This window comes from Triticum urartu, chromosome 1A (genome assembly GCF_056163025.1).
Source record: "Triticum urartu cultivar PI428250 chromosome 1A, HENAU_Tu73, whole genome shotgun sequence".
Lineage (NCBI taxonomy): Eukaryota > Viridiplantae > Streptophyta > Magnoliopsida > Poales > Poaceae > Triticum > Triticum urartu.
In genome coordinates, this window is record NC_141873.1 from 383634974 (window position 1) to 383779152 (window position 144179).

General features: G+C 45.9%; 7 protein-coding genes across 7 annotated transcripts; 1 reads left to right on the forward strand and 6 right to left on the reverse strand.

The window, feature by feature from the left end:
* Window positions 1-15901: 15901 nt before the first annotated feature.
* MC1 (metacaspase 1) lies at window positions 15902-19318 on the reverse strand. The gene is made up of 5 exons (XM_048678805.2): window positions 18853-19318; window positions 17487-17817; window positions 16770-16890; window positions 16393-16611; window positions 15902-16232 (listed from the first exon to the last, which is right to left on the reverse strand). Exons 1-5 carry the CDS (start codon window positions 19190-19192, stop codon window positions 16173-16175), a joined length of 1071 nt encoding a protein of 356 aa, XP_048534762.1. The 5' UTR covers window positions 19193-19318; the 3' UTR covers window positions 15902-16172.
* Window positions 19319-22950: 3632 nt separating this feature from the next.
* On the forward strand, window positions 22951-23588 carry LOC147991344 (uncharacterized). The gene is made up of 2 exons (XM_087538408.1): window positions 22951-23230; window positions 23323-23588. The coding sequence occupies exons 1-2, from the start codon at window positions 22951-22953 to the stop codon at window positions 23586-23588; spliced, it is 546 nt and encodes a 181-aa protein (XP_087394534.1).
* Window positions 23589-26886: 3298 nt separating this feature from the next.
* LOC147991345 (uncharacterized) lies at window positions 26887-28668 on the reverse strand. The gene is made up of 3 exons (XM_087538413.1): window positions 28585-28668; window positions 28287-28433; window positions 26887-27567 (listed from the first exon to the last, which is right to left on the reverse strand). Exons 1-3 carry the CDS (start codon window positions 28666-28668, stop codon window positions 26887-26889), a joined length of 912 nt encoding a protein of 303 aa, XP_087394539.1.
* Window positions 28669-47441: 18773 nt separating this feature from the next.
* On the reverse strand, window positions 47442-51509 carry LOC125513651 (Histone H3 K4-specific methyltransferase SET7/9 family protein). The gene is made up of 3 exons (XM_048678814.2): window positions 50415-51509; window positions 48236-48494; window positions 47442-48127 (listed from the first exon to the last, which is right to left on the reverse strand). Exons 1-3 carry the CDS (start codon window positions 51374-51376, stop codon window positions 47954-47956), a joined length of 1395 nt encoding a protein of 464 aa, XP_048534771.1. The 5' UTR covers window positions 51377-51509; the 3' UTR covers window positions 47442-47953.
* A 3386-nt stretch (window positions 51510-54895) lies between these two features.
* LOC147991346 (uncharacterized) lies at window positions 54896-55477 on the reverse strand. Its single transcript, XM_087538633.1, has 2 exons — window positions 55340-55477; window positions 54896-55258 (listed from the first exon to the last, which is right to left on the reverse strand). Exons 1-2 carry the CDS (start codon window positions 55475-55477, stop codon window positions 54896-54898), a joined length of 501 nt encoding a protein of 166 aa, XP_087394759.1.
* Window positions 55478-56745: 1268 nt separating this feature from the next.
* On the reverse strand, window positions 56746-64308 carry LOC125513656 (putative casein kinase II subunit beta-4). The gene is made up of 5 exons (XM_048678824.2): window positions 63922-64308; window positions 58808-59026; window positions 57935-58044; window positions 57686-57851; window positions 56746-57085 (listed from the first exon to the last, which is right to left on the reverse strand). Exons 1-5 carry the CDS (start codon window positions 64118-64120, stop codon window positions 56952-56954), a joined length of 828 nt encoding a protein of 275 aa, XP_048534781.1. The 5' UTR covers window positions 64121-64308; the 3' UTR covers window positions 56746-56951.
* A 2095-nt stretch (window positions 64309-66403) lies between these two features.
* Window positions 66404-70612, reverse strand: LOC125513665 (calcineurin B-like protein 1). The gene is made up of 8 exons (XM_048678834.2): window positions 70239-70612; window positions 69773-69855; window positions 68648-68707; window positions 68436-68544; window positions 68296-68348; window positions 67518-67598; window positions 67305-67417; window positions 66404-66737 (listed from the first exon to the last, which is right to left on the reverse strand). Exons 1-8 carry the CDS (start codon window positions 70321-70323, stop codon window positions 66674-66676), a joined length of 648 nt encoding a protein of 215 aa, XP_048534791.1. The 5' UTR covers window positions 70324-70612; the 3' UTR covers window positions 66404-66673.
* Between the last annotated feature and the right edge of the window lie 73567 nt (window positions 70613-144179).

The following is a 144179-nucleotide window of genomic DNA, read 5'->3' on the forward strand; positions in this document are numbered from 1 at the left end:
TTTGAGATATGGAGAAGGTGATATTAGAGTCATGCTAGTTGAGTAGTTGTGAATTTGAGAAATACTTGTGTTGAAGTTTGTGATTCCCGTAGCATGCACGTATGGTGAACCGATATGTGATGAAGTCGGAGCATGATTTATTTATTGATTGTCTTCCTTATGAGTGGCGTTCAGGGACGAGCGGTGGCCTTTTTCGACCAATCTATCCCCCTAGGAGCATGCGCGTAGTACTTTGTTTCGATAACTAATAGATTTTTGCAATAAGTATGTGAGTTCTTTATGACTAATGTTGAGTCCATGGATTATACGCACTCTCACCCTTCCACATTTGCTAGCCTCTCTATTACCGCGCACTTTTCGCCGGTATCATACACCCACCATATACCTTCCTCAAAACAGCCACCATACCTACCTATTATGGCATTTCCATAGCCATTCCGAGATATATTTCCATGCAACTTTCCACCATTCTGTTTGTTATGACACGCTTCATCATTGTCATATTGCCATGCATGATCATGTAGTTGACATCGTATTTGTGGCAAAGCCACCGTTCATAATTTTTTCATACATGTCACTCTTGATTCATTGCATATCCCGGTACACCGCCAGAGGCATTCACATAGAGTCATACTTTGTTCTAAGTATTGAGTTGTAATTCTTGAGTTGTAAGTAAAAAGAAGTGTGATGATCATCATTATTAGAGCATTGTCCCAATGAGGAAAGGATGATGGAGACTATGATTCCCCCACAAGTCAGGATGAGACTCCGGACGAAAAAAAAAGAAAAAAAAAGAGAAGAGGCCAAAAGAAAGAAAGAAGGCCCAAATAAAAAATGATAGAAAAAGGGAGAAGGGACAATGTTACTATCCTTTTTCCACACTTGTGCTTCAAAGTAGCACCATGATCTTCATGATAGAGAGTCTCCTATGTTGTCACTTTCATAAACTAGTGGGAATTTTACATTATAGAACTTGGATTGTATATTCCAATTATGGGCTTCCTCAAATTGCCCTAGGTCTTCGTGAGCAAGCAAGTTGGATGCACACCCACTTAGTTTCTTTTGTTGAGATTTCATACACTTATAGCTCTAGTGCATCCGTTGCATGGCAATCCCTACTCACTCACATTGATATCTATTGATGATTATCTCCATAGCCCGTTGATACACCTAGTTGATGTGAGACTATCTTCTCCTTTTTGTCTTCTCCACAACCACCTTTCTATTCCACCTATAGTGCTATGTCCATGGCTCACGCTCATGTATTGCGTGAAAGTTGAAAAAGTTTGAGAACATAAAAAGTATGAAACAATTGCTTGGCTTGTCATCGGGGTTGTGCATGATTTAATATTTTGTGTGATGAAGATAGAGCATAGCCAAACTGTGTGATTTTGTAGGGATAACTTTCTTTGGCCTTGTTATTTTGAGAAGACATGATTGCTTAGTTAGTATGCTTGAAGTATTATTATTTTTATGTCAATATTAAAATTTTATCTTGAATCTTTCGGATCTGAACATTCATGCCACAATAAATAAAATTACATTAAGAAATATGCTAGGAAGCATTCCACATCAAAAATTATGTTTCTATCATTTACCTACTTGAGGACGAGCAGGAATTAAGCTTGGGGATGCTTGATATGTATCCAGCGTATCTATAATTTTTTATTGTTCCATGCTATTATATATTCTATTTTGGATGTTTAATGGGTTATTTATACACTTTTATATTATTTTTGGGACTAACCTATTAACCGAAGGCCCAGCCCAAATTGTTGTTTTTTGCCTATTTCAGTGTTTCGCAGAAAAAGAATATCAAACGGAGTCCAAACGGAATGAAACCTTCGGGAGCGTGATTTTTGGAACAAATGTGATCCAGAGGACCTGGAGTAGACATCAAGCAACCAACGAGGAAGCCACGAGGCACGGGGGCGCGCCTACCCCCCTGGGTGCCCCCTCCACCCTCGTGGCCCCTCGTGGCTCCACCGACCTACTTCTTCCTCCTATATATACCTGCGTACCCTGAAAACATCAGAGAGCACCATGAAAACCTAATTTCACCGCCGCAACCTTCTGTACCCTGAGATCCCATCTTGGGGCCTTTTTTGAAGCTCCATCGGAGGGGGCATTGATCACGGAGGGCTTCTACATCAACACCATAGCCTCTTCGATGATGTGTGAGTAGTTTACCTCACACCTTCGGGTCCATAGTTATTAGCTAGATGGCTTCTTCTCTCTCTTTGGATCTCAATACAAAGTTCTCCTCGATCTCTTGGAAATCTATTCGATGTAACTCTTTTTGCGGTGTGTTTGTCGAGATCCGGTGAATTGTGGGTTTATGATCAAGATTATCTATGAACAATATTTGAATCTTCTCTAAATTCTTTTATGTATGATTGGTTATCTTTGCAAGTCTCTTCGAATTATCAGTTTGGTTTGGCCTACTAGATTGATCTTTCTTGCAATGGGAGAAGTGCTTAGCTTTGGGTTCAATCTTGCGGTGCTCGATCCCAGTGATAGTAGGGGAAACGGCATGTATTGTATTGTTGCCATCGAGGATAAAAAGATGGGGTTTATATCATATTGCATGAGTTTATCCCTCTACATCATGTCATCTTGGTTAAAGCGTTACTCCATTCTTATGAACTTAATACTCTAGATGCATGCTGGATAGCGGTCGATGTGTGGAGTAATAGTAGTAGATGCAGGCAGGAGTCGGTCTACTTGTCACGGACGTGATGCCTATATACATGATCATACCTAGATATTCTCATAACTATGCTCAATTCTATCAATTGCTCGACAGTAATTTGTTCACCCACCGTAATACTTATGCTATCTTGAGAGAAGCCACTGGTGAAACCTATGGCCCCCGGGTCTATTTTCCATCATACAAGTTTCCAATCTATTTTATTTTGCAATCTTTACTTTCAATTTATATCATAAAAATACCAAAAATATTTATCTTATTATTATCTCTATCAGATCTCACTGTTGCAAGTGGCCGTGAAGGGATTGACAACCCCTTTATCGCGTTGGTTGCGAGGTTCTTATTTGTTTGTGTAGGTACGAGGTGACTCGCGCGTGGTCACCTACTGGATTGATACCTTGGTTCTCAAAAACTGAGGGAAATACTTACGCTGCTTTGTTGCATCACCCTTTCCTCTTCAAGGGAAAACCAACGCATGCTCAAGAGGTAGCAGAGGCCATGGAGGAGGAAGCATAAGGGGGAGAACCTCTCCTCCTCTCTCTCTCTCTCTCTCGGTGGCGCCGGAGTGCCATCGGGAGGGGAATCATCGCCGCGGTGATCATATTCATCAACATCACCATCATCATCATCATCCTCATCTCTTTTACGCGGTCCACTCTCCTGCACCCCGCTGTAATCCCTACTTGAACATGGTGCTCTATGCCACATATTATGATCCAATGATGTGTTGCCATCTTATGATGTTTTGAGTAGATTTCCTTTGTCTATGGGTTGATTGATGATCTAGATTGGTACGAGTTGTATGTTTTATTTTGATGCTGTCCTATTGTGCCCTCCGTGTCGCGCAAGCGTGAGGGATTCCCGCTGTAGGGTATTGCGATACATTCATGATTCGCTTATAGTGGGTTGCTTGAGTGACATAAGCCCGAGTAAGGGGGTCGTTGTGTATGGGATAAAGGGGACTTGATGCTTTAATGCTATGGTTGGGTTTTTACCTTAATGATCTTTAGTAGTTGCGGATGCTTGCTAGAGTTCCAATCATAAGTTCATGTGATCCAAGAAGATAAAGTATGTTAGCTTATGCCTCTCCCTCATATGAAATTGCAATGACGACTATCGGTCTTGTTAACAATTGCCTAGGACAATTCCGCACACCGACCCGTCATTATTCCACACTCGCTATTTATAATATTTAGTAATATATTCTAACTTTATGATAACTGCACCTACTTTTATATTTTATCTCTCCGATGTCATGCAAAGTTATCCTCTTCATACCCACAACGTAGTTTTATTTCTCGTTTTTAGTTGGAAGCAAACGTTCGGTGTACGTAGAGTCGTATCAGTGGCAGATAGGGCTTGAAAGAATATTGATCTTACCTTTAGCTCCTTGTGGGTTCGACACTCCATACTTATCACTTCCACCTTTGGGATTTGCTACGATGACTCCCTTCACTTTGGGATTATCAAGCTCTTTTCTGGCGCCATTGCCGGGGAGCAATAGTGTGGGGTTGATATTCTCGTGTGTGCTTGTTTGCTTTCTTCACTAAGTAGATTTTGTTTTAACTTTTTGTTTCTGTTTAGTTGTGGGTTAAACGTACAATTTTTTTTAAGAACGAAAATACAAAAAGAATTTACTTGCCTCTCATGCCTAAAAGGTTTTTTTTTCAATAAGAGAAGTGATTGGAAGATTATGCGTTGAAGAAATGAGGGTCGACCTTGAGCACTTGTGTTCATGCTCATGGAAACAATGTAAAAAAATCATGGAAGCTTCTCTGAAAATAATTATCCCCTTGTATATATCCATTGTATTATAAAAATAATGTGCCAAGCTTCGGTTTTAGGATGATTAGATTGCTTTTTTACTTTGTGCAGTACAAAAACAGAAACTTCGGCTGTAGCGCGTGATTTTAAATTTTTTACTGGAAAGTCAAATGGGTCTGAAACTTTTTGCACATTACTTATGTACAATTTTTTTAAATTTTCATATTTTTTAGAATTTTTTGGAGTTACATAAGTTTACTAAAATTCTAGATTACTACAGACTGTCCTGTTTTTGACAGATTCTGTTTTCTATGAGTTGTTCGCTTATTTTGATGAATCTATGGGTAGTATCGGGGGGTATGAACCATGGTGAAGTTGGAATACGGTAGATATAGTTCTAATATGAAATTGGAATAAGTTTGCAACAGTACCTAAAGGTAGTGATTTGCTTTATTATACTAACGGATCTCATAAAATTTTTGTTAAAGTTTTGTGTGGATGAAGTGTTCAAAGAGCGAGGAGTTACCGATGTGAGAAGAATAAAGAGAGGCAAGATCTCAAGCTTGGGGATGCCCAAGACACCCCAAGTAAATATTCTAAGGATACTCAAGCATCTAAGATTGGGGATGCCCCGGTTGGCATCCCATCTTTCTTCTTCAACAATTATCGGTATACCTCGGTTTTGTTTTGTTCACATGATTTGTGTCCTTTGTGTTTTTTGCTTTTACTTTAAGAACCATGCTAGTATGAGATATCCCTTCATTGATTTATAGAATGCTTCATGTGCTTCACTTATATCTTTTAAGTATGATCTTATAGAATTGCTCTTTGTGCTTCACTTAAATCTTTTGAGTATGGTTTTATAGAATGCTTCATGTGCTTCACTTATATATTTTGAGCTTGGATATTGGTTAGTCTATATTAATTGTATAATGCTCCATGAACTTCACTTATATATTTTGGAGTATGAATAATATTGTCATCTAAAGTGGATTTAGAAGAAGTTTGCTCCCACTATTCCGAATGAGGAGAATTTTGCTTATGTGGAGACTAGTGAAATTTCTATGGTTGTAGATCATGAACAGAATGCTTTAGGTGTTGGTTATATTGTTGAACTCATTCATGAGGCTACTGAAAATTATTATAAGGGAGGAATACATGCTTGTAGGAGTTGCAATAAAGTTCTGAAGTTATACTTGTTTTGCCTTCCTATGCTAGTTGATTCTTTTTCCCATAAATTGTGTGCTCACAAAATACCTAGGTATAGGAAGTGGGTTAGGTTTAAATGTGCTAGTAATATTCTTCATGATGCTCTCTTTATGTTTCAATTCTTATCTTTTATGTGAGCATCATTGAAATCATCATGCCTAGCTAAAAGGCATTAAAGAAAAGCGCTTATTTGGAGACAACCCATTATTTACCCTTACTATTTTTGTGTGTTCTCATGATTAATCTACTGTATTAATCATGTATTATAGCTTTTGCTTCAATAAAGTGCCAAGTAAGACGTTTGGGAAGACTTGGGTGAAAGTTAATGTGATCTTGCTGTAAAAAACAGAAACTTTGCGCTCACGAGATTAGCTGTCATTTTTTACAGAAGAGTGAGATTGATTTGATTATTTTTCAGAAGATTAATAGACAAATTTCTAATGTGCACCAATTTATTTCATAATTTTTGGAGTAGAAGAAGTATGGTTGGTGTTCAGATCATTACAGACTGTTCTGTTTCTGACAGATTCTGTTTTCATTGCATAGTTTGCTTGTTTTCTAGTTTCTATGGCTTATATTTCTCAATATAAATTCTAGAAATGATATGGTACAGTAGGAATTGTGTGATAAAAATTATGAACCTTGTCTTTGACAGTACCAAAGTGAATGGTTTACTCTTTATCATACTAACATGTCTCACGAAGTTCCGTTAAGTTTTGTGTGATTGAAGTTTTCAAGCTTTGGGTGAGATATCGATATGAGAAGAATAAGGAGTGGAAAGACCCTAAGCTTGGGGATGCCCAAGGCACCCCAAGGTAATATTCAAGGAAGACTCAAGCGCCTAAGCTTGGGGATGCCTCGGAAGGCATCCCCTCTTTCGTCTTCAAAACTATCGGTATACCTTACTCGGAGCTAGCGCCTAAGCTTGGGGATGCCTCGGAAGGCATCCCCTCTTTCATCTTCAAAACTATCAGTATACCTTACTCGGAGCTATATTTTTATTCGACACATGATATGTGTTTTTCTTGGAGCGTATTTTCAATTTTACTTGTTGTTTTAATAAAATCATTGGATCTGAAATCTTGAGTGAAAAAGAATCCTCCCATGGCTAGTTAATTATTTGACTACTCAATGTTCTTCACTTATCTTTTTGGAGTAGTTTGTCATTTACTCATGTGCTTCACATATATCCTATGAGTAAATGGTTGAATGAATTGAATATCATAAATCTGAATTTATATATGTTTCATATGCTTATACCATTGGGAGTAATGACTTCACACATAACAAGTATAGGTGGTAAATTTATTGAAAGTTAGCAAACGCAGAATTGGCCACTTGAACAATTCGTGAAAGAATATTGAAGGAAGAGAGATTTCACATATAAATATACTATCTTGGACATCTTTTGCAATTGTGAGCACTCATTTAAATATGACATGCTAAAAGGTTGATGTTGGACAAGGAAGACAACTTAATGGGTTATGTTTTCCTATATCCGAAACGTTATATTGTCTTGGACCATCCAACATGTTGATCTTGCATTTCCCTCTCATGCTAGCCAAATTCTTTGCACCAAGTAGAAATACTACTTGTGCTTCCAGACATCCCTTAAACCAGTTTTGCCATGAGAGTCCACCATACCTACCTATGGATTGAGTAAGATCCTTCAAATAAGTTGTCATCGATGCATGCAATAAAAATTGCTCTCTAAATATGTATGATCTATTAGTGTGAAGAAAATAAGCTTTATACAAACTTGTGATAGGGAAGAAATAAAAGCGATGGACTGTATAATAAAGGTCTTTATCACAAGCGGCAATATAAAGTGACATTCTTTTGCATTAAGACTTTGTGCATCCAACCATAAAAGCGCATGACAACCTCTGCTTCCCTCTACGAAGGGCCTATCTTTTACTTTTATCTTCTACCCTTATACAAGCGTCATGGTGATCATCACCTTTCCTTTTTACACTTTTTCCTTTGGCAAGCACTTTGTGTTGGATCGATCCGGATATATATATATCCACTTGGATGTAGGTTCTCATAAATTATTATTGTTGACATTACCCTTGAGGTAAAAGGTTGGGAGGCAAAACTATAAGCCCATATCTTTCTCTGTGTTCGATTAAAACTTTGAACCCATAAATATCACATGAGTGTTAGCAATTGTGAAAGATTAAATGATAGGTGAGTATGTGGAGTTTGCTGAATCAAAGCTCTTACATAGACCCTTCCCGAAAATAACATGAATTGCAATTGTTTGATGACTAAGATCATGGTTTGTTAGTTTTCAAGAAAGTTTATCATATATACTTTAACATGTGAATAGCTTGTTACTTGATCATGAGAAGTTTCATGAGTTGAGCTACTATTATGATATATAATGATGATAGGAAAAGTGATTGGAACTATCATTGATGAAACTTATGCACTTGCTAGCATTCACACTTCATAAATTATTTCTTTTATCATTTACCTACTCGAGGACGAGCAGGAATTAAGCTTGAGGATGCTGATACGTCTCCAACGTATCTATAATTTATGAAGTTTCCATGCTATTATATTATCCATCTTAGATGTTTTATATGCTATTTTATATGATTTTTGGGACTAACCTATTAACCTAGAGCCCAGTGCCACTTTCTGTTTTTCCCTTGTTTTTGAGTATTGCAGAAAAGGAATACAAACGGAATCCAATTGACGTGCCAATTTTTGATGATTTTTTATGGACCAAAAGAAGCCCCCAGAGTAAAAGAGTTGGGCCAGAAGAGTCCCGAGCCGTCCACGAGGGTGGGGGCGCGCCCCACCCCCATGGGCGTGGGCCCCTATCTCGGGGATGACTCGAAGACCCCCTGACGTGAAACCGACGCCAAAAATCCCTATAAATACAGAAACCCCCAGAAAATAACCTAGATCGGAAGTTACACCGCCGCAAGCCTCTGTAGCCACGAGAAATCAATCTATGCCCTCTCTGGCACCCTACCGGAGGGGGCCATCATCACCGGAGGGCATGGAGGAGGATCCCGGAGGGGCCATCATCACCATGAAGGCCAAGGACCATATGGGGAACCTCTCCCCATCCAGGGGGAGGCCATGGAGGAGGAAGCACAAGGGGGAGAACCTCTCCTCCTCTCTCTCGGTGGAGCCGGAGTGCCATCGGGAGGGGAATCATCGTCGCGGTATTCGTCTTCATCAACATCACCATCATCATCATCATCATCCTCATCTCTTTTACGCGGTCCACTCTCCTGCACCCCGCTGTAATCCCTACTTGAACATGGTGCTCTATGCCACATATTATGATCCAATGATGTGTTGCCATCTTATGATGTTTTGAGTAGATTTCCTTTGTCTATGGGTTGATTGATGATCTAGATTGGTACGAGTTGTATGTTTTATTTTGGTGCTGTCTTATTGTGCCCTCCGTGTCGCGCAAGCGTGAGGGATTCCCGCTGTAGGGTGTTTCAATACGTTCTTGATTCGCTTATAGTGGGTTGCTTGAGTGACATAAGCATAAACCCGAGTAAGGGGGTTGTTGCGTATGGGATAAAGGGGACTTGATGCTTTAATGCTATGGTTGGGTTTTTACCTTAATGATCTTTAGTAGTTGAGGATGCTTGCTAGAGTTCCAATCATAAGTGCATATGATCCAAGAAGAGAAAGTATGTTAGCTTATGCCTCTCCCTCATACGAAATTGCAATGACGACTATCGGTCTTGTTAACAATTGCCTAGGACAATTACGCACACCGACCCATCATTATTCCACACTTTCTATTTATAATATTTAGTAATATATTCTAACTTTATGATAACAGCACCTACTTTTATATTTTATCTCTCCGATGTCATGCAAAGCTATCCTCTTCATACCCACAACATAGTTTTATTTCTCGTTTCTAGTTGGAAGCAAACGTTCGGTGTACGTAGAGTCGTATCAGTGGCAGATAGGGCTTGAGAGAATATTGATCTTACCTTTAGCTCCTTGTGGGTTCGACACTCCATACTTATCACTTCCACCTTTGGGAATTCCTACGATGATTCCCTGCACTTGGGGATTATCAAAGAATCACTTCAAAGTTTCTACTTTTATCAGAGAAACTATGATGGACTCGCGTAGGTGGACTTAACAACATACCACCTCAAAGTTTCCAATCTTAACCTATTGAATCATCCTAATTGTTACGGATAGTCTCAGAAATTGTACTATGATAACACCATTTGATACTTATCGTTCAACCTTTTATGCATAGAGTACCCAAATGTCACCTCGGGTATCCGCAAGTTAACTAGTAAGCATGCATCATGTAATCTCAAATCCAAAATATCCAATTCAACATAAAGAAACTTCAAAGAGCAAGACTCGATTCACCACAAAAATAATAGAGGGGGAGCATCATAAGATCCAACTATATTAATAAAGCTCATGATACAACTAAAATTGGAATCTTCCAAGAGGATGTGTGTGACAAAGACCAAATACATAGCTACTAGTACATATCCTCAACCCCGAGGATGAACTACTCAGAAATCACCATGAGAAGAGAGGAAAAAGTTGTTGTAATGGTGATGGAGATGGCGGAGATGTCCCTGGAGGTGTACCGGCGCCACCAGAGGAGAGGGGAAGGGAGCCCCTCCTTATTCTTCTTCTTTGGCCCTTGATACGTCTCCACTGTATCTATAATTTTGATTGTTCCATGCTATTGTATTATCTGTTTTGGATGTTTATATGCATTAATATACTATTTTATATTATTTTTGGGACTAACCTACTAACCTAGAGCCCAGTGCCAGTTTTTGTTTTTTCCTTGTTTTTGACTTTAATAGAAAATGAATATCAAACGGAGTCCAACGGAATAAAACTTTACGATGATTTTTCTTGGAACAGAAGACACCCGAAAGACTTGGGGAGAGGGCCAGAGGAGTCCCGAGGAGGCCACAAGCCTCTAGGGCACGTCCCCTGGCTTGTGGGACCCTCAAGGGTCCCCTAACCCTAATTCCAGCTCTATATATTCTCAAATAGTCCCCGAACATCAGAAGCGTCCACAAAAATACTTTTCCATCGCTGCAAGCTTCTGTTCTCGTGAGATCCCATCTTGCGCCTTTTCCGGCACTCTGCTGGAGGGTGATTCGATCACGGAGGGCCTCTACATCAACCTTGTTGCCCTTTCGATGAAGCGTGAGTAGTTTACCACAGACCTAAGGGTCCATAGCTAGTAGCTAGATGGCTTCTCTCTCTCTCTTTGATCTTCAATACAATGTTCTACTCAATGTTCTTATCCGATGTAATCTTATTTTTGCGGTGCGTTTGTTAAGATCCGATGAATTGTGGATTTATGATCAGATTATCTATGAATATTATTTGAGTCTTCTCTGAACTCTTTTATGCATGATTAAGACATCTTTGTATTTCTCTTCGGACTATCGGTTTGGTTTGGCCAAATAGATTGGTTTTTCTTGCAATGGGAGAGGTGCTTAGTTTTGGGTTCAATATTGTGGTGTCCTCACCCAGTGACAGAAGGGGTAGCGAGGCACGTATTGTATTGTTGCCATCGATGATAAAAAGATGGGGTTTATATCATATTGCTTGAGTTTATCCCTCTACATCATGTCATCTTGCTTAAGGCGTTACTCCGTTTTTATGAACTTAATACTCTAGATGCATGCTGGATAGCGGTCGATGTGTGGAGTAATAGTAGTAGATGCAGGCAGGAGTCGATCTACTTTGTCAAGAACGTGATGCCTATATTCATGATCATTGCCTTAGATATCGTCATAACTTTGCACTTTTCTATCAATTGCTCAACAATAATTTTTTTACCCACCGTATATTTTCTTCAAGAGAGAAGCCTCTAGTGAAACCTATGGCCCCGGGTCTATTTTCCATCATATATTTTCAGATCTATAAACCAAAAAAATCCAAAAACACCTTGCTGCAATTTATTTATATTTACTTCTGTTTGCTCTTTTACTTATCTTTTATACCTATATCTTTTAGATCTCACTCTTGTTCATGACCGTGAAGGGATTGACAAGTCCCTTTTCGCGTTGTGTGCAAGTGTTTGTTAGTTTGTGTAGGTGCATATATTGGAGACGTGCTTGTGCCTCTTACCGGATTGATACCTTGGTTCTTAACTGAGGGAAATACTTATCTCTACTTTGCGAAATCACCCTTTTCTCTTTAAGGCAAACTCAACGCAAGCTCAAGAAGTAGCAGCCCTCCACGGGGAGAGGGAGCTCTCCCATAGATTGGATCTCTCTTTTCTGTCTCCTGGTTTCGGTACTTTTCTAGGGAAGATCACTGTTTCTTAAATAATCAGAGATTCGTAACTCTGATCCGGCTGAAATTTTAAGGGGGGTATTATTATTTTTATGCATTTCTTGCGGTAGAAGTAGAGCACCAACCGACTTAAAAAGCCTTCGTGCGGCCCCACCGCACAGTTAGGAGGTCGGGCCATTAGATCGCGCGTACAACTGACCCCCCTCCCCCCAGATCCATCTTCTGGTTGAGGGATTCTTTCGGGATAAAATAACTTCTGGTATTTTCATTTTTTCCCACTTCATGAATTTTTCAACTAAAACACTAAAAAACAAGAACTGGCCTTTGGTGTTGGATTAATAAGTTAGTCCAAATTAATATGACATAAAATTGTGCCAAAATCATATATAAATGATTTGAATATAGTATGAATACTTCAAAAATTATAGAAACATTTGAGACATATCAATGTCACATAAGAGATCATCCTCTGAATTGGCGAACGTAAACAGCTCGTGTGCTGATCTGCACCACCCACGGCCGGACCGGCTGGATCCCGCCTGCGCGACCCTCTGCCTCGCGCGGCAAGCGACCCGAGCCTCTGACTAGGGTAGCCACGGTCGCGCTCGACGATGCGGGCACGAGCACCCAATGCCATCCGAGAGGAGTAGGGGTTGAAGGTTTTGGCGCCGCTGGTAGCCCCTGCTACCTAACCGGGGAAGGAGCCAACAACAAGGGGCCGGTGCAGAGCTGCAACTGCCCCTCCGGGCCACTGGGGAGGTCGTGGATGCCGAGCTCCTACCCTTGTCCATCCGTGACCGGTGGAGGACGTGCTCGTTGTCATCCGGGGCAGAGCTCAATTCCTCCTTGAGGAGTGCGTCCCAGTCAACTTTGTCGGACTCATTGTCAGATCCACTACCGGAGTTGGCCATGGTGGCGCGGGGAGGGGAAGGGGCAAGGAGCAGAGCAGAGTTTATTGGAGTATGAGCAGAATGATCAACAATGGTCTAAGGTTTGGTCAGGGGTAGTGACTGAGTGGGGTATATGTGGAATTGGACTGGGCTAGCCTGGGCTAATCCGACGTGGTGGTGGGGTGCTCCTCCTGTTGGAGGCTCATTGCATGCAATAGTGACGTGCCACACAGAACAACTCGGCTGGGTCGCTGACCCATTGGGGCGCGACACCGTAGCGCGGGTACCATGGTGCCCCGTTACCATGGGATAATTTACTATAGCAATGTTGTAGGTAGGTTACTTTTATGGGGTTACTATAGCACCGTTTACCATAGTAGTGGTTTTTGAACTCGGACACCTTATGAAAAACTTGGTTGTTTTTTGGAACACCGACATTTTTTCAAACTTTTGAACATTTAAAAAACATGAATATTTTTATAAATATTGAGAAAAAATAAAAATAAAACGTGAAAAAATTTCGAAATTCTGAATTTTATCGAGAAATGTGAACTTTTTTAAAAAAATGCATTCTCTAAAATTGTGTAGAACATTCGAAATTTTTAAAAATAAAAAATTCAAAAAAATAAATCAGAGAAAAAATTGATTTTTTTTAAATTTAAGAACATTTTTCATAAAAAAATTGAAATTAGAAAACTTTTTGAAATATGTGATTTTTTGAAAGAAAAAGTAGAAGAAAAGAAAAAACAATGAAACGAAAAAAATAAAACCAAAACCATGAAAAACAATAACATAGAAAATAAAACCAGTTCAGGAGCCTATCAAGAGGTCCCCAAAACCTCCAGGATCCTTCCGGAAGGTTTCCAAAACCGGATGGTGCAGTACGTGTGCTCCTCCTAAAATGGGCCAGCTCAATTGTATCTCCTGTGCGTTTCTATGCCAATTTGGTGCAGAGTGCGTGAAATAGGAAATGTCCACGGCAGCCGTGTCCGGACTACCCCACGTATGGGCTGCATGACAACCCGGACGCTTTGATTTTTTTTTTTAGGGGTAAACTAAAATTTATTGGTCAAATGTAAGGTTTACAGGAATGATAAAAGGGTCGTGGGGAGCTCCCAGCCACATGTGGCGGCCCTGGTCTAAAGAACTAGAAAATTTAGCTAGATTGTATGCCTCAAAGTTCATGGCACAGCCTTCAAATACAAATTCACACATATCAAAATCTCTTGCCCGGCGATGATTTCTCTAATGATCATCTCATATTTCACTGGTGCCACTTTTGATCTGAGAAACAACTAGTTTGCGGTCACAAGCAATAACCACTTTCCTCCACATAAAGATCAAGTGCTAGAGCTAGGCTTCCCGACAGGCGAGAGGCTCAAGTGTCGCTAGATCAACAATATCAGAGAGAGAAAATGTCCGACGAGCCCAAGAAAATCTCACTATGGTCCCGGCAAGCCACAGAAGAAGCGCCCCTTCTTCCATTCATCAACAGACCTCCATCAATGTGGATCTTGGCCACTCTTGTACTAGCCTTACTAGATGCCTTCCAGACATGCTTCTGACCGGCTGTGCTCGTGTTATCACTAGCTTCACATACCACCGGGTTCCTGGCTGGAGCCTTAATAATATCTAGCTCACATATGAAACTTTCGACGAAAGAATGGGTTGCATGTGAACTTTGGAGGACTCCTCCATGATTTACTTTCCATCTAGCTGTTCAGATCGCCCAAAGTGTAACAACTGGCTTGATCAGGCTTGCCCGGACATTTTGACTGGGTGTGGGGGTCCAACAGGATGGCCATTGACCAGGCGACAGTGGCGGATCCAGGAATTTAATATTGAGTGTTCAAAAAAAGTTCACCCTAATAGATGATCCAATTGGTTCACCGCAATACAAATACAAATTGTTCACTAGCAGCTATATCTTCCTAGATCTAGGTGGGTGGGGGGCATATGTCCCCTAGCCATGAGCTATGGGGATGTGTTGGTTTATGACAAGGTTGCCTTAGGTCTCACGCTGTAGGTGGGACGATATGCAGTGGACAGTGGTATCCCCGGCATCTACGACTGTGGCGGCCGCCGCCGTGACCCTCTATACTTCAACGCTTGGTCCTGTACTGGGTCGTCGCTCCTCCCCAGTATGGCGGCGGGCTTGGCACTGGACGACTCGTCCGCGTGGAGCTCCTGCGCTGGTGGCTCTCCCGCGTGGCAGTGACTGTGGCTCGCCATGCCTATCGGGTTGGGTCGCGAGGAGTGGAGGAGTCAGATTATGTATGAGAAGGGCCAAATATTGCTAGAACAGGTTGGGGAGGGCCAAGCTGTTGAAAAATGAATTTTTAGTAGCAAATGGTGACTAATTATATCACTGATCATATCAAATTAGCAGCAAATGGCTGATGTTAGGGGGGGCAGGGCCCTTGCTATTCCCCTGTCTCTACCACTATCGTGAGAGCGCCGCCGCCTCGTTCATGCCTCTGTGGGAAGAAGAAAGAATCGCTGGCTTTTTTTTCTTTGATTTTTTTGAGAAAATTGTTTGGTGATTGGACAAGAATCACTCGGCTGAGTGAGCCTCTTGTGCGTGCGCGCGCTAGTGGACATAAATGGTCCAAGACCTGAAGGTGCAAGCGAACGAAGCCAATGGGCTGCTGCTGCCTACCTGCTTGCTGAAATAGGCGTATTGGGCCTGTAGAATAGTGTATCTGTCATATATGCCTATATATACAAAAAAAAACTGCAGAAATTTTTGGGTGTACATCTGTACACCCATGCCCCATGCTGGATCCGCCCTGACATTTAGGAAGGGTTCGAGGTCCGGTTGTAGATACTCCAGCACGTGAAATCAGTGAAACCTTGTGTTAAAACACAGGGAGCAGCACTGTTTCAAATTCCAAGATTGGAGAACGTACTCCCAGCAGTGGTATTACATGGTCGGGCTGACAGTCGGCCAAATTAGCTAGGTTTCAGATCTGGCCGATGTGTACAAAATCAAATAAATACTAACTATAGAAAAATGCAATTATTCCAAGTTCAGAAAGAGAAAAAATGAACGGATAAGAATGAACTGTAAATTAACCTGAAATCTTTCCAGCCCCTGCACCATATCTTATTATGTGGTCTGAGTGACAGAAGAAATGGCGAATCCCTCACACAGGGAACAATTCAAAGGGGGCAAACACTTTAATTCGAATATGAGCATCAAATAATACAAAGTTAGCTCTATATATGGAGGAGCCATTTCAACTAGCTGTACATGATAGTTTAAACCCGGACTCATGATAGAATCACAGAAGGCAGTGGAGAATACCACAAATGTATCATAGCGAAAATGGTTTCGCATACACATCAAATGTGCTACATGCAGTTAGCTGTGGCTCCTGCAGGAATAGACAGAAATAGTCAATATTGTTGCCAAACTGAAAAGATGATTCTACGTAACTGAAAAATATGCTCCCAAGTAACTCCACCTACCAATAAGCCAAAACAAACAACATATACTGATATTTTTAGATGCATATGCCAACCCCAAGAAGTTACCTGTCTCAATCCACCAGTACTAGCGCTTCCCCCTGTGAGAAGCATTGAAATGAGTGATGTAACCGCACCACCTCCAGCCATTGAGGCACCACTTCCCGTGTTCCGTATTGTCGAACGCATGGAGTTCAGGATACTCCCATATGTGGTAGCCTGGCCTTGTTCAATAGCTTGGATGAAGCAAAATGTCATTGCGCCAGTCGAAGTGATCTTTGACAAGGCCTGATAGGGAAAATTCCAAGTGAATCACATGTTAAAGCAGAGTAAAACAAACCTTAGTAAGAAAATAGTAAAATAAACTGCATGAAAGCATGGTTTGTCAAAGAAATTCTTATTATAATCACAAAAATAGTAGAGAGAATAAGTAGGTCAGAGCTTACTGAAGTATCCGCTGATGTCTGATTATCATCACAGCCGCTAAATGAAATAGCTTCCCCGCCACTAGTTCCTTTCCAGACACCAGATCGCGGTCTGTGATCTTCCCATACGTATTGCCCAGTTCTGTACCAAAATGGTAAGAAACTTTAGCTGAAGATACACTACATCGGATATATAGAAAGAATTTGATGCTCTGTAGATCTATACTAATCACTGCATTGACGGAGCCCAAACAGAACCTACAAGAAGAAGCATACAACTAGTACTATAATTCCGTCTCCAAAAAGCACATCACTATCCAAGGCTAGATAAAATTTCAACTGATAAGCCATGGACAATTTTTATGAGCATTCATCTTGAAAATGCTGCAATCCTGAATGATATGGAAAACTGTCATGGGACTACAAAAATATGACACTAAACAACAGCTAACAATCACATAACAACTTGATTTGATACTTAAGGGATGTAACATGTAAGAACAGATTAAACTACTGAAAAAGTTGGCGAAGAAGATTTTAGCTCGCTTGTGTTGTCTTTAAATGACATTCCGGTAGAAAATTTAATCAAGTGCCAAAATATATCATCATGAACTTAATGTAATTATAACAACACGAGTTCATGTTTCTTGCAAGGATAGTAAGGTAAAAAGTATTTCAAGATAATAAGATTCAATTTTAGGTTAAAAAACAAGTAATTTGTCATGACAAGATAGGAACCTGCTCATTCTGCAGAGAAACGGCAAATCAAGTGCAGTCCCACTGTGGCAAGCATCTATGAGTGCATGAAGTTTAGCTCCATGGGGAAGTGGTCTAACAAGCGCAGCATTTATCTCATCATCCACAATCATTCCCTGTGTCTCAAAATCCAACGGGCAGAGGGTTTCATCCATCCCATCAACTTCATCTCCACTGTAGCTTCTTTGTTGCGCCCCATGGCCAGAATAATGAAACACCAATGAGTCTCCAGGTTGACAACCTTGTAAAAGCCAATACATGGCCATCCTTATGTTATGCTTTGTTGGGATTTTGTAAGGGTCGGTTTGTTCTTCTGCAAAACAATAAAGTAACATATGCATATGACTATTGTGGGTTGGACGAGCTAAAATTGCAGTAGATATCATCAGAAAACTAACAACATGTACCAGAGAGTTTACAATCAATCAAAAACTTGCAGTTACTAGATTACCTAATCTAAATCCAATGTAACAACATATCATGGTAAGAGAATATTCTTAAAAATTAGAGTTGAAGTCTCTGCACCTAGTATGGTTGTGGCATTCCTATATTGTGAAAGATGCATTATGTGGACAATCTAGATCCACGGTAGCAGCTTGCCTAATGACAAGCAAAACTAGCATCATACAGCCTTTACATTCTGATCAACGGCTCAGTAGTAGAAATATAATGGTTATCAAGGTTCAGTGGTAGAAAGAAAACATTATCATCAAGTATCCCAGTAAATGTACAGAGCACAAAAGAATAGATGCTTGACAAAAAGACAATCTAAATCTTGCAGATTCGGTTTGGACAGGATAGTTCCAGCCTGTGGAATGGCATTTCCTTTTCTCTGACTAATTACGGTATTTGGAATAATAGACAGTATAAATAGCTAAAAGTAATAGACAAATGAGCATTTGCATTTCATTAGATAAGATTCCTGTAACGATAAGTAACTAACAAGGTGTAATAACAAAGCTCATGATTGACGGCTAATGGATCAAACCAGTCCATAAACGACTACCTCAATCATTCTTCTTAACCCAATTGCAGGCCAGTAAAATAATATTCTGATGTGCCCTTTCGATACCAATGACGCAAATTACCATTTCTCGTCATCCCCCATTTCCTCTACACATTCATCACAGGTCGCATGGGGTAGTAAATAGCTAACAGGCAGGTATAATGAATCCAAAAGCGCAAAGCCTTCCCCAATCCCCCTACTCTATCCAATCCTAACCCTAATAGTAGATAGAAGACAATAGCTTCACATGCTGAAGCACGGACACGGGGATCTGTGGGTAGGCAATTTAACGTCCAACCATGGTGATAACAGCGAAGGAAACACCTTAGGCGAGAATTTTACCGGTGAGCATGATGATGGAGTCGTCGGGGAATCTGAAGCGGGTGGTGAGGAGGTGGCGCATGCACTTGGCGTCGTTGATGCAGCCCTTGAGCTCGTGGCGGGAGAAGCGGTACGAGATCCCGCAGATCACGGCGCGCTTCCGGCCGTGCGCGGCCGGGGGAGGCGGGCCCCACGCCGGCGCCGGCGCCTGCGCGCCCCGGGCGGGGTCGGCGACGGGGCCGGGCGCGGGGGGCGCGGCGACGTTGGTGACGGCGCCGCAGATGGAGCAGCGGATGCAGGGCGCCCCGTGGGGCAGCTGCAGCGCCGTGCGGCAGCCGGAGCAGTTGACGAGCATCATCATCTCGCCGGCGGCAGGCGGAGGCGGCAGACGCGGGTGGGATTTGGTGGGCGGATTCGGCTCGGGTCTCCTTTGCGCGTGGGGTGGAGTCGCCGCCGTTGAAGGTGGTTGTTGTCGGCTTCCATTCCTTTTTACAAGGGGAGGGATATATTCCGCCGGCCCGGTGCATTGCCCTGCTGCACGGTGCCTGCAAGTCTCGACTCCTGCCGTTGATCAACCGACCGACGGCACGGATTGAGTAATGTGGTTGCTGTGCTGAGGTAGATGCGCGTAAGCTTTATTCCATTAAGACGGCAGAATCGCCGGTCACGGCACTGATTACATCATCATCAAGGTAGCCGGTGAACCATTCTCAATGTCTCTTAGAGCATCTCCAGCCGTTAGGCCTCTAGGGCGTTAAAAAAACAGTTTGAAGGCGAACCGACGCTAGTTCGGTCTCTGTGGGCGATCTAGCTCCTAGTCACGCCCCAGGCGCCGTCCCCAGGACGCGAAAAATTCGAACTTGGTCGTTCCCGCTCACAAAAGACGCCACAAGTCCGGCAATCGCAAGTCACAGTTCGGCGATCGGATATAGTCAGGCGTACAAAAAATAGAGCGGCAGAAGTTCGCGTGCGCAACGCATTACTCGGCGGGCTCTGCCCCAGGCGTCGGCGGAGTTGGCGTGTGCGGGCTTGGCGGTGTCGGAGCTGCTTCTGCGCTAGGCGGTGTCGGCGCGGCTTCGGTGCTGCTGGGCGACGTGGAGGCGTCATCACGCGGGCTTGGCGACGGCGTCGACGACGTTGTCGAGGGAAGCTGGTTCAGGATGAGGCCGCGCTCCGCCAAGTACCACGCCTTGACCGCCTCGTCGGTGCTCTGGAGCATGTCCGCCCCGCCCAGCAGGAAAGCTAGGTCGGTGTTTCTTTTCTTCGCAGCGACGTTGGTCCGGAGCAGGTCGAGCTTGACGGCGATGCTCGACATCAACGCCGACCACCGCGCGTCGGTCTTCTCTTCACGAAGGACGCCCGGGCCTGCGCATCAGCGAGGCAGTGCTCGATGGACTCGTGCACTCGAGGAGTAAATTACATAGAAGTACCACAATTGGGGCATTGGAAGCAGATTGGTACCAAGATTGGTAATTTTTACGTGTCGGTACCAAGATTGGGGCGAGCCGTTGCAAAAAAGACTAAAAGTGTGTTTTATATGTATTGACAAAAAAGCTGACCGGTTGGGCCCGCCCGTCGGGCGCCACGCTGGCCAATGCGCGCGAGCCCGCGCGCTAACTGCGCGCTGACTAGGACGAGGCCGGCTCGCACCGTTTAGGTCTCGTTGGTGCGACCGAGCCAGACCCCGACCCCGCTCTGCCCTCGCACCCTCGCCGGCGGCTGCCTCCCCGCCCGCCCCGCCGCCCGCCACAGCACGCCGCCGTAGCCTAGGATCGAAGTGCTTAGGCACTGTCACCTCCCCCGCGGCTGCTCCTCCCTCGCGCCCTCCTCTCCCCCCCCCCCCCCGGCTGTTGTGCCTCCCTAGGCGACGATGGCCTCGGCGACTCCGGCAGGCGGCGATGGCCGGGGCGATGTGAGCGGTGGCGACCTCCCCCGCTTAGGCCTCGATGGCAGTGGCGGCTACTCCAGCTCGGAGTACAGTAGCGAGGACGAAGATTTTGCGGAGCCGGCGTTGTCGATGGAGCAGAGGCTGCAGTTGGCACGAATTTGGGTGGCCAACCCTAGCACCGCCCATCACTGGACTCATGGCTTCGGTGGTGTTCTGTAAGTGGTCAACTGTTCCATTCTTGCTCACTGAAATTGGGCATTAGGGTTAGGTTTCTACTGCCTACATGTTTAGCACTCTAATAGCTAGTCCTAACTAGAGCAGAGAAGTATAGTGGATTACATTGTTATTTGTTAGTCCAAATTGTCAGAGCAGCATTATGTGTTACCTAACTGGAGCAGAGCAGAGCATCATTAGTGGCTTACATTGTTATTTCTTAGTCCTAACTAGAGTAGAGCACCATTAGAGCAGAGCACCATTAGACCAGAGCAGAGCAGAGAAGTATAGTGGATTAAATGAGTCCTAACTAGAGCAGAGCACCATTAGTGGACAATTCTGTTGACTACTTATAAGAAAATACAAAACATCAGTTTGCTGTGAGTTAAGTACCCACTCTATAATTATGGTTGCATCGAGATAGTTGTTTACATTGTTTGATTTTGTAGTAATTGTTTAGTTTATTCATATTGCAAGGCTAAATTAAACAAAGCTTTGTTTATATGTTAGCCTATCTGTTAAGCAAAATTGTTTATTAACCAATTTTGTCTGTTATTTCATTTTGCAGTTTGTATGATGACATTTTGGATGTTAGGTTCCATTTTGATGCTTCAGAAATGTTTGAGCTGAAGCTCTACAGTTCAGATGTGACATACATGAATATGATTGCAGTAATGGAAACCCAAGGATTTAGTGAATATGATTTGTTGTTTCACACTGAGAATCCAGATTTAGGGGAGAAAGGATTGGAGATGGTAGAGAGTAATGCTGAGTTGCAACTAGTAAAGAGGCAGGTTGAGGAGTGTAAGGTTTTAAATTTGTTAGTGAGAGCATGTCCACCTCCTTGCAGCCAGTTTGAGAGGCAAGATTTATCCACTGTTCCACCTCCTTGCAGCCAGTTTGAGAGGCAAGAATTATCCACTGTTCCACCTCTTTGCAGCCAGTTTGAGAGGCAAGAATTATCCACTGTTGTGTATGAAGAGCCTATGTTATATGATCTCAGTGAGCCACCCATCTATGTTGTTGATGAAGAAGGAGTTGCCTTTGAAAGTCAGAGTAGCAGCTTCAGTGTAGCTCATGGTACTGGTGTTTGCACACAAGAGAGCAAGAATGTAAAAGGAAAACTGAAAGCTGTGTTGGAAATAGAAGAAGAAGAGGGATATGATGGCAGTGGTGGTTCTGATTGTGAAGGTGAAGATGACAGTGATGTAAACCCTTTTTATATGGGTGATGCTGGTGATATAGAGATGGAGGAGGGAAAGAAGCAGAGAGAGTATGATGAAATAGAAGAGGAAGAAACAGATGATGAAGAATTTGAGGTGGAAGAAGTGTTGCATTATGAGGGTGACACAGAGGTTGAGGAACCTTTCCAAATGGATGAAGATGAGAAAGTTGTTTCACGGGATGAAGAAACTGTAATTGTACAGGAAGAGAAGAAGAAGAAGAAGAAACAGAAGCTTCCAGTTAGGAAAGGGCCTACAACAAGGACACATTCAAGTGTAGTTCAAGAGGAGGAACCTGATTTCAAACCTTCATCTGATGAAGAAGATAAAGGATTGTTGAAGGAGGCTGATGATGATGGTTATGAGCCATTGTCATTTATACTGCCAAAGAAAAGGAAGAGCAGGGCAAAGCAGAGGCCTCCTAGAAAATGGTACAATGAGAAGATGGAGGCACCACATGAGTAATTATGTCTAAATATGTGTTTCTTGGATCTACATCAATTCAGAGAGGCTTTGTTGAACTTACACATCACTCAAGGCAGAAACTTCAGATATCATAGGAACTCATATCAAAGAATAATTGTAGAATGCAACCAAAAACATTGCAACTTCTTTATGGTGGCAGCAGTTATAAAAGGCGAAACTACTTTTGTAATTAAGAAGATGAGAATTAAGCGCACTTGCCCTATTAGTACAGAGACAACAGGGGTAAGTGCCAAGTGGCTTGCACAGAAGTATGAGTCACTGTTCAGATCTGATCTAACAACTGGCATTCAGACTTTGATTGATGCCTGCATGGAGAAGTATGGTGTGGATGTGCCCAAGTCAATGGCATATAGGGCAAAGAACCTAGCTATTGATGTTGTGCTAGGAGACCACAAGAAGCAATACCCTAGGTTGAAAGACTATGCTCAGACAGTGATGGATACAAACCCTAGGAGTAGAGTAGCTGTCACTACTGTAACTCCAACACACAATGCAAAAATCCCCCATCCAGGTCCAAGATTTCATGCTATGTTCCATTGCATCAATGGAGCAAGGGAGGGGTTTCTCAAGGGGTGCAGACCATTCATTGGTTAGTTTGTTCACCTTGTGCATTAGTTACATATTTTTTCATCTTGAAATGCATTTGAATGTTCTAAATATTGAATTTGCTTGCTCATTTAGGTGTTGATGGGTGCTTCATTAAGTTAAGTACTGGTGCTCAACTACTTGCTGCCACTGGTAGAGATGGCAACAGCAATATATACCCACTAGCATTTGGTATTGTTGGGCAAGAGGACAAAGCTAATTGGTGTTGGTTTCTACACCAACTTAAAATCTGCCTAGGAGGAGAAGAGGGACAGTTTGGTCCATATACAATAATGTCAGATAGGCAAAAGGTATGTGCTTGCATCTTATGTCCTTGTTCCTATAAGGTTGTTTTGTGCTAGATATTAGCTTAGCTAGTTTAATTGCGTGTCCCAGGGCCTACTATATGCAGTGAATGCTGTCTTTCCTAAGTGCAACCAAAGGTTCTGCCTTAGGCATATCTATGCAAACTTTCAAACTGCTGGGTTTAGGGGGGGAAGATGTGAAGAAGTGTATGGATAATGTTGCCTATGCATATAGTGAACACAAATTTAACATTGCAATGAATGACCTTAGAGCTGAATGTAAGGAAGCTTGGGAGTGGCTTTGTCAAATACCCAAGAAAACATGGGCAAGGCATGCATTTGACACAAACTCCAAGACTGACCTTGTAGTCAACAATTTGTCTGAGGTGTTCAACAAGTATGTCCTAGATGTTAGGAAGAAACCAATTAGGACAATGTGTGATGGAATAAAGGATAAGCAGATGATGAGGTGGCATAGGAATAGGGAGAGTGCAAAGACAGCTAGATGGGACATAACACCCCATTATAGTGAGAAGCTAGAGGTTGAGAAAGAGAGGGCCAAATATTGCAAACCAATTCAAACTGGTGTGGACTTGTGGCAAGTTACAAGTGGGCAGCAAACCCATGCTGTTAACTTGCAAGTGCACACATGTGGGTGCAGAAAATGGGACCTTAGTGGCATCCCATGTAACCATGCCATCTCAGCAATAAACAAGGGCAAAAGAAAACCAGAGGATTATGTCAGCAAGTTCTTCAAGAAAGAATTTTATGTGGCAGCTTATGAACCAATGATCTATCCAGTTCCTGGTGAGCATGACTGGACAAGGACCCCTGGTCCTGACATTGACCCACCTGCATTTAAAGTGAAGAGAGGAAGAAAGAAAGAGAAAATGATCAAGGGGAAATTTGAAGTTTCAAAGCCTAAGGACACATCCAGAATGGGGACTATAACATGTGGCAATTGTGGACTACAAGGACATAGGTACACTAGCTGCATGAAGCAGTTGAAGCCTGAGCTGGCTTTGAGGAAGAACAAACATGTGGTAATCCTCTTATAAGTAGTAACATGTTTTCCTTCTTGTACATTCCATTTTTAAGTACTAACTCATTTTCCTTCTTGTTTATGCAAGCCTCTTGCAAGGAATCCCAATGCTGGTGCTGGTGCTGCTGCTACTACACCAGCAACAAGAACTTCTCAACCAGCTCCTACAACAACACCAACAGCTGGAACAGGAGGTGCTGGGAGAGGTGCTGGGACAGGAGCTGGGAGAGGAGCTGGTAGAGGTGCTGGGAGAGGTGCTGGGAGAGGTGCTGCAGTTGCAGGTGCTGGGAGAGGTGCTGGTAGAGGTGCTGGGAGAGGGAGAGGTACATTCTCTGCCCCAAGGCAATCTGGTCCATCCACATCTACTGCTGGGACAGGTGCTGGTGTTACACATAGTGGATGGAGGAGGTACTTCTATGCAAGTGGCAACTAGATACTTCATGTGTGTGTTCTTGCATCCTATGATACAATGGTGATCTTGCTTTGATGATGTACTTCATGTGTGTGTTCTTGCATCCTATGATACAATGGTGATCTTGCTTTGATGATGTACTTTAAGAATCAATGCCATGTATGGCTTTTGTTCATGTGGATGCATATTTATTGGATATCTTCATGTGATATGTTGATGAGTACTCAATATATTATTGGATATATTGCTGGAGTTATTGATATTTTGGAGTTATTGATGAGTACTCATCATATTGGATATCTTCATAGTGTGTATGTTCTTTTTATGATTCATATGTTGATGAGTACTCAAATGGAGTTATTGATATGCTGGATATATTAATGGAGTTATTGATATGTTGTGTATGCTGAAAATGTTCTTTATATGATTGATATGTTGATCCTATTGATATGTTGTGTAAAGCGATCATTTTGGGTTTTGGTGGCTCGGGGTCGACGAAACCACCTAAAGCCATCATTTTGGGTTTTGATGGCTCGGGGTCGACGGAACCACCTAAAGCCATCAACTAGGGTCTAGGGTGGCTCGGGGTCGACGAAACCACCTAAAGCCATCAACTAGGGTCTAGGCTGGCTCGGGGTCGACGGAACCACCTAAAGCCATCATTTTGGGTTTTGGTGGCTCGGGGTGGACGGAACCACCTAAAGCCATCAACTAGGGTCTAGCGTGGCTCGGGGTCGACGAAACCACCTAAAGCCATCATTTTGGGTTTTGGTGGCTCGGGGTCGATGGAACCACCTAAAGCCATCAACTAGGGCTAGGGTGACTCGGGGTCGACGAAACCACCCAAAGCCATCAACTAGGGTCTACGGTGGCTCGGGGTCGACGAAACCACCTAAAGCAATCATTTTGGGTTTTTGTGGCTCGGGGTCGACGGAACCACCTAAAGCCATCAACTAGGGTCTAGGGTGGCTCGGGGTCGACGGAACCACCTAAAGCCATCAACTAGGGTCTACGGTGGCTCGGGGTGGACGGAACCACCTAAAGCCATCAACTAGGGTCTAGGGTGGCTCGGGGTCGACGAAACCACCTAAAGCCATCAACTAGGGTCTACGGTGGCTCGGGGTCGACGAAACCACCTAAAGCGATCATTTTGGGTTTTTGTGGCTCGGGGTCGACGGAACCACCTAAAGCCATCAACTAGGGTCTAGGGTGGCTCGGGGTCGACGAAACCACCTAAAGCCATCAACTAGGGTCTACGGTGGCTCGGGGTCGACGAAACCACCTAAAGCCATCAACTAGGGTCTATGGTGGCTCGGGGTCGACGAAACCACCTAAAGCGATCAATTTGGGTTTTTGTGGCTCGGGGTCGACGAAACCACCTAAAGCCATCAACTAGGGTCTAGGGTGGCTCGGGGTCGACGAAACCACCTAAAGCCATCAACTAGGGTCTAGGGTGGCTCGGGGTCGATGAAACCACCTAAAGCCATCAACTAGGGTCTACGGTGGCTCGGGGTCGATGAAACCACCTAAAGCATCACTGTACCATAACAAACTATTCCTTTTGCAAATGCATTTAAGCATTTAAGAATCACTCTAACATATGTAACTATATGCATTTAAGAAGCATTTAACCATCAGAATAACATAAGCATCAGTATGTAAACATTTTCAGTCTAACATAAGCATCACTGGAGTTCACATTACATAGTGGAGTTCAAATGCACAATCCATCCTTTTCTCACAAAAGGATGAATAGCATATTACTAGGTAGATAAATAGACAGAGTTCACAATTAGTACTAGAACCATACATTACACAACCATAATTCTAAGTTACTAGGTCATTGCCCAGCCATCCTTCCCAAAAGGTCTGCAATGCCCACTAATCTCAATTCATCTTGTTCAGTTCTCCAAGATGGCCTGGATCCCCTTGATCTTCTCCTTCAGCTTCTCCTCTGCCTTCATGAGCTCAGTTATCTTAAACTCTTGCATCTTCTTCTCTTCATTATGGTTTTCCTTGAGCTTCAGCAGATCAGCAACCTGGAACTTCAACTCTAGCTTCTCTTGGGTGAGCTTCTCCTCAAACTTTGTGAACTCTGCATTCTTCAACTCCAAATTCATCTTAGCCTCACTCAGCAATTCCTTCTCTTTCATATTCTTCAACTTGAGGTTTTGGATGGCAATTGCTTGAGCACTTGTCAGGTTGCACAGGATTTCATACTTCTGTTGAAGCTTCTCTGTAGCTGCATCTTTCTTTGCCATTCCTGCATTCTTACGAGCCACCAATTCAGCTCTGCATTCGTGCTGATATGTGACAGCTGACTGCAGATAACTAAAATCCACAACCCTATCCTGCTGAAAGTCCACAAGTTGATGCACATCTTTCACTAACTTGTCATAATCTGCATCCAGCTTCTTCTTTTCTTCTGTCAAATGGTGAATAGTTAAAGCACTTTGAAGATTATCATTCACCCTGGCAGACTTGCTCTCTTCAACCATTGACCAAAGCTTCAGCAATGCATTCTCCATTGTTGGGGGCCACTGCTCATCAACCCACTGAACAAACCCACAATTCTGACCTTCCTGGAAAAATAACAAGGCAAAATTTAGTACAATACAACTACTATGAGTAGTAAGCAACAGTTAGTTCATGCCAGTAGCTAATGTTGGTACTGACCAACACTGAATTTGCACAGCCATGTGCTAAGCAAGAGGGTGATCAGTATATAATTAGCATAGTAACACTCCATTCAACTTTGCATAATAACCAACTTACAATTGGCCATTAATATAATGGAATCCTACAATCTGCACTACCACTCTAGCAGTGAACTACTTTGCCATATATCACTAACAAATGGAACATAGAAATCACTGAATGAAGAGTTATCAAACCAGACTACATTAGCCTAGCTAAATACACTACATTAGCCTACAGGAACAAACTAGCTAATGACAGTACCTACTGTCAACAGTAAGCAATAGTTACTTATTAAGAGTCACACATCAGCTAATGGAGGGGCTAATGTGAGTACTAAGCAACATTGCATACAAGCATAAATAAATAGCATATGCACACAACAGAGCATTCATGTGCAAACAACAGAGCATGCTTGAGCCTATATTTAGCCTAAATGCACTCCACTGACCATAATATTCACCATTCCTACAATGAGCACTACAGTATGGCATACATGACTAACAAAATTACCATACACATAACTGAATCACAATTGGCAAACAAGACTCTGTCACTTCCAATGAACATATCCTGTGCATAACCAATAAGGCAAGAAAAATACCGGCTCTGCACATGCTAAGAACCTTCTCCCGGTCATTGTTCCTTCAAATGCAACAAGCCTCTCTGATGGCTTCCCATGCTTCTCGCACAGCACTATCAGATCTAGCTCAAGACCCTTGTAAGCCGGGTCCTCAAGAGAGAAAGGCACCTGCCCAAGCAAAATCCAAGTTAGCATCATGTGCAGCGGACGAGGACAAAGCAAATCAAACGAAATCCTCACACCAAAGACCACCTACATAGAAAAATCCCCAAAATTTTCTAAACCTAGCCCTAACCCTAGCTCCAATGGAGTAACTGACCTGGTTGAGCCCATCGGTGGAGGTTTCCGAGTGCATGTACGGGAGGCTTGAGTTGTCGTCGCTACTCTTGTCTTCAAAAACCATGGCTGCGGTAGCTTCGTGTGGCGGCCGGCAGGGGCGGGCGCAGGCGGCGGCGAGGCAGAGAGAAGGAAGAAGAACACAGAGCAGAGCGGGGGGGAGTGAGCGGGGTGTGTCTCGACCGCACCAGCGGCGCCCTAAACGGCTCGACCCAGGCTCGTCCGAGTTAGCGCGCGGGCACGCGCGCACTGGCCAGCGTGGCGCCTGACGGGCGGGCCCAACCGGTTAGCTTTTCTGTCAATACGTATAAAACACAGTTTTAGTCTTTTTTGCAACGGCTCGCCCCAATCTTGGTACTGACACGTGAAAATTACCAATCTTGGCACCAATCTGCTTCCAATGCCTCAATTGTGGTACTTCTATGTAATTTATGTTGGAAATATGCCCTAGAGGCAATAATAAAAGCATTATTATTATATTTCCTTGTTCATGATAATTGTCTTTTATTCATGCTATAATTGTGTTATCAGGAAATCATAATACATGTGTGAATAATAGACACCAACATGTCCCTAGTAAGCCTCTAGTTGACTAGCTCGTTGATCAACAGATAGTCATGGTTTCCTGACTATGGACATTGGATGTCATCGATAACGAGATCACATCATTAGGAGAATGATGTGATGGACAAGACCCAATCCTAAACATAGCATAAGATTGTATAGTTCGTTTGCTAGAGTTTTCCAATGTCAAGTATCTTTTCCTTAGACCATGAGATCGTGTAACTCCCGGATACCGTAGGAGTGCTTTGGGTGTACCAAACGTCACAACGTAACTGGGTGACTATAAAGGTATACTGCGGGTATCTCCGAAAGTGTCTGTTGGGTTGACATGGATCAAGACTGGGATTTCTCACTCCGTATGACGGAGAGGTATCACTGGGCCCACTCGGTAATGCATCATCATAATGAGCTCAAAGTGACCAAGTGTCTGGTCACGGGATCATGCACTACGGTACGAGTAAAGTGACTTTCCGGTAACGAGATTGAACGAGGTATTGGGATACCGATGATCGAATCTCGGGCAAGTAGCATACCGATTGACAAAGGGAATTGTATACGGGGTTGCTTGAATCCTCGACATCGTGGTTCATCCGATGAGATCATCGAGGAGCATGTGGGAGCCAACATGGGTATCCAGATCCCGCTGTTGGTTATTGGCCGGAGAGCGATCTCGGTCATGTCTACATGTCTCCCGAACCCGTAGGGTCTACACACTTAAGGTTCGGTGACGCTAGGGTTGTAGGGATATGTATATGCAGTAACCCGAATGTTGTTCGGAGTCCCGGATGAGATCCTGGACGTCACGAGGAGTTCCGGAATGGTCCGGAGGTAAAGAATTATATATAGGAAGTACTATTTCGGGCATCGGGACAAGTTTCGGGGTCACCGGTATTGTACCGGGACCACCGGAAGGGTCTCGGGGGTCCACCGGGTGGGGCCACATGCCCCGGGGGGCCACATGGGCTGTAGGGGGTGCGCCTTGGCCTATATGGGCCAAGGGCACCAGCCCAAGAGGCCCATGCGCCTAGGGTTCAAGAAGGGAGGAGTCCCAAAGGGGGAAGGCACCTCCTAGGTGCCTTGGGGAGGAGGGATTCCTCCCCTTGGCCGCACCCCCCTAGGAGATTGGATCTCCTAGGGCCGGCGCCCCCCCCCTTGGCCCTCCTATATATAGTGGGGAGATGGAGGACTTCTCACCCCACGCCTTTGGTGCCTCCTTCTCCCTCTCCAACACATCCTCCTCCTCCATAGTGCTTGGCGAAGCCCTGCCGGAGTACTGCAGCTCCATCACCACCACGCCGTCGTGCTGCTGCTGGAGCCATCTCCCTCAACCTCTCCTTTCCCCTTGCTGGATCAAGAAGAAGGAGACGTTACGCTAACCATACGTGTGTTGAACGCGGAGGTGCCGTCCGTTCGGCGCTAGGATCTCCGGTGATTTGGATCACGTCGAGTACGCCTTCCTCATCCCCGTTCTTTGAACGCTTCCGCGCGTGATCTACAAAGGTATGTAGATGCAATCCAATCACTCGTTGCTAGATGAACTCATAGATAGATCTTGGTGAAACCGTAGGAAAATTTTTGTTTTCTGCAACGTTCCCCAACAGTGGCATCATGAGCTAGGTCTATGCGTAGTTCTCTTGCACGAGTAGAACACAATTTGTTGTGGGCGTTGATGTTGTCAACTTTCTTGCCGCTACTAGTCTTATCTTGCTTCAACGGTATTGTGGGATGAAGCGGCCCGGACCAACCTTACACGTACGCTTACGTGAGACCGGTTCCACCGACTAACATGCACTAGTTGCATAAGGTGGCTGGCGGGTGTCTGTCTCTCCCACTTTAGTTGGAGCGGATTCGATGAAAAGGGTCCTTATGAAGGGTAAATAGAAGTTGACAAATCACGTTGTGGCTTTCACGTAGGTAAGAAAACGTTCTTGCTAGAACCCTACTTCAGCCACGTAAAACTTGCAACAACAGTTAGAGGATGTCTAACTTGTTTTTGCAGCAAGTGCTTTGTGATATGATATGGCCAAAGTTGTGATGAATGATGAATGATATATATGTGATGTATGAGATGTTCATGCTATTGTAATAGGAATCACGACTTGCATGTCGATGAGTATGACAACCGGCAGGAGCCATATGAGTTGTCTTTATTTTTTGTATGACCTGCGTGTCATTGAGAAACGCCATGTAAATTACTTTACTTTATTGCTAAACGCGTTAGCCATAGTAGTAGAAGTAATAGTTGGCGAGCAACTTCATGGAGACACGATGATGGAGATCATGATGATGGAGATCATGGTGTCATGCCGGTGACAAGATGATCATGGAGCCCCAAGATGGAGATCAAAGGAGCTATGTGATATTGGCCATATCATGTCACTATTATTATTTGATTGCATGTGATATTTATCATGTTTTTCATCTTGTTTGCTTAGAACGACGGTAGTAAATAAGATGAAACCTCATAATAATTTCAAGAAAGTGTTCCCCCTAACTGTGCACCGTTGTGACAGTTCGTTGTTTCGAAGCACCACGTGATGATCGGGTGTGATAGATTCTAACGTTCACATACAACGGGTGTAAGACAGATTTACACATGCAAAACACTTAGGTTGACTTAACGAGCCTAGCATGTACAGACATGGCCTCGGAACACAGAAGACCGAAAGGTCGAGCATGAGTCGTATAGAAGATACGATCAACATGAAGATGTTCACCGACATTGACTAGTCCGTCTCACGTGATGATCGGACACGGCCTAGTTAACTCGGATCATGTTATACTTAGATGACTGGAGGGATGTCTATCTAAGTGGGAGTTCATTGAATAATTTGATTAGATGAACTTAATTATCATGAACTTAGTCTAAAATCTTTACAATATGTCTTGTAGATCAAATGGCCAACGTAGTCCTCAACTTTAACGCGTTCCTAGAGAAAACCAAGCTGAAAGACGATGGCAGCAACTACACGGACTGGGTCCGGAACCTGAGGATCATCCTCATAGCTGCCAAGAAAGATTATGTCCTACAAGCACCGCTAGGTGACGCACCTGTTCTCCCTGCAGAACAAGACGTTATGAACGCTTGGCAGGCACGTACCGATGACTACTCCCTTGTTCAGTGCGGCATGCTTTACAGCTTAGAGCCGGGGCTCCAAAAGCGTTTTGAGAGACACGGAGCATATGAGATGTTCGAAGAGCTGAAAATGGTTTTCCAAGCTCATGCCCGGGTCGAGAGATATGAAGTCTCCGACAAGTTCTTCAGCTGTAAGATGGAGGAAAACAGTTCTGTCAGTGAGCACATACTCACATGTCTGGGTTACATAACCGCTTGACTCAGCTGGGAGTTAATCTCCCGGATGACGCGGTCATTGACAGAATCCTTCAGTCGCTTCCACCGAGCTACAAGAGCTTTGTGATGAACTTCAATATGCAGGGGATGGAAAAGACCATTCCTGAAGTATTTGCAATGCTAAAATCAGCAGAGGTAGAAGTCAAAAAGGAACATCAAGTGTTGATGGTGAATAAAACCACTAAGTTCAAGAAAGGCAAGGGTAAGAAAACCTTCAAGAAAGACGGCAAGGGAGTCACCGCGCCCGGCAAGCAAGCTGCCGGGAAGAAGCCAAAGAATGGACCCAAGCCCGAGACTGAGTGCTTTTATTGCAAGGAAAGTGGTCACTGGAAGCGGAACTGCCCCAAATACTTAGCAGACAAGAAGGCCGGCAAAACGAAAGGTATATGTGATATACATGTAATTGATGTGTACCTTACCAGTATTCGTAGTAGCTCCTGGGTATTTGATACCGGTGCAGTTGTTCACATTTGTAACTCGAAGCAGGAGCTGTGGAATAAGCGGAGACTGGCGAAGGACGAGGTGACGATGCGCGTCGGGAATGGTTCCAAGGTCGATGTGATCGCCGTAGGAACGCTGCCTCTTCATTTACCTACGGGATTAGTTTTAAACCTCAATAATTGTTATTTAGTACCAGCTTTGAGCATGAACATTGTATCAGGATCTCGTTTAATACGAGATGGCTACTCATTTAAATCCGAGAATAATGGTTGTTCTATTTATATGAGAGATATGTTTTATGGTCATGCTCCGATGGTAAATGGTTTATTCTTAATGAATCTCGAGCGTAATGCTACACATATTCATAGTGTGAGTACCAAAAGATGTAAGGTTGATAATGATAGTCCCACATACTTGTGGCACTGCCGCCTTGGTCACATAGGTGTCAAACGCATGAAGAAGCTCCATGCTGATGGACTTTTAGATTCTCTTGATTACGAATCATTTGACACGTGCGAACCATGCCTCATGGGTAAAATGACCAAGACTCCGTTCTCAGGAACAATGGAGCGAGCAACCAACTTATTGGAAATCATACATACTGATGTGTGCGGTCCAATGAGTGTTGAGGCTCGCGGTGGCTATCGTTTTGTTCTCACCCTCACTGATGACTTGAGTAGATATGGGTATGTCTACTTAATGAAACACAAGTCTGAGACCTTTGAAAAGTTCAAGGAATTTCAGAGTGAGGTTGAGAATCAACGTGACAGGAAAATCAAGTTCCTGCGATCAGATCGTGGAGGAGAATACTTGAGTCATGAGTTTGGCACACACTTAAAAAATGTGGAATAGTTTCACAACTCACGCCGCCTGGAACACCTTAGCGTAATGGTGTGTCCGAACGTCGTAATCGCACTCTATTAGATATGGTGCGATCTATGATGTCTCTTGCCGATTTACCGCTATCTTTTTGGGGGTATGCTTTAGAGACTACCGCATTCACTTTAAATAGGGCTCCGTCGAAATCCGTTGAGACGACACCGTATGAATTATGGTTTGGGAAGAAACCTAAGCTGTCGTTTCTAAAAGTTTGGGGATGCGATGCTTATGTCAAGAAACTTCAACCTGAAAAGCTCGAACCCAAATCGGAAAAATGCGTCTTCATAGGATACCCTAAAGAAACTATTGGGTATACCTTCTACCTCAGATCCGAAGGCAAGATCTTTGTTGCCAAGAATGGGTCCTTTCTAGAGAAAGAGTTTCTCTCGAAAGAAGTAAGTGGGAGGAAAGTAGAACTTGATGAAGTATTACCTCTTGAACCGGAAAATGGCGCAACTGAAGAAAATGTTCCTGAGGTGCCTGCACCGACTAGAGAGGAAGTTAATGATGATGATCAAGATACTTCTGATCAAGCTCCTACTGAAATTCGAAGGTTCACAAGGACACGTTCCGCACCAGAGTGGTATGGCAACCCTGTCTTAGAAATCATGTTGTTAGACAACGGTGAACCTTCGAACTATGAAGAAGCGATGGCGGGCCCGGATTCCGACAAATGGCTAGAAGCCATGAAATCCGAGATAGGATCCATGTATGAAAACGAAGTATGGACTTTGACTGACTTGCCCGTTGAGCGGCGAGCCATAGAAAATAAATGGATCTTTAAGAAGAAGACAGACGCGGATGGTAATGTGACCATCTATAAAGCTCGGCTTGTCGCTAAGGGTTATCGACAAGTTCAAGGGGTTGACTACGATGAGACTTTCTCACCGGTAGCGAAGCTGAAGTCCGTCCGAATCATGTTAGCGATTGCCGCATTCTATGATTATGAAATATGGCAAATGGACGTCAAAACGGCATTCCTTAATGGTTTCCTTAAGGAAGAATTGTATATGATGCAGCCGGAAGGTTTTGTCGATCCTAAGAATGCTGACAAGGTGTGCAAGCTCCAACGCTTGATTTATGGGCTGGTGCAAGCATCTCGGAGTTGGAACATTCGCTTTGATGAGATGATCAAAATGTTTGGGTTTACGCAGACTTATGGAGAAGCCTGTGTTTACAAGAAAGTGAGTGGGAGCTCTGTAGCATTCCTCATATTATATGTAGATGACATACTTTTGATGGGAAATGATATAGAACTCTTGGACAGCATAAAGGCCTACTTGAATAAGAGTTTTTCAATGAAGGACCTTGGAGAAGCTGCTTATATATTAGGCATCAAGATCTATAGAGATAGATCGAGACACCTCATAGGTCTTTCACAAAGCACATACCTTGATAAGATATTGAAGAAGTTCAATATGGACCAGTCTAAGAAGGGGTTCTTGCCTGTGTTACAAGGTGTGAAATTGAGCTCAGCTCAATGTCCGACCACGGCAGAAGATATAGAAGAGATGAGTGTCATCCCCTATGCCTCAGCCATAGGTTCTATTATGTATGCCATGCTGTGTACCAGACCCGATGTAAACCTTGCCGTAAGTTTGGTAGGAAGGTACCAAAGTAATCCCGGCAAGGAACACTGGACAGCGGTCAAGAATATCCTGAAGTACCTGAAAAGGACTAAGGAAATGTTTCTCGTCTATGGAGGTGACGAAGAGCTCGTCGTAAAGGGTTACGTCGACGCTAGCTTCGACACAGATCTGGATGACTCAAAGTCACAAACCGGATACGTGTATATTTTGAATGGTGGGGCAGTAAGCTGGTGCAGTTGCAAGCAGAGCGTCGTGGCGGGATCTACATGTGAAACGGAGTACATGGCAGCCTCGGAGGCAGCGCATGAAGCAATTTGGGTGAAGGAGTTCATCACCGACCTAGGAGTCATACCCAATGCGTCGGGGCCGATCAAGCTCTTCTGTGACAACACTGGAGCTATTGCACTTGCCAAGGAGCCCAGGTTTCACAAGAAGACAAGGCACATCAAGCGTCGCTTCAACTCCATTCGTGAAAATGTTCAAGATGGAGACATAGATATTTGTAAAGTACACACGGACCTGAATGTAGCAGATCCGTTGACTAAACCTCTCCCTAGAGCAAAACATGATCAACACCAGAATTCCATGGGTGTTCGATTCATCACAATGTAACTAGATTATTGACTCTAGTGCAAATGGGAGACTCTTGGAAATATGCCCTAGAGGCAATAATAAAAGCATTATTATTATATTTCCTTGTTCATGATAATTGTCTTTTATTCATGCTATAATTGTGTTATCAGGACCCAATCCTAAACATAGCATAAGATCGTATAGTTCGTTTGCTAGAGTTTTCCAATGTCAAGTATCTTTTCCTTAGACCATGAGATCGTGTAACTCCCGGATACCGTAGGAGTGCTTTGGGTGTACCAAACGTCACAACGTAACTGGGTGACTATAAAGGTATACTACGGGTATCTCCGAAAGTGTCTGTTGGGTTCACATGGATCAAGACTGGGATTTGTCACTCCGTATGACGGAGAGGTATCACTGGGCCCACTCGGTAATGCATCATCATAATGAGCTCAAAGTGACCAAGTGTATGGTCACGGGATCATGCACTACGGTACGAGTAAAGTGACTTGCCGGTAACGAGATTGAACGAGGTATTGGGATACCGACGATCGAATCTCGGGCAAGTAGCATACCGATTGACAAAGGGAATTGTATACGGGGTTGCTTGAATCCTCGACATCGTGGTTCATCCGATGAGATCATCGAGGAGCATGTGGGAGCCAACATGGGTATCCAGATCCCGCTGTTGGTTATTGGCCGGAGAGCGATCTCGGTCATGTCTACATGTCTCCCGAACCCGTAGGGTCTACACACTTAAGGTTCGGTGACGCTAGGGTTGTAGGGATATGTATATGCAGTAACCCGAATGTTGTTCGGAGTCCCGGATGAGATCCCGGACGTCACGAGGAGTTCCGGAATGGTCCGGAGGTAAAGAATTATATATAGGAAGTACTATTTCGGGCATCGGGACAAGTTTCGGGGTCACCGGTATTGTACCGGGACCACCGGAAGGGTCTCGGGGGTCCACCGGGTGGGGCCACCTGCCCCGGGGGGCCACATGGGCTGTAGGGGGTGCGCCTTGGCCTATATGGGCCAAGGGCACCAGCCCCAAGAGGCCCATGCGCCTAGGGTTCAAGAAGGGAGGAGTCCCAAAGGGGGAAGGCACCTCCTAGGTGCCTTGGGGAGGAGGGATTCCTCCCCTTGGCCGCACCCCCCTAGGAGATTGGATCTCCTAGGGCCGGCGCCCACCCCCCTTGGCCCTCCTATATATAGTGGGGAGATGGAGGACTTCTCACCCCACGCCTTTGGTGCCTCCCTCTCCCTCTCCAACACATCCTCCTCCTCCATAGTGCTTGGCGAAGCCCTGCCGGAGTACTGCAGCTCCATCACCACCACGCCGTCGTGCTGCTGCTGGAGCCATCTCCCTCAACCTCTCCTTTCCCCTTGCTGGATCAACAAGAAGGAGACGTTTCGCTGACCGTACGTGTGTTGAACGCGGAGGTGCCGTCCGTTCGGCGCTAGGATCTCCGGTGATTTGGATCACGTCGAGTACGCCTTCCTCATCCCCGTTCTTTGAACGCTTCCGCGCGTGATCTACAAAGGTATGTAGATGCAATCCAATCACTCGTTGCTAGATGAACTCATAGATAGATCTTGGTGAAACCGTAGGAAAATTTTTGTTTTCTGCAACGTTCCCCAACAATTTACTCGCACTCGAGTGGTAGCCACGTCGGCGTGTTTCCCCTTCTTGGCACCTTTGTTGCTGTCCGGCCGCCCTTCCGATGCGCCAGGAGTCGGCGCGTCCAGCTTTTAGGTCTCCTTGGCCTTGTCGAGGGTGCGCCGGACTTCCGCCCACTTCTCGCACTTGTCAATGCGCTTGTAAACGTGGAGGTACTTGAATTCGGCGTCGTTGTTGCTCTACCGGTACAGGGCGAACATGCGCAGCAACTGCGCGGAGGAACAAACAGTTGACGGGCGTACACGGCGAAGAGAGGCGGCAGACCGGCGTGGCATACCTGATCCTCAATGCTGGCGCCGCTCTCCGGGCGAGGCGCGACCTCCTCGACGACCCCATGCCATTTGTTGCACGCCCCCTGGATACGCCCCCAATGGTTCGCCATCGCCTTCAAGCCGCGCTGCATGTAGACGCCTTTGAAGTAGGGGTCGACGAGTTTGCGCTCGTCGAACTTGGTCTTGATGCGCTCCCAGTACGTCTCAATGCTCTGGTTCGTGCCGGTGGTCGGGTCAAGGCAGACGACTTTCCATGCTTCGGCGAGGCATTCCTCCTCCTTGGACACCCACTTGATGCGCGGCTCACCTGACCTGGCCGCCCGCGTCTTGTTCTTGTGCCTCTTCGCCGGAACAGTCGTCGGCTCCTCCTCCACCTCCTCATCCTCCTCCTCGTCCTCCTCCTGCTCCTGCTCCTCCTGCTCCTCCTTGCTGTCCATTCCGCTGCCGAGATCCACCGTCTCGTCGGGGGTGTCGAACCCGGGAGACGCCACGGCCAAAACTGCGGCGATGATGTCGTCCATGTCGCCCTTGGTCTCGTCGGTGTCGCCAAGGTGCGAGAAGGGCAGCGCGCAACGACGGAGACGGGGCATCGGGGAAGACGCGCAGGCGGGCGGCGAGTAGTTGTATGGAGGGTACTGCACGCTGGTGAAGGTCACTGGCGAGGGCGTGCGCTGGGCCGGGTGTCCATGGGGGAAGGTGACGTTTGGGTTGAACCCGCCGTGCACGTCCCCGTCGGCGTAGCTCGGCGAGGGCGATCCCCATGGCTGCGGCGACGGAGAGGCGAAGCTTTGCTGTCCCCAGGGAGCGTACTGGGCATGGCTGCCGGGTGGATTCATCATCCCCGCGCGAGTCGCCTCGGCCTCGGCTTGGTCTGCCGAAGCGGCAGCCGCAGCCGCGCGCGCCGCGTTGTCATGGGCCTTCTTAGCGATGGCCCTATTCCGTCGGTCGGCGGTGACAGCCTCCCATCGCTGAACTTCCGCCCTCCACTTGGCGTTCGGCATGCCCGGTGGCTTCGACGGTGGCGCCCTCGGATCCGTCTGCTTCGGTTGGGCGACGGAGGCGGTTGCGGTTGCCGCCGCGCGGGGGACGACGTACTTCTTCGGTGGCATGGCGGCCGGCTGGGAGGCAAGCGGGAGGGAGATTGGCGGGAGGAGAGGAGAGAATGGGAGGAAAGTGGGGGAAAAGCGGGAAGAAACGGTGGGAATAGGCGCGAGACTCGCCGACAGGGCGGACCCACATGCCCATTTTGCTTGTGTCGGCGCCCCAGCGCCCCTAGGGCGCCGAGTTCTACCTGGGTCCGCCGGCACCAGTTTTGGCCCGAGCCGGCGAAAAACGGTCTTCTGGGGGGCGACTGGACCGTTGTTTCGGCGCCGGCGCGGCAAAAACGCCTGGGGAGGGCTTGTTGGGGGCGCGGCTGGAGATGCTCTTAGGGCATGGACAATGCATAGCCTCGGGATGATGCCTCGCATGTTATGTAAGAGCGGATGTCAGGAAAAGTAGATTCGGATGTGGAAGCGAGATTCTCTACAGGAGATAGGTGCTTGAGAAGAAATGGAGTGGTCCGGTGCATAAAGTTGAAAGTTGATGTGAAAAGTAGGGACGCATGTGTAGTCGGAGTCTACTTTCTATTCTTTTATAAGGCTCACTAGTAGCAGTTTGCATTGTGAAGGAAAATCAATATAGATGCTTCAACCTACTTTTTGTCATGGGCGTCTGTATCCATATATCATCATTGTACATGCCCTTATCTCTCTTCAGCATAGTAGGATGACCCATGATGCCACAGGTATGGTAGAACTCAGACAAAAAATCATACACGAATAGACACCAATTCCGTCCCATCTTCCTTCTCTTTTTGTTGTTAGGCAGACCCAATCCCTTTCCCTTCATTTTTGTTAAGACTCTCCTCACCATTATGCCCCACCAGAGTGGCTCCTTAAGGGCATCTTCGTTTTTCCAGCGATTGGTGCCCCTAGGACAATCAACGGGAAAAAAGTGGTTGGATGGGTCTGTTCGCATACGAACATGTCATCGTGTACCTCCAACGTCGAGGATGATGCACCGCAGCGCACGTCGAAGAAGACCCGTCTGGAAGCGCGGTACGCAAGCAATCCGGCGGACGCTTTTGAGCACCCGAAACCCCACGTGCCCGGTAGGGACCCCGTCTGGACACTTAGCGGCTATGGGCTGCCCTAGGTTGGTTCGTCCGCCCCTAGGGCCTCGAGGATCGCTGCCCTTCAACGAAGAACGAACGAAGAACGAGAGAGAAAGAACAAGGGAGAGATGTAAAACTAGGGTAAAAAGTAGATTGATTGTTCGATTGTGTGTTGTTCAATCGGCCGTCACCGCTTAGGTATATAAGAGGCACCTGGACTTCCCGTGCAAGGAAAAGGCTTGGATTCACGTCCAATACCCTAGTCAAATTCGGATTGATTTTGTCCGAGCTTTCTAAAACTGTTCGGTTTAAACTGGCTGGACCTTGCGGGTAATTTTTGAGGTGGTAAACAACCTTCGACGAAAACGAGCCCAAAAGCAATCTTGACCGTTTCGACGAGACGGACAACTTTCATGTTGAATGTTTTTTTATCAGAGGTCATCTTGAGGGCCAAATGGCTCGCGCAAAACAAACTATTATTCGCGCTACCCATCAGACAGTGTGTCTGGTGGGGCGCGCCACTTTTGGCTCGTGATATGGTTGTATTCGGATGGCTGTAACTTTTGCATACGAACTTGGATTGGGACGATTTTTATATAAAAATCGACCGTTTCGACGAGACGAAGACAATTCGTGTAAAACGTTTTCTCATACGTGACCATTTTGGAGGCGTAATCAGCCAAATAGTGTTCTGGATACAAAATCTCAGTACTTCGAACACAACTTCGGCCTTGGAGATGAGACCGGATGGCTATAGCTCAAATATCAAAGTTTATCTTTTTTATGAAAGGAACTTTCTCGCTTTGAGCATTTTTTCATTTGAGACATTCTTAATTATATTTTCGACCATGCCAAAATCTGGTGTCAACAGGGCCAAGAAAAAGGATGCGTGGGTGAGTAGGATTGGTTGTTGCTTCCATCGGCGCCTCCAACACCGCCTCGGCATGCTATTTTTGACATGGGTTCGCCGCCCCCATTTTGAGGTCTTGGGGGGGCTTGGGGGCACGACTGTGCCGTTTTTTTGCCCTTTTTACATCATCGACGCAAAAAAAGGCTCCTGGGGAAGCACTCAGGGGCGGCTGGAGATGCTCTAATATTCAAACGTATTTTCGCCCTCAAAATCCTATGTCTTGTAGCTATATCCACCACCGTTTGCGCTTTCATAATCATTTTTTTTGCGGGAAAGTAACTTTGAAACAGTTTCATCCAGAGGTTGTAGTTCTTTTTGAGAATTATTCAGAAGTTGTACTACTACCAAAGAGAATGTTTGGCTTCCATCTAACTCCAGCTTCAAGAATAGAAAAGATGAAAAGGATCTATTTGATTGGTTGAGGGGGGAGAAACGAAGGGGTATCCACTTACTGGTGGCAATGATGGGTAATTTTCATCCAACTTCAGCTTCTAGAGTTTTTTAAGCACCTTCTGAAGAGCTTCATAAAAAACTGAAAGTTGTACCCCAGATTCTAGTTTTCTCACGGAGTGGCATATCGTGAAGCTACTTCTGTTTGGCTTGTATTTTCTAAAGCGGAGCTGAATTTTAAGGAGCAGAGCAGTCCCAAACAGGCTCTATGCTATGCTAGCTAACTTCACAGGAGAGTTCCGAAGCAAACAAGCAGCTAGCTGTTGCAAACGACCCATGCATGCAAGGATATGACTAGGTGCATTCACATGCCTACTAATTTTAGCTAAGCTAATGTTCCTTCCTTGGGACAACACACTTCTGATTTCGTTCACCCGGTTCGAGTGTTGCGACATATCCTGTTTAGCGCGGGATGTACTGCAAGGTCAATCACTTGTTTCCCTTTTGAGACATCTGCAGATGGGTGTTGTTGCAGCATAAACTACCCCATCTGATCACCATTATTTTTCATCCATTTTTCATTCAGCATTCCCAGCGGCATGTAAGATACCCGACGGCAGTGAACTAATCCTAGTTTAGATGGTTTGATTCTTTGTGATGGCACCAGCCTATCAAGGTTAAAATCCTATATTCTTTATTATTCAAGCTTTCTAGCGATATTCGTTCAACGGAAAGAGGTGTTTTTGTCGACTATGGAGTTGTGATGACCTCGTCAATCTCAAGATGATGTGTCGGCTTAGTCTCTCGAAGATACTTATATGGATAGCTTGTGCATACGTGTGTTCATAGGGATAAGTATATATGCATATGTATGAGCGTCTGCATTTGTATTATGTTAAAAAAAAGATACCCGACGTTCAATTGGTAGGAAGGAAATTCATATTCATCAACAATCTTCCTTGGGTCATAATTCTACGGCACGAGTGCATCACCCCTAACATCCAAGGGGGTTCCTCCATGGCCTTTCTCTTCCCCGACTGCTATATGAAAGTATTTTTTTAAGACTACAACGTGACAGTTACAAGGAAGATATCTTTCCCCATGGTTTTGCACTCCGTGCCCCGCAGCGGACACCAAAACCTACCTACCGAGTTCTCTAACAGCAACTCTAGCAGACCTCGTAAAACGCCCCGACCCACAAAATAAATGCGGGTCGGGGTCAGAAAATCTGCACGAGCAGACCCTGCATCCCGCCCCGGTCCGCAAATTTTTTTGCGGGGCGCGGCAAATCTTCTCCCCCAACCTCTATCTTCACGGGCTGGGAGGCCGACCCGAGCTCAACCCCTATCCCACGCGAGATTTGGTGGGAGGGACATTTCCGCGCGGCCCTTCCCACTCCCCGCATCCTCCGCCACCATTGCCCTCACTCCGCAGGTTCCGGCTGCTCCTCCCCGGTCGTCCCTCGCCACCATGGACAACCCCATGTTGTCCCACGTCACCGTCGAGGTCGCGCACGCCCCTTCCCCTCGGGCAGATCTCGTCGCCGGCCATGTTGGCCCCGCCGTCGTCGCCCAAGCCCACGCCGCGCCTGCCCTCAAGCGGCAGGGCAACATGGTCGCGCAGGGTGGGAATCCGACCGCCCCCGCCGCGATGGCCCGTGCTCCGGGCGCCAACGCGGCAGCGCGATCCCGGCCAGCGGCGGAGAAGGTTGGCAAGGTCGCGGGCGTAAAGCGAAGGAAGGTTCTGGCTTCAAAGAAGCCACCTTCTTCAACCTCTCGCTCCATCCCGCCGCAAGGAGGTGCTCCGGCGATGCCATTCAACGGTGCCGCTCCCCCCGCGAGCGAGGTGTCGACGAAATGGCCGGAAGGTATGCGTCTTCGGTCTTGGCGATTCCCTTTCATTTTTCGCCATTATTCTCGATAGCGCGTGACTTCTTATCGTTCGCTATAGAGGTGGTTCGAACAATGCAACAACCGAGTTCGTGAACTTGTTGGACACGAACGCGGTTGACATTGATCAAGCCCCTTTCGAACCATTCGACTATAATGAAATGAAGGGCGGCGTGCATGATCACTGTTGTGCGAACGAATTGGAGGAGATCGAAGCAGAAGCGTTTGAGCAATCGCAAGCAAAATCTGAGAAAAGCATAAGATCGAAGAACTACACGATCTTGGAAGATCAAGCTTTGGTTCAAGCATGGAGTGCGGTGTTTCTTGATGCATGCACGGGTACTTCTTAAACTTCCAAGAGATATTGGCAAAGGATCAAAGATCAATACTTCCGCATTATGACAAAGCATTCCAATAGGACTCCACGCACATTTTGATCGCTTCAAGGGCATTGGGAGAATATCAAGCCTATGTGCAGCTTGCTTGGAGCAAGTGTGCAATGCACCTCCAAGTGGCACCGTGGGGTCCAACTATGTGAGTTTGTTTTGCCTTTGTTCAAATTGTGCATCATCATATTGCATCATGGGAAATGATTGGATCACTTTGTTCACATTGTGTAGTGTTGGAAATATGCCCTAGAGGCAATAATAAAAGCATTATTATTATATTTCCTTGTTCATGATAATTGTCTTTATTCATGCTATAATTGTGTTATCCGAAAATCGTAATACATGTGTGAATAATAGACACCAACATGTCCCTAGTAAGCCTCTAGTTGACTAGCTCGTTGATCAACAGATAGTCATGGTTTCCTGACTATGGACATTGGATGTCATTGATAACGAGATCACATCATTAGGAGAATGATGTGATGGACAAGACCCGATCCTAAACATAGCATAAGATCGTATGGTTCGTTTGCTAGAGTTTTCCAATGTCAAGTATCATTTCCTTAGACCATGAGATCGAGTAACTCCCGGATACCGTAGGAGTGCTTTGGGTGTACCAAACGTCACAACGTAACTGGGTGACTATAAAGGTATACTACGGGTATCTCCGAAAGTGTCTGTTGGGTTGACACGGATCAAGACTGGGATTTGTCACTCCGTATGACGGAGAGGTATCACTGGGCCCACTCGGTAATGCATCATCATAATGAGCTCAAAGTGACCAAGTGTCTGGTCACGGGATCATGCACTACGGTACGAGTAAAGTGACTTGCCGGTAACGAGATTGAACGAGGTATTGGGATACCGACGATCGAATCTCGGGCAAGTAACATACCGATTGACAAAGGGAATTGTATACGGGGTTGCTTGAATCCTCGACATCGTGGTTCATCCGATGAGATCATCGAGGAGCATGTGGGAGCCAACATGGGTATCCAGATCCCGCTGTTGGTTATTGACCGGAGAGCGATCTCGGTCATGTCTGCATGTCTCCCGAACCCGTAAGGTCTACACACTTAAGGTTCGGTGACGCTAGGGTTGTAGGGATATGTATATGCAGTAACCCGAATATTGTTCGGAGTCCCGGATGAGATCCCGGACGTCACGAGGAGTTCCGGAATGGTCCGGAGGTAAAGAATTATATATAGGAAGTGCTATTTCGGGCATCGGGACAAGTTTCGGGGTCACCGGTATTGTACCGGGACCACCGGAAGGGTCCCGGGGGTCCACCGGGTGGGGCCACCTGCCCCGGGGGGCCACATGGGCTGTAGGGGTGTGCGCCTTGGCCTATATGGGCCAAGGGCACCAGCCCCAAGAGGCCCATGCGCCTAGAGATAAGGAAGGGAAGAGTCCCAAAGGGGGAAGGCACCTCCTAGGTGCCTTGGGGAGGAGGGATTCCTCCCTTGGCCGCCGCCCCCCCTAGGAGATTGCATCTCCTAGGGCCGCCGTCCCCCCCCTTGGACTCCCTATATATATTGGGGAAGGAGGGCCTCTCATAACACATCTTTGGTGCCTCCCTCTCCCTCTCCAACACATCCTCCTCCTCCATAGTGCTTGGCGAAGCCCTGCCGGAGTACTGCAGCTCCACTACCACCACACCGTCGTGCTGCTGTTGGAGCCATCTTCCTCAACCTCTCCTTCCCCCTTGCTGGATCAAGAAGGAGATGTTACGCTGACCGTACGTGTGTTGAACGCGGAGGTGCCGTCCGTTCGGCGCTAGGATCTTCGGTGATTTGGATCACGTCGAGTACGCCTTCCTCATCCCCGTTCTTTGAACTCTTCCGCGCGTGATCTACCAAGGTATGTAGATGCAATCGAATCACTCGTTGCTAAATGAACTCCTAGATGGATCTTGGTGAAATCGTAGGAAAATTTTTGTTTTCTGCAACGTTTCCCAACATGTAGGACAAGATTGCTCAACATAGATACAAGGACATGGAAGCTTCGGAAGGCAAAATTTTCAAACTAGAGCATTGTTGGGAGTTGCTCCAAAAGTGCGAGAAGTGGAAGTTGATCGACAAATAATCCCCACCAAAGAGAGGCTCACTTACAAACATGGATGAAGATGAGGATGATGATGGCCCAAGAATTTTGCACAAGCCCGATGGCGACAAGAAGACCAAGGAGAAGATGAAGAGAGAGCAAGAAGCATCAAGCTTGAGGGAGAAGATTGATGCCATGGTGCAATCCAACGAGTCAATGTTGTTGAAATCGTTGGAGATCAAGAAAGAGTTGGCCGAGAAGAAGGCGAAGGAGAAGCAAGAAAAGTGGCAGTTGCTCAAGGAAGAGGGGCTGCGCAAAGCTGCCATCGAGGAGAGAAGAGCACGCGCCGCCGAATCTATGTCCATGTTGCTCGCCGAAGAGAACACGACCATGTCAATGAACCGCAATGACATGGACGACCTCACCAAAACATGGCATGATATGGCAAGGAGAGAAATTTTGAAGAGAAGAATGGTGGCGTCGGCCGGTATATGCTACAGTTCCGGTGATATTTTCTCCGCTCCATATGGTGGCAATGTGGATGATTTCGGTGCGGGAGTTGGAAAAGGCGCCGGAGATGGATTCGGTGGCGCTGATGAACTCCAAGGTGGACTCGATGGCGCGGAGTGAAGATCGACTAAGATGATGCCGGACATGGGCGCAAACCTTTTGCAGGGCCCTCTTTTGCGTTAGCCGTAACGAACTTGGCTTCTATTTACGCGTAAAACTGTTTGTGTCGTTTGAATTTGAACTTGTTTGTGAAATATTATGTCAAATGCGAGATTGACAGTTTATCTGTCAAATCCAAGGTGGTGTCCGAGCAGAACCTGCATAGCCAACCCGTAAAAATGCATATTTCACGAATATACTTTTTTATGGATCCGTTCGGGGGGTCTGCATCTGTGCCAGCCTGCGCCGGCCCGCAAAAGCGGTTTTGCGAGAACTGCAAACGCGTTTTGCGGGCTGGCGGGATGCGGGGTCTGCTAGAGTTGCTCTAAGACCTCAGTCATCGCCGGTTTCTTCGATAGCACCTTCACCAATGTCGTGGTTCCATCATTCCCACCTTACCACCCCAAACCACCTGATCTTGACACTCTTCTTCTCCGCTGACAACCGCAGCCTCTCCATAAGCTCTGACACCTTTTCTATAGCACCCCTAAATAACTAAGCACTGCCTCGCGCTAGGGTGAAAGTGGTGTACGATCACATCCTCTAGAAACATGAAAGGTTTTTGGCTCGGAATATAAGACTCCAATGAGGGCAGCACAACCACAGGCATAGGGATCGCTGCCAGCACAGAAGTGCAGGGTGATGGGATGTGGACGAGAGAGGGCATGGCTTCATGAAGGACTTGGCGAGCAGAGATCGAGGACGACAACCATCGCCGAGACCGCCCTGGGGTCACCAAGAAACCCTAACCGTCACCAAGAGGGACGAACCAAAACTCAATTCATACTGTTTTAGAATGACTTTTGTTAATACACATCGTAACAGGGTGTAACTGCTAGCTCTCCCCTCCCCCTTGAATTTGCTCTGCAAACTCTCTATGGACTGGCTGAGTCATGTTCAAGTGGAATATACTCCTAGTATGAAACGGTGGCGATCAGTACTCCTGAACTAAAGTCATGACGGCACTTATTTTGGGACGAAGAAAGTACTTATGACACTACATTTTACAGTGACACATCAACAACCAAAACAACAAGGAGGCGCTGATGAATCATGGTCGTGCATGATATCTTTATGCGTTTCTGCTACAGAGATACAGACAACAGCGGGGCGGCATCTGGCAACTCCAACCGCAACAGCCGGCACCGCGAAAAACGTAGGGTTCTATACTTCTATACATGCTTAAAGCAGGGGAGAAATTTGTCTTTGACAACCGAGGGTGTACATCATCATCGCATCTCTAACGTAGGATGGATATTACACTGAAGAAAAGCAGAGGGAAAGCTACCTGACCACAATCCATTGCCTTCGACAACGGAAAGCTCTCGGCGCAGAAGTTCTGCTGCATCGCAAAAGACACCGCAAAGATGTATTGGAGGGATGGCAGAAAACTCTGCTTCCGAAGCTCTGATGCAATGGGCGTCGCTCAGGTGTCGTCATGGACCGGTGGCAGAGCAACAACACCCCTATCGAGGAAATCAAAGCTTCTGCCAGACGATTTGTATTGTGATGGCATCGCGGAGCAGCTTCGTGCCAACCTTATGTTGGCTAAATCCTCACACTATTGACAACGGTAAATCATCGTTATTATTTGGAATGCGTTTTTGTGCAGCCTTCACAGCAGCCACTCTAGCTGCATTGGCTGCTTTATTAGCTGCGGCAACCGCCCTGTTAACCTTATCATCTACTCTTGGAACATCGTAGGCCTTCTCTGTAGCTCTTCTTGCCTCCTGGGGGTGTGGCATAATCAGAAATCAGTGACAACAATTGTACAGTATTAAACATCATGGGAGTAAAGACTCTTTCTGGTAACTACCGATGGTTTGCTGGCACATTACCTGCACTGCATTGAGGACCTTGGAATGGTTCACGGCAATTGCTGACCCTGGGACAATATTTTGGGTGCTTAAGGTGTCAAGAACTCCATTTTGCCAGTGGCCTGCTTGTGTCTCTCCATTCCTGAATGTATACATGCCTAAGCCCTGCCTTCTGCCCTCATGCCATGCACCCTCGTATCTATGTCCATTGGCAAAGCTGTAGACTCCGAAACCGTGCATTCTATCAGCGAAGTACTCCCCAGCATACGTGTCACCATTCCTAACAGCAGTAACAAAAGAGTTAGTTCAAAGCTCAATTAATACCAATTTTATACTGCATCATTTATTATTGCCAAACACGGCTATACTAGCACAAAGGAATCATGATACCATATTGCAATCTTAACAGGCTCAAGTTAAAAGTTAACTCAAAAGAACAAACATGGAAGAAAAAAGGAAAATGGAAGCTTAAGATCAATTGCGATTCAAACGGAAGATGGTTGTACTGGAAATATGCAGCACGGTATAATTGGCAAACATCACATAAAACTTTATATGCTATCTCATGAAGTTTGAAGAAGTTGGACATATTATCAAGCTAGTTGTCTGGTAAACAGAACTGGAAAGAGAATAGTTATTGATATGGTCTTTTCAGATGTATCAAGACAGATGACAACAAAATAGGACCACAAAATACATGGAGACCATGCGCAATCATTGATGACTCGTATAGCCCACTACCAGTCCCTTCAGGGACAACCAATATAACCCATAACTGATGAGACAAATATATAATACTACAGTGAATTAATGTATTTACGAAATCTCCATGCATATAAGAAATGAACTACCGGTGTGAACAAAACTTATAGCAGATTAACTTGGTGGTGTGGTCAAATCTGACTATGAAATCTTAAAACTAAGAAATTGGATTATAGTAACCATCCAATTGTGTACCATGAACTTTTAACTAACTGCAGCCACATAAATAAGTTGATATAAACGATAACAGCTTAAGTAGCAAGAATTTACACAAGAAAAGTTTCAAACAAGATTTAAAGAATTCAGATAAATAGATTTCACGCTGCACACAACTGAACGGCAGGTCATTGCTAGAACTAGGTTCAAAACCTTGGGATATTACTAAATTAGTTGTCTACCCAAACTCATTCCTCATAAAGACCACAACCATAACCAGTAATATTACCCATATAGAAGAAAATATACACATAATATATGCATCTAATATACTCATACAGGTCCGCCTCCAGATTTGGCAGATATTAAATTCATCCAAAAAACTACTCCCTCTGTCCCATAATGTAAGACGTTTTTTGACACTAGACATTATGGGACAGAGGGAGTAGCTTATGAGGTGATAGCAGTGTCACTCTATTCTACCAAATAACTACATCTCAATTCTCATTATCTGCAGTTCTTTTAGAGCTCTCCGGTTGATTGTAAGCTATGTCTGACCAATAGCTCTCCTACCTAATGGCTAATGGTATGGGGCAAGGTAGCGTAAAGAGTAGCTTGTATTCTTGTTCGGCGAGACAGAGGTAACAAGGGGGTTGTTGGTTGGGGCACTACCCTGGTGATAATTACACTTTTTCCAGATTCCACTACAAACAGAAAAAGAGAATTCTACATCAGATCTATGGTGAAGGGAATCAGCCAAGCGAGCCATATCATCTCTCCCTAGAAAACAACAACCTGACAAAAGTCCTTTACTTTGATTGAAAGAAGCATCTTACTCAACAGAAAGCAACAAAAGAACAATGCTACCGGCAACTAATGTATCATCTACTTGGGTGAAAAGAACTTCTACAATTTACTTGATATATAAAATACTTGTGCAGTTATCAACTTCACTACAATCCCTAGGTTATACCATGATATGGCCAATTACACATGAGTCTTGTTTAGGTCGGATACACAAACCCCACAGTAACTGTGATAATGTTTAGCAACCAATGAGGCAAAACATGGAAGACGGAAAATATCCACGCAAGCTCTACAATTTCCTTATTCATCATATGTCATGGCTAACACAATCTCACGTTTGGCCAGATCTTCAACATTAACACACTATATTATGCACCGTCTATGTCTACATAAAAAAGGATCATGGCTAGCATGTAAGTAGCTGCACAGTTTAACTCGATTTCACAACTATGCACAAATACAATGCAATTCAAACCTGAAATGGTAGTGGCCTAGCCCGTGTTTGACACCTCTCTTGAACTCCCCGATGTACCGGCTGCCATCCTCGCAGGTGTGCACACCGTATCCATGGCTCTGCCCGTTGGACCATTCCCCGGAGTAGACATCACCGGTGTAGAACCTGTACACGCCGTGGCCGTGCCTGAGCCCCTGCCGGTACTGGCCTCTGTAGCGGCTCCCCCTGGCCCAGGTCTCGACCCCGTAGCCGTCGTACTTGCCGTCGATCCAGTCCCCCTCGTACCTGCCGCTCATGTAGTAGTAGTAGACGCCACTGCCGGTGCAGCGGCCACGGTTGAACTGGCCCTCGTAGACATCGCCGTTGCTGTACACCTGGACGAAATGGCCGGTGGTGGGGGCGGACGCGGAGGCGGAGGGAGAGGAGCCGATGGACCAGAGGATCGGGGATCGGCGAGGCCGGCGGAGCGGGAGGTGGAAGGGGAGCGGGAACGGGAGGCGGGGGAGGGAGAGGCAGAGGAGCAGGAGCAGCGCGCAGGAGAAGGCCGCGGCGGAGAGGAAGTCGGCGAGGAGGGAGCGCGGGAGGATGGCGGGCGACGGGGAGAGGAAGTAGAGGGTCGGGAGGGAGAGGAGCAGCAGGATCCGGAGGCGGAGGTGGAGGCAGCGCAGCAGGTGCCTCGCGGCGGCGGCGGCCGCGGCCGCCGCGGCCGGGGCGGGCGGGACCGAGGAGGCGGCGAGCTTGCGGCGGCGCGGCGGGGTGAAGGGCGAGGGCCTGGTGGGGGTGGCCGAGGAGGAGGAGTTCATGGAGACGGGGCGCTTGTGCGGGGTGGAGGGGAGCGCATGGTGCGGGCTGGCCGGGATGTGGATGCGGAGGGAGGAGGGGTGGGGGGGAGGCGGGTGGTTGGGATCGGATGGCGGCGGCTCCGGCCCCGCGGCCGCGTCCGGCGCGGCGGCGGCGGCGACGGGGAGGTGGTGGTGGTGCATCTAGTTGGGGCTGGGGCCGGGATTGGGATCGGATTTGGGATTGGGGTTGGAATTGGGGGAGGAGGGCGGGGAGGTGGTGGTGGCCGGAGGAGGAGGTGTCGACATGGGCGGGGCGGGGACGAGGGGAGGGAGGGGGGCTGCCGCCTTCTCTACGCTTTTCTCCTCGCTTTTCAGCACCAGTTTTTTCGGGTCTTTTCTCTCTTGCTCCCTGTCTTCTCGCTCGTTTTCTTCTCCTCCTTCCTTCCTTCCTTCTTCCCCGTGCAACGGGTGATTAGTGTAATTAATGCAGACAACTTCAGTGTGATAATTAAGGCATCTACGTATGGTTCATGAAGACTTTTAACTGTGAGGGCCTCTTTGATTCAAAGGAATCCTAAACGGATCTTGGAGGATTCTAATTCTTATAATTTTCATAGGATTACAGCTCATAGAAAATTTATCTTAGGGTTCATATATACTACATATCATATGGAAATTTTCATCCGCTCTAACCTCATATGAATATTTCTACGTTTCCTTGGGCACAATCAAACAGCTATACTAATAGTGTGATAGTATCCAAGTTGACATGCAACTTCATTCTCATGTTTTTCCCTATTCATGTATTGTACAAATCATGCGAATCATAGATGCCCTAACATTCCATTGAACCAAATAGATCCTAGCCGGAAAAAAAAACAGTTTCGCTATTTTATTTTTGCGAAGGATGGTCCCTCGATTCAGTTCAACGGAATCTCAAATTGTGCGGCTGTTTTCCTTATTTTGTTTTTCTATCTTTGTGTGCTTTTATTTATGGGCTTTGCGGTTTGGGGAGATATTTTTCATACAATATTTCAAAGAAAAAGTCTATCTACACTAACAAAGATTCCTATATTTGTCTTTGAGTAATTAAATATAAATTTAGGCATGTTTTTTGAACATGGGACGGAATTGTACTATTGTATTTAAAGTTTTGCGGGTCAAAGAGGGCCCTTGGACCTCGTCTGCACTGTGTGGATTTTGTTTTCCTTCTAAAATTTATGTGCTTTAAACAATTTGCGAAGTTATTTTTTTGCAGGAAGAAAAACAATTCTTAAAGTGGGATTTTTTTTTTGCGTGGCCTTAAAGTGGTTAAACAACATTCGATATGAATACTCCAAGAATATTTTTCGCTAGGGGTTATGCGATTTTGACCAATAAGATGAGTGGTGAAATGGCCCAGTTTTGAATTTGTTCTACTCTTGCCGGTTTGTTTCATCTCTCAAAAGTATGTAACATTCAGTTGTCCGCTCGTTCTTCGTCCAACATGACATATGCCCACTCTATCTCTGTTCTGATTTTTTTTCCGCCTCAACTGCCCCACCACTAATTTATGTACCAAATAATATTTTTCTTTGATAAGCCAATAAATGATTATCAAACAAGTGTTTACCGCCAAATAAATTTTTATTGATCTAACAACTATATTTTATACACTATTAAATTAATATGCGCACTTAATTCACAGGCTAACCTAACAAAAATATGTATTCCCTTGTTGCTACACATAAGTAATCATCTGGTGTAAATTCTCCCTCACTAAACAATAAGAGTGTCTAGATCAGTAAAGAGATCTAAACACTTTTATATTTCTTTATAAAGAGAGCACTTGTTAGGCAGTGATAGTCTTGTCAGAACTCCTTTCCGCTCTTTTTGCTGATGTATGCAGCGTTTGTCCCTTGTTTACAACCCTAATCAAATTGCAATTATTGAGAATACTAAATGAAGCCCAACAGTATTAGTGCATTGGAAGTAACGTACTTTAAAAACATGAGGACAATGCACGCGTCGTATGTGTGAAGTTTCTTATGCACGAATGTCATAGAAGACAAAGATGCTAATACAAGAAATGTGAAGTTGTGTTAGAATTATGCCAATTAATTTGGATCGGAGGGAGTAGTACACTTTTCTCACCGACCGAAAAGAAACTAAGAAACACTTCAGACACAGGGGCTACCAGATCACAGCGACTTAGCGTGGGATGCATGCATTTAGCTAGCAAACTCACACTTTTACTCATGGTGTGCCTGTTAGGTTTTGCGGGTCTGTTTGCCTGCACATGGAAGGATGAAAAGTGGCAGGCCGATAGGGCCAGCACGTTGGAGGTCTCCCATTTCCGTGCGCCTTCGCCTTGCCTCGATCTGGCTCTGTCATGTGTGTGTGCAAGGAATACAGAGGGAAATGGATGGGGTCGTCTTCACCGGCCTGAAATTAGAATATTTCCCTGCAAAAGCGAGCCCTCGGCCATTTTGGTCGATCAGTTTATCACTTCCTCCGTTCTAGTATGACATAGTGTGTATTAAAAAAACGAAATTAAAGTCAAAATAAGCAAACTTTGACTAAGTTCATAGAAGAAATTATCCATATCTAGAATATAAAAAATATATACAACATGAAAATAAATCTCATGATATATCTACCTAATCAATATGCAGCTGGTATTCTGTTTGTAGATCCTTTTCTTCATAAAACTTGATCAGAGTTTGCATTGTTTAACTTTAGGCACTACGTTTTGAAATAGAGGAAGTAGTACTTCCTAGTATCACCCTACATCCGCGTGTGTGGTCCTCGTGGTGCGCTCTAGTGCATACATGGTTGAGCCAAAGTGGCTGAAGTTAGGAGCTCACGACAAGATAGTTTCTAAGTTTAGCGGCGCAGCACACGTGGCCACGGCGCTTCAAGTTACAAGTGAACGGCATGCGACGAGTGAAGTAACGAGCACCGCTTCTAAGTTTAGGGGCGGGGTACACATGGTTTTGGTGGCTCAAGTTACGAGCTCACGACGAAACCGCTCCTAAGTTTAGCGGCGACAGTACCACACACTTGCGGTGCCCCGGGTGAGCTATTGAGTGCCAAGATGAATGAATGCTGTTTCTAAGTTTAGCAGCGCACAGTACTACCACGCGGCTGTGGTGGTCCAAGTGCTGCGACGAGCTCACGACGAGGTCGTCGTTCCTAAGTTTAGTGCCACAGTGTGTGGCTGCACTAGTGGTTGGAGCTTCAAGAGAAGATCGTTTCTAAGTTTGGTTGTGTGGTGTATGCACTGGCGGAGCTACAGCTAAGTTGGGTGAATCAGTAAAGATTTTTCTTTTGTGTGTGTGAGCTTACATTGGCCCGAGTAATCTTATTTTGCGAATCGGTATATTAGAGCAACTTCAATGAAGCGATCCCATTTCGTCCGTGGCCGTCTGTTTGGGTCGGCGTGGATAGAAAAGTCGGCCCAACGCGTCGACCCAAACGGGCGCGCGTCCGCTTTCATCCACCTGCCGACCCATTTCCGACCCATTTTTTAGCCGGATTTGCGTCGGCGCAGACACAAGACAGACGCGCGCGCTCGTCCTCTTTCCTCATCGGGCCCGCTGGTCGGTGGCACATTGACCTCTTCACATCAAACAACACACCCTCGCCCGCCTGCTTCGTCGCCGACGCCGCCGGCCATTTTTTCCGATAAAAATGGATACATAGATAGTTCTAGCGTACACAGATAAAAGAAAAGACCAACTACTCGTCGCTTTCCGACTCCGACTCGGTAATGTCCTTCTCCGACGTTTGAATGTAGGTGTCAGCATGCTGCTCGTCTTCGAAGTCCCAACCCGACGTTTCTCGTAGCTTCAGTTTCAATTGAGTGGCCAGCTTCCGCGAACGCTTGTCCTCCCGATAGGCAGCTCGTTCTGTCCTACTCGCGTCCCTCTTCGTCCTCCTTTGCTTATAGAACTGGCGCTCGTCGACGATGTCCTGCGGGAAGCGTTCGCGCCACACCACCATGGCTTCCACGTCCATCTCGGTGATGGCGAGGCGACGCTGCCGCCTCTGGTGGACACGATGATCCTCGTCGGTGAAAAGCCGCAGGAGAGGCGTGAGATCCTACGCCCGTTGGCTCAACACGTCGGGAAAATTCATATCCCGACAAGGCCTCGGGAGGCGCCACGTCGCTACGTCATGCACGCGGGCCGCCTCCTCTGCGGTGTCGAAGGTGCCGAGGATGAGACGTTTCTCGCCAAACCAGATCTCGAAGGAGAAGGCGCTGGAGCGACGCTCGCAGACTCCGCGAAAATCCGAAGCGCCCAGGCGGCGCATCGACATGCTGGCGCAGAGGCGACGAGGCTAGTGAGAGGGGGCGAGACGAGTGGGCGACAGACAGAGTGTAGAGGGAGCTCCTTCTTATAACGAGCGCCGGCCGGGGCACGCGCGCGAACCTTTCCTGCGCGCTGGAGCGCCAAAACAGCTAGGCCGCTTTTCGTCCGCGCGCGCGAACCTTTCCCGTCCGCTGGAGCGCCAAAAACAGGGCGACGGCATGGCCGCTAGCATGATATAAAGCGTGCGCGGTCATGAAATGGGTTGGCCCGTTGGGCGCATTGCCGACCTAAATCTAAAAGAGGGCGGACGGCGAGCGGGGGGCCGACCCAAACGGACAAAAAACGGACAAAAACGTCGTCCGTTTGGGTCGGCCCGTTGAAGTTGCTCTTATTACATTACTCATGAGTTGAGTTCAGGACAGAGTCGTGACCTAGGAATATTCCAATGATTCAGGATGAACATGTGAGTTCACCATAATATATAATGGGAATGATAATTTGTTGAGAATTGGGGCGTCACCGGGTCAAAAGAGGACGTGTTCGTCGTTGTGCTGTGATGTTGATGAGCAGGCAACATCGCCATGCTTATCTACATCCATGGCATGATGGATAGCATCCTACGTGTGCCACAGGATTATTTAATGTAAGGTGTCCAAGTACATGAATCAGAATAGGCAATTGGTCCTGGGTTTTAGTATGACAGTGATACCGTGTGTTTGCTTCAACTAATCATGGAGAAAATGGGCCAACATGTTGGCTCATCACCGTCTTGATCCAACATCAGCCACGGCTCTGCCATATTATATATATATATATATTAATAACACGTAAATTCTCCTACAGGACCAATTTTCTTTCTTTCTATTTGCAGGGGAAAGAACTAAATCTCCTACAATACCATTTTTCTTTCTTTCTATTTGCAGGGGAAAGAATACTCCCTCTGATCCATATTACTTGTTGCTGACCAAAAGGAGTACATTGTTCTCTGCAAATTAAAAAAAACTAGGAGGAAATTACTTTACAATTTGTGTATATTTTTTCAACGTTAAGCTCCAACAACATACTAACAGTAAAACTCTGAACTTGCGCATACCATATACCAAAACCTGGGAGGCAATGTCAAACACAAATACACGATTAAAATTTAAGTGCCTCACTAGCCGAGAAGGTAGGAGAACGAAAAACTCTAGAAAATAATAGCATAAAAACATAGGAAACTAACTTGCTGGGGTGTGATCTAGATGTATCCGATTCGGACACAGAAAAACACCCTGCTAACATGCAAATGTGCATAGATTGATCAAGTGAGGAAACCTAGATTACACAATAGTCATACAACAAAACAGATACAGTTGCTCAGCAGTTTACAGCAAGATTCGAGCTCGCAAGTACTCGAATCAAGAGGCCACAACATTTTCAGGCCAAGGTGTTCCATCTCTAACACTAGGTAAAAACAAATAGCGCCCACTGGTAAAAGTTCGTCATGACTGCTTGTGAAGTTTGAAGCCAAAAACCCTTGGGACGTATTGTTGTGATGGCTTCTGTGGCTTCAGGTGTGGGTATGTCATCAAGAAGAGATGAGGAAATGTCGTACCAAAGTATGCTCCATCAATGTCTTGGATGAGTCAAGGATGCAACAGCGGTACAATATTTGGTTCTAGTATAACCGTAACCACCAAACACATGTATGAATATGTAACACAAACTACCAAAAGGTCCAAAATGCAGGATGAAATAAAGTTGAATCATGTTTAGTGTGGACCACAAATTACTACCTAAACCTTTTTCTATACGGTTATATCACTGTACTGTTGCGATGGAGAAACCATAATGGCATTTCACTATTATAGGGCTGTATATTTCAGTGGTTTCAGATTTTACATAATGTGGAAATGACAATTTGATAAGAAACCGCATGGGATGGGACACGCAAGAATCTTACCACAGGTGGACGGAAACATCTTAGCTAAAATTCCCATGAAACAGCATCAGAGTTACATAACAAATCATAATTTGTGAAGACCTTGTTTAATGGGCCACGCAAGTTAATACTCTTACGATGGATGGATATATTAGTATATTACTCCCTCCGATCAGAATTAATTGACGCAGCCTCTATACATCGTCCATTTTACATTGTACAGACACTGCGTCAATTAATTCGGATCGGAGGGAGTACTAATAATTTGAGCAGAGTGAAAAATCCAAAGGATACTGCCTTGGTACTTGGACCTTGGATAGTGTAAATCTTCACATTTTGGACAAAACACCTTCACTGTGCTTGACCTAGGAATGTCTGATTGCCCTGCTGGAAGACAGGGTTGACCACAGCAGTATACTCGAGGGCATCTGCCAAAATCATAGTTCTTGAACTTTTCTAACTGCAACAAATGAAAATGTAGTAATTCAGTACATAAGGTAAGAAAGAATTGTATCTTGACGCATAGATTAAAACAAGCATTACCATTGCAGCTAGACCCTTGCTGGTTAAGATGTACCGTGCATGAATTAAACCATACAGCATCTCTGCAGATGACTCAATTAATTCATTTTGCTCCTCAGTGAATACATCACCTGCACAAAAATGGCCCCACTTAGATGAATTCAATAGTAAACCTGAACAGTACCTTCTGTGGATACTAGAGTGCAGGATGAATATACACAGGTTGCTGGAAATTTGCTTCTAAATGAAATGAAATTGATGAACATAAAAAAATATGTTATTAAAAAAATAATTATGTGATCTGAAAATACAAATAATAGATGATAAATTCAGAAAGGAAAAAATCCACTTTATAACCCTAAACTTGGAGAAAGTTCAGTTTTCAACCTGAACTCTAAAACCGTTTGAATTGCTACTGCAAATTACTGAAATAGCACACTTTTCACCCTTGGACGGTTTCACTTTTTTTTTTGGGTAACATGGATGCCACGTGTCATCCACACCATTGGCATGTCACCACCATGAACACACACTAAAGACACAAGCAATTCTAAAACAAACTATACCATCCGGATTAAAAACTTTCACAAAAAGATATACCAGAATTGTACAAACAGATAAAATAATGGAATTTGATGACATGCAGCGACGTGACATTGAGGTTGCATCTGCGTGGCTTCCACATCAGTCAAAACCACCGCCTGTGAAACCGCTTGAGCTTTAAGTGGACAGTTTCAATAGTTCAAGGTTGCATTTAAAGCGCTTTTAGAGTTCAAGGTTGAAAAGTGGAAAATTTTCCAAACAGAAATAACATGTCAATTGTATTACACCATTACTGGTGTATTTAGTATTTACAGTAAAAAAAGGTAGCTTCTTAAGAAGAAACAATCTCACCATTAGAAGACTCAATGTCTAGGATGAGATCAAGTGCATAATCATAATATGGCACCTGACTGCTTAGGCCACAGAGATTGAAATCATCCTGTATATAATCATCATCAATCTCACAGAAGAATTCATTGCCTCGCAAGCTACAGAACCATGAAATCCAAGATGTATCCTCTCCTTCAGAACCACTAACATCAGAATCTTCACTGTCAGTTTCGAATTCCTCTGCAGTGCCAAAATAAGAAGGTTAGAGGAGTCTACATAGTAAAAAATGATATTTATCTTTTCCTACTTATAAAGATTGGAGTTGAAGGTGAGTTTACACGTGGAATCAACAACCTTCATCAATAAACAAATGCACCCCTATCCACATGTATGGACTAACAACCTTCAAGAGACAAAAATAAACAAATGTACTTTTACTAACATGTGAAACCTAACAAATACAAACAAGTACACTACGAATTTCAGGTGAGACCAACACATATACTCCCTCCGTAACTAAATATAAGACATCTTTTGACACTGTCACAGTGTCAAAAAACTGTCTTATATTAAGTTACAGAGGTAGTAGAAGACACAAATAACAAATGTAGAAATGCGACTCCAACTCAAACTTATGCTCTTATTTTCCGTTTCTCTTCCCAACCAAGTTCTTCCAGTTCTGTATCACAGAACAAGAGTGAATAAACTGTGATTCCAAAGCGACGATAGAACTTGTCTTCCTACCCGATCCATGATCTTGTGCAGACAACTTACTAATGCCTATTCTCATATGTTTCAACATTCGGATGTTATTATGTCTTGCAAAGGACCTACTGTGACCACTTAAGATTCTTCAATTCACGTTTCATGATCTTTCGTTGTATTTTCTCTCTTTTAAACCGTGAACCGCACGCAAAGGCCGCAGGACACCAATGTATTTTAACGACTTTCTAAGCCAGTGACCTAACTCCTCATATTTTATAGTTTCATAGCAACGCATGAGCATTGTGCTAGTAATCACAACTATTCCAGTAAAGCGACATCCTGACAAACACTACAAAAATCCATGTGGCTCACAAAAGTAAAAACGCATGATATTCTACAGATTAAAAAAACACAAAGAACATCACTATAGCGATAAAGCGAAGAGAAAAAAATCTCTTATTGAGTTACTCCACATAATTTTGAATTTATAGTGTTCGATACGCCTAAGGGTGTCTAGGGCAAGGCTAAGGTGTTCAATCGTCAAACAACACAAGACTAAACAGAACTGACCAGTTCGAACAGAAAAGATAAGAGCAACTCTAGCAGAGTCACCATAAGTAGAGTCATCATATTGCATATGGAGCACACTCCATAATGTTTTGGAGGTCGGCGAGCCTTTGCACAAACAGATAATCGCCATAAACATAGCCTTCAAAAAATTCTCTATGTGGAATCGGTTTGTCATTGGCTAACAAGACCTCTTTCTTCCCCATCTCATCAAACAACAATGGAAGAAGTTTCGAACTTGATTTCAACAAGGATTATTACTCGGATTTCAACAAAGATATCCAAATGATTTCAACAAGGATTTCTACTACAATTTGAACTAGGATTCTACTACGACTTCAACTAGTCCGGCCTCTTCCTTCGTTTGGAAGTGACATCGATGCTTCGGCTGCTTTCACTTCCGCGGTCAGGCGGTTGACGAACACTTGTGTGTCCTTGTGTAGCCCTCCATGAGCGCGGCATCCCTTCCAACCGTGGCCGCCATCGTCATGCGGGCAAGGTAGCGGTGGGCAGCAGGGAGGCGCATGATTTTGGGTTCGATCTACTGCTACCGTAACTTTTCTAGAGCAAATAAATATCATTTTTGGATAGTATTTTGATGCGCATCTTTTGTCTTGATACTACCCTCTTTCGATATGTGTATGATTCCACACATGGCTACATAAAGAAGTGAGCAAACCTATGTTTTTAAGGCGGTAAAGCGTCATAAGGCGGAGGAGGGCCGCTCTGACGCCTAAGCGCCAAGGCGAGGCGGTAAGGCGAGGCAAGGCAACGCCTTAAACATTGCAGGAAAAGAGTTATCAATAGGTCTGCACATATTAATACTAGAAAAAGAGCAATGGCTGAGAGATGGGCCACTACTTATGCACCTCCCAGTGGCCCAAAAGCCCATCTAGTGGCCATATACACCCCCGTGACCTAATTCCACTATCTTCTTCCCTTCTTTCCCACCACAGCCGCCACGGCGCCACACCCTTCTGGTCCTCCCTCCTCCAGTCCCCCCTCCTCTTCATGGCCCCACCCTTCTCCCACACAGCAGCAAGCCCCAGGAGCAGCCACAACTAGGGCAGCCAGGAGCCTCCAGTCCTCCCTCCTCTTCATGGTGCCGGGAGACAGCGGGGCCGTCATCTACAAGCCCCAAGAGCAGCCACAGCCGTACACTTCATGTCTGTCTAAGGCGGGGTAGACGCCTTGCCATCCTGGGGCGCCTTGACGCTTAGGCGACGCCTTAAAACATAGGAGCAAACTAAAACCCGAGAAGCTGACTCAAACCAACCAATCTCCTTGTAGATACCGATTCTAACCTCTTTCCATGTATGCATGTTTCAACTCATGTGGCTACATATAAGATTGTCAGCCAAAATAAACGCAAAGAGCTCCAATGTCTCCTACTGGCCAAGAGCCACAGATGCCCTTCCTAAAGCAAGTGATCCCGGGTTCGATCCACTGCATACTCCAATTGTCCTTTTTTCCCCATGAAGTTAGAATTAGTCAACCTTTGCTAATGTTTCACCACTTATTAATTAGGTTCAGCGACAACACTTGGTAATTTTGGTTAAACATGTGTCAGGATGGAGAAACAAGTAAATAATGTAATTGGCCAAAAATCATTATTGAAACTAACTGATTTGCAATCTTGCAAAACAAGCGGTTAAATTAGCCAAAGTATGCTCAGTTAATACTCCCTCCAGCCCAAAATAAGTGCCATTGTTTTAGTTCAAATAAGTCCAAATTTGAACTAAAACCACGACGCTTATTTTGGAACGGAGACTACTGAAATAGGTTTGGCAATAAATGTTGGTATGTTTGGTTAAACCGTGTCCTGGTTGGAGAAAGAAGCAAACAAAGTGGCAACACAACACAACAACACAAAGCCTTTAGTCCCAAACAAGTTGGGGTAGGCTAGAGGTGAAACCCATAAGATCTCACGACCAACTCATGGCTCTGGCACATGGATAGCAAGCTTCCACGCACCCCTGTCCATTGCTAGTTCTGTGGTGATACTCCAATCCTTCAGGTCTCTCTTAACGGACTCCTCCCATGTCAAATTCGGTCTACCCCGACCTCTCTTGACATTCTCCGCACGCTTTAGCCGTCCGCTATGCACTGGAGCTCCTGGAGGCCTGCGCTGAATATGCCCAAACCATCTCAGACGATGTTGGACAAGCTTCTCTTCAATTGGTGCTACCCCAATTCTATCTCATATATCATCATTCCGGACTCGATCCTTCCTCGTGTGGCCACACATCCATCTCAACATACGCATCTCCGCCACACCTAACTGTTGAACATGTCGCCTTTTAGTCGGCCAACACCCAGCGCCATACAACATTGCGGGTCGAACCGCCGTCCTGTAGAACTTGCCTTTAAGCTTTTGTGGCACTCTCTAGTCACAAAGAATGCCAGAAGCTTGGAGCCACTTCATCCATCCGGCTTTGATTCGATGGTTCACATCTTCATCAATACACCCATCCTCCTGCAGCATTGACCCCAAATATCGAAAGGTGTCCTTCTGAGGCACCACCTGCCCGTCAAGGCTAACCTCCTCCTCCTCACACCTAGTAGTACTGAAACTGCACATCATGTACTCGGTTTTAGTTCTACTAAGCCTAAACCCTTTCGATTCCAAAGTTTGTCTCCATAACTCTAACTTCCTATTTACCCCCGTTCGACTATTGTCAACTAGCACCACATCATCCGCAAAGAGCATACACCATGGGATATCTCCTTGTTATATCCCTTGTGACCTCATCCATCACCAAGGCAAAAATATAAGGGCTCAAATCTGACCCCTGATGCAGTACTATCTTAATCGGGAAGTCATCAGTATCTCAACATCACTTGTTCAAACACTTGTCACAACATTATCATACATGTCCTTGATGAGGGTAATGTACTTTGCTGGGACTTTGTGTTTCACCAAGGCCCACCACATGACATTCCGCGGTATCTTATCATAGGTCTTCTCCAGGTCAGTGAGCACCATATGCAAGCCCTTCTTTTGCTCCCTGTATCTCTCCATAAGTTGCCGTACCAAGAAAATGGCTTCCATGGTCGACCTCCCAGGCATGAAACCAAACTGATTTTTGGTCACGCTTGTCATTGATCCAAAAAATCATTAGTGTAACTCCCTGGTTAATCTACGGTATTACACGAGGAAAATACTTTACTCCCCATGGAGCATCTTTCCTGCTGAAGGAAAGCATCGTAAAGGAGTGAATCAAATCGTGCTTCTATACCCAAAATTATCCTGCAGCAAATGTTGCATTTGCCTTAAATACTATTCCATAGTCTAAAAGATAAAAGACTGAAGCTTGAGAGCCCTACTGACCTAACAGACAATCAGCCACGAAAAGAAGACTGAGATGACTTGTAGCAAACCAATACCAGAAAAGAATCAGAAATTCTCTACCAGACAATCATGTAATCCAGTAGCTAAAAATGCTAGACAGGCGAAAGAAAATCAAGGCTTTATTCCTCGACAGTCTTCAAGCCATCTCTGCCATTCCATCTTCAGCAACCCTACTTCGTTTCGCCTACTATCCTGTTTCTTTCCCCCATGCAGCATGATACTTACTGATGATAGGCACATGAAGCATGGACGTCAGAGGTAAAGTAAACAGAGCAATACGGAATCGATTCCTCAGCTCCACGCAATGCAGTGAACTTCCTGTTTCCCCGCGTCTCACTGCAACCACGGGGGAACGTCGCAAGTCGCTTCCCACGGGCATGCAATGACAGTGCACCATATGATTTCCTCTACCACTAGAATAACAGGAGCCGCGTCGTTCTGGCAAGAGCAGGCAATGCGGAGCACAACAAAAAACAAGAAACAGAGGCCGGGCGAACGGCTGGATCCTCACCGACGTCGGAGACCTTGGGGACCTTGCCGATCTGAGTGGTTATCTTGCCGGCGGCGAGCAGCTCCTTCTCCCTGGACGCCCCCCTGGAGGTGGACGGGGACGGCCTCTCCGTGTGCTTCTCGAGCGCCTCCTTGATGCGCTTCCGGTCCATCTCCGCGGCGCCGCCGAATCCCCGGTCCCTGTAGGCCGCTCCGCTCATCCCCCGCGGTCCGCCGGAGCACCTGCTTGCGGGAAGCCGCACGGCGCGGCGTGTCGGCGCTCGCAGGCTGGACTAGGGTTTGAACTTCTTGGCTGCGCAGGTGGGGGAGGAACGAGATGGAGAGGAGAGAGAGATCGGAACGGTGACGAGGCGCGGGGGAGGGGGAGGGAGAGCGTGGGCGGCTGGCTGTTGTAATTACGACAGGCGCCCGGGGGGTTTCCCGCAAAGATGACACGCCAGCCATGCAAGATATTTTTACTCCACTGTTGGACCCTGAAAATTAAATAAAGAGAAGCTCCCTCAAAAGCCAAAAGCCCAACTGCTTCCCAGCATCCACTAAAAAAAAGGCTGCTTCCCCTCTTAAAAAAAAACTGCTTCCCCGCAATACCGTTGGTTCAAAAAAAAAAGACATGATATGAAGTACTCCCTCTGTCCCATAATATAAGAATATTTTGCAAGCTAAGAACGTTTTGCAAGCTATGTTATTACGGGACGGAGGAAGTATTTAGACAAATCAGTTCGTCAATACACGATGCTTAAAAAAAAACTTGTCATGTTTGTCCGCTACGTATAGTTCTTTCTCCCTATCGAAGAAAGAGGCGATCTCGCCTGCACCGCCACGAAGTTCCTCCGCCCCGTCCTCCGGCAGCTCTCCTCCGCTGACAACCTCGGTCGTCGGTGGTGAGGAGGGTCATTGGATCTACGCGCGTGAATAGTTTTAGCCTAAAGTAGCTTATTTTTTTAGGTTGTTCATCGTCTTGGATTCGACGGCGGCGATGGTGGCGCTGAATAAAATTTCGTCAGATCCTACTCCGATGAGGTGATGGTTCTATGGTTGGGGATGAATTTGGAATCCAGTCTGTTCAAGCAATGATGGTGTGGCGGCGGCGGCATCCTCGTGGTGGACCTGTGTCCTCGGGCTCCGCCATTGCAACAACGTTTGCTCCAGCGACGGCGCGAAGCTTGGGAGGTAGTACAGGAGCAGATGCATATTCTCGGCGGCATCTAGAAGATGGTGGACCGTGTACTGGGTTTGTGGCCCATGGATGTCAAGTATGGTTTCCTCCTCCGGCGTCTTAGTCATGTGGGGTGTTAGATCTGGAGTTTGATGACGTATCCGGAGTGTTGCTATGGTCTGATTCATTCAACGGTAATGGTTTCGCCTTTAGCGAGCCACCTCGGAGGTCCGCAAAGCTGCATATCAGCGATGAAGCCGCGTCAAGCTCGATTGTGGAGGTGATCCGTCAATTTTTTTTTTGGTGGCTGTTATGGTAGTGCCAGAGGCAAATGACAGTCGTTGGTGTCAAGCTCAGAGGTTTCTTCGGTCTTATTTGTAATTTTACTTCTTGGTTCCTTCGTGCAAAGACTATTGTTATGCTATTTGTTCAGTTTTATCAGGTCGGTATGTACGTGGCTTTTACTATGACCCTTGTGATATAAATGAGACACGTATTATCATGTAAAAAAAAACTCATCAATACACAACTTTTTTTTGTCAATTTCAGATTGCTTTTACCACACTTGTCGCGTGGTGTCAATACACAACTTTGACCACGAATATATAATCTCTTTTTAATTATGAAGTATAGAGACAAATCAGCACATGTGATTCTCAAGCGTTCAATAGAAATATCTTGGGAAATACTTTTTCCCAGGTGAAAGGAGGAGAAGCCCCCAATTTCATCTATAATATCTAGGATGATGTCAAAAAATTCTATAATATCTAGGAAAATATAGATAGTCAAAGTTTTGAATGATTGATGAGTTTTCTTCCGAGCACAATGTAGACGTTACGACACTCGGTACACACAAGTGTGCATTGTCTTGTGTTTGTCATTGCGACAGATTGTGATAATTCCATTTGATTGAACTTTTTCTGCAAAAGAAAACAAGTTTGATTAGCCGAGTGCAATCCGCAGAAAAATAGTTCCATAAGAATACATTTCTTGTGGTGGTCGTTGAGACTGATGCAATTTGTCAACAAGAAGCTAGTAAATTATTTTTGCAACCACTTTTACGCGGCAACTCATAAAACAACTTCATCGATCACAAACTTGCAACCATACATGCTTTAGAAATTTATCAGGTTGCTGTGAACACAATACTCCAGTAGTCTGCAGTAGACATAACATATCGATATCTACAGTAATATATAGGCTTTGAAAGGCATTTGTTAGTTGCCTGATTTGCTAAGGCCGCGTTCTCAAACGTCTTTCTGGTGCTGTTTTGCTTCTTCTTCATCTTTTTCAGATAGTGGTAGTAGATTCATGAAGCACGCTCGAATTATATTAGTCAGGTTGAACAACAGTTTATTTAGCAGCCATATTCTCGACAAATAATAAGTTGTGCCAAGTACTTGCAAATTCAAGCTCACAAACATACATTAATATTTAACAAGACTAACTCTCGGTGTAACGAACACCACCCAGGAAAAAAAACTATCTCTCGACTCTCCAGCAACATTAGCTAGCATCAAGCATGTTGCAGCGTTGCAGATATTCTGATGATACGTTCTTTCTTTCTGTTAACTGTACATCTTTGTGAGGATCATCGTCATGTAACGATATCATCAACCTCCGAGTGAAACACAAAGCTGGGAAACGTGGTCGTTATGTCCCTGAAACATCAACACAAATGATTAGCAAGAATTTTCGTTCCTTCGTATCAAATGTTCATGGAAAAAACCCGTGCACCACTGTCATCAAACATCCTATGGAAAAGGTACAAGAAGCCATGGCCTTTATGGTAAACTACTTTTTATGCTAGTTCAAGATAACAGTAATAGTAGTGAAGGTCACATAAACAATTACTACCACATGTAACTAGAATGTGCTTGTCTGGGTGCAGATATTTCGCTCATGACCTCCAGTCATCCCTTTAATTTGAAATTCTTGAGAAGTGCATTTACAGGTTTCAGAAAATCAAAACAAATCCCACATGTGCATGTATGAATACACTATGAATTGCCACGTGAACATGTGGGATTGTTTTAAAGATTTGCCTGAAAGTCGTAAATGCACCTTTTGAAATTTTCAAAACATAATGATCACTGGAGCTCAGCGGCCAAAAGTAATTACTCTCAGTTTAAGCTCTAGAAATTGATTTCTCTGGAAATAGCCGCATGGGGACACGTAAACGTAGTTGCGGCCAATGCTTCTGAATTTATATGTTACATCATACTCACTTGAGGTACGAAAGAGTCATTATCTTCAACAAGGAAGGATTCCTGGACACAAAATTCTCCCATTCTGTTCTGTCTATTTTACCATCCTGATTCGTATCAGCATCTGAAAAGGTCTGTCACCATTAACCAGTCATTATCGGTCTACACTTCAATACTGGACACAAGAATTGTCAACAGCCTAAGCAACTAACAACTTAAAAAAGTATCCAATACCTTGTCCAGGATTGTCTCAACAATCTCGTCAGATAATCTCATCTCTGATTCGCCTAGAAGAGCAATCAACATCTGCTTTACCTGTACAAGAGGATGATAGAAATTTTAATTGATAAACGAAGGCTAATAAGTATTCCTATACTTTATACACACAAAATGGTGATGGCACCAATGTCAACTTTTGAGATGATAATTGGTTCGATTGTTTACCGTTATCATTTGGTTCTTGGTGAGCACCAGAATTCTCACTTTGAGCCAATAAAAACTCTTAAATATTTGTTGTTGTTATATGCTATGGCTTGGTTTCTACAGAGTTCAGCAGCCTGATCTTTTTGGTCTGGCTTGGCTTCCAGATGGTATAGAGCATCTGCGGGGCTGCCTGGTTTTAGGGTCTAGCAAATATTGTTAGGTGTGCTGCTGCATGCTGGTCCATGTAGATGCTCTTAATTAGTAGCTACACTTTCAGTGTTAGGTCAGTCCTGCTTCCGTAGTCAGAAAAAAGCCAATCGCAGTCATTGTCGTACTAGCAATGTTTGATTTGTGAAGCATGTGCCGCAATCGTTGGAAGATATGAATTATGTATCTAGAATGGAAGCTGAGACGAGTACATCTCCTTGTCTCTTTAATTATTATTTTGCTTCAGTAGTACATACGTGCACACGCTGCTGGATTTTTCAGTCACACAGCAACGCATTTCTTTTGTATATACGACTAATTCAGAAAAATTCAGAAGCAAAAAACATGCGCAGAGGCACAAACCAAGAAGGCCAGACATTACCTCCTTCCGTTCAATAAAGCCTGTACCATCCATATCATATAGCTTGAAGGAAACTGTAAGTATCAAGCAGCTCAAAACCTTCAGAAAGAGAGAGAATGGTATCTACAAACTGAAGACAAGACAGAAACGTAACAACTTACAATCAATTTTCTCTTCCACTGGAAAATTTGGATGGAATACATTTAAAGCTCGAACAAAGTCGCCAAAATCAATGACACCCCTTTTCTTGACATCGAAAAGGTCGAATATCTACAAGGTCAATTTCATATAAGTCAATTGTATTGATAACATTGAGCCCCAGCATATAATATGTAATATTGCAAATGAGAATAGTTGACAAGGAGATGTATACCCGATTAGCGAAAAGATTTTCCTTCCTTGTGTTTTTGAACAATGCAAGCTGGAACTCTTCCTGCGTATATATGAATATAAATTACGCATAGTTTCAGTTGCCAGTGAATATAGTACCCAATGACAACGAGATGATAGTTCACTGTGGTACATATAATTGCACAGACATGTACCGGTTAACATGACAACAAGTAATAAATTCTATGACATATATGACCATAAGATACATTTATAATTACACTGGATAAGGAAGGCATTCTCCCAAGGTGTCTAGCACTCTACCATGAATGATCAAAGCAAATTTTGCATTATGAACATGCGAAGCAAGCAGTTGGCTTATGTAAGAAGTAAACCATGAAACGAGCCTTGGAAGTTTAGCTAGACTACGATAACGTGAGATGCAAGGTAACGGCTAAAACCTTGAGCTACATGATGTTCATATAACTTGCAATAATATCTGATGCAGGACACATTGTGGGTTCGTGACACGGTTATCTTAGGAACAAGTTCTTTCAAGTTCTTCATGAGAAGATGTGTTGACTTATGTATGGAAAAGACCATAATAAGGAGCCAAAAGGCATTTTTGTGCTATAATTTTTATTCTATATTTTGCACAGACCACAAGAATGGAAATTTTGCATAAAACTCAAAATCTACCTAATACTCACCTAAATGTGTGAAACTTCTAATATTTTTTTGGAAGAGATAAAATACTTATTTAGAGCCAGGAGCATGTGCTCCCGAGCTCTACTAGGCTTCACCGTATCATAGTCATTATGCTATAATAATGGCTCTAAGTTGTAGCTATTTATCAAACGGGCTCATTGAGTTGTACAGTAAGAATAAACGATTGGTGACATATACAACAAGAATCCATGTTCAGTTACTATGTTAGAGAAATTAGAACTATTGATGGCTAAATGTAATCACCGGAAAAGGGTATTGCTGCATAAGTTGCTCAGTTGTAAAAGGGTCGGTACATGCGCAATGTAATTTCAGCATAGCAATGTCAGATTTCGTTTCAATGGTACCGACAAAAAGTACGCAAAAACAGGTCTCGGGTGCTTATTTGATGTCCGTGTATGTCAACCTGATAAGGAATCACACGTTCGTAAGAAAGTGGTACCTTGTTGATCAGCCCGTCATCGATCACTGAGCCACTAATGCTCTTGAACAGCTCGAACAAAGCCTCAACTTCGCTGACGCTGACTACATGAACAGAACAGCAAGTGCACGGAGTCAGAAAACACCCAATGAGAATTCACAAGGCAGGAGGTGGATCAATAGCAGATGTCCGATGAATATCACAGCAACTAAAACATAAGTTCCCCCGCAAAAAGAAACTAAAACATAAGTTAATCATAACTACTGGTCAGATTATTCGATTTGCCTCCACTGTCTACAGGATCACGGCTGGCAGCGCGAAACAAGTTCCATTCCAAATCCTAATCCCGAGTGCGCGAGAGCTAGCACGCGTAGGCGGAAGCAGAAGCTGTATCCATTTACCCTTTTTCGAGAAATGAAGCGGGAGCTGGATTCACGGAATGGGTTGCGTAGAAAAGGGGAAAAGGGATGCGAGCGAGCGAGCTCACAGGCGGTCTGGGAGGCGAGGTGGACGGGGTCCTCGTAGCCGGCAGGGTGCTGCCTCCGCTTCGGCGTGGACTGGATGCACCCCATGGCCTAGCTCGCCGCGGCCGGAGAAGAGAACCTAGCGCCGCCGCGACCAATCACGCATCACCGCCGCCGCCACCCACTGCATAGAAGTGTGGAGCCGCAGCGCCAGCAGGGGAGGCAGCGGGCAGCGGGCAGCAAGCGGGCGGGCGGGCGGATCCGGGCCGTCAGCGCGGGATTCCGGCGGTCAGGGGAGGCGTGCGGGCTGGCGGGCGGTCGGCGGTCTGGTTTTGGCTGGTGGGATATGGAGTCGCGGAATCTCTCTGTAGCGGAACAACCAACAGCGAGAGCTGGTGGTAGTAGTAGTCGCCTTCCGGCTCAAGCCCCCACCCTTTACGCACGTGACGGTCGGTCCAAATCCACCGGGGACCGGGAGCGAGTCTGCTTCGAATCAGAGACCGGCCCAAAAGTCTGAACCTGGCCCGAGTCGTGCAGTGTGGGCGCATAAAAGACGACGCGCGCCCATGCCGCACTAGCTTGGAACGCATATGCATGCCACTTGTCGCCCTCCCGTTGTAGATCAACCCTGCATATTACTGCGAGGCACGCGTGGTGAGCAATTTTTAAATCATTCAAAACAACACAATATTTCTTTCTACCTATATTGCTACCGAAAAGCTTACCTTCAGCCAGCCGACCGATCACGCGCCGCGTCCGCCAGCTCAACGTCTGTCGGATAGTCTGTTGATTAGACGGACAAGAGCGTCCCACTTCCGCGTCACCGCGTCCGTTTTCTGAAACAGAGCCCTTGTTTCAGGACCAGCATTCATGCAACTGGCAGCTCCGTCGACTCGTATCTCTCGGAGGGCGACACTTCTGGATCTGGGAGGGCGGCGGGGCCAGCGGCGCAAGGCATTGGGCGACCGGGCATATCCAGCGCAGTGGCAACGGCGACGTCGACTCTAGCAGGTATGGATCTGAGACCCCTCCCCTCCCCTTTTCCCCGCATTTCTGGTGATTCTGTAGGCGTTCATGGCGGTTCTCCCCCGGGGCAGCTGGATCCATAGGGGTGGCATATCCACCGAGATGACGACGACGACGCAACTAGCAGGGAGACGACTAGTTTGTTGGAGAGTGGTTGTTGGTGTAGATAGTTCGGTGGTGTTGTAGGTCGCCGGTGTAGTTAGGTTGCATGATTTGGATGTGTTGCAGAATTTGTTTACATATTTTTTGCAGATTAACATGTTTTTTGCCAGGGCACATGTGAGCAGAGTTTGTGCTTTTGTTATATTGTTCCAATGAGTTTTAGGTGTTTGTAGATATCCTGCTGAATTTTACCGAGTTTCAGGTTTGATTTTTTAGTTGTGCTTGCTGAATTTTCTGCATTGGTAATGTCATGCAAAGGGACTTAAAGCTGCAGGATCCGTCTTATTATTTCTGAATTTCTGGAGTTCATAGTTTCTGTAGGATTCCTTATGATTTTCTCTGAAGCTCATAGCTTGTGATAAACTTAAAGTTGCAGCATCCCACCGTGTTAATTTCTGAATAGCTCATAGTTTCTATAGCCCATTCTACCTTTTTTAGCTCATGCTTGTTAGGTCATTTTTTTGCAGCTCATGGGTTGTGAATTTTAGCTTTAGTTTTCAGTAGAGGAAATTTGCTAGACTTGCTCATAGCTCATTTCTTGCTGCATTTCCTGTAGCTTTTAGCAGAGGGGATTTAGGTTATATGCTTCTGAATAAGGAATGTTATAAACAGCTTTCATTTTCTGAAATTAGATGCCTGCTTGAGTTAGCTAAAAAAATCCTGATTTTTGCATCATGTATACAATTTTCCACTAATCTCAGTATTGTTTTTCATTTTCTTTAGATCACTAGAGATGCATGCTCATAGCATCCTGCTTTTTTTCATTTTTGTTTTGTGTTCGCAGCATGCCCATCTACCAAACTCGATGGTCGGCAAAGTGGCTGCGCGACATAGCCAATGCCATCAAAGGGAAGAAGAGGTATGCAATAAGCAAGTCCAGCTTCGGGGATTTGCTATACATCTCTCCTTTGGTTCCTCCTCCTGAAGGGCTTCTCGATTTCATAGTTATGAGTATTAACACTAAGAGTCGTGTGCTTAAGTATGCAATATCTCCTTATGTTCTTCTCTCTGTTGCACAACACCTTTTCTCTTTTTCTTGCAACATCTACTCGTTTGTTTAATTTTTGTGAATTGTGGGATTAATGACAACAAGGAGATCCACTTTTCAAGAGACATGGTTAAGAAGATATTCAGTGTCCCATCTGGTAGCAGACTGATACGTCTCCAACGTATCTATAATTTTTATTTGTTCCATGTTGTTATATTATCAATCTTAGATGTTTTATATTCATTTATTAGCAACTTTATATCATTTTTTGGGACTACCTATTAACATAGTGCCCAGTGCCAGTTGTTCTTTTCTGCTTGTTTTTTACTTTCCAGAATATCAATACCAAACGAAGTACAAATGCAATGAAACTTTTTGGAGATTTTTTTCCGGACAGAAGACACCCACGGAGCCAAAGGAGCACAGTGGAGGAGGCTCGTGGTGTTGGGGAACATTGCATGGAAAACAAAAAAAATTCTACGCACACACAAGATCTATCCATGGAGATGCACAACAACGAGAGGGGAGAGTGTGTCAACGTCCCTCGTAGATCGTAAGCAGAAGCATTTATTAACGTGGTTGATGTAGTCGAACTTCTCCGCGATCCAACCGATCAAGTATCGAACGTACGGCACCTCCGTGTTCAGCACACGTTCAGCTCGATGACGTCCTCGCCTTCTTGAACCAGCAAGACGGACGAAGTAGTAGATGAGTTCCTGCAGCACGACGGCGTGGTGATGGTGGTGATGAAGCTATCTCCGCAGGGCTTCGCCTAAGCACTCCGAAAATATGACCAAGGAACGAAACCGTGGAGAGGGGCGCCACACATGGCTAAGAGATTGTCGTGCCTTTGTGTGGTGCCCCCTCCCTCGTATATAGGTGGGGGAGAGGGGAGGCAGCCAGGAGGCGCCCCCAAGGGTGGCTGAATCCTCCTTGGGCTCCTACCCTGGCCGCCCCCTTCCTTTATGGCACACGGGAGGAAGGCAGGGGGAGGTGGCGCCCCCCTTTCCTTTCTCTCATGAGGAGGGAAAGGTAGGAGGGGTCAACCCTCCCCCGTTCCTTCTCCTAGGGCCGGCGGCCTAGGAGAGGGCACGCCAGCCCCCTTGTGGGCTGGTGTGTGCCTTCCCTTGGCCCATTAGGCGCATAGACCTCCCGGGGGCCTCCCGAAACCCCTTCCGGCGATCTGATGGTTACCCGATACAACCTGAAACCTTTCCGGTGTCCAAATAGTATCGTCCTATATATCAATCTTTACCTCCAGACCATTCTGGAGCTCCTCCTCATGTCGGTGATCTCATCTCGGACTCCGAACAACATTCGGTCACCAAATCATATAACTCATATAACACTATATCGTCAACGAACGTTAAGCGTGCAGACCCTATGGGTTCGAGAACTATGTAGACATGACCGAGACACCTCTCCGGTCAATAACCAATAGAGGAACCTGGATGTCCCTATTGGTTCCTACATATTCTACGTAGATATTTTTCGGTTGAACCTTATGACAACATATGTAATTCCCTTTGTCTATCGGTATGTTACTTGCCCAAGATTCGATCGTCGGTATCTTCATACCTAGTTCAATCTCTTTATCGACAAGTCTCTTTACTCGTTCTATAATACATCATCTCTTAACTAACTCCTTAGTCAATTTGCTTGCAAGCTTCTTGTGACGTGTATTACCGAGAGGGCCCAGAGATACCTCTCCGATACACAGAGTGACAAATCCTAATCTCGATCTATGCCAACTCAACAAACACCTTCGGAGATACCTGTAGAGCATCTTTATGATCACCCAGTTACGTTGTGACGTTTGATAGAACACAAGGTATTCCTCCAGTATCCGGGAGTTGCATGATCTCATAGTCAAAGGAATATGTATTTGACATGAAGAAAGCAATAGCAATAAACCGAACGATCATATGCTAAGCTAACGGATGGGTCTTGTCCATCACATCATTCTCCTAATGTTGTGATCCCTTATCAAGTGACAACACATGTCTATGGTTAGGAAACCTTAACCATCTTTGATCAACGAGCTAGTCTAGTAGAGGCTTACTAGGGACATACTATTTGTTTATGTATCTACACATGTATTTAAGTTTCCGATCAATACAATTCTAGCATGAATAATAAACCTTTATCATGAATAAGGAAATATAATAATAATAACTTTATTATTGCCTCTAGGGCATATTTCCATCAGTCTCCTACTTGCACTAGAGTCAATAATCTAGATTACATTGTAATGAATCTAACACCCATGGAGTCATGGTGTTGATCATGTTTTGCTCGCGGAAGAGGCTTAGTCAACAGGTCTGCTACATTCAAATCCGTATGTATTTTGCAAATCTCTATGTCTCCATCCTTGACCTTTTCACGAATGGAGTTAAAGCTTCCCTTGATGTGTTTGGTTCTCTTGTGAAACCTGGATTCCTTCACTAAGGCAATTGCTTCAGTGTTTTCATAAAAGATTTTCATTGGACCCGATGCACTGGATATTCACCCAGATCGGATATTAACTCCTTCATCCAGACTCCTTCATGCACTGCTTCTGAAGCAACTATGTACTCTGCTTCACACGTAGATCCCACCATGATGCTCTGCTTGGAATTGCACCATCTGACAGCTCCACCATTCAATATAAATACATATCCGGTTTGTGACTTAGAGTCATCCGGATTAGTGTCGAAACTAGCATCGACGTAACCATTTACGACGAGCTCTTCATCATCTCCATAAATGAAAAACATATCCTTGGTCCTTTTCAGGTACTTTAGGATGTTCTTGACCGCTGTCCAGTGAGCCACTCCTGGATTACTTTGGTACCTCCTTGCCAAACTTATGGTAAGGCACACATCAGGTATGGTACACAACATATCATACATGATAGAACCTATGGCTGAGACATATATAGGGAATGCCTTTCATTTTATCTCTATCTTCTGTAGTGGTCAGGCTTTGAGTCTGACTCAATTTCACACCTTGTAATACAAGCAAGAACCCTTTCTTTAACTGATCCATTTTGAACTTCTTCAAAACTTTGTCAAGGTATGTGCTTTGTGGAAGTCCTATTAAGCGTCTCGATCTATCCCTATAGATCTTGATGCCCAATATATAAGCAGCTTCACCGAGGTCTTTCATTGAAAAATTCGTATTCAAGTATCCTTTTATGATATCCAGAAATTCTATATCATTTCCAATCAACAACTTGTCATCCGCATATAATATCATAAATGCTACAGAGCTCCCACTCACTTTCTTGTAAATACAGGCTTCACCATAAGTTTGTATAAAACCATATGCTTTTATCACCTCATCAAAGCGTATATTCCAACTCTGAGATGCTTGCATCAGTCCATAGATGGATCGCTGGAGCTTGCACACTTTGTTAGCACCTTTAGGATCGACAAAACCCTATGGTTGCATCATATACAACTCTTCTTTAAGAAATCCATTAAGGAATGCAGTTTTTACGTCCATTTGACAGATTTCATAATTATAAAATGTGACAATTGCTAACATGATTCGTACAGACTTAAGCATCGCTACGGGTGAGAAAGTCTCATCGTAGTCAACTCCTTGAACTTGTCGAAAAACTTTCACGACAAGTCGAGCTTTGTAGATAGTGACATTACCATCAGTGTATGTCTTCTTCTTGAAGATCCATTGATTCTCAATGGCTTGCTGATCATCAGGGAAGTCCACCAAAGTCCATACTTTGTTCTCATACATGGATCCTATCTCAGAGTTCAGCCTTCAAGCCATTTATCGGAATCTGGGCATAACTTCTTCATAGTTCATAGGTTCTCCATGGTCTAATAACATAACTTTCAGGACAGGATTACCATACCACTCTTCTGTGGAACATGCTCTGGTCGACCTACGAGGTCCAGCAGTAACTTGATCCGAAGTTTCATGACCATCATCGTTAGCTTCCTCTCCAGTTGGTGTAGGCATCATGGGAATAGTTTTCTCCGATGTGCTACTTTCCAATTCGAGAAAAGGTACAATTACCTCATCAAGTTCTACTTTCCTCCCACTCACTTCTTTCGAGAGAAACTCCTTCTCCAGAAAGGACCCATTCTTGGCAACAAAGATCTTGCCTCCGGATCTGTGGTAGAAGGTGTACCCAATAGTTTCCTTAGGGTATCCTATGAAGATGCACTTCTCCGATTTGGGTTCGAGCTTATCAGGCTGAAGCCTTTTGACATAAGTGTTGCATCCCCAAACTTTAAGAAACGACGGCTTAGGTTTCTTGCCAAACCATAGTTCATATGGTGTCGTCTCAATGGATTTAGATGTTGCCCTATTTAACGAGAACGCGGCTGTCTCTAATGCATAACCCCAAAACGATAGTGGTAAATCGGTAAGAGACATCATAGAATGCACCATATCTAATAAAGTACGGTTATGATGTTTGCACACACCATTACGCTGTGGTGTTCCAGGTGGCGTGAGTTATGAAACAATTCCAAATTGTTTTAAATGAAGGCCAAACTCATAACTCAAATATTCACCTCCACGATCAGATCGTAGAAACTTAATTTTCTTGTTATGATGATTCTCCACTTCACTCTGAATTCTTTGAAATTTTCAAATGTTTCAGCTTTGTGTTTCATTAAGTAGATATACCCATATCTTCTCAAATCATATGTAAAGGTTAGAAAATAACAATACCCGCCGCGTGCCTCAACACTCATCGGACCGCATACATCGGTATGTATTATTTCCAATAAGACACTAGCTCGCTCCATTGTTCCGGAGAACGGAGTTTTAGTCATCTTGCCCATAAGGCATGGTTCGCAATATCAAATGATTCATAATCAAGTGATTCCAAAAGTCCATCCGCATGGACTTTCTTCATGTGCTTTACACCAATATGACCTAAATGGCAGTGCCACAAGTATGTCGCACTATCATTATCAACTTTGCATCTTTTGGCATCAATATTATGAATATGTGTATCACTACGATCAAGATTCAACAAGAATAGACCATTCATCAAGGGTGCATGGCCATAAAAGATATTACTCATATAAATAGAACAACCATTATTCTCCAATTTAAATGAATAACCGTCTCGCAATGAACAAGATCCAGATATAATGTTTATGCTCAACGCTGGCACCAAATAACAATTGTTGAGGTCTAAAACTAATCCCGACGGCAGATGTAGAGGTAGTGTTGGGGATATAACTATTAGGTATGACCCACCCAGGAGGGGTCGGGTCATCCCTATGAAGATTCATCACAATGAAGCCCAAGGTCACATGGCAATTCATAGATAGGCTTAGTAGAGGGCCCAGACCCGAAGGCGGCTTAAGGCCCATGAGTATAAACCACCATGTATGTAAACTTGTATTGTAAGGCATATGTGAAAGGTCACCGAGCCGGATACGTTGTATAAGCTGGCCGGGACTCTGAGGGCCGTAGGGCGTCAACCCATGTATATAAGGCGACGACCTAGCGGCGGCTTAGGACAAGAAACAACAGATCAAGAGCCGGGTCAAGCGTATTCGCTCCCTGCTCATCAAAACCCTAGCAATACCAACTACAAACTAGACTAGGCTTTTACCTTCATCGTAAGGGACCGAACCAGTATAAACTCCTCGTGTCCTTTGTCCTGATTAACCCCTTTAAGCTAACCTCAACACGATGGCTCCATGACTAAGTCCTCACACTAGGACATCTGTCGTGACAATTCCACGACAGTTGGCGCCCACCGTGGGGCTATCACACGATGGTTTCGAGTTCTTAAAGGGCAGCTTCGAAGGGATAAAGGGATACGCCATGGGACGGATGACCAAGAGTCACCGCGACAAGCTCTACATCGACGACGCAGGCTGGGGCCCCGAGGCTGGCTCAATTGAGTACGGGTACCAGGTCCCTTTTGGTGGAATCCACGTCTTCATCGGCAAGATCAGCGAACCGGGCCCTGAGCCGGACATCTGCACCGACATCGTCGAGACGGCTCAGCGTGAGAGACCCGCCCGGGTTCGGCCTGCCATGAATCGTGCCTTCGTGGGATTTATCCATGGAGTGGAATTTGAGGACATGCTAGCATTTGGTGATGAGACCGTTGTTTATTCTGATGGCGGGTCATCCACCGATGAGACAGAGTCTTTGTATCAACTGTCAGACGGCCGGCTTGGGGGCTGTTCCGATGGCGACAGTATTTCGGACCCCTGTGAGCCGCCGAATCGGGTTGCAATTTTCATGGCCGGTACACAGCCCGTGCACCACTCATCAACTGCGGCGGAGCTGGTTTCTGGGTCAGGGGCGACAACGGCTGCCGGGGCAGGAGGCCCTGAGCGCCCGCCGGCTCAGGATTTAACCGATTTGCTGGATAAATTGACGATGCTGTTAACAACGGTGGTTAACCCGACGGATCAAGATCAGCACGATGCGGCGATCACAAAATTGCGTGATGAGATAGCATAGGCCAAGGAGGAGTTAAACGCTGAAAGCGCCAGGATGGCTGAAGAGTGGACCACTTTGGATGCTCAAGCTCAGCGGATTCAGTCACAATCTTTCCGGCTCATGTTAGATCAGAACGCTTCCAATGAAGTTATGAGGAGGAGGCATCAGACTCGTCTGCCTTCGGTTTATGAGGCGAGGAATCTTTTTAACACGCCAGGTGCAGGAACCAGTAATCCGGCAGTTGCAAACCAGGTCGAAGCACCTGGGACTGGTACGCCAGTTCAGCCGCGTACAATGGACCCGCCTCGTCAGAACACCAACCCGCCGCAGCATGTGCCGACACCACCGGGACATTATTCTAACCCCTTGGATAACATGATCACTGCGGCGTCACGACTGGCAGCGATCCCGGATGATGGTGAGTCGCCGGCGGCGGTTGAAACGCGGAGGGCAAGAGAGCTTCTCCAGATGGCGCTAACTCATCAACAGGCTTATTCCTACAGTCGTGATAGGATTCATTCCACCCCTCACCCGAGCTGAAGTTACATCAGACATCTTGATGAACCGGCTGTATCAAGTAGTGGGCGAAACCGTAACCCGCCCCGTGGGCATGACCCGACAGGCGGTGGTGCAAACGCTCAGGACGTGGTGGATCAAGGTAGAGCTCGCCGAGAGGCCGAGCTGGCAGCTCAGTATACGGCTCGTCAACCAACTCTGGTTCGTCCGACCACCTCTGTGGATCTAGGGGTAACCTTTAGAAACTTGGACGTACCATGCTTGGTCTCGGATCTACGTAATGAGTGTCTGCCCAAAGATTTCAAAGGGCCTCACAAGGTGCCAAACTATACAGCTGATTTAAGTCATGAGGCATGGATTGAGAGTTATGAGATGGCCATGGAGTTGCTGGACGTCAGCGAGGCTGTGTGTGCTAAGTATTTTCCCCTGATGCTAGAAGGAACGGCCCGCACCTGGTTGAAGGGGCTCCCTGCCAATTCCATCGGGTCATGGGCCAAGTTGAAAGCCCGATTTATCCAGAATATATCTAGTCATGGGCCGGGCCGGACCGGGCTTGGGCCGGGCCTAAAAAAGCCCATGGCAGAAAACTAAGGCCGAGGCCCTCCCAAGCCCTACCATCAGGCCTACTTTTCAAGCCCAAGCCCAGCCCATCTGGTAAAAAGCCCTAAAAAGCCCTTAGGGCTTAGGGCCGTGGGCTGGGCCTCTTCCTTAAAATGTCAATATGCCAAGCCCAAGCCCGCCCAGTCCCTGCTGGTGGGCTCAAAACTCAGGCCCAAACCCGGTCCACGGGCAAGCCCATTGGGCCTAGGCCCTGGATTTTAGGGTCGGGCCTGGGTGGGCCGACAGGGCCGGGCCTGAGATGGCCAGGACTAATCCAGAACTTCAAAGATACATGTAAACAACCCATGTCGATTATGGATCTAGCTGCCTGTGTTCAGGAAGATGGTGAATCAACAACCCATTGGGTGCGCCGGGTCTCAACAATCTTACACTCGTCGGATCGCATCAATGCCGACTCAGCGGTGTTGATGTTGGAGAACAACTGCCGTTTCACGCCCTCGAAGCAGAAATTAGGGCGGCTCAAACGCCACTGCAATGACATGGGCACACTCATGGCGGCTCTGGTTAAATATGTTGACTCTGATAGTACCAAAGACCCTGAGTCTGATGACGATAAAGTGGGAAAGGGGAAGACGAGCAGCAACGCTAAGGGGCAGCAGTATAACCCGGGAGGCAACGGTAAGCGCAAAGTTGATAATAGTTTTGACTTTGTGGCTAACACCAATGCACGAAATAATGGTCATCGTCGAAAGGGTAAACCGCCCCCACAAGCCAGCAGTTCCAGCATCAATCTTGAGCGTATGTTAAATCAGCCCTGCCCACGACATGGTACGAAAAAAGACCATCCAGGCATCTATGGAAGGATTGTCACATCATGAAGGAGTACAAAAATTCAAATCTTTTCCATGACAGCCATGGGCCAGGTGGCGGTTCTGGGCCCGGCTCTCACGGTCCGGGTTATGGCGGTGGCGGTTTTAACTTTGGGTTCCAAGGAAATCAAGGTAATCACAACAACCAGGGTGGTTACAACCAGCAGAGTAATCAAGGGGGTCAGCAACAACAACAGTCTGGTTACCAGAGCAACCCGAAGCAGTTGAATAGTGGGCAATATCATGTGTTTACCACTAGCTTGTGTAAGCATGACTAGAAGTTGCATAAGAGATTAGTCAATGTTGTTAAGCCGGAAGTTCCTCGCTATCTACGTTGATCTGAGCAGCCCATCATGTGGAGTCAGGAAGATCATCCACCCCGGGTTGATAATCCGGGTCATTTTGCTTTGGTGGTTGCACCGTAGGTCGGAGGGTATAAGTTTACCAAAGTACTCATGGACGGAGGGAGCAGCATCAATATCCTTTATTATGAAACTTTCTGGCGCATGGGGTTGACTGATAAAAATCTTAAGCCGTCAAACACTGTTTTCCATGGCGTGGTGCCTGGTAAGTCGGCGTATCCAGTCGGTAAGATAGATCTGGAAGTTGTTTTTGGGGATTATCATGATTCTAGGTCAGAAACATTGACCTTTGAAGTGGTCAAGATCCATAGCCCATATCACGCTCTGTTTGGACGACCGGCTTACGCCAAGTTCATGGCGCGGCCGTGTTACGTGTATCTGCAGCTCAAGATGCTGGGTCACAAAGGAACCATTACAGTACACGGGAGCCGTAAGATAGCACTAGAGTGTGAAGAAGGGGATGCGGCTTATGCTGAGTCAGTTTGTGCAACAGAGGAGTTGAAGTTTTACAAGGACAATGTTGACCCGACAGATATGACGTCTTTGGAAAAGCCAACCACAGAGCATGATCCGGTGTTAAAGTTTAAGTCGGTAGATGATACCAAGATGGTTGATTTTGTTCCTGGCGACTCATCCAAGAAGTTCAGCATCAGTGCTAATCTGGATCCGAAATAGGAAAGCGCACTCATCGAGTTCATCCATGAGAACCGGGACATCTTTGCATGGAAGCCTTCAGACATGCCGGGTGTACCGAGAGAACTCGCTAAGCACACTCTTAATATTGATCCAAAGTTTAAGCCGGTCAAACAATTTCTTCGCCGTTTTGATGAGGAGGGACGGAAGGCCATTGGAGAGGAAGTAGCCTGGCTCTTGGCAGCTGGGTTCATCATTGAAGTTTTCCATCCTGAGTGGTTGGCTAATCCGGTGCTGGTACTTAAGGAAAACGGCACTTGGCATATGTGTGTGGACTACACGGATTTAAATAAGGCTTGTCCGGCTGATCCTTTTGCTCTCCCTCGTATTGATCAGATTATTGATGCTACGGCGGGTTGTGAGCGTTTGAGTGTTTTGGATGCTTATTCTGGTTATCATCAGATCAAGATGGCAGTTAAGGACCAGGAGAAGACGACTTTCATATCTCCCTTTGGAGCCTTCTGCTATCTGTCCATGCCTTTTGGGCTCAAGAGTGCCCAGGTGACTTAACAGAGGTGTGTGCAAAATTGCCTTCATAACCAAATCGGGCGTAATGTTCATGCCTATGTGGATGATATTGTGGTGAAATCCGGAGAGAAAGAGAGACTGATAGATGATTTGAAGGAAACCTTTGATAATCTCCGGGTTTACAAGATGATGCTTAACCCGACCAAGTGTGTTTTTGGTGTGCCGGTAGGCAAGCTCCTGGGTTTTTTGGTGTCTAACACAGGAATTGAAGCTAATCCGGAGAAGATGAAAGCTATCACCTCTCTGGCAAAGCTGGCGTGTATCAATGATGTGCAGCGTCTGGCGGGTCATATTGCAACATTAAGTCGGTTCATAAGCCGGTTAGGGGAGAAGGCTATCCCTCTGTATTTAGATGATGAAAAAGATAGATAACTTTGTCTGGAGTGATGCTGCTGATGCAGCGTTTGAGGATTTGAAGAAGCAGCTGGTTGATCCTGAAGGAAATATGCCCTAGAGGCAATAATAAAGTTATTATTTATTTCCTTATATCATGATAAATTTTTATTATTCATGCTAGAATTGTATTAACCGGAAACATAATACATGTGTGAATACATAGACAAACAGAGTGTCACTAGTATGCCTCTACTAGACTAGCTCGTTAATCAAAGATGGTTATGTTTCCTAACCATGGACAAATAGTTGTTATTTGATTAACGGGATCACATCATTAGGTGAATGATCTGATTGACATGACCCATTCCATTAGCTTAGCACCCGATCGTTTAGTATGTTGCTATTGCTTTCTTCATGACTTATACATGTTCCTATGACTATGAGATTATGAAACTCCCGTTTACCGGAGGAACACTTTGTGTGCTACCAAACGTCACAACGTAACTGGGTGATTATAAAGGTGCTCTACAGGTGTCTCCAAAGGTACATGTTGGGTTGGCGTATTTCGAGATTAGGATTTGTCACTTCGATTGTTGGAGAGGTATCTCTGGGCCCTCTCGGTAATACACATCACATAAGCCTTGCAAGCATTGCAACTAATGAGTTAGTTGTGAGATGATGTATTACGGAATGAGTAAAGAGACTTGCCGGTAACGAGATTGAACTAGGTATTAAGATACCGACGATCGAATCTCGGGCAAGTAACATACCGATGACAAAGGGAACAACGTATGTTGTTATGCGGTCTGACCGATAAAGATCTTCGTAGAATATGTAGGAGCCAATATGAGCATCCAGGTTCCGCTATTGGTTATTGACCGGAGACGTGTCTCGGTCATGTATACATTGTTCTCAAACCCGTAGGGTCCGCACGCTTAAGGTTTCGATGATAGTTATATTATGAGTTTATGAGTTTTGATGTACCGAAGGAGTTCGGAGTCCCGGATGGGATCGGGGACATGACGAGGAGTCTCGAAATGGTCGAGACATAAAGATTGATATGTTGGAAGCCTATATTTGGATATCGGAAGTGTTCTGGGTGAAATCGGGATTTTACCAGAGTACCGGGAGGTTACCGGAACCCCCCGGGAGGTATATGGGCCTTAGTGGGCCTTAGTGGAAGAGAGGAGAGGTGGCCAGGGCTGGGCCGCGCGCCCCTCCCCCCTAGTCCGAATAGGACAAGGAGAGGGGGGCGGCGCCCCCCCTTCCTTCTCTCTCTCCTCTTTCCCCCCTCCCGAATCCTATTCCAACTAGGAAAGGGGGGGGGGGAATCCTACTCCCGGAGGGAGTAGGACTCCTCCTGGCGCGCCCTCTCCTGGCCGGCCGCACCCCCTCTTTGATCCTTTATATACGTAGGCAGGGGGAACCCCTAGAGACACAAGTTGATCCACGTGATCATATTCTTAGCCGTGTCTGGTGCCCCCTTCCACCATAGTCCTCGATAATATTGTAGCGGTGCTTAGGCGAAGCCCTGCGACGGTAGTACATCAAGATCGTCACCACGCCGTCGTGCTGACGGAACTCTTCCCCGACACTTTGCTGGATGGAGTCCGGGGATCGCCATCGAGCTGAACGTGTGCTAGAACTCGGAGGTGCCGTAGTTTCGGTGCTTGATCGGTCGGGCCGTGAAGACGTACGACTACATCAACCACATTGTACTAACGCTTCCGTTGTCGATCTACGAGGGTACGTAGATGTCAAGCCCTCGATGCGGCTATATCTCCCACGTGTCGAAGCACGACTTAGAGGCATAACCGCATTGAAAGCAATGTCGCAAGTGAGGTAATCTTCACACAAACCATGTAATACATAAGGGAAAGAGTAACATAGTTAGCTTACAATCGCCACTTCACACAATACATGAATAAAACATTACCTCATCCAAATACAATCAAGGTCCGACTACGGAACCAAAATAAAAGAAGAACCCCAAATGCGACAAAGGTCCCCGATCGACCCCAACTGGGCTCCACTACTGATCAACTAGAACGAAAACAACACAAAGGATAGATCTTCATCGAGCTCCTCCTTGAGCTTGGTTGCGTCACCTGCTCTGTTCAACGGCACCTGCAAGCTGGTTTTGGAAGAATCTATGAGCCACGGGGACTTAGCAATCTCGCACCCTCGCGATCAAGACTATTTAAGCTTATGGGTAAGGTAAAGGTATGAGGTGGAGCTGCAGCAAGCGACTAGCATATATGGTGGCTAACATACGCAAATGAGAGCGAGAAGAGAAGGCAAAGCACGATCGATAAAAGTATGATCGAGAAGTGATCCTATAGCAACCTACGTCAAGCATAACTCCAACACCGTGTTCTCTTCCCGGACTCCGCCGAGAAGAGACCATCACGGTTACACACGCGGTTGATGCATTTTAATTAAGGTCAAGTTCAGGTTTTCTACAACCGGACATTAACAAATTCCCATCTGCCCATAACCGCGGGCACGGCTTTCGAAAGTTCAAATCCCTGCAGGGGTGTCCCAACTTAGCCCATCACAAGCTCTCACGGTCAACGAAGGATATTCCTTCTAGCGGGAAGACGAAGGAATACACTGATCCTCACGATCATGACAAGCTCTCACGGTCAACGAAGGAATAGACATCCTCCCGAGACATTCCGATCAGACTCGGTATCCCGGTTCTTCAAGACATCCTCGACAATGGTAAAACAAGTCCATCAAGACCGCCCGATGCGCCGACATCCTGATAGGAGCTGCACATATCTCGTTCTCAGGGCAACACCAGATGAGCACTCCGTACAACTAAAACCAGCCCTCAAGTTTCCCCGAGGTGGCGCTGCAAAGGACTCTAGTTCGGACCAACACTTAGACAAGCACTGGCCTGGGGAGTTAAAATAAAGATGACCCTCGGGATGCGCGACTCCCAAGGGAAAAAAGGCTAGGTGGCGAATGGTAAAACCAAGGTTGGGCCTTGCTGGAGGAGTTTTATTCAAAGCGAACTGTCAAGGGGTTCCCATTATAACCCAACCGCGTAAGGAACGCAAAATCCGGGAACATAACACCGATATGACGGAAAACTAGGGCGGCAAGAGTGGAACAAAACACCAGGCATAAGGCCGAGCTTTCCACCCTTTACCAAGTATATAGATGCATTAATTAAATAAGATATATAGTGATATCCCAACAAGTAACCATGTTCCAACAAGGAACAACATCTCCATGTTCCAACAAGGAACAAACTTCAATCTTCACCTGCAACTAACAACGCTATAAGAGGGGCTGAGCAAAGCGGTAACATAGCCAAACAACGGTTTGCTAGGACAAGGTGCGTTAGAGGCTTGGTTCAACAATATAGGAGGCATGATAAGCAAGTGGTAGGTATCGTAGCATAGGCATAGCAAAAGAGCGAGCAACTAGCAAGCAAAGATAGAAGTGATTTCGAGGGTATGGTCATCTTGCCTGAGATCCCGCAAGGAAGAAGAACGAGTCCATGACGAAGACAAACAGACGTAGACGAACGAATCCTCACAACACGACGTTATCGGAACCAACCCGAAGAAGCAACACTGGAAAAGAGCAAACAACCTAGTAAACAACCACCACATAGACATGGCATGATGCGCAAACAAGAATTATGCATGTCTGGTTTAAAGAGGGCATGGCATGGCAAAGTGCATCAAACAACACTACAAAATAAGTGGAGCTTAATATGCAACGAGTTGCATATTGACGAAACACCACGTCAATTATTTAGTTCTCTCCGGTTAGGTACTCAACAATATTAAATGTTTTTAAGCATGGCAAGAGGTGAAGCAAAACAAAACTATACCATCTAGTCAAGTTTAAATGAGGCCGGGAACAACAAACAACAAATCCGGAAACTCCTCATGTGCATATATTAGGTTAGGTACTGTTCTGCCCTAAACATAATTTTAGAGTTGTTAAGCATGCAAAATGAAGCCACCATGTTAAACTAGACATTTTTCTACCCCAATTACATATAAAGTTTATTAAAATCCGAGCTACGGTTATTTAGCTATGAAATAAATCATTTTAACATGCCATCTAGCAAATTTAATCAAACAGCATTTTAAACATTTTAAACATAGATGAAAGTTGCATATTATGAAACTAGATGAAATTCTAAGCAAGTTTCATATATAATTTATTTAGATCCGATGCACGGTTGTGGAGTTATTAAATGCATGAAGTTTAGGGGGCTTTCTGTAAAACAGTAACTCTGAGGATAAATGCTAAAAACGCAGCACAGAAAAAAACATACTATGGGCCAAAACTGGGCGTACAGAGCATGGCCCAACAGCAGGGAAGAAAAAAAAGCCGCTCAGGGGGGGGGGCCTCACCCAGTGGGCTTCAGCCCAGGTTGGACGAGCGGTGGGCCGGCTCGGCGCTGGATGCGGCCCACGCGGTCGGCGTGTCTGTCGTCGTCCTCCTCCTCGATCCAGAGGGGATCGAGGGAAAGCAGGGCGGCACGGCCTTCGGGAAACGGCGAGGCGAGGGGCACGGGAACGGCGCCGGAGGTCGGATCCGGGGCCGACGGGCGAGCTCCAGCCGGCTCTAGGACGAGGATGGCGACTCCTACCAAATTGGTGGTGGCGAAGCTCCTGCAGCTGCACTCATGGGGGTGAGGCATGACGAGAGAGAGAGAGGAAAGAAAGGCAGGGAGAAGGAGGTGGAGAACGGCAGCGCGACCTGACTGGTCGCCGGCGACGGCGGACTCCGGTGACCCGCCGGAGCAGCGAACGACGGTGGGAGGCGTCACGCGAGGGTTGGTGGCGAAGGAGCTCGAGGGTAGCGAGGCTCTTGCGGTTGCGGGCAGCGATGCGGCTCGTCCAGGCCCAGATGGGCTCGAGCGGGCCTCGATCTGGGTCGGGCGGGCCGGCGCAAGGTGGGAGGAGGGAGGCGCTGGCAGGGGCACGTGGCGTGCTGCCACTGGCCCTAGGCGGCAGCGACGGCGGGTTCAGGTGGCGGCTCGCCCGCTGGGGCAGCGCCAAGTGGCGGCGGCGGGTTAGGCTGGCACGGAATGCGAGGTGGAGGTGGGAGGAGGCTGGCGGCGCGCTGATTTTGAGGAGGGAGTTGTCTGCTGCCAAAAATGGAAGGGGAGGCTTCCTTTTATAGACAGGATTAGGGTTAGAGGGGTTAGGAAGGGTTTTTGGACCGTGCGATCGTCATCGGACGGCTCCGGACACAAGAAGGGGTAGGTTGAGTCTAGTGGGCTATATAGAGGGCCATGGACTGAGAGGAGAGGAGAGAATTGCAGCCCGACAACAGTTTCCGAAGACCGAAAACGTCCGACGAAAAGACCGGCTAGGGTTTCAACCGCGAAAATGACGGGGAAGGCACCTATATATAGGTAGAGGGAGCTAGGAGAGTCCAAATGAGGTGCGGTTTTCGGCCACGCGTTCGTGATCGAACACTCTAGAAGATAGAATAGGTTTAGGTGGGTTTTGGGCCAAAATGGAGGGGTGTTGGGCTGCAACACACACGAGGCCTTTTCGGTCCCTCGGTTAACCGTTGGAGTATCAAACGAAGTCCAAATGGTACGAAACTTGACAGGAGGTCTACCGGTAGTAAACCAAGGCCGCTTGGCAAGTCTCGGTCCAATTCGGAAATGTTTAACCCCCACACACGAAAGAAAGGTAGAAAGGACCACCGGAGGAGAACGGAGCGCCGGAATGCAAAACGGACAACGGTGAAAATGCTCGGATGCAAGAGACGAACACGTATGCAAAAGAAATGCGCATGATGACATGATATGCAATGCATGACACGCAAGAAATGACAAGGCAACAACAGCGAACAACTAGAAGACACCTGGCACATCGGTCTCGGGGCGTCGCAGTAGATCACACTCTCCCCTCTCGTTGCTATGCATCACCATGATCTTGCGTGTGCGTAGGATTTTTTTTGAAATTACTACGTTACCCAACAGTGGCATCCGAGCCTAGGTTTTATGTGTTGATGTTATTTGCACGAGTATAACACAAGTGAGTTGTGGGTGATATAAGTCATACTGCTTACCAGCATGTCATACTTTGGTTCGGCGGTATTGTTGGACGAAGCGGCCCAGACCGACATTACCCGTACGCTTACGCGAGACCGGTTCTCCCGACGTGCTTTGCACAAAGGTGGCTAGCGGGTGACAGTTTCTCCAACTTTAGTTGAACCGAGTGTGGCTACGCCCGGTCCTTGCGAAGGTTAAAACAGCACCAACTTGACAAACTATCGTTGTGGTTTTGATGCGTAGGTAAGATTGGTTCTTGCTTAAGCCCGTAGCAGCCACGTAAAACTTGCAACAACAAAGTAGAGGACGTCTAACTTGTTTTTGCAGGGCATGTTGTGATGTGATATGGTCAAGACATGATGCTAAATTTTATTGTATGAGATGATCATGTTTTGTAACCGAGTTATCGGCAACTGGCAGGAGCCATATGGTTGTCGCTTTATTGTATGTAATGCAATCGCGCTGTAATGCTTTACTTTATCACTAAGCGGTAGCGATAGTCGTGAAAGCATAAGATTGGCGAGACAACAACGATGCTACGATGGAGATCAAGGCGTCGCGCCAGTGACGATGGTGATCATGACGGTGCTTCGAAGATGGAGATCACAAGCACAAGATGATGATGGCCATATCATATCACTTATATTGATTGCATGTGATGTTTATCTTTTATGCATCTTATCTTGCTTTGATTGACGGTAGCATTATAAGATGATCTCTCACTAATTATCAAGAAGTGTTCTCCCTGAGTATGCACCGTTGCCAAAGTTCGTCGTGCTGAGACACCACGTGATGATCGGGTGTGATAGGCTCTACGTTCAAATACAACGGGTGCAAAACAGTTGCGCACGCGGAATACTCAGGTTATACTTGACGAGCCAAGCATATACAGATATGGCCTCGGAACACGGAGACCGAAAGGTCGAGCGTGAATCATATAGTAGATATGATCAACATAGTGATGTTCACCAATGAAGCTACTCCATCTCACGTGATGATCGGACATGGTTTAGTTGATTTGGATCACGTAATCACTTAGAGGATTAGAGGGATGTCTATCTAAGTGGGAGTTCTTTAAGTAATATGATTAATTGAACCTAAATTTATCATGAACTTAGTACCTGATAGTATCTTGCTTATTCATGTTTGATTGTAGATAGATGGCCCGTGCTGTTGTTCCGTTGAATTTTAATGCGTTCCTTGAGAAAGCAATGTTGAAAGATGATGGTAGCAATTACACGGACTGGGTCCGTAACTTGAGGATTATCCTCATTGCTGCACAGAAGAATTACGTCCTGGAAGCACCGTTGGGTGCCAGGCCTGCTGCTGGAGCAACACCAGATGTTATGAACGTCTGGCAGAGGAAAGCTGATGACTACTCGATAGTTCAGTGTGCCATGCTTTACGGCTTAGAATCGGGACTTCAACGACTTTTTGAACGTCATGGAGCATATGAGATGTTCCAGGAGTTGAAGTTAATATTTCAAGCAAATGCCCGGATTGAGAGATATGAAGTCTCCAATAAGTTCTATAGCTGCAAGATGGAGGAGAATAGTTCTGTCAGTGAACATATACTCAAAATGTCTGGGTACAATAATCACTTGATTCAATTGGGAGTTAATCTTCCAGATGATTGCGTCATTGACAGAATTCTCCAATCACTGCCACCAAGCTACAAGAGCTTCGTGATGAACTATAATATGCAAGGGATGAATAAGACTATTCCCGAGCTCTTCGCAATGCTGAAAGCTGCGGAGGTAGAAATCAAGAAGGAGCATCAAGTGTTGATGGTCAACAAGACCACTAGTTTCAAGAAAAAGGGCAAAGGGAAGAAGAAGGGGAACTTCAAAAAGAACAACAAGCAAGTTGCTGCTCAAGAGAAGAAACCCAAACCTGGACCTAAGCCTGAAACTGAGTGCTTCTACTGCAAGCAGACTGGTCATTGGAAGCGGAACTGCCTCAAGTATTTGGCGGATAAGAAGGATGGCAAGGTGAACAAAGGTATATGTGATATACATGTTATTGATGTGTACCTTACTAATGCTCGCAGTAGCACCTGTGTATTTGATACTGGTTCTATTGCTAATATTTGCAACTCGAAATAGGGACTACGGATTAAGCGAAGATTGGCTAAGGACGAGGTGACGATGCGCGTGGGAAATGGTTCCAAAGTCGATGTGATCGCAGTCGGCATGCTACCTCTACATCTACCTTCAGGATTGATATTAGACCTAAATAATTGTTATTTGGTGCCAGCGTTAAGCATGAACATTATATCTGGATCTTGTTTGATGCGAGACGATTATTCATTTAAATCAGAGAATAATGGTTGTTCTATTTACATGAGTAATATCTTTTATGGTCATGCACCCTTAAAGAGTGGTCTATTATTATTAAATCTCGATAGTAGTGACACACATATTCATAGTGTTGAAACCAAAAGATGCAGAGTTGATAATGATAGTGCAACTTATTTGTGCCACTGCCGTTTAGGTCATATCGGTATAAAGCGCATGAAGAAACTCCATACTGATGGGCTTTTGGAACCACTTGATTATGAATCACTTGGTACTTGCGAACCGTGCCTTATGGGTAAGATGACAAAAACACCGTTCTCCGGTACTATGGAGAGAGCAACAGATTTGTTAGAAATCATACATACAGATGTATGTGGTCCGATGAATGTTGAGGCTCGTGGCGGATATCGTTATTTTCTCACCTTCACAGATGACTTAAGCAGATATGGGTATATCTACTTAATGAAACACAAGTCTGAAACGTTTGATAAGTTCAAAGAATTTCAGAGTGAAGTTGAAAATCATCGTAACAAGAAAATAAAATTCCTACGATCTGATCGTGGAGGAGAATATTTGAGTTACGAGTTTGGTGTACATTTGAAACAATGTGGAATAGTTTCGCAACACACGCCACCCGGAACACCACAGCATAATGGTGTGTCCGAACGTCGTAATCGTACTTTACTAGATATGGCACGATCTATGATGTCTCTTACTGATTTACCGCTATCGTTTTGGGGATACGCTCTAGAGACGGCCGCATTCACGTTAAATAGGGCACCATCAAAATCCGTTGAGACGATGCCTTATGAACTGTGGTTTGGCAAGAAACCAAAGTTGTCGTTTCTAAAAGTTTGGGGCTGCGATGCTTATGTGAAAAAGCTTCAACCTGATAAGCTCGAACCCAAATTGGAAAAATGTGTCTTCATAGGATATCCAAAGGAAACTATTGGATACACCTTCTATCACAGATCCAAAGGCAAGACTTTGGTTGCTAAATTCAGAAACTTTCTGGAGAAGGAGTTTCTCTCAAAAGAAGTGAGTGGGAGGAAAGTAGAACTTGACGAGGTAACTGTACCTACTCCCTTATTGGAAAGTAGTACATCACAAAAATCTGTTTCTGTGACACCTACACCAATTAGTGAGGAAGCTAATGATAATGATCATGAAACTTCAGAACAAGATACTACTGAACCTCGTAGATCAACCAGAGTGAGATCCACGCCATAGTGGTACGGTAATCCTGTTCTGGAAGTCATGCTATGTAACACCCCGGATATGACTTTTCCAATTTGTACTCCAACTCTTGCCGTTTCTGGCGTTAAGTTTATTTTATTTTCTCGGGTTCGGGTCTTTGTCTTCGTGTGTTGTTGTCATTGTCATGCATCTCATATCATGTCATCATGTGCATTGCATTTGCATACGTGTTCATCTCATGCATTCGAGCTTTTTACCCCGTTGTCCGTTTTGCATTCCGGCGCTTCGTTCTCCTTCGGTGGTCATTTCTAGCTTTCTTTCGTGTGTGGGGATTAAACATTTCCGGATTGGACGGAGACTTGCCAAGCGACCTTGTTCTACTACCGGTAGACCGCCTGTCAAGTTTTGTATCATTTGGACTTCGTTTGATACTCCAACGGTTAACCGAGGGACCGAAAAGGCCTCATGTGTGTTGCAGCCCAACATCCCTCCAATTTGGCCCAAAACCCACCAAAACCTTCTCCATCATCTAGAGCGTTCGATCACGATTGCGTGGCCGAAAACCGCACCTCATTGGACTCTCCTAGCTCCTCCTATGCCTATATATAGTTCCTTCCCGAAATTCCCGGATCCCCTCACCCAAAACCTTGGACTGTTAATTCGTTAATGCTGATTTCAGGGACTTAGCATTTCCACTAAGTCCTTGGACTGTTTATCTCAATATGCCTTATGTTCATGTTGTTTCCTAGTGATCCGTGCCTCTTTTGAGTATGATCAGTAAGGATGTTTTGTTAATCTTGTAGAGCTCTATCCATCCATGTCTTTGTTCGCAATTATGGAGCACCCTAGCTTGAGTCAATCGAGCTCTAATTTTGCTACTTTGTGAATCTGGGCAGATTGTCAACTTGTTTGCAATTTTGCCGATGTTGTTGTAGTTGATCCGTGCAGGCTATGCTATTGTTCTTACCATGTCTAGCTTGAATTTTGTGTGTTCTTGATAGATGTATGCTTAGTTGGTCATGACTTGCTCCGTCGTGAGTGCATCGAGCTCGTAAACATGCCTACTTGATATCTGTTTTCAGCATGCTCCAGTTTTCACTAAGTCTGTGATCTGATTATGTTTTTGCTATGTTCACATGCTTGCAATTGTATTTTATGAAACCTTTTGGCTCAAGGTCACTAAGGGACTTTTGTTAAGCTCTTTGAGTAGCTCCATGCCATGTTTTACTTTGCCATGTTCAGGCCCTGTAGCATGTAGTTTTGTTGCTCCGAAGAGTGCTACCTGATCTGAAATTCCAGACAAGTGTTAATTTCACTGTCTGAAATCTGTTTGCCATATGCATTTTTGCCATGCTTGTTTGAACCTGTTAATGGATGAATTGGCCGTAGCTCAGTGCTAGACTTTTGTTAATCATCATGAATGCATCCCTGCCATGTATTTTGTTGTCATGTTTGTGTGCTGTAGTATGTTCATCTTGTTGCATTTAGATGGCTACTTGCTGTAAATCGCAGACCGGTGTCATATTTGAATCGCTTGCCATTTCCAAATCGTAACTCCGATTCCGGCGTTCTTTATATCGTTTTCAAGCGATTTCATCTCATATTTCCAGTGGCACACTTGGATTCCCAAGTTGAGGCCAGGTTCATGCATCCTTTGTCAAATCTTGCATATGCATCCCGCATCGCATCCCGCATAGCATACCATCTTTGCATCATATTGCTTGATCCGTGCACGTGGTTGATTGTGTCCTTGTTGCTTGTTTGTCTTGTTTGGGTAGAGCCGGGAGACGAGTTCGCTAACGAGGAGCCCGTTGAATTTGCTTTCAAGGATCCAGTCAACTCTGACAACTTTGCAGGCAAGATGATCATACCCTCAAAATCACTACTATCTTTGCTATGTTAGTTTGCTCGCTCTTTTGCTATGCCAATGCTATGATGCCTACCACTTGCTTTCAAGCCTCCCAAATTGCCATGTCAAACCTCTAACCCACCATGTCCTAGCAAACCGTTGATTGGCTATGTTACCGCTTTGCTCAGCCCCTCTTATAGCGTTGCTAGTTGCAGGTGAAGATTAAAGGCCGTTCCTTGTTGGAACATTTATTTACTTGTTGGGATATCATTATCTTGCCATGTTATCTTAATGCATCTATATACTTGGTAAAGGGTGGAAGGCTCGGCCTCTCGCCTAGTGTTTTGTTCCACTCTTGTCGCCCTAGTTTCCGTCATATCGGTGTTATGTTCCCGGATTTTGCGTTCCTTACGCGGTTGGGTTATAATGGGAACCCCTTGATAGTTCGCCTTGATTAAAGCTTTTCCATCAATGCCCAACCTTGGTTTTACCATTTGCCACCTAGCCTCTTTTTCCCTTGGGTTTCCGGAGCCCGAGGGTCATCTTATTTTAGCCCCCCCGGGCCAGTGCTCCCCTGAGTGTTGGTCCCACCGAGCGATGTCCGGGGCTACCAGGGGCAACTCTGGGCTGGCCTACCCGACGTCTGGCTCATCTGAGTGTGCCTTGAGAACGAGATATGTGCAGCTCCTATCGGGATTTGTCGGCACATTCGGGCGGTGTTGCTGGTCTTATTTTAACCTGTCGAAGTGTCTTGAAGAACCGAGGTACCGAGTCTGATCGGAACGTCTCGGGAGGAGGTCTATTCCTTCGTTGACCGTGAGAGCTTGTCATGGGCTAAGTTGGGACTCCCCTGCAAGGTTTTGAACTTTCGAAAGCCGTGCCCGCGGTTATGGGCAGATGGGAATTTGTTAATGTCCAGTTGTAGATAACTTGAACCTTAATTTAATTAAAATGAATCTACTGAGTGTGTTACCGTGATGGCCTCTTCTCGGCGGAGTCCGGGAAGTGGACACGGTGTTGGAGTAATGTTTGCGCAGGTTGCTCTCTAGTTTCTCGCTCGCGCTTTGCCTCCTCTTCTCCTCTCTTTTGCGAATAAGTTAGCCACCATATTTGCTAGTCGCTTGCTGCAGCTCCACATATATTTACCTTACCTATAAGCTTAAATAGTCTTGATCGCGAGGGTGCGAGATTGCTGAGTCCCTGTGGCTCACAGATTACTATTACACCAGATGCAGGGCCTGATGATTCCGCTCCAGGTGACGCGCTCGAGCTCAAGTGGGAGTTCGACGAAGACTCTCAATGTTACTATGTTTCCTTTCCTGATGATCAGTAGTGGTGCCCAGTTGGGGTGATCGGGACCGTGTCGCATGTTGGGTTCTCTTTTATCTTGGCGCCGTAGTCGGGCCATGAGTGTTTGGATGATGTAATGTTATTTATGTACCTTGATTGACGTGGCGAGTGTAAGCCAACTATGTTATCTCCCCTTTTATTATCTATATTACATGGGATGTTGTGAAGATTGCCTAACTTGAGACATATGCCTTCAATGCGATTATGCCTCTAAGTCGTGCCTCGACACGTGGGAGATATAGTTGCATCGAGGGTGTTATAAGTTGGTAATCAGAGCCTTCCCCGACCTTAGGAGCCCCATTTCTTGATCGTTTTTAGCGGCCGTGTTGTGTCTAGAAAAATGTTTTGAGTCATTTAGGAATTATATATCGGAGAGTTTAGGAATTCTTTTTACTTCCCAGTCTCCTCATCGCTCTGGTAAGGCATCCTGACGTAGTGTTTTGTCTCTTCTCTTCTCAAATTTCACTAAATTTTTTTTAGGATCACGCGGGTATCTTGGAATCGTTCTGATGGTTTTATGATGAGAACATTGTCTTGGTGCCTCCTGTCAGGGGTTTTGTGGAAGTGTCCCGGGGAGTTGAGCTCTGAGGTGTTGTCGTCATAATTTTATCGTTACAGTTCTGGAATACCTGAGTTTAGTACGCCGACATCGAAAATCTCTTTTATGCAGTTCGTTGGTGAGATAACCTCGACGCCACCCAGTACTGGGGCGGGAGTTCGGGAGTATCGCCATAACTTGTAGATGGTTTTCGAAGTTTTTCTCGGTTATGTGTTGAAGGATGGATACATCTGGATGTAGGATTTTCTAGAGTTGGGTGAGATATTATGCTTCCCCTATATCCCCAACACCTGATTGCATAACCGGAAAGGTTCGGGAGTTTCATAGGTGGGAATTCTTGTAGCTCTAGTTCTTCTTCCACGGATATTTGGTTTGAGATTGGGATTTCTTACCAAGTATTCGTTCTTGATCCGTACCTTGTTGATTTATTTCTCTACCTTAATTCTACGTGGCTTCTCAATTTATGGATATGTGACCATTTCAAGAGGAATGCATTCGTTCATTTTGTTCGGATGTGAAGACTATATGTTGCAATTTTCATTCCGTTGGATTCAGCTTCAATATTTTTCTATCAGTGTGCTAATGGATGTCAACCTCTTCAGGATGGCTCCTCCAACGCACATGACTCTGAATCCTGATCCGCCACCACCTCCACCTCCTCCGGAGGCATGGCAAGCTGTGATGGCCGCAACCAATGCAAATACACAGCTGATCATGCAAATTCTTCAAGAGCGCAATCAAGGCAACCAAGGGAACCAAGGCAACAATCAGAATCACTTTGCTACACTCAACCAGTTCCTTGCTAACGGGCCAAAGACTTTCAGCAATTGTGTTGAGGCAACCGATGCTGACGATTGGCTAGTGGATCTGTGCAAGCATTTCGAGTGCAGTAACGTCAGGCCTGTGGACTTTGTCAAGTTCCCTTCCTTCCAACTCAAAGATCAAGCTGCAGAATGGTTCCAGCAGTACAAGGATTCCAGAGGTGGACGTGTTATCACTTGGGAGGAATTCTGTCAAGATTTCCAAGCTCATCATATTCCTCAGAGCGTGGTTGAAAGCAAGCGTGAGGAATTCCGCAACCTGAAGGAAGGCTCTTTGTCTGTCTATGACTACAACAAGTTGTTTCAGAAGCTCGCTCGCTTTGCCAAGCAGGACGTGCCTGATGAGAAGAGCATGATATACCAGTTCAGGGGGTGGTCTCAGAGAAGAAATTCAGCTAGCTCTTGTTCTCTTTGAGCCTTTGAGATACGATGAGTTCTACAACATGGCACTGAAGCAAGAGACTGCTCAATTGAGGTGTGATGCTTCCAAGAAGCGAGTCAGAGATGTTACTCCTTCTTCCTCTACTCAAGTGGCCAAGCAGCAGAAGTATTGGCTTCCTCCTCCTCCGTTCCGTCAGCCGTATCAGCAGAAGAGCAAAAGTGGCAGTGGTTCTTCCCACCCACCCAACCCTGGCTTTCAGAACAAGACTTCGTCTCAAGCTCCAAGATCGAGTGCTTCGTATCACCGTCCGCTTTCAGAGGTCACGTGCAACAAGTGCCAACAGAAGGGTCACTATGCCAACAAGTGTTTCAACCAGAGGCGTCTTCCTCCTCCTCCTCCTGTGAGATCTGCAAGTACAGTTGTGGTCAAGCATAACCCCAAGTCTGCCAAGGTCAACCTGATGAATGCAGCTCAGGCAGAGGACTCATCAGATGTCATTATGGGTAACCTTCCTGTTAATGATATTCCTGCAAAAGTTCTTTTTGACACGGGTGCATCGCATTGTTTTATCTCGAGGCCATTTGTTTCTAAGCATGAGTTGCCTTTACAAGATTTGCCTAGACAGTTATCTGTTGTTTCTCCGGGTAAATTCATGAATGCAAGCGCTATTGTCCCAGATGTTACTATCACATTGGGTGACTACAAGTTCCTTTCTTCCCCAATGGTTCTTGGTAACTCGGATATTGATCTTATTCTCGGAATGGATTGGCTTTCTAAGCACAAGGCTCAGCTTGATTGTGCAGCCAGGCAGATTCAATTGACTCATTCGTCTGAGGATGTAATTGTCTTTGCCTCTCGTGATGATACCATTCGTCTGTTTTCTCTCAATGAGAAGGGTGAATTGGATGCCATCTCGCAAATTCCAGTCGTTTGCGAATATCAAGACGTCTTTCCAGAAGAGCTTCCAGGAATGCCTCCGCACCGGCTAGTAAAATTCGTTATTGATCTTGAGCCTGGCACGGAACCTGTGTGCAAGCGTCCTTACAAGCTCGGACCTGAAGAGTTGAAGGAGCTGAAGAAGCAACTCGATATTCAAGAGAAAATGGGTCTCATCCGGCCTAGTTCTTCTCCATGGGGTTGTGGTGTTCTTTTTGTGAAGAAGAAGGATGGAACGGACCGACTTTGTGTTGATTACCGTCCATTGAACAAGAAGACAATCAAGAACAAATACCCACTTCCCAACATCAATGAGCTGTTCGAACAACTCAAAGGTGCTCGAGTATTCTCCAAGCTTGATCTCCGTATGGGTTATCATCAGATTCGAATCCGTGAGCAAGATATTCCCAAGACGGCTTTCAGGACAAGCTTTGGTTCATATGAATACACTGTCATGTCTTTTGGCCTCGTCAATGCTCCTCCGACGTTCTCTCGCATGATGAACTTCATCTTCAATTCCTACACCAATGACTTCGTTTTGGTCTATCTCGACGACATTCTGGTTTTCTCCAAGAACAAGGAAGATCATGCCAAGCATTTGCGTTTGGTGCTCGATAAGTTGAGGGAACACCAGTTCTATGCCAAGTTCTCCAAGTGCGAATTTTGGCTTGATGAGGTTCTTTATCTTGGTCATATCATCTCTGCCAAGGGCATTGCCGTGAATCCTGAGAAGGTGTCTGCAATTGTGAATTGGGAACCTCCTCAGAACGTGAAGCAACTCCGTAGCTTCCTCGGTCTCGCAAGCTATTGTCGAAGATTCGTTGAAAACTTTTCTAAGATCGCGAAGCCTCTCTCTAATCTTCTCCAGAAGCACGTCAAGTACGTTTGGTCTCCGGAGTGTGATATTGCTTTCAACACTTTGAAAGAGAAATTGATCACTGCTCCAGTTCTGACTCCGCCTGATGAATCCAAGCCGTACGAGGTCTTTTGTGATGCCTCTCTCCAAGGTCTTGGCGCAGTATTGATGCAAGAGAAGAAAGTTGTTGCTTATACCTCTCGCCAGATGAAGCCTAATGAGAAGAACTACCCCACTCATGATCTCGAGTTGGCGGCAGTTGTGCATGCTCTTTTGACTTGGAGACATCTCTTATTGGGAAGAAAAGTGGACATTTTCACTGATCACAAGAGTCTCAAGTACATCTTCACTCAGCCTAATCTCAACCTCAGGAAAACTCGATGGGTCGAAATGATTCAAGAGTATAATCCGAGTATCGAGTATACTCCAGGCAAGGCCAATGTGATTGCTGACGCATTGAGCAGAAAGGCTTACTGCAACAGTCTGATTCTCAAACCTTATCAACCCGAGCTTTGTGAAGCTTTCCGCAAACTTAATCTGCAAGTTGTTCCTCAAGGTTTCCTCGCCAACCTTCAAGTCTCTCCTACCTTGGAAGACCAGATTCGCCAAGCCCAGCTTCTTGATGCTATGGTGAAAAAGGTGAAGATTGGGATTGCCAAGAGTCAACCCAAGTACAAGTGCTACCGCCTTGATGACAAGGATACTCTCTTCTTCGAGGATCGTATTGTTGTACCCAAAGGTGACCTCCATAAAGTGATCATGAACGAGGATCACAATTCTCTACTCTCCATCCACCCTGGGAGCACGAAGATGTATCAGGACCTTAAGCAAGCTTATTGGTGGACTTGAATGAAGCGCGAGATTGCTCAATTCGTGAATGAATGTGATGTCTGCAGAAGAGTGAAGGCAGAACACCAAAGGCCAGCTGGTCTCCTCCAACCTCTTGCCATTCCAGAATGGAAGTTTGACCACATTGAAATGGACTTCGTGACTGGGTTTCCAAAGTCCAAGCGTGGCAATGATGCTATATTCGTTTTCATCGACTAACTCACTAAAGTAGCTCACTTTCTACCTATCAAAGAGTCGATCACTGCAGCTCAATTGGCGGAACTCTATACCTCTCGAATTGTCTCTCTGCACGGTATTCCACAAGTGATCTCTTCAGACCGTGGCAGCATCTTTACCTCCAAGTTTTGGGATTCTTTTCAGAAGGCCATGGGCACCAACATCCGCTTCAGCACAACTTTCCATCCTCAATCTAGCGGTCAAGTCGAGCGTGTCAACCAGATTCTTGAAGATATGCTCAGGGCTTGTGTGATCTCCTTCGGCATGAAGTGGGAGGATTGTCTTCCTTATGCTGAATTCTCCTACAACAACAGTTTTCAAGCAAGTTCGGGCAAGGCCCCATTTGAAATTCTGTATGGCAGGAAGTGCCATACCCCTCTCAACTGATCTGAAACCGGTGAACGTCAGCTTCTTGGAAATGACTTAATCACAGAGGCAGAAGAAATGTGCAAATTCATTCGAGATAACCTCAAAGCAGCCCAATCCCGCCAGAAGAGCTACTATGATAGTAAGCACCATGATTTGGCTTTCGAGATCGGAGATCATGTTTACCTCTGCGTCTCTCCTATGAAAGGTACTCGTCGCTTCGGTATCAAAGGGAAGCTTGCCCCTAGATACGTGGGACCTTTCAAGATTGTCAGCAAGAGAGGCGACCTCGCCTATCAACTCAAGCTTCCTTCAAACTTTGCAAATGTTCATGACGTGTTCCATGTCTCTTAGCTCCGAAAGTGCTTCAAGACTCCTGACCGCACCGTCAACTTCGAGGACATTGAGCTCCAAGAAGATCTCTCCTATCGTGAGCACCCAGTTGCTATTCTTGAAGAGACTGAACGCAAGACTCGCAACAAGTCAATCAAATTTCTCAAAGTCAAGTGGTCACACCATTCCGACCGTGAAGCTACCTGGGAACGCGAGGATCACCTCCGTTCTGAGTACCCGGCGTTCTTTCAATCCTAGATCTCGGGACGAGATCCTTTCGTAGTGGTGGAGTGTTGTAACACCCCAGATATGACTTTCCCAATTTGTACTCCAACTCTTGCCGTTTCCGGCGTTAAGTTTATTTTATTTTCTCGGGTTCGGGTCTTTGTCTTCGTGTGTTGTTGTCATTGTCATGCATCTCATATCATGTCATAATATGCATTGCATTTGCATACGTGTTCATCTCATGCATTCGAGCTTTTTCCCCGTTGTCCGTTTTGCATTCCGGTGCTTCGTTCTCCTTCGGTGGTCATTTCTAGCTTTCTTTCGTGTGTGGGGATTAAACATTTCCGGATTGGACGGAGACTTGCCAAGCGACCTTGTTCTACTACCGGTAGACCGCCTGTCAAGTTTCGTATCATTTGGACTTCGTTTGATACTCCAACGGTTAACCGAGGGACCGAAAAGGCCTCGTGTGTGTTGCAGCCCAACATCCCTCCAATTTGGCCCAAAACCCACCAAAACCTTCTCCATCATCTAGAGCGTTCGATCACGATTGCGTGGCCGAAAACCGCACCTCATTTGGACTCTCCTAGCTCCTCCTATGCCTATATATAGTTCCTTCCCGAAATTCCCGAATCCCCTCACCCAAAACCCTAGTCCCCTTCGTCTCCACGCGCCGGCGGACAAATTTCGTCCGGCCGGACACGTCCGGAATCGCCGCCGCCGCCCGCAGCCAGTGGCGTGCTGCCACCCGCACCCGCACCAGCCCGCTCGGCCCGGGGAGAGCCCCCACGGGCCCGACGCCGAGCGCCGCCTCCTTCGCGACCCCGCCGCCATCCTCCTCCAGCCCGGCCGCCCGAGCCGTCGAGTCGCCGCCGCCCGGCGTCCACCGGCTGCCGCGCAGCCGCCGCAGCGCGCCGCCCCCGCCGCCGCCTCCCTCCTCCGGCCAGATCCGGTCGAGGAGCGACCGGATCCGGCGAGCCCGACCTCGCCGGCTGCCGTCTTCGTCATCTCCGGCGAGCAGCGCCGCCGCCTCGTTTTGCGTGCCCGGGTCAAACCCTAGATCCGGAGGTTTTTTTTCTTCTAAGTCCCTAAAATCCCAGATCCATATGCTCATGTTCATAGCCTCGTAACTTTGCATCCGTAGCTCCCATTTGGCATATAGCATATCAAAATGTTCATCTCAGAGAGTACATCATTTCATTCCATTGCATCATTTTCTTTTGAGTTCATCTTGATGCCCGAAATGCTGTTAGAAGAGGGCTACTTGAGATATGTGTCAGATCTGCTGCTCCATTTAGCTTTTTGTCATTTTTGCCATGATTAATGTGTGCATGATATGCCCATGAGCTCTACATATGTTTTGTTAAGCGTTTTGTCATCTTTCCAGAGGTGCAACCCATGTATTTTTGTGATGTGTGTGGTGACTAGTACAAGCTTGCAAAGTGGTGCACTTGGTAATGCTGATTTCAGGGACTTAGCATTTCCACTAAGTCCTTGATCTGTTTATCTCATGTTGCCATATGTTCATGTTGTTTCCTAGTGATCCGTGCCTCTTTTGAGTATGATCAGTAAGGATGTTTTGTTAATCTTGTAGAGCTCTATCCATCCATGTCTTTGTTCGCAATTATGGAGCACCCTAGCTTGAGTCAATCGAGCTCTAATTTTGCTACTTTGTGAATCTGGGCAGATTGTCAACTTGTTTGCAATTTTGCCGATGTTGTTGTAGTTGATCCGTGCAGGCTATGCTATTGTTCTTACCATGTCTAGCTTGAATTTTGTGTGTTCTTGATAGATGTATGCTTAGTTGGTCATGACTTGCTCCGTCGTGAGTGCATCGAGCTCGTAAACATGCCTACTTGATATCTGTTTTCAGCATGCTCCAGTTTTCACTAAGTCTGTGATCTGATTATGTTTTTGCTATGTTCACATGCTTGCAATTGTATTTTATGAAACCTTTTGGCTCAAGGTCACTAAGGGACTTTTGTTAAGCTCTTTGAGTAGCTCCATGCCATGTTTTACTTTGCCATGTTCAGGCCCTGTAGCATGTAGTTTTGTTGCTCCGAAGAGTGCTACCTGATCTGAAATTCCAGACAAGTGTTAATTTCACTGTCTGAAATCTGTTTGCCATATGCATTTTTGCCATGCTTGTTTGAACCTGTTAATGGATGAATTGGCCGTAGCTCAGTGCTAGACTTTTGTTAATCATCATGAATGCATCCCTGCCATGTATTTTGTTGTCATGTTTGTGTGCTGTAGTATGTTCATCTTGTTGCATTTAGATGGCTACTTGCTGTAAATCGCAGACCGGTGTCATATTTGAATCGCTTGCCATTTCCAAATCGTAACTCCGATTCCGGCGTTCTTTATATCGTTTTCAAGCGATTTCATCTCATATTTCCAGTGGCACACTTGGATTCCCAAGTTGAGGCCAGGTTCATGCATCCTTTGTCAAATCTTGCATATGCATCCCGCATCGCATCCCGCATAGCATACCATCTTTGCATCATATTGCTTGATCCGTGCACGTGGTTGATTGTGTCCTTGTTGCTTGTTTGTCTTGTTTGGGTAGAGCCGGGAGACGAGTTCGCTAACGAGGAGCCCGTTGAATTTGCTTTCAAGGATCCAGTCAACTCTGACAACTTTGCAGGCAAGATGATCATACCCTCGAAATCACTACTATCTTTGCTATGTTAGTTTGCTCGCTCTTTTGCTATGCCAATGCTATGATGCCTACCACTTGCTTTCAAGCCTCCCAAATTGCCATGTCAAACCTCTAACCCACCATGTCCTAGCAAACCGTTGATTGGCTATGTTACCGCTTTGCTCAGCCCCTCTTATAGCGTTGCTAGTTGCAGGTGAAGATTAAAGGCCGTTCCTTGTTGGAACATTTATTTACTTGTTGGGATATCATTATCTTGCCATGTTATCTTAATGCATCTATATACTTGGTAAAGGGTGGAAGGCTCGGCCTCTCGCCTAGTGTTTTGTTCCACTCTTGTCGCCCTAGTTTCCGTCATATCGGTGTTATGTTCCCGGATTTTGCGTTCCTTACGCGGTTGGGTTATAATGGGAACCCCTTGATAGTTCGCCTTGATTAAAGCTTTTCCAGCAATGTCCAACCTTGGTTTTACCATTTGCCACCTAGCCTATTTTTCCCTTGGGTTTCCGGAGCCCGAGGGTCATCTTATTTTAGCTCCCCGGGCCAGTGCTCCCCTGAGTGTTGGTCCCACCGAGCGATGTCCGGGGCTACCAGGGGCAACTCTGGGCTGGCCTACCCGATGTCTGGCTCATCTGAGTGTGCCTTGAGAACGAGATATGTGCAGCTCCTATCGGGATTTGTCGGCACATTCGGGCGGTGTTGCTGGTATTGTTTTAACCTGTCGAAGTGTCTTGAAGAATCGAGGTACCGAGTCTGATCGGAACGTCTCGGGAGGAGGTCTATTCCTTCGTTGACCGTGAGAGCTTGTCATGAGCTAAGTTGGGACTCCCCTGCAGGGTTTTGAACTTTCGAAAGCCATGCCCGCGGTTATGGGCAGATGGGAATTTGTTAATGTACGGTTGTAGATAACGTGAACCTTAATTTAATTAAAATGAATCTACTGAGTGTGTTACCGTGATGGCCTCTTCTCGGCGGAGTCCGGGAAGTGGACACGGTGTTGGAGTAATGTTTGCGCAGGTTGCTCTCTAGTTTCTCGCTCGCGCTTTGCCTCCTCTTCTCGCTCTCTTTTGCGAATAAGTTAGCCACCATATTTGCTAGTCGCTTGCTGCAGCTCCACATATATTTACCTTACCTTACCTATAAGCTTAAATAGTCTTGATCGCGAGGGTGCGAGATTGCTGAGTCCCTGTGGCTCACAGATTACTATTACACCAGATGCAGGGCCTGATGATTCTATTCCAGGTGACGCGCTCGAGCTCAAGTGGGAGTTCGACGAAGACTCTCAATGTTACTATGTTTCCTTTCCTGATGATCAGTAGTGGTGCCCAGTTGGGGTGATCGGGACCGTGTCGCATGTTGGGTTCTCTTTTATCTTGGCGCCGTAGTCGGGCCATGAGTGTTTGGATGATGTAATGTTATTTATGTACCTTGATTGACGTGGCGAGTGTAAGCCAACTATGTTATCTCCCCTTTTATTATCTATATTACATGGGATGTTGTGAAGATTGCCTAACTTGCGACATATGCCTTCAATGCGATTATGCCTCTAAGTCGTGCCTCGACACGTGGGAGATATAGTCGCATCGAGGGTGTTATATGCTACTAGATCATGATGAACCTACAAACTATGAAGAAGCGATGGTGAGCCCAGATTCCGCAAAATGGCTTGAAGCCATGAAATCTGAGATGGGATCCATGTATGAGAACAAAGTATGGACTTTGGTTGACTTGCCCAATGATCGGCAAGCAATTGAGAATAAATGGATCTTCAAGAAGAAGACGGAAGCTGACGGTAATATTACTGTCTACAAAGCTCGACTTGTCGCAAAAGGTTTTCGGCAATTTCAAGGGATTGACTACGATGAGACCTTCTCACCCGTAGCGATGCTTAAGTCTGTCCGAATCATGTTAGCAATTGCCGCATTTTATGATTATGAAATTTGGCAGATGGATGTCAAAACTGTGTTCCTGAATGGATTTCTGGAAGAAGAGTTGTATATGATGCAACCAGAAGGTTTTGTCGATCCCAAGGGAGCTAACAAAGTGTGCAAGCTCCAGCGATCCATTTATGGACTGGTGCAAGCCTCTCGGAGTTGGAATAAATGCTTTGATAGTGTGATCAAAGCATTTGGTTTTATACAGACTTTTGGAGAAGCCTGTATTTACAAGAAAGTGAGTGGGAGCTCTGTAGCATTTCTGATATTATATGTGGATGACATATTACTAATTGGAAATGACATAGAATTTCTGGATAGCATAAAGGGATACTTGAATAAGAGTTTTTCAATGAAAGACCTCAGTGAAGTTGCTTACATATTAGGCATTAAGATCTATAGAGATAGATCAAGACGCTTAATTGGACTTTCACAAAGCACATACCTTGACAAAGTTTTGAAGAAGTTCAAAATGGATCAAGCAAAGAAAGGGTTCTTGCCTGTGTTACAAGGTGTGAAGTTGAGTCAGACTCAATGCCCGACCACTGCAGAAGATAGAGAGAAAATGAAAGATGTTCCCTATGCTTCAGCCATAGGCTCTATCATGTATGCAATGCTGTGTACCAGACCTGATGTGTGCCTTGCTATAAGTCTAGCAGGGAGGTACCAAAGTAATCCAGGAGTGGATCATTGGACAGTGGTTAAGAACATCCTGAAATACCTGAAAAGGACTAAGGATATGTTTCTCGTTTATGGAGGTGACAAAGAGCTAATCGTAAATGGTTACGTCGATGCGAGCTTTGACACTGATCCGGACGATTCTAAATCGCAAACTGGATACGTATTTACATTAAACGGTGGAGCTGTCAGTTGGTGCAGTTCTAAACAAAGCGTCGTGGCGGGATCTACGTGTGAAGCAGAATACATAGCTGCTTTGGAAGCAGCAAATGAAGGAGTCTGGATGAAGGAGTTCATATCCGATCTAGGTGTCATACCTGGTGCATCGGGTCCAATGAAAATCTTTTGTGACAATACTGGTGCAATTGCCTTGGCAAAGGAATCCAGATTTCACAAGAGAACCAAGCACATCAAGAGACGCTTCAATTCCATCCGGGATCTAGTCCAGGTGGGAGACTTAGAGATTTGCAAGATACATACGGATCTGAATGTAGCAGACCCGTTGACTAAGCGTCTTCCACGAGCAAAACATGATCAGCACCAAGGCTCCATGGGTGTTAGAATCATTACTATATAATCTAGATTGTTGACTCTAGTGCAAGTGGGAGACTGAAGGAAATATGCCCTAGAGGCAATAATAAAGTTATTATTTATTTCCTTATATCATGATAAATGTTTATTATTCATGCTAGAATTGTATTAACCGAAAACATAATACATGTGTGAATACATAGACAAACAGAGTGTCACTAGTATGCCTCTACTAGACTAGCTCGTTAATCAAAGATGGTTATGTTTCCTAACCATGGACAAAGAGTTGTTATTTGATTAACGGGATCACATCATTAGGTGAATGATCTGATTGACATGACCCATTCCATTAGCTTAGCACCCGATCGTTTAGTATGTTGCTATTGCTTTCTTCATGACTTATACATGTTCCTATGACTATGAGATTATGCAACTCCCATTTACCGGAGGAACACTTTGTGTGCTACCAAACATCACAACGTAACTGGGTGATTATAAAGGTGCTCTACAGGTGTCTCCAAAGGTACATGTTGGGTTGGCATATTTCGAGATTAGGATTTGTCACTCCGATTGTCGGAGAGGTATCTCTGGGCCCTCTTGGTAATACACATCACATAAGCCTTGCAAGCATTGCAACTAATGAGTTAGTTGTGAGATGATGTATTACGGAACGAGTAAAGAGACTTGCCGGTAACGAGATTGAACTAGGTATTAAGATACCGACGATCGAATCTCGGGCAAGTAACATACCGATGACAAAGGGAACAACGTATGTTGTTATGCGGTCTGACCGATAAAGATCTTCGTAGAATATGTAGGAGCCAATATGAGCATCCAGGTTCCGCTATTGGTTATTGACCGGAGACGTGTCTCGGTCATGTCTACATTGTTCTCGAACCCGTAGGGTCCGCACGCTTAAGGTTTCGATGATAGTTATATTATGAGTTTATGAGTTTTGATGTACCGAAGGAGTTCGGAGTCCCGGATGGGATCGGGGACATGACGAGGAGTCTCGAAATGGTCGAGACATGAAGATTGATATATTGGAACACTTCCGATATCCAAACATAGGCCCATTAAATCTCCGGGGGGTTCCGGTAACCTCCCGGTACTCCAGTAAAATCCCGATTTCACCCGGAACACTTCCGATATCCAAACATAGGCTTCCAATATATCAATCTTCATGTCTCGACCATTTCGAGACTCCTCGCCATGTCCGTGATCACATCCGGGACTCCGAACAACCTTTGGTACATCAAAACATAAAACTCATAATATAACTGTCATCGTAGCGTTAAGCGTGCGGACCCTACGGGTTCGAGAACTATGTAGACATGACCGAGACATGTCTCCGGTCAATAACCAATAGGGGAACCTGGATGCTCATATTGGCTCCTACATCTTCTACGAAGATCTTTATCGGTTAGACCGCATAACAACATACGTTGTTCCCTTTGTCATCGGTATGTTACTTGCCCGAGATTCGATCGTCGGTATCTCAATACCTAGTTCAATCTCATTACCGGCAAGTCTCTTTACTCGTTCCGTAATACATCATCCCGCAACTAACTCATTGGTTGCAATGCTTGCAAGGCTTAAGTGATGTGCATTACCGAGAGGGCCCAGAGATACCTCTCCGACAATCGGAGTGACAAATCCTAATCTCGAAATACGCCAACCCAACAAGTACCTTTGGAGACACCTGTAGAGAACCTTTATAATCACCCAGTTACGTTGTGACGTTTGGTAGCACACAAAGTGTTCCTCCGGTAAACGGGAGTTGCATAATCTCATAGTCATAGGAACATGTATAAGTCATGAAGAAAGCAATAGCAACATACTTAAACGATCGTGTGCTAAGCTAACAGAATGGGTCATGTCAATCACATCATTCTCCTAATGATGTGATCCTGTTAATCAAATGACAACCCATGTCAATGGCTAGGAAACTTAACCATCTTTGATCAACGAGCTAGTTAAGTAGAGGCATACTAGTGACACTCTGTTTGTCTATGTATTCACACATGTATTATGTTTCCGGTTAATACAATTCTAGCATGAATAATAAACATTTATCATGATATAAGGAAATAAATAATAACTTTATTATTACCTCTAGGGCATATTTCCTTCATGTGCCGGCTCAAGAATTGAGGATGATTCCAATTACTTGGCCGTTCACAGTTTGGGGGCTCGATATGGTTGGGCCTTTCAAAAGATCCAAGGATAAGAAGACCCACCTTTTGGTGGTGGTTGATAAGTTCACTAAGTGGGTAGAGGCTGAAAGTGCGTTATATCGACTAGAGGGGGGGGGGGGTGAATAGGCGATTTTTATGAAAGTCTTCAAAACGTGGAAGTTATGAAGACAAACGATAGAAATAAACCTATTACCCTGCAGCGGAAGGTAGACTACACTAGGCAAGCCATAGTCAAGTATTCAATAGAGTGAAATCACAATGACTAATAGCAGCAATGTAGTAAGGATCAGGTAGGAAGATATTGTGAAGCCACACAGAACACGCAGCTCAGGACACCTAGTCCTCACCGTATTCCCCTTGAGCTAAGGTCACACAGACCTCGCCCAATCACTCTGGTAAGTCTTCAAGGTAGACTCCCAAACCTTCACAGACTTTGTTCACCGGCAATCCACAATGTCTCTTGGATGCTCAGAACGCGACGCCTAACCGGCTGGAGGATGCACAGTCCTCAAGTGTAATAAGTCTTCATATCACACAGACAAGAAGACTTAAGTGATGCCTAATTCTCTCTGGCTCTGGGTGGTTAGGGCTTTATCCTCGCAAGGAATTCTCTCTCAAAGGCTTCGAGATGGGTTGCTCTCAAACGACAAAAGCCGTACTCTGAATCTGAGCAGCCAACCGTTTATGGTTGTAGGGGGTGGGCTATTTATAGCCACTTGGCAACCCGACCTGATTTGTTCGAAATGACCCTGGGTCACTAAGGAACTGACACGTGTTCCAATGGTCAGATTTCAAACTCACACGACAACTTTACTTGGGCTTCAAGCAAAGCTGACTTGCCCGACTCTGGACAAGATTCTCTCTCAAAGTCTTCACTCGAAGACATAGGTTTTGTTTAAGCATCACTTCAGTCGTTCTGACTGGTTCTCTTGGACCCCACTTAACAGTACGGTGGTTCCTATGACTCAACACAGAAGAAAGAGAACTACGAAAGATCTAAGTCTTCGAGCTCCATAGGCTTCATGTGGTGTCTTCTCTTGTCATAGTCTTCAATGTGAATATCTTCATATACTACCTTTGACTTCAATGTCTTCATACATTTTTAGGGGTCATCTCTGGTAGGAAAACCGAATCAATGAGGGACTTCTACCTGTGTTATCCTGCAATTCTCACAAACACATTAGTCCCTCAACTAGGTTTGTCGTCAATACTCCAAAACCAACTAGGGGTGGCACTAGATGCACTTACAATCTCCCCCTTTTTGGTGATTGATGACAAACTAGTTGAAGTTTTCAACGGGGAATATAATCTGTGAAATTGTAAAGGATAAGGAATTGTCTTCATAAGTTGCAAGGGCTCCCCCTGAAGATGTGCATATAAGTAATTTGCTTTTGGAATGCAAATGCACATGGCAGGTTGTACTTGTGGAGATCCACTTCAACTTATGATGACAATCCACTATGCATGTGAAAGTATATGAAGATAATGACATGCATAATGGAAAATGGACGTCTGCAGAATGATCTAAGTGCGGAATTTATTGTCGCACATGCGGAATTTATCATCGCAACACAAGGTGGCAGATAAGTAGCAGACGACCATCGAGTTTAAGTGTTATAACTCAAAGAACCAAATGTAGCAAAACGAGAGTTGTAAGCAAGAAGCAAAATATAAAGCACCCGCCCATATGGACCCGTTTGAAGACTATCAACCTCATATGCTTCTCCCTCTTTTGTCAATAAGGACCAAAAAGGTTTGAAGACATAGAGCATCTACTCGTTCCCATGAGGAGTAGGTGAAGCAGCAGGGTCGTTGGTGGTGTTTGGCGGTGCTGAAGAGCTTGGAGCAGAGTCGAAGCATGCTGAAGGAGGTGGCGGTGAAGTAGCATCGTCTTCATCCTCGATCACTCTGGCATTCACAGTTGCAGCAGAGGAAGAGAACTCAGAGTCTTCAAGGGATGGAGTTCGTCGCAGCACTGCCCTTCGAGGAGGTGTGGAGTCAAACTTGAATCGCTCAGTGAAGCCATCCTCTTGAAGATCATCTTCAGAACACATCAGCGTTAGCCCTTTCCATGTGCGGCGAGAGGTTTCATGGGCAACAAAAGCATTCTTGGTGGCAAGATTGCGAATGCGATTAACATCCACCAAGAGGCTTTGCATCTGACGCTTCAGCCAGTCATGATGCCTATCCTATTTCTGATGAAGAGCCACAAGAAGCTCTCGGTCGTTGAGAACACTAGTGCGCTTCTTGGGTCGTGGAGCAGTTGTACTGTCAGTGGCTTCAGTGAGAGCAGGATGCGGTGCACGTGTAGTGCCAGCCAAAGGATACACACGAGTTACGACTTCCACGCCTTCAACATTCTGAGTGAAACTTCGATGCTCTGCATTCTGAAGACTGAGAGGTTCCTTGGTAGGCTCAGGATAGATGGCTTCAATAGACATATCCACATCAGGCAAAAAGATCCGATGGTTGCGGGCCGAGGGCTGATATGAGATAGCGGAGTGAAGTTTGATCAGCCGCATCACCCAAGGGGCATAGAACTTCAAACCAAACAGATCAGAGCCAGATGCAGCAAGTTGGCGAATGAAGAAATCCTGTGTATTGAAGCATTTTCCATGAAGAATGTAGAAGACCAAAGTCTTCATTGCACCTTCCAGCTTGGCATGGGGAGAATGTCCTTTCATTGGCCAGAGAGTTCACCTTATGATGTGATAAATGGTTCTTGGCAGATACTCAAGGTCTTCAACGAAGAACTCCGTGGGATAAGCAGCATCTTGGGGTAATGGCTTCATCATACTGAGCATCTGACTCATATTAGGTTCAGTCTTCTGAAAGATGCTCTCAATAGCTTCACTATGAAGTTGACAGCCATGCTTGTAGAGATCGCCAGGAGTGGGCAAACCAGTGAGCTCAATGATGTCAAAGGCTTTGGCTTCTTGATGAACGTTTACTGTCATCCACTCCAAGACCCAAGTCTTCGGATCTCTGCCATACCCGCGAATGTGAAGTGTGGCATAGAATTGGAGCAGCAACTCTTCATTCCAATGCTCTTGGTCAGTGACGAACGGTAGCAGTCCAACCTCTTTGAAGCAATCCAGAGCTTCTTCCAGACATGGCAGACCAGCTATTGCTTCAATGTCAAGGCGCTTGTGTGGGAAGATGCGACCTTGGTTGTAAAGAACGCATGAGTAATAGCTTCGCTGCGGATAACTCCAGAACCGATCAGATGATATTCTTTCCCTGGAGTAGGGGTTCCTGGAGCTGTTGAAGAATGTGTTGTCTGCTCTAAAGCCATTGATATTGAAGGAGCCAGGTGCTGATGCAGGACCTGGGAACCTTGGCAATCTTGGGATTGGCTTCTGTACCTGAGGCCTGTGCTCAACATGATAGTCGAACTGGGGACCGGCAGCAGACTCAGGAACAGAAGTGGCGTGATCAGTGGCTTCGCTGATTTCTGGTGCTTTTGTTGGTGAGGGCTCCACATTAGCTTCAGCCATGACAGCGTCAGTGGCTTCAGTGGTGTTGGTGGTGGCAGCCTCAAGATGTTCAACCTCCACTTGACGAGCAGGAGGATCCGTCACGATCACGTTCTCCTCGAGAACTGCTTCTTGGTGGGACAGGGAAGTGGCAACTTGTGGGACTTCTTCTTCCGCGGCTGATGCAGCCGGATTGTCTTCAGCAGAGACTTGAGGCCTTGGACCTTTGCGAAGCCTACGCAATGCGGGTGACGCTTGTGGAGTTGCTGTTGGCTGGGCCTCAAGGTCTTCATTCTCTTGTGGGCGATCCGCCCATGAAGCATCCTGTGCAATTGGCGTCAGTGGACGACCAATGCTGATGAGTTTGCTGTGCGTTAGCACAGGCGATGATACCTGTTGGTGTTCTAGCTGAGGAAGGGCTGCATCATCTTCAACATGGTCATGATGACCAATGTCTTCAGCAACGATGGGATCAGCTGCTGGAAAGTCTTCAGCTTCATGAGCCTCTGTGAAAGAAGGCTCATGGACAGTTAGTTGACGTTCTTGTGGATCGGCGTCGGGGTGAACCATGGAAATGAGTTCAACAATCAAGGGCTCTGTGGGAGCATCCCGTTCCTTCTTGGTCATTCTTTTCTTCTTGGCGGAGGCAGTAGCAGAGGCTTCAGGATGTTTTCTCTTCCTTGCTTCAGCCTCAGCAGTCCCGGTCTTCTTCAGTTCTGAAGCGGTTGACCTGACCTTTGGCTTTGGGCCAGTCATGCTAGTTGGGAAGACAAGGGGATCTGCCTCCTGCCTTGGTGCTTCAGGTTCAGCCATAGCGGGCTTCTTCTGCTTCCTGGCAGCCATCCTGGGGTCGATGCCAGGACGCCCAAGGGCCTTACGCTTCTCAGCCTCATTGTAGGCTTGCACACACCTATCAGCCAGGACCTTCATGCGCTCACGAGAACCCTGAGCTTCTGCACGTTTCTTTAGAAAGGCTTCCTTGAGCTCGTGCAGCATAATCTTGAAATTCTTCACGTCTTGCATGCTGAGCTTGGCCATATGCTTCTTGAACTGAGATTTCTCAAAGTCAATCTTCTGCTTCAGTTCAACAATGCGCTGGGCGATAGCTAACTCTAAAGCAATGGCGCCATGGAAGGCGACACCGAGGCCAATGGGTAGTTGGAGATCGTCAAAGCTGATGTTTGACGTGTCAAACCATTCATCAATGAAGTTGTGGATGATTGTTACATCAAAGAGAGGCAGATCATTGAAGATTTCTGCTTCTTCTTTGCTCTTGATGAGTTGCTCAAGAGCGTCATCTGCAAGATCTTCATCACTTGACAGACCAATGGCATCATTCCGCAGAATGGCAGCAGCTGTTAGCTCTTGGCCGGTGTGTGGCAGAGGCATCTTGACCTTCTGGGGCTTGGAGATGCGTGATAAATCTTCGGACTGCACACTGTCTTCAGGAGGTGCAGTTGCCAGTGGCTTCGCCCGTGAGATTTTTGGTGAAGGGGCAGGCTTTGAAGCTTTAGGCTTCTTCAACTTCTTTGGCTTCGGCGCTGCAGGCGCTCATCTAATTCAGCGTCAGCTGCAGGCTCATTCACTGCAGTCCCTTGAACCAAGATATGGGTGATGAGGCCTTCAAGGTTGTAGAAAGGACCGACGACATTGGGTTCTGCATCTCGTGTGCCATCAGCCCTTGGAGCTGAGGGACCAGGGTTGAAGTCTAGTCCCAATGTCTTCTTGTTTTGCTTCGCTGAGTTCTGGGCAAACTGGAAGTTGCGCTTGAACAGAATGTCGTCACGACACCATAGTAGTGACGATGGGTGTGCATCAACAGGCTGTGGCCCACGGACCATGCAGGGATAGAAGCCTTGTTCAATGGCTTCATCTCTGGACCTGGGTTAAAGATTCTTGTATAGGATGTCTCCCCACGGTCTCTTGATGGCATTTTTCTCAGCATATTCCTGGGTTACAAATCGGTATTTGAACCATTGTTCTGCCCAATATCTTCGAATCCATTGGATTCGGGTCTTGCGCTGATTGTAATCCTCTTTAGGATCTGTCTTGTACAGTTCTGAGAGGTCATCTGGCAGATCTCTAGATGTTTCTCCACGACGCTTTCTGCCACCCTTCCTTGCTGATTTCTCTGAAGTCATGAACTTTAAACTGAAAGGCTTCAACACGTTCAAAGGCTTCAAAGATTTTCGCTTGCTGGACAAACAGGAACTTGCTCCGGGAGAATTTATATGATGCTGTAAGAATTCTGCAAATGAATGCAGACTATGAGAACCAAGGGATTCTCCCACGGACATGTACCTGTGACAGCATTAAGGTGCGAGAGAAGGGGAAGAGGTCATATGCATTCTCAGAAGATTTTGAATATAAATCAGTTTAGAAGACATTGACCTCATCGTGCGAAGACATTCACTCATAGATAAGGAGTTGGTTCCAGATTTGTACAAATCCAGAGATCAGTATAAGTGAGGAATCTAACTACTTTGTGAAGCATAAGTGAATATACTAGGCATGTTATGAGATGCAGTATGAGAGAGATCTAACTTGTGTGAATAGAAGCTGCTTGTGGTAGAAAGTGACAAAGCCATAGGATCAACGGTGCCGTAAAAAGGAAGTTTTATTTACCACACTAAGAACTGCTAGACGGAGTGGAAGATGAGGCCGAGCAGTTCGATCTTCCGTGCCCTAACTTGGCGACGGAGGACACCTACGGCGACGGCGGAGAGGATGATGTCCGCGGTCGGCGTGAAGACGGCGTCGGAGAGGTTGCGGCAGCGAAGCGCTTCGTCGCCGGCGTCGTCGAGGGCTAGCGGTGGCGCTAGGGTTCGTGCGAGAGTGGAAGAAGAGATAATGACCGCCGTGAAGTGTGTATTTATAGGTATAGGGGCGGCACTGCGTTATTACACAGGTGCCCCTGGCGATTCGCATCTGAGGAACACGTGGCCATCATGCAGAATTTTGGGGTTTGTTCCACGTCCCACGCACGCCTGGATTGTCGGGTGGTCGTTCCTACTTCTCCGGGTTTCATGTGGAGGAATGAGCATTGAAAGTGGACTTAAGGTTTGTCTTTGTATCTTCTGCTGACAAGGACGCAGAGAAGACATTCGACAGTTTCAATAGAATGCATATGATTTGGAGAGATAGAGTTTGAGATAGATAGCATAGAGATGTTAGGGTCCGATCACATTCACTTAGTTCAAAAGATTCAACAAGAAGACATAGCTATAAGTGAATGCTGTAGAGGACAGAACACTAGTATATATATATATAATCAACATAGTGAAGATAATCATGAAGACATGTTGAGATTGAAGCCAAACCAAATGTGAAGACATAGCAAGGTAACGCCATGAGTGAAACACTTCAAAATAGAACATTTGGTGGTGGCATTACCCACCGTATAGGAAGTATTAGACCCAGACACGGCACACAATTATCGTGGCGCTCCGAAGTCAAATTCCACATTAATGTATTCACACTTAGAATGTATGTCTTCATTGATTGAAGATATACTTTACTTCGTGTGTTGCACATCTAAGTCATCAATATGCATAAGGGTTAGGATGTGTGCCTGATCACAGGACATTTGAGGATTCCAGGATATTTAGCTCACACCGTAACTTGCAAAATCTCTTCTCATCCAAGGGCTTGGTGAAGATATCTGCCAATTGCTCTTCAGTGTTGACGTGTATGATATCAATATCTTCCTTCACAATATGATCTCTGAGAAAGTGATGACGAATTTCAATGTGCTTCGTCTTCGAGTGCTGAACTGGTTTGTTGGCAATCTTGATGGCGCTTTCGTTATCGCAGTAGAGTGGCACTTGCTTCAGATGAATGCCATAGTCTTTGAGCGTTTGCTTCATCCACAGAAGCTGAGCGCAGCAAGATCCAGCAGCAATGTATTCAGATTCAGCAGTGGAGAGAGATACACAGTTCTGCTTCTTTGAAGACCAACATACAAGTGATCATCCCAGAAAGTGACATGTGCCTGATGTAGACTTGCGATCAACTTTGTCACCAGCATCGGTCAAAACTGTGCTTCAAGCAAAACTGGGCTTCAAGCAAAGCTGACTTCACCGGCAATCCACAATGTCTCTTGGATGCTCAGAACGTGATGCCTAACCGGCTGGAGGATGCACAGTCCTCAAGTGTAATAAGTCTTCAGATCACACAGACAAGAAGACTTAAGTGATGCCCAATTCTCTCTGGCTCTGGGTCGTTAGGGCTTTATCCTCGCAAGGAATTCTCTCTCAAAGGCTTCGAGGTGGGTTGCTCTCAAACGACAAAAGCCGTACTCTCAATCTGAGTAGCCAACCGTTTATGGTTGTGGGGGGTGGGCTATTTATAGCCACTTGGCAACCCGACCTGATTTGTCCGAAATGACCCTGGGTCACTAAGGAACTGGCACGTGTTCCAACGGTCAGATTTCAAACTCACACAACAACTTTACTTGGGCTACAAGCAAAGCTGACTTGTCCGACTCTGGACAAGATTCGCTCTCATAGTCTTCACTCGAAGACATAGGTTTTTGGTTAGGCATCACTTCAGTCAGTCTGACTGGTTCTCTTGGACCCCACTTAACAGTACGGTGGTTCCTATGACTCAACACAAAAGAAAAAGAACTACGAAATATCTAAGTCTTCGAGCTCCATAGGCTTCATGTGGTGTCTTCTCTTGTCATAGTCTTCAATGTGAATATCTTCATATACCACCTTTGACTTCGATGTCTTCATACATTTTTAGGGGTCATCTCTGGTAGGAAAACCGAATCAATGAGGGACTTCTACCTGTGTTATCCTGCAATTCTCACAAACACATTAGTCCCTCAACTAGGTTTGTCGTCAATACTCCAAAACCAACTAGGGGTGTCACTAGATGCACTTACAGGGGTGAATAGGCGATTTTTATGAAAGTCTTCAAAACGTGGAAGTTATGAAGACAAACGATAGAAATAAACCTATTACCCTGCAGCGGAAGGTAGACTACACTAGGCAAGCCATAGTCAAGTATTCAATAGAGTGAAAGCATAATGACTAATAGCAGCAATGTAGTAAGGATCAGGTAGGAAGATATTGTGAAGCCACACAGAACACACAGTCACTCAGTGAAGACAAAAGATAGTGCGAACATACAATGACTTCACAAGGAGTAACAGTAAGTAAAGGGAAGGGAAGATGAAACCAGTGACTCGCTGAAGACAATGATTTGTTGGACCAGTTCCAGTTGTTGTGACAACTGTACGTCTGGTTAGGGCGGCTAGGTATTTAAACCTTAGGACACATAGTCCCGGACACCCAGTCCTGAACACGCAGCTCAGGACACCCAGTCCTCACCGTATTCCCCTTGAGCTAAGGTCACACAGACCTTGCCCAATCACTCTGGTAAGTCTTCAAGGTAGACTCCCAAACCTTCACAGACTTCGTTCACCGGCAATCCACAATGTCTCTTGGATGCTCAGAACGCGACGCCTAACCGGCTGGAGGATGCACAGTCCTCAAGTGTAATAAGTCTTCAGATCACACAGACAAGAAGACTTAAGTGATGCCTAATTCTCTTTGGCTCTGGGTGGTTAGGGCTTTATCCTCGCAAGGAATTCTCTCTCAAAGGCTTCGAGGTGGGTTGCTCTCAAACGACAAAAGCCGTACTCTGAATCTGAGCAGCCAACCGTTTATGGTTGTAGGGGGTGGGCTATTTATAGCCACTTGGCAACCCGACCTGATTTGTCCGAAATGACCCTGGGTCACTAAGGAACTGACACGTGTTCCAACGGTCAGATTTCAAACTCACACGGCAACTTTACTTGGGCTTCAAGCAAAGCTGACTTGCCCGACTCTGGACAAGATTCGCTCTCGAAGTCTTCACTCGAAGACATAGGTTTTGTTTAAGCATCACTTCAGTCATTCTGACTGGTTCTCTTGGACCCCACTTAACAGTACGGTGGTTCCTATGACTCAACACAGAAGAAAGAGAACTACGAAAGATCTAAGTCTTCGAGCTCCATAGGCTTCATGTGGTGTCTTCTCTTGTCATAGTCTTCAATGTGAATATCTTCATATACCACCTTTGACTTCAATGTCTTCATACATTTTTAGGGGTCATCTCTGGTAGGAAAACCGAATCAATGAGGGACTTCTACCTGCGTTATCCTGCAATTCTCACAAACACATTAGTCCCTCAACTAGGTTTATCGTCAATACTCCAAAACCAACTAGGGGTGGCACTAGATGCACTTACAGAGGCAGAGCCAGTCAGTAAGTCTGATGCAACAACGACGGTTCAATTCATGAAGAAGGTGATCTTCGGCTTTCCACACAGCATTATAACAGACAATTCATGAAGAAGGCTTCACGATCCGACCGATCCAAGTACCGAACGCACGGCACCTCCGAGTTCAGCACACGTTCAGCTCGATGAAGTCCCACGAACTCCAATCCAACAGAGCTTCATGGGAGAGTACTGTTAGCGCGACGACGTGACGACGGTGATGATGTTGCTACCGACGCAGGGCTTCACCTAAGCACCGCTACGATATGATCGAGGTGGATTATGGTGGAGGGGGGCACCGCACATGGCTAAGGGACTAATGATCAACTTGTGTGTTCTAGGGTGCCCCTGCCCCCATATATAAAGGAGCAAGGGGGAGGCCGGCCGGCCCCTATAGGGCGCGCCAGGAGGACGAGTCCTCCTCCTGGTAGGAGTAGGACTCCCCTTTCCTACTCCTACTAGGCGGAGGAAAGGAAGGGGGAAGGGGAGAAGGAAGGAGAGTGAGGAAAGGAGGAAAGGGGGGCCGACCCCCTAGTCCAATTCGGTTTGGGCTAGGGGGGCCGCGCGCCCTGCCTCCTCTCTTCCACCACTTGGCCCATGAGGCTCAATACTTCTTCCCCGTATTCCCGTAACTCCCCGGTACTCCGAAAAATACCTGAATCACTCGGAACCTTTCCGATCTGTGAATATAGTCGTCCAATATATCGATCTTTACATCTCGACCATTTCGAGACTCCTCGTCATGTCCCCGATCTCATCAGAGACCCCGAACTACCTTCGGTACATCAAATCACATAAACTCATAATACCGATCGTCACTGAACGTTAAGCGTGCGGACCCTACAGGTTCGAGAACTATGTAGACATGACCGAGACACGTCTCCGGTCAATAACCAATAGCAGAACCTGGATGTTCATATGGGCTCCTACATATTCTACGAATATCTTTATCGGTCAAACCGCATAACAACATACGTTGTTCCCTTTGTCATCGGTATGTTACTTGCCCGAGATTCGATTGTCGGTATCTCAATACCTAGTTCAATATCGTTACCAGCAAGTCTCTTTACTCGTTTCCGTAATGCATCATCCCGCAACTAACTCATTAGTTGCATTGCTTGCAAGGCTTATAGTGATGTGCATTACCGAGAGAGCCCATAGATACCTCTCCGACAATCAGAGTGACAAATCCTAATCTCGATCTATGCCAACTCAACAAGTACCATCGGAGACACCTGTAGAGCACCTTTATAATCACCCAGTTACGTTGTGACGTTTGGTAGCGCACAAAGTGTTCCTCCAGTGATCGGGAGTTGCATAATCTCATAGTCATAGGAACATGTATAAGTTATGAAGAAAGCAATAACAACAAACTAAACGATCATCGTGCTAAGCTAACGGATGGGTCAAGTCAATCACATCATTCTCTAATGATGTGATCCCGTTCATCAAATGACAGCTCTTGTCTATGGCTAGGAAACTTAACCATCTTTGATTAACGAGCTAATCAAGCAGAGGCATACTAGTGACAGTCTAGTTGTCTATGTATTCACACATGTACTAAGTTTCCGGTTAATACAATTCTAGCATGATTAATAAACATTTATCATGATATAAGGAAATAAATAATAACTTTATTATTGCCTCTAGGGCATATTTCCTTCATAGGTCACATAAAAAATTGGGGCCAAAGAGAGTTTGGCAAAAGCACGACTCAAACATAGGTACCCCTTGAGCACATCTCAAAATATCACTTGGGGGCTCTTTTGTTCTAAATAACGAAGAGTTCATAACCTTGTGATAGGCTATAAAAGCCAGGCTTGGAAGCCAGGTGTATTCACCTAAAACCCCGGGTTATCCTGCCTGTATGCCAGATGCTTCTCCATCAGGTAATCCTGATTGACCCGCCGAACTCTTAACAGTCAATCTTTTAAACAAGACCCTGAACTTGTTAAGGTTAAAACACCGGTTTTTCATGAGAGGGCACGGTTTTACGGATAGCAAGGAGAAGCTCAGGCTGTAAAGCTGCCTTCCTTGAAACTTGGATAAATCGTCCTGTGATGCACGATGTTGCTCTAACCCTGCGTACTCCTGATAAGTCTATCTTTTAATAAGAACTGAACTTATCCGGGTTAAAATGTCGATTGGGTCAATGAGGGCCGGCTCACGGAAAGCGCGTACCTTCCGGTGGCTAATGCTAGTTTCATTGAAGAAGATATTTTGGCTTGGCGGCCTATGAAAGCCTCTAATTTTTCCTGTTGTTTTGATTTGAATGTCTTTTGAGATTTTTTCTTTTGTGACATAGTAATACGTGGTTGAAAAACAATATGGCTTATAATGCCTTCTGGGTCATATATGACATTAACCGGTGTTTATTAACCCGGCCTGGTCTTCGACTATAAGTCGCCAATATAAAATAAAGGTAAATATCTGGTGTTTATTAACCTGGTCCGGTTTTGTTCATAAGCCGACAATCTCTGATAACTACCAGCATCCAAAGTCTTGGGTTACCACCCTTACTACACTGGCTTGGTAAAATCAACAAGTGTGATCAAATATCACATGTATGATATATTTTCATATATGATTATTATTTTGACCAGACTTGGTTATAAATCATGATAAGTTCATGTTGGGGCCTTATAACCCGTCCAGCGGTAAACCACCAGGACACTTTTAAATGTTGTACGTAGGAACAGATTCAAAATTGTTGATGTCATAAGGGATATTTAGCACATCTTCACATAAATGGATAAATAGGTGTTATAAGCAGCACAATATGCACGCTAGCATAGCAGAGCAAGAAGTTTAACACTAGCCTATTACAAGGCGTTTGGAGCCCAAAATGATAAACTATTTTTCAGTCTCTAATACAACAGATGATAAACCGGAGCCAATTCAGGAGTCCTGGCCTGGCTGACTTGATGGTTGTGCCTCATCCCTTGTCGGTTCATCCTCCTCCACCGTCCGGAAATTGGGTTTGGACCAGTCAAAGCCATGAAGGGCGACGAATTCAGCCTCATCATCAATCAGACCAGACGGGTTAATCTCAGGGGCGAAAGTGTGCTTACGAATCAGCGGGATTAAGTCCATCACTTTATATGAAGGAGTTGCCATCTTCTTATTGTCTGCATCAAAACCCGGCTGATACTTGGTGAGGTTGGTTTCTTCACCAATGATGGTAGCATGAGGATGAATTTCCTTAACACAAGCAGCAGAATCTTCTTGGTCGAAAGGCGTTCCATCTTCTTTGAGGCTAGGATACCCGCTGGCTACGTCCGCCGGGTCTAATTCTGGCACCCAGGCTTTAGCACGGCTTAAAGCTGTTACAGCTCCGGCTCTAGCACACGATCGCTTGATTTCTTGAAACCGAGCGGGTAAGATGGATAGCTTCTTCAAGATGTCACTTAATAGAGTCGGCCCTTGATTCACGGGGGAGATAGTGGCAAGAGTCCATTGAGCTCCGGTGTACAATTGTTCAACCAGTGTGTAAACCACCTTGAGATTTACTAGTGTATCTTGGCTCAAGTTGCTGCTCCTGGGACCTGTAAAGTTTACACAAGGAGTTAAGTGGCGGCTTATAATGGAAAATACTCACTTTCAATACGTGACAAGGTGACTTACCGAAGATTGCAGAAACCATCTGAGACACACGGTTATTTAAACCGATGAGTTCAGCGGTAACCTCTTCCAGAGCTGTCTCAGCCTTCTCCGCACGCTGCGTCAAGGCAGTCTTCTCATTGGCCCAAGCCTCTTTCTCCCCAGTAAAGGTGGTTTTCAGTTTTTACGCTTCAGACACACTCAACCGGAATTTGGATTCGGCTTTCTTTGTTTCAATCTATTGAGTCGCCAGCCAAGTCTTGGCCTCAGACAATTGGGATTCCAGTTCTGCGGTCGCAGCCTGCATACAGCATAAGGTTGTTCAGTTTCATGTCAGATTATAGAAGACAAGTCCCAAGTGCTTTGCAAGAAATAACACTCGGCACTCGGGGGCTAATGCCTGTCAGCGCAAAAATTTTCAAAGGACACAGCTCTTTCTAAAAAGTCCTAAGTGTTTTGCAGGCAACAACACTTGGCACTTGGGGGCTAATGCATATTGCTTGACTTTTTCCTACAAATGAGTCGGATAAGCTGTTAATAGTCTCAGCCGGCTCATGAGGGCTATACGGTTCAGTTCTATGCAATGACTGCTAGGACTGGCTCATTCATACTGATTAAACCGGCCCTTGGGGGCTACACATGCAAATTTGAAATACTACCAGCATCCGGTTTAGTTATAAACCGGACTTGGAGGGAGTCTAAGGCAGAGGCTTATAAGTCTTTTAAGTCTACAGATCATTCAATTTTATCATAATCTGAAGACTTGGAGGCTGGCAGGGTATATAACTTATATAAGTCGGAGAGCGTACCTCATATTTTTGGTGCATCTGTTTGACCATCTCAATTTATGAATCACGGATGGAATGCACTTGGCTGAGATAACCAGACAGCACTTCACTAATACTCAGATGAACATAGTGGGAAACGTCAAACCTTACTTTCTGCCTTTCCTTAACTTCTTGTTTGGCAGAGTGTCTTGCTAGAACAGACGGATTCCCCGGTTTGATGAATCTGGTGCCAGTGATTAAAACATCATCACCGTGCTTCTCCGGCGGGTTAGCTGAGCTTGACGGCTCAATACTTGATGGATCAATAGCAATTTCATTCACAGACGGTTCAAGTAAATCCAGTTGAACGTCGAAAGCAGGGTCATTTGGCTGTTCAGCGTGTTCTGGCACAAAAGTTGACTGCTCCGGTTCTTCAGGATATTCCGGTTCGAGGGTTGGTTGCTCCAGTTCAGTGGTTTTCAGATTCTCAGCCGACTTTGTCACTTTTGCTTTCTTGGGTTTTGCTCGACTGCTGAAAAAGAATTTAGACAAGTCAGTATAATGATGCATATATAAAGGTACATAAGAAGGGTAGTTATCTTTACCCCGGGGCGGTCTTGAAGGCCGACAATTGAGTTTGTGATGAATCGCCAGAGGAGGAACGGGAAATCTCCTGCAAAGATGGAATAAAAAATGAGTGACTAAGGTAATTTATTGAACAAATATAAGGGTTAAAGATAAAAAAGAACCTCATTCTGGCGTTTCCGAGGAGTTTTTGGTAAGCCGGAGGGTAAATCATCATCTCCACCGGTCCGGGTTTGCCGGTGTCGTGGTTCTAAGTCTGATAGTAAAGTAGGGGGGTGAGAATGTAGAGGTAAGATCCTAGCTACGGTGAGATTGTGCACGCAGGATGTACGAGTTCGGGCCCTTCGCGGAGGAAGTAATAACCCTACGTCTCGGTGCCCGGAGGCTTTGGTCGATTGGAATATGCGTGAAGTTACATGGGGAGCGAACACTTGTGCCAGAGGAGGGGGTGGCTTATATAGAGTGCGTCAGACCCCTCCCGTCCTCAATTACACAGGGTTTAAGGTACATAAAGATGGACGTTACTGATAACGTCAGCAATAAAGATACATGAATGACTATTAAGTCTATAAGGTAACGCCAGACCGTTGCCATTCAGAGTGACCTTAGATCTTCTAGCTGTCGAGTGATTCTTGTCATGGTCGAGTGCTCACTCCTTTGTCGAGGGAACTTGAGTCTTTGGAGTGGAGTGTTTACGGTCGAGTGAATGATGGTATCCCTCGAATTCTTACGACTTTTAGGCCAGTGTCCTTGGGGAGGGTGTCTAGGTTAGGCCTATGACCCTACCCTAGGTACATGTCTTCGTCATTAGCCCCTGAATGGTTCAGGGGTCGAGTGGAAAAAGGAGTGGAAGTTGATCCTGACTCTGTTACATGCCGCGGAAGCATTTTTCATTGACTGATGAGTTATGCGACAACTTTGACTTCATTTTCAGTCGCCTTGATCCATTCTAAAGTAGCCGATTGAACTTTTGTTGATAAGCTTCAAGTGTTGATACGAAGGAAATCTTCAGTCTGACAGGTTGCTCTGCGGTTCCCGGATCTTGCGGGATTCAAAATTTTGGGAAGCGCGTGGGACAGAGGAGGCCGCAGTAATCGGGATGGATTAGGCAGGAGCGCCTCGATCACCGTGCCACCTTTTTCGCCACATACCGAGCGAGCGAGAGTTGCAGGATTTGACATGATTGCTCGGGCCCAGTCATCAGTTACTCGGAAATGACTCCATATAAGGCGTTGGGTTGGGGAATTTTGCACAGTGCGCCTCAATTGACCCTTCTTCCTCCTCTTCTTTTCCACCGTTACTGCTTCCACCCTCGACGCCGCCTCCTATTCATGTGCCCCTTGCTATGATGGCGAAGGACAAGATGGCGGCGCTAGAGCATGCTAAGAAGGGAGCGGCGAAGGGGAAGGGAAAGAAGACCGGCAGGAGCGGGTCGTCGTCGAGATCTGGTTTGCCTCGCGGTTGGGTTCAGGGCGACTGGATCCGATCCACAATCGTGCTGGATGATTTGCAAGACCTGGCCGAGAGTGGACTTATCGAGCATGATTCCTGGAGGCTCCAGGGGGATGAAACTGAGCCGCAGCCTCAGGAGGATGAGTGTGTCTTGCTCGCCATTCACTTCGACCGCGGTTTTTCTTTGCCCCCACATCCCTTTTTCCGTGCATTCCTGAACTTCTTCGGAGCTCAACTCCACCATTTCTCTCCCAACACAATCACGTACCTTGTGGCTTATGTCTCCTTGTGTGAGAATTTCCTGGGCTGTCGACCACACTGTGGCCTGTTTAAGCACATCTTCACATGCCGCCCGCAGACTGTGAAAAAGGCCAACCCGAGGACAAGAAAACCCAGGTGATCCAGATGTGTGGGGGCTTAGGTATCCATATGAGGGGGAAGAGTGCTTTTCCTGCGATGTCTCTCCCTGACTCGGTTAGAGGGTGGCAGTCGACTTGGTTTTATCGCAAAGACAAGTCGACCCCTGGTCATTCGACAGGTCTCCCCCTTTTTCCTTGGCGCGAGTCCAGAAACCTACTTCCTTGAGAGTGACTCCAGCAGAGAAGGTGGAGGTGTCCATGTTGATGGAGCGAGTAGTTCAGCTGATCCATGAGGGAGTGACTGGCATGGATCTGCTCGAGGTATTCCTCAGTCGACGTATTCAACCCCTCCAGGCTCGCAATCACTCCATGTGGATGTACTCGGGATTGAAGATTCCACTCGGATCCACCCAGAGGACGTTGATGAGAAGACAGTGGCACAGTGGGTGCAAAGCATGACAGGGAACAAGGATAACCCCAGGGGGTCCCGAAGAGTTTTACCATTCGACACCAACAACCAACCAGACAAGGTCTGTCTCTTATCTCTGAGTGTTTTTCATTCTAACTTGCAGTGGTCTACTGAATCGACTATCCTCTAGTCACCTCTTTTGCTTCGCAGGTTTATACAGAGACGTACTCGATGCCGAACGGGGAGCAAGAGCAGTACCAGGAAGGAGAATAAAGCGGAGGCGAAAGCATGGATTGGCAGTTTGATGGAGGAGAAAAGGAGGAGGAAAGCAAGGACTTGAGCAGTGGTGAAGAAGTCAAGTCACCACCTCACAATGAAAAGCGTTCCAAACATAAGTACGACCCAGCAAGTATCTGCGGCAAAGTAGCTAAGCCGACCGGACATACTTCCAAGCGCACTCGGACCGCTTCCCCTATGCCGACTGAGAAGGCTCCAAAGCAGCCAAAAGTTGTAGAACCAAAGCCTCGGAAGACCCTGCCCAAGATCAAGACTGACGTCCCCGTCGCTTCTGCGTAAGTGTCTTGTCCCCACTTTTCGATCAAGGACTTATGCTATCGACTCTCTTTCTCATTTGTCCGAGTGAATCTTGAAACTTGCATAGCCGCTACTTCTAGGACTTTTTCTTACAGGGATGATGGCGAGGATGTGGAAGACACGGTCACTTCTAACAAGGGTATGACTTTTGCAAAGTTGTCCTTGCTTTCTCAGCCATTTTGTTGATTGACTGAATTCTAACGATTAATTATTTTTTGCAGCTCTTCCCCATGTCATTGATCTTCCAGATGACGACGAGGATGTGCCGCTGAGGCCCAGGAGGAGTAAGAAGGCATCAACTGGCAAGGTGCCCCAGTCGACGCTAGTGATGGAGCCGGTGATCCAGGAGACCGGCGATGCCAACCGAACTTCTAAGACTTTTGCCATACCATTGTTGAGTGCTCAGCCTTCGGCGTTGACTGATCAGATCCTAGCCGATACACCGTCTCCAATCTTCACTACATATCGCGTCCCGGAGGACCAAGTGGGTGCTGCCAAGGAGGCCATATGCCAGGCAGGCATCATGATGGAGCAGATGAAGGTGGTTCGAGGGGCCAGTCAAGCTACTTATGACACCATCTCATCTCTCCGGAGCAACGTCCAGGTTGGTTGACTTCCGACTGAACTCTTAGCTTGTCGCTTGTTCTGTTAGGATATGCTACCCGTAAATTTTCCTTGTGCATCTTTTTGTCAGTCCGCCTTTTGCATTTGTACACCCACTGGGTGTGTAATTTGTTGCTTAATAGTACTGCTGAATAGTTTTTACTTCTTGAGTCGACTAGACTGTGCCGATTGAGTCTTTGAACCAGTGGGGGCACGCTGAGTGCACCCACTGGGTGTAGTCCCCGAGACCGTAGTTGACTGCGGGCAGTCCACTGTGGTAAATCATAACTTTCTCACTCGGTCTGAATGGATCATGTCGAGTGTAACTTGAACCAGTGGGGGCATGCTAAGTCCACCCACCGGGTGTAGTCCCCGAGTGTCGGTGTCAAAACCGGCGGATCCCGGGTAGGGGGTCCCGAACTGTGCGTCTAAGGTGGATGGTAACATGAGGCAGGGTCACGATGTTTACCCAGGTTCGGGCCCTCTTGATGGAGGTAATACCCTACATCCTGCTTGATTGTTCTTGATAATATGAGTAATACAAGAGTTGATCTACCACGAGATCAGAGAGGCTAAACCCTAGAAGCTAGCCTATGGTATGATTGTTGTTGTTGGTCCTACAAACTAAACCCTCCGGTTTATATAGACACCGGAGGGGGCTAGGGTTACATAGAGTCGGTTACAAGGAAGGAGATCTATATCTCCGTATTGCCAAGCTTGCCTTCCACGCCAAGGAGAGTCCCATCCGAACACGGGACAAAGTCTTCAATCTTGTATCTTCATAGTCCAACAGTCCGGCCAAAGGATATAATCCGGCTGCCAGGATACCCCTAATCCAGGACTCCCTCAGTAGCCCCTGAACCAGGCTTCAATGACCATGAGTCCGGCGCACAGATTGTCTTCGGCATTGCAAGGCGGGTTCCTCCTCCGAATACTTCATAGAAGATTTTGAACACGAGGATCGTGTCTGACTCTGCAAAGCAAGTTCCACATACAACCGTAGAGAGAATAATATTTTCACAAATCTAATCTACCGACGCATTCCACAGTGTGACATCACACCACAGCCAAGTCACCATTCAAATCGTTTTCACAACCAACCTCGGCGTGTTTCGCGAGGCGGTTTCCTTGGCACATCTTGTCGAAGCAGAGATCGTGTCCCCTTATTACGGGATTGCCATCAATACCGACGTGGGTAACCCAACCGCACCATCAATTACGACGCTTGGGGGATAAGCGAGTTTTACCAGGCTGGTGGGGGCGCATAGTTTCGTCCGCCCTTATAAAGAGATAAGGGTTCACCTTTTTCTACCCACGCCTTCTTCTTCCTTGCTCATCCATTCTTGTGCACTCGAGCTCCAGTGCCCAAGTCCACATCCTTCTCCTCAACCCTCTCCAAACATGTCCGAAGTGGGAGGCAAGTGGATGGCCTCCTCCGTTACGGAGGGAGACATCAAAAAGCTGCGCGGGGCCGGATACTTAGCCGCGGATATTGCGCACCGGCTGCCAGCCGCGGGGCAGATCATCCCTACCCCGGAACCTTACGAAAGGGTGGGTTTCCTCACCCACTTCGTCCGCGGACTGGGGTTTCCCCTCCATCCATTCGTCCGCGGCCTTATGTTCTATTATGGGCTGGACTTCCATGATCTAGCTCTGAATTTCATCCTCAACATCTCGGCGTTCATCGTCGTGTGCGAGGCTTTCCTCCGCATCTGGCCCCACTTCGGCCTGTGGCTGAAGACCTTCAATGTCAAACCGAAGGTAGTAGGTGGCCAACAAGCGGAATGCGGCAGAGCCATGGTGGGCAAAATTCCCAACGTTACATGGCTCGAGGGCTCCTACATGGAGACCATAAAGGGATGGCAATCGGGATGGTTCTACATCACCGAGCCGCGCGACACCCACTGGGTGGCGGCCCCCGAGTTTCGATCCGGAATCCCCACGCGACTCACTTCCTGAAAGGAGAAGGGCCTGTCCTGGGGCTCATCGATGGAGCTGGATGGACTCCAGAAGTGTATACGGAACATGATAGGCAAGAAACTCAAGCTTGTCAACATAGTCCAGGTCATGCTCTTCCGCCGGATCCTCCCGTGTCAACAACGGGCTTTCAACTTATGAGAGTTCGACCCGGCCCAGCACTAGACTCTACGCGAGCTCTTCGACACAACGCATAAGGACGTCTAGAAGGTGCTGTTCAAGGGCGCCGAGGTCCCCCCTCCCCTTACCGAGGACCGCGGGCTAAGCACGATGCGCCCTGCGAATCCAGTAAGTTCTGTACATCTCGTAGGGTATTTATTTTCCATAGTTTAACCATATGTGGGGTCTGAGCTCCCATGCCTTTGACAGGACTGGGTGGAGACATCGGAGCAGATTAACTCTCCGGCCCCTCTGCCCGAAGACTCTGCAGACGCTCTCCTGACGGAGATGCGGACTCCAGCTCCTTATGAGGTGCCGGAGAAGAGGATCAAGAAGAAGGCCACGGGAACCCGAAAGAGTTCCCGGCGCCAGGTGGTATTGGACTCATCGTCCGATAACTCCGAGAGCACTCCTGCCGTGAAAACAAGGAGGAGGAAGATGACAGTTCTCCCCCTCCAGCCGAGGAAGACAGGAAAAGGAAGGGCGCCCCAGCCGGGGAGGCCGGAGGGTCCAAGAAGGGAAGGACTCTCCTTCCGGACTGTTCCACCACCGCCGCCAACAGCGAAGACGAGTGATTACTCAGGGCCAAGCCCCTGGCGAAGTCGTAAGTATTCGGATACCAGAGTAACTCATAGCATACTTTTATTGCACTGCTTCTCCTAACGTCGAATATGATCATGCAGTCCGCCCCGAGCCCACATCGACGTATCCTCGTCGGACGGTTCCTCGGACTCGTCGGATATGAATAGCGAGTCACTTCCGACCACCTCCTCTCCTCGCCCTACGGACAATGTCGAGGTATTGTCTCAAGGGGCACCGAGCCGAGGGGAGGTAGCCCTAGAGGCGCCTCAAGGCGACCTTCCGGACTCCAGGCGCAAAGGGAGCAAGACTCCCAAGGGCTCCAGGTTCGGCCCTCAGCCGAACACCGCACCGGAACCTCCAATGGTTCCAGACTCCGGCGGGCGGCCCCCTTCCAAGAGGGTCAAGCCACCCGTGCTAGTGACCTCTGTCCATCCAGAGGCACCGGACAACCTGTTGGGAGCGCTTCGTGGCGCTTCCATCGACGAAGAGCACCGCACTATTATGAGTGCGGTGATCAAGAAGGTTCAGTCCGCCAAGAGCGGACTGACTGAAGCCTGTGCCAGCCTTCTAACAGGCTTTGAGGTAAGTATCTAAAATATAGGATAATATTACCGCATAGACAGTAGCCCCTGATGCTTTGTTTGGTGTTCACAAAGAAAAGCCGAATAGAGGATCAAATAATATCTGCAGGAGTCTAATACAAGTATGTCTATATGCGTATGCAGGCTTCGCTGCTGACCTCTGCCGCACTGACTGCGGAGGTCGCCGCACTGAAGCAGAACCTCGAGCGGTCCGAGAAAGAGCTCGGCCTTGCCAAGAGGCGGCTCGAGGAGAACAAAGGTAAGTAATACCTTGTCTATATGTATATAAAAAAGATGTGGTTGCAAAATGATAGGATCATCATGGATGTGCCAGGGGCCACGATCAAAGTGGCGACCCTGAAGCAAGCGCTGTCCGAGGCCGAAAACAAAGCGGCCAAGGAGCGCACCGAGCGGGAGAAACAAGAGGCACGGGTGGGCGAGGTGCAGCAAGAGCTCTAGGCTCTCGTGAAGAAGCACGAGACCTTGGAGCTTGACTCGAAGACACGAGAGTCTGAGCTTGCCGTGGCCCTCGAGAGCACAAAGCATGCCAAGGCTGAAGCCCAAAAGGCCCTCCAGGAAATTGAGGCGATGAGGAAGATAGCGGTGGGTAAGGCATTCATTATGCAAAGCAAGCATGTGAAAGTAAATTACTTGTTACTTACCCGAGTCCGGAGCTCTCCAGGAGCATTCGCAGATTTGCCCCGCAGCGTGTCGGATGCTGCAAAGTACTACCGGGCCGAGGAGGGAAGCTCGATGGAGAAGTTGTTCTGGTCTCAGTATACTGGGACCGAACACCCGATGCCTGTGAGCGACCAGCTGAAGCAACTAGTCGAGCTGCACAAGGTGGCCGAATAGGCCATGAGGGGCCTTATAGTCCGGATGTGGCCTGGCGACTCTCTTCCCAACAGCTACTTCGGCCTGGTGAGGCGACTTGTAGATGCCTGCCCACGGCTGGAAGTCATAAAGAGGTCCGTCTGCATCGAAGGTGCACGCCGGGCTTTTGCCCGTGCGAAGGTGCACTGGGCCAAGATGGACGCCGAGAAGCTGGTGAAGGAGGGGCCGCCGTAGGGCAAGGAGCATCGCCACCCTGAAATGTATTATGAGGGTGTCCTGAAGTGTGCCCGTCTTGTGGCGAACGAGTGTGCGAAGGATGTAATTTTTGAATGAACTTGCTCGTGTGATCCTGTATTATGAAAACTTGTTCATGTGCTCTATGCAACGCTTGTTTGAATTTAAAATATTACCTTCTGTGCGGCTGTTTATCAAATCTGAGAGATGGCCAGTCGTCGGCTTCTGCCCCCATGCCACGAGTGCTGGGGTGTTTGGGATAAATCTGAGCACTCCTTTTCCCATTGTTGGGTCCTTCGAGGGAGGTGCTCAGCACAACGAACAAGGCAATCAGACTATAATGCTTTATCACTCTCACTTAGCCATAGAAGTCTACAATTTTAAATTTTGGCGAAGCCCCTAGTATTCGGAAGGCCGAATTCGGGGCGCTATACACGCCTAAGCTGGAAAAAGCCGACTCCTGGCCCTAAGCGGCATAAGTCTTTAGGGACTCGAGACCTCTCGAACAGCGACCAGCTCTCGCCTTATCATGACAGTCAGTTTTAGCTTTCTCTACCGAGGTGCTTGCCCAGATGAACCGGGGCACAATCGCAGTAGTTCTCCCAGTGCTACCTTAGCCGATATAGCGGAATGTAAGGTACCAAAACATGGGAGTCGGGCAAACCCAACTATTGACCCAAGACATGATTCGGAGCTGATGCATATAATGCTATAAGTTCGGGGTGCCGCGCTATCGAAAGTGTTCGGACTTCTCATGCCATATTACAGGGTACGCTTAAGCCCCTGGCATATTGGTCGTACTAGAGTGTACGGGTGCTGAATGTCATGAATGAACATATATATAAAAAAGAATAGAGAATGCGGTAATAGTCTAGTGCTATGCATTGTTTATTCAAAAAAGGGTGCGTCGAAGCAGAATGATACAAGTAGTGCGATAAGAAAAAAGTAGGACTATTTGACATGTCCCCTCCAAGGGCAAACTGAGGAATGGTATTTAAAGCAGGTATTTCACTCGTTACCAGAGACCACCTGGGAATTCCATGGTGCGACGTAGCTTTCTGCCTCCTTGGTTGTTGTATCCTGTGTCCAGCAATTGTACTGCCAGACGGGGTTTCCAGAGAGTAAATTCCTGAAAGAGAGAAAATAACAAAGCGGGAAGCCCCTAGCGTGGTTGAGCCACGTTTTGGGGCGTGCCTTAGTCGTGCCCCCACCTATGCCCATGGTATTCTCAATGCGTAATTATGTACGCGTGGTGCGGATTTCGCCGTTTGGCTAGGACTGGGGTGGGGGCCGCATTGCTATGCGAGCTCGGAACATGCCAGGCGGTCTTGTTGCAGATTACTTTGGGCGCGCTTGACGGTGTCCGGGTGTTTAATCGCCGAACTGGTGGATTGCCTGAAGAGGCTGCTTTGTGCTTCTGCTGCGAGGGCTGCAGTGTGCTCCTCCGTGCGGTACTGGCATCTTGAGCTTGAGGTATGCATAATGTGGTACCGCATTGAATCTCGCAAATGCGGTTCGCCCGAGCAGTGCATGATAGCCACTGCGGAACGGGACTCTATCGAAGATTAACTCCTCGCTTCGGAAGTTATTCGGGGATCCGAAGACCACTTCCAGTGTGACTGAGCCTGTGCAATGGGCCTCTACACCTGGTATGACGCCTTTGAAGGTCGTTTTTGTGGGTTTGATCCTTGAGGGGTCTATACCCATTTTGCACACTATGTCCTGATAAAGCAGGTTCAGGCTGCTGCCGCCGTCCATAAGGACTCGAGTGAGGTGAAATCCATCGATGATTGGGTCTAGGACCAGTGCGGCGAATCCGCCATGACAGATACTAGTGGGGTGGTCCCTGCAATCGAAGGTGATCGGACAGGAGGACCATGGGTTGAACTTTGGGGCGACAGGCTCCAGCGCATATACGTCCCTTAGCGCACGCTTCCGCTCCCTCTTGGGGATGTGGGTTGCGTATATCATGTTCACCGTCCGCACTTGTGGGGGGAACCTCTTCTGTCCTCCGGTGTTCGGCGGCCGGGGCTCCTCCTCATCATCGCTATGTAACCCCTTGTCTTTGTTTTTGGCATTTAACTTGCCGGCCTGCTTGAACAGCCAACATTCCCTGTTGGTGTGGTTGGCTGGCTTGTCGGGGGTGCCGTGTATTTGACACGAGCGACCGAGTATACGGTCCAAACTAGACAGGCCCGAAGTGCTTCTTTTGAATGGCTTTTTCCGCTGACCGGGTGTAGAGCCTCTGCATCCGGCATTGACTGCCGTATCCTCGGTATTGTCGCTGTTGATGCGGCGCTTGTGTTTGTTGCGACGTGACCTGCCATTGCTATCCTTGGTATCTGAAGTACCATGGTTCTTTGATATATTATTGCTGCGAGCCAGCCAGCTGTCCTCTCCCGCGCAAAAGAGGGTCATGAGTGTCGTGAGGGCTGCCATAGATTTCGGCTTTTCCTGGCCAAGGTGTCGGGCGAGCCACTCGTCGCGGATGTTGTGCTTAAAAGCTGCTAGGGCCTCTGCATCCGGACAGTCGACGATTTGATTTTTCTTTGTCAGGAACCGTGTCTAGAATTACCTGGCCGATTCCTCTGGCTGCTGAATTATGTGGCTCAAGTCATCGGCATCTGGTGGTCGCACATAAGTGCCGTGGAAGTTGTCGAGGAATGCAGCTTCCAGATCTTCCCAACAGCCAATGGATTCTGCTGGCAGGCTGTTGAGCCAATGCCGAGCTGGTCCTTTGAGCTTGAGTGGGAGGTATTTGATGGCGTGTAGATCATCACCGCGGGCCATGTGGATGTGCAGGAGGAAGTCCTCGATCCATACCGCAGGATCTGTTGTACCGTCGTATGATTCAATATTTACGGGTTTGAAACCCTCTGGGATTTGGTGATCCATTACTTCGTCTGTGAAGCATAGGGCGTGTGCGGTGCCTCTGTAGTGGGCTATGTCGCGACGCAGCTCAAATGAGTCTTGTCCGCTGTGTTCGGCTCGCCGGATTTACTTTTACTGTATCTGGCGTGACGGTTGTCGTCTCGCGTAGTGGCGCGCCCTCGTGCTCCGTAGATCGATCTTGCGTGTTTTGCTTTGTCCTCCAATACGTCTCGCAGGTCTAGCGTGTTTCCCCGTGCCTTGACATTTTTATTTGAGTGGCGTCGGGGTGCGGGCTGAGCTTTTGGCTGAAATGCCTCTTTGTCGCGGCCACGAGGTGGCCGATCAGCCGCGTCATACGCTGGAGATGTAGGTTTTAATGCTTCCTCCTCCAGTCGGGGTAGCAACCTGCACTTTGGGTAACTCTTGGAGGGGCGTTCAAGTTCATATTCCTCGGCCGCAAGGACTTCAGTCCATCTGTCAGCTAGCAAATCTTGATCAGCTTGAAGCTGCTATTGCTTTTTCTGAAGGCTATTTGCCGTGGCTATAAGCCAGCGCTTGAAGAGCTCTTGCTTGATGGGATCCTTAGGCACGACAAATTCGTCATCGTCGACGGAGGGAGGAATGTAATTATCATCCTCAGCCTCTCCATCTGCCGCTCTCTCGGGAGGGCTGGCTTCTCTGTCCTCCTGCTCTAAATCTTGTTGGAGGGGATTGTTGTTATCTTCGGCACTGTCCGGAGTTCTATTATCTCCTGTGTCGGTATCACCGCTTTTGCTTTGGCGAGACTTAGAGCAGCGCTGCTGTCGTCGGCACTTGGGTTGCTTCTTGGAGGGGTCATCCTCCGTTGTCCCGTCGCCATTGCCTTCTTTGGGTGTATCCACCATGTATATATCATATGATGAGGTGGCTGTCTAGTGCCCTGTGGGTAGTGGTTGCTGTTCGTCTCCTGCATCGTCGTCCATATTGTCGATGTCTTCGGAGTCGAAGTCGAGCGTGTCGGTCAAATCGTCGACAGTGGCTACTAAGTGGGTGGTGGGTGGGCGGCGAATTTCTTCATCATCCGCATCCCAATCCTGCCGGACATAGTTCGGCCAGGACTCTCCTGACAAGGAGAGAGACCTTAATGAGTTCAGTATATCGCCGAAGGGCGAGTGCTGAAAGATATCCGCGGAGGTGAACTCCATGATCGGCGCCTAGTCGGATTCGATAGGCACGGGCGCAGGCGGTTCAGAGTCCGTGGCCGGGGAAGAATCCGGCAGTTTGGCATCACGGCTCTCGTGAAGGGTAAGGTCAATACTTGGCTCGACCGCCGCTGAGAATGCGGTCTCCGTGGCGGGGTATATCCACCCATCCATGGATGGCGCAATTGGCTCCGAATTGAGGGTCGAAGCGGTTGCCGGTGCGGTCTCCTAAACACTGTCCGATGGTAGAGCTAAATCATGCTCATCGTGACCGTGCGGCGCACTCGGCAGGGGCTTGAATCCGTCGAAGATCAAGTCTCCGCGGATGTCGGCCGTGTAGTTTAAGCTTCCAAACCTGACCTGGTGGCCAGGGGCGTAACTCTTGATCTGCTCCAGATGGCCAAGCGAGTTGGCCCGCAGTGCGAAGTCGCCAAATACAAAGATCTGTCTGGGGAGAAAAGTCTCACCCTGGACTGCATCGCTATCGATGATTGAAGGAGCCATCAAGCCTAACGATGATGACACAGAGGAACTCTCAATGAAAGCACCAATGTCGGTGTCAAAACCGGCGGATCTCGGGTAGGGGATCCCGAACTGTGCGTCTAAGGCGGATGGTAACAGGAGGCAGGGGACACGATGTTTACCCAGGTTCGGGCCCTCTTGATGGAGGTAATACCCTACGTCCTGCTTGATTGTTCTTGATAATATGAGTAATACAAGAGTTGATCTACCACGAGATCAGAGAGGCTAAACCCTAGAAGCTAGCCTATGGTATGATTGTTGTTGTTGGTCCTACGGACTAAACCCTCTGGTTTATATAGACACCGGAGGGGGCTAGGGTTACATAGAGTCGGTTAGAAGGAAGGAGATCTATATCTCCGTATTGCCAAGCTTGCCTTCCACGCCAAGTAGAGTCCTATCCGGACACGGGACGAAGTCTTCAATCTTGTATCTTCATAGTCCAACAGTCCGGCCAAAGGATATAATCCGGCTGTCCGGATACCCCCTAATCCAGGACTCCCTCACCGAGACTATTGTCGAATGTTTGATTCGGCAGTAGTCTGAGAATTCTTTTCACTCAGGAGTGAATAACCTTTAATTCTGTTCACTGATGTAACATTTATTGACTTCAGAAATCTTGTGAGCTCATCTCCAAATTTTCCGAATTCGAGGAGAAGCAGAGACAACTCAATCTTGACTTGGAGCTGGCTAAGCAGAACTTGCAGAAGGCCAAAGATGAGACAGCCGGTATGGAAGGTAACAACTGGTCGATTGTTTATCTTGGCCGACTCACAAGTCATCTCCTCGTTCTTCTGTCTGATCCGAGTACATATCTTTCAGAGAAAATGAAGCAGGCTCAGGCAAAAAAGGACCTCGATCTTGCCGCTGCACAAAAGGAGGCTTGCTACCTCTTGAGCACTGCGTTGGTTTTCCCTTGAAGAGGAAAGGGTGATGCAGCAGAGCAGCGTAAGTATTTCCCTCAGTTTTTGAGAACCAAGGTATCAATCCAGTAGGAGGCCACGCACGAGTCCCTCGCACCTACACAAACAAATAAATTCCTCGCAACCAACGCGATAAAGGGGTTGTTAATCCCTTCACGGTCACCTACGAGAGTGAGATCTGATAGATATGATAAGATAATATTTTTGGTATTTTTATGATAAAGAGAAATAAAGATGCAAGTAAAATAAATGGCAAAGGAAATAACTAAGTATTGGAAGATTAATATGATGGAAAATAGGCCCGTGGGCCATTCACTAGAGGCTTCTCTCGAGAGCATAAGTATTACGGTGGGTAAACAAATTACTATTGAGCAATTGACAGAATTGAGCATAGTTATGAGAATATCTAGGTATGTTCATGTATATAGGCATCATGTCCGAGACAAGTAGACCGACTCCTGCCTGCATCTACTACTATTACTCCACACATCGACCGCTATCCAACATGCATCTAGAGTATTAAGTTCAAGAGAACAGAGTAACACTTTAAGCAAGATGACATGATGTAGAGGCATAAACTCATGCAATATGATATAAACCCCATCTTGTTATCCTCGATGGCAACAATACAATACGTGCCTTGCTGCCCCTACTGTCACTGGGAAAGGACACCGCAAGATTGAACCCAAAGCTAAGCACTTCTCCCATTGCAAGAAAGATCAATCTAGTAGGCCAAACCAAACTGATAATTCAAAGAGACTTGCAAAGATAACTAATCATACATATAAGAATTCAGAGAAGATTCAAATATTGTTCATAGATAAACTTGATCATAAACCCACAATTCATCGGTCTCAACAAGCACACCGCAAAAGAAGATTACATCGAATAGATCTCCACAAGAGAGGGGGAGAACTTTGTATTGAGATCCAAAAAGAGAGAAGAAGCCATCTAGCTAATAACTATGGACCCGAAGGTCTGAAGTAAACTACTCACACTTCATCGGAGGGGCTATGGTGTTGATGTAGAAGCCCTCCATGATTGATGCCCCCTCCGGCGGAGCTCCGGAAAAGGCCCCAAGATGGGATCTCGTGGATACAGAAAGTAACGGCGGTGGAATTAGGGTTTTTGCTCCGTATCTGGTAGTTTGGGGGTACGTAGGTATATATAGGAGGAAGGAGTATGTCGGTGGAGCAACGTGGGCCCCACGAGGGAGGAGGGCGCGCCTGGGGGGGGGGGGGTAGGCGCCCCCTACCTTGTGCCTTCCTGGTTGATGTCTTGACGTAGGGTCCAAGTCCTCTGGATCACGCTCGTTCCAAAAAATCACGTTCCCGAAGGTTTCATTCCGTTTGGACTCCGTTTGATATTATTTTTCTGCGAAACTCTAAAATAGGCAAAAAATAACAATTCTGGGCTGGGCCTCCGGTTAATAGGTTAGTCCCAAAAATAATATAAAAATGTATAATAAAGCCAAATAATGTCCAAAACAGGATATAATATAGCATGGAACAATAAAAAATTATAGATACATTGGAGACGTATCAATCATCCCCAAGCTTAATTCCTGCTCGTCCTCGAGTAGGTAAATGATAAAAACAGAATTTTTGATGTGGAATGCTACTTGGCATAATTTCAATGTAATTCTCTTAATTGTGGTATGAATATTCAGATGCAAAAGATTCAAGATAAAAGTTCAATATTGACATAGAAATAATAATACTTCGAGCATACTAACTAAGAAATTATGTTTCTTCAAAATAACATGGCCAAAGAAATTATCCCTACAAAATCATACAGTCTCGCTATGCTCCATCTTCACCACACAAAGTATTTAAATCATGCACAACCCCGATGACAAGCCAAGCAATTGTTTCATAATTTTGGTGTTCTCAAACTTTTTCAATCTTCACGCAATACATGAGCATGAGCCATGGACATAGCACTATATGTGGAATAGAATGGTGGTTGTGGAGAAGACAAAAAGGGAGAAGATAGTCTCACATCAACTAGGCGTATCAACGTGCTATGGAGATGCCCATTAATAGATATCAATGTGAGTGAGTAGGGATTGCCATGCAACATATGCACTAGAGCTATAAGTATATGAAAGCTCAACAAAAAGAACTAAGTGGGTGTGCATCCAACTTGCTTGCTCACGAAGACCTAGGGCATTTTGAGGAAGCCAATCGTTGGAATATACAAGCCAAGTTCTATAATGAAAAATTCCCACTAGTATATGAAAGTGATAACATAGGAGACCCTCTATCATGAAGATCATGGTGCTACTTTGAAGCAAAAGAGTGGAAAAAAAGGATAGTAGTATTGCCCCTTTTTATTTATTTATTTATTCTTTTTTTGGGCCTTCTTTTTTGGGCCTTTCTCTTTTTTTGGGACAATACTCTATGAATGATCATCATCACACTTCTATTTATTTACAACTCAATGATTACAACTTGATACTAGAACAAAGTATGACTCTATACGAATGCCTCCGGCGGTATACCGGGATAGAAATGATGCATGAGTTTCTTATATGAAAGAATTATGAACGGTGGCTTTGCCACAACTAAAATGTCAACTACATGATCATGCGAAGCAATATGACAATGATGGAGCGTGTCATAGTAAACGGAACGGCGGAAAGTTGCATGGCAATATATCTCGGAATGCCTATGGAAATGCCATGATAGGTAGGTATGATGGCTGTTTTGAGGAAGGTATATGGTGGGTGTATGATACCGGCGAAAGGTGCGCGGCATTAGAGAGGCTAGCAATGGTGGAAGGGTGAGAGTGCATATAATCCATGGACTCAACATTAGTCACAAATAACTCACATACTTTTTGCAAAATTCTATTAGTTATCGAAGCAAAGTACCACACACATGCTCCTAGGGGGATAGATTGGTAGGAAAAGACCATCACTCGTCCCCGACCGCCACTCATAAGGAGGACAATCAATAAATACATCATGCTCCGACTTCTTAACATAACGGTTCACCATACGTGCATGCTACGGGAATCACAAACTTCAACACAAGCATTTCTCAAATTCACAACTACTCAACTAGCACGACTCTAATATCACCATCTCCATATCTCAAAACAATTATCAAGTTTCAAACTTCTCATAGTATTCAATATACTCATAAGAATTATTTTTTTATTAATCTTGAATGCCTAAAATAATTAAAGCAAATTACCATGTTGTTTTGTAGGACTCTCAAAATAATCTAAGTGAAGCATGAGAGAACAAAAGTTTCTATAAAACAAATCCACCATCATGCTCTAAAAGATATAAGTGAAGCACTAGAGCAAAAACTATATAACTCAAAAGATATAAGTGAAGCACATAGAGTATTCTAACAATTTCCGAATCATGTCTCTCTCTCTCAAAAAGGCGTGTGCAGCAAGGATGATTGTGGAAAACTAACAAATAAAGACTCAAATAATACGCTCCAAGCAAAACACATATCATGTGGTAAATAAAAATATAGCTCCAAGTAAAGTTACCGATAGAAGTAGACGAAAGAGGGGATGCCTTTCGGGGCATCCCCAAGCTTTGGCTTTTAGGTGTCCTTAGATTATCTTGGGGTGCCATGGGCATCCCCAAGCTTAGGCTCTTGCCACTACTTGTTCCATAATCCATCAAATCTTTACCCAAAACTTGAAAACTTCACAACACAAAACTTAAAGTAGAAAAATCTCGTGAGCTCCGTTAGCGAAAGAAGACAAAACACCACTTCAAAGTACTGTAATGAACTCATTCTTTATTTATATTGGTGTTAAACCTACTGTATTCCAACTTCTCTATGGTTTATAAACTATTTTACTATCCATAGATTCATCAAAATAACCAAACAACACACGGAAAACAGAATCTATCAAAAACAGAATAGCCTGTAGTAATCTGCAGCTAACGCAAGTTCTGGAACCCCAAAAATTCTAAAATAAATTGCTGGACGTGAGGAATTTATCTATAATCATCCGCATAAAGAATTAACTAAATAGCACTTTCCAAATAAAAATGGCAGCAGTTCTCATGAGCGCTAAAGTATCTGTTTTTTACAGCAAGATTAAAAAGACTTTCCCCAAGTCTTCCCAACGGTTCTACTTGGCACAAACACTAATTAAACACAAAACACAACCAAAACAGAGGCTAGATAAATTATTTATGTAACATCCCAAATTTTTAATTTGGAATGTTATACACTAGATCATCATTGCATAGCATATTTTACCGCATTTTGGTTGATCCTAGAAAATTCTACACACTAAAGGACCCTCAGAGAGAGAGTTGGAGATTTCGTTATTTTCATATTTGAGTTTTCTCAAATTTTGAAAATAGGATCATTTGATTTGATTTATTTTATCTTCAATTATTTCTATTACAAAAATATGAGAGAGGGAATAAAATGACTTTCCCAAAATAAAGAAATATTGAGGATTTGATAAAAAAATCAAATAAGATTTTATTTTGGTTTTATTTGCTATTTTATTTGAATTTAGGAAAAATGTGTGTTTTTCAGAATTGCATTTAGGCCCCAAATGAATGTTCATCCTGTGCGGCTTGATTTTAGAAGCCGGGGAAAATTTATTTCGGGATTTTTGGAGACCGTTTAGTATTCCTTTTGTTTTTTTCTGAGCATAATTTTTTTTAAAAGAGAGTCCGAACCGACTATGGGCCGTAACCGGCCAGGACTCCGCCTGGCCGGGCCTTTAAATAGTGCCGCCCGAGGCCCGACAGCCCAGCCGCGCCCGCGCCCCAAACCGTAACCCTAGAGCGTCGCCGCCGCCGCGCCGCCTCGCCGGACCGCCGGATCCGCCACCGCTGGAGGTAGATCTCGCTGCCGGTTTATTTAGAAAACCGATCGGTTTTCCGTCGGTTTCGTTTGGTTTTTTTAGTTTCATTTTTTAAATAGATTGGTTTTTCCGGTTTATTTATTTAGCGAGCGTTCGCCTGTTCATTCGTTTTAACGAACGCGTTCTTCATTTAGGTCCAGATAACGAACGCTCATTCGTTAATCTGTTCGTCGTTTTTCTTTTTCTCGGATGAAATCCGTGATTTTTCTGATCGCGATTCCTGATCCGTTTTTCGTTCTAGTATAACTTTTCGCTCGTTTATCGGAATCAGGCGATTCTAGCGCCCGGAGTTTCGTCTCGAAACCCTCTTTCCGTTTAACCAACTCAAACAAGTTTTTGCCACTGTAAAAATTTCCCTAGATCCAGAATAGTAAACGAAGCTTGTTTCTTTTGCTGTTTGTCTTTCGTTGCTTCGTTGGATTTGATTCTTTTTGCCAACCGGAGTTCTTAAGTTGAACTTTCTGGTTATATCTCTTATTTGAGTTTTACCTGTGCATTAGTTGAGTACTTATTGTATGCTTGTTTGTTTGCGATAGAGTACCCGAAGTGCGCCGCTTGCTACTTCGAATCGCTAGGTTTTGCGGATCATCAGCAAGGCAAGTAACACTTTGATCATACCTCCTACAACCCAGTTTTATTGCATTAGATCAATCCTCACACATTGCATGATTAGGATCTAATTAAATTGTAAGTTTGGGAAGTAGTTGAGGTAGTACCTATTACCTGTTATTATCAAACCTTTGGGAGTTACTTCTAGGTTTGCTTATTATGCCATGCTATGCTAGTAGACGTGGATTGGGTGAGTGTATCCATGATAGATGTGAGATTGTTAAATTAATGGTTTATCTAAGGTGGCAACTTAAATACACATCTAGGTGGATTGAGGCACCTAGGTATTTCAGCGATTGCCTGTTTTCTTTTGGACCGCCACCCAGGCTCAAAGGGATCATGCGATTATTCATGCTAGAAACTTCCGTGTGCAGCCACAAGCTACTATGGGCTCTAGCATAGTTGACTAAGTCATGCGAACTCTTATAGTGGTAGACTAGCAGATGTAGGGGATGTAGGTTGGTACGATCTACCCGTTCGTAAGGTGCTAGCGCTTCTGAAAGACTATGCCTCGGTCATCCGTTTCTCAAACACCTTGTAGTGCGAGAAATCCAACGGAGGAGATGGAGTCTTGTGGGGAAAAGTGCACAAACCTCTGCAGAGTGTATAAACTAATCATGGTTAGCCGTGTCCCCGGTTATGGACATCTTGAGTATCTAGTACTTGGATTATCATGTGAATCTCATCATGTTACTCTAAAATTAACTTGTCGGGTTTTGTTTAATGATGATGCTTAATTGGGATTGAGAATGCGGTCAACCATTCTCAATGTTTAACAACTACCATGATAGTTAAATAAAATTTATTCCTTTGCAGTAGGGAAAAATTGGCTTTACGCAAAAACTGTAACCATAGAGCTTTCCACCAGCCAAATATGCATATAGTACAACCTATTTCATTCCATTACTCTCTATGTGTTACATTGCTAGCATATTCCATGTGTTGACCCGTTTCGGGTTGTAATGTTAATGTTGCAGACTTTTCAGACAACGATTAAGGTGCTTTTAGGCCGTGGTTCTATACTCAGTGATGCCGTTGGAGTTGATGGACTCACTTACCTTCCAAGCCTTCCGCTGTTATCTTTATTAGATGGCCTTAAGCCATATTTATTGTATTAAGCTCTCTCTTGAGACACTCGATGTAATAAGTGTGTGATTGCTACTCTGTTATAAATCCTTCAAGTACTTTGTGGTGTCATCATTACTGATCCAGGGATGACACCTGAGCATAGAGATTGGACCGTTTGAGGTCTGGTCCCTATAAGATGGTATCAGAGCACACGCTGACTATAGGACACGACCACTAAGAAAGACCTAGATCACTACTCATTCTTCTCATTCTGACCTCTCATCTTTTCTACTCTTTTAGGATGGAGGATTCAAGGATCAAGTTCACACAACCGGATGAAGATACACCCTTTGGACGTCATTTGAAGGAAGTCACTAGATACCTGAACATAGGAGTACCAATCTTCACCGGAACCTACAACGCCACTCTACCGGAAGAAGAGCGCTGGATGATTCAAGTTCAAGTTCCAGGAAGGACGTTCATGCCAGTCACTGAGCCCATAGAGTTTTCTTTTGATGCACCAACTTGGAGTCTAGGAAAGAGCATGGCAGCTCACATCGCCATGGGACGCATTGGAGAAGTTTACTGCAATGATCTCAAGGATACTATCTACCAGATTTGTGGGCGCCGAGATGAGCACTGGGAGAAGATCAGCACCAGGAAGGATAGATCAGTTGCTGCTTTTATCCAGGAGTTAAACCAGCACAT

Excerpts from the sequence above, each read along its gene's own strand:
- MC1 (XM_048678805.2), bottom strand. The coding sequence starts at position 19,192 with ATGATGATGCTCGTCAACTGCTCCGGCTGCCGCACGGCGCTGCAGCTG. Across the intron at positions 17,818-18,852 it reads CTCCATCATCATGCTCACCG|AAGAACAAACCGACCCTTAC; the intron begins GTAAAATTCTCG and ends ATTGTTTTGCAG. Across the intron at positions 16,233-16,392 it reads GTACTGGTGGATTGAGACAG|GAGCCACAGCTAACTGCATG; the intron begins GTAACTTCTTGG and ends CTATTCCTGCAG.
- LOC125513651 (XM_048678814.2), bottom strand. The coding sequence starts at position 51,376 with ATGCACCACCACCACCTCCCCGTCGCCGCCGCCGCCGCGCCGGACGCG. Across the intron at positions 48,495-50,414 it reads CTAGGCCACTACCATTTCAG|GAATGGTGACACGTATGCTG; the intron begins GTTTGAATTGCA and ends TACTGCTGTTAG. Across the intron at positions 48,128-48,235 it reads AGGTCCTCAATGCAGTGCAG|GAGGCAAGAAGAGCTACAGA; the intron begins GTAATGTGCCAG and ends CCACACCCCCAG.
- LOC147991344 (XM_087538408.1), top strand. The coding sequence starts at position 22,951 with ATGGAGAAGTATGGTGTGGATGTGCCCAAGTCAATGGCATATAGGGCA. Across the intron at positions 23,231-23,322 it reads GGGGTGCAGACCATTCATTG|GTGTTGATGGGTGCTTCATT; the intron begins GTTAGTTTGTTC and ends TTGCTCATTTAG.
- LOC147991346 (XM_087538633.1), bottom strand. The coding sequence starts at position 55,477 with ATGTCGATGCGCCGCCTGGGCGCTTCGGATTTTCGCGGAGTCTGCGAG. Across the intron at positions 55,259-55,339 it reads CCGCAGAGGAGGCGGCCCGC|GATCTCACGCCTCTCCTGCG; the intron begins GTGCATGACGTA and ends CAACGGGCGTAG.
- LOC147991345 (XM_087538413.1), bottom strand. The coding sequence starts at position 28,668 with ATGGTTTTTGAAGACAAGAGTAGCGACGACAACTCAAGCCTCCCGTAC. Across the intron at positions 28,434-28,584 it reads CCACCGATGGGCTCAACCAG|GTGCCTTTCTCTCTTGAGGA; the intron begins GTCAGTTACTCC and ends TTGCTTGGGCAG. Across the intron at positions 27,568-28,286 it reads TCTTAGCATGTGCAGAGCCG|GAAGGTCAGAATTGTGGGTT; the intron begins GTATTTTTCTTG and ends TTATTTTTCCAG.
- LOC125513665 (XM_048678834.2), bottom strand. The coding sequence starts at position 70,323 with ATGGGGTGCATCCAGTCCACGCCGAAGCGGAGGCAGCACCCTGCCGGC. Across the intron at positions 69,856-70,238 it reads CCTCGCCTCCCAGACCGCCT|TCAGCGTCAGCGAAGTTGAG; the intron begins GTGAGCTCGCTC and ends CTGTTCATGTAG. Across the intron at positions 68,545-68,647 it reads AAAATCTTTTCGCTAATCGG|ATATTCGACCTTTTCGATGT; the intron begins GTATACATCTCC and ends TTGACCTTGTAG.
- LOC125513656 (XM_048678824.2), bottom strand. The coding sequence starts at position 64,120 with ATGAGCGGAGCGGCCTACAGGGACCGGGGATTCGGCGGCGCCGCGGAG. Across the intron at positions 59,027-63,921 it reads CCCCAAGGTCTCCGACGTCG|AGGAATTCGAAACTGACAGT; the intron begins GTGAGGATCCAG and ends TTGGCACTGCAG. Across the intron at positions 57,086-57,685 it reads AAGGTCCAAGTACCAAGGCA|ACATTGATGGAGCATACTTT; the intron begins GTATCCTTTGGA and ends GACTCATCCAAG.